The sequence below is a fragment of the Ochotona princeps genome, chromosome 18 (genome assembly GCF_030435755.1).
Source record: "Ochotona princeps isolate mOchPri1 chromosome 18, mOchPri1.hap1, whole genome shotgun sequence".
In the NCBI taxonomy this organism is placed as follows: domain Eukaryota; kingdom Metazoa; phylum Chordata; class Mammalia; order Lagomorpha; family Ochotonidae; genus Ochotona; species Ochotona princeps.
In genome coordinates this window covers 50,997,947-51,141,116 of record NC_080849.1, presented here as the reverse complement: position 1 = coordinate 51,141,116, position 143,170 = coordinate 50,997,947, and the positions used below count along the sequence as shown (strand labels likewise).

At 46.8% G+C, this 143,170-nt stretch overlaps 2 protein-coding genes and 1 non-coding gene across 4 annotated transcripts; 2 read left to right on the top strand and 1 right to left on the bottom strand.

Moving 5' to 3' along the window:
* Positions 1 to 7,801: 7,801 nt before the first annotated feature.
* On the bottom strand, positions 7,802 to 7,981 carry LOC131482517 (small ribosomal subunit protein uS14-like). Its single transcript, XM_058676935.1, is given in 1 exon segment — positions 7,802 to 7,981. A coding segment is annotated over 1 exon segment (171 nt). The 5' UTR covers positions 7,973 to 7,981.
* A 17,548-nt stretch (positions 7,982 to 25,529) lies between these two features.
* VAPA (VAMP associated protein A) lies at positions 25,530 to 65,239 on the top strand. Of its 2 annotated transcripts, XM_004598957.3 has the most exons (7): positions 25,530 to 25,894; positions 46,564 to 46,716; positions 49,294 to 49,397; positions 50,229 to 50,309; positions 56,872 to 57,000; positions 61,558 to 61,731; positions 64,474 to 65,239. In XM_004598957.3, exons 1-7 carry the CDS (start codon positions 25,816 to 25,818, stop codon positions 64,630 to 64,632), a joined length of 879 nt encoding a protein of 292 aa, XP_004599014.2. In that variant the 5' UTR covers positions 25,530 to 25,815; the 3' UTR covers positions 64,633 to 65,239. The 2 variants fall into 2 exon arrangements, with proteins under 2 accessions (XP_004599014.2, XP_004599015.1); XM_004598958.2 differs by lacking the exon at positions 56,872 to 57,000 and having other exon boundaries at positions 25,531 to 25,894.
* Positions 65,240 to 85,853: 20,614 nt separating this feature from the next.
* LOC118758115 (U6 spliceosomal RNA) lies at positions 85,854 to 85,959 on the top strand. The gene has a single exon (XR_004995542.2). It is a non-coding gene; the product is annotated as a U6 spliceosomal RNA (small nuclear RNA).
* Positions 85,960 to 143,170: the final 57,211 nt, after the last annotated feature.

Here is a 143,170-nt window from a genome sequence, read left to right as displayed (position 1 = left end):
GAGAGGTCTTTCACATGGCACTTTCTGGACATGATCATGTGTAGAAGTGAAAGCTGGCCAGTGTTTTTTCCAGTGACAGGATGTACAATCCGAGCTTACAAGTATGTTGCTTGCATAGTTTTGTGTCAATGGTCTTTTTTTGCTGCTGGGATATGTATCCCAGCTGATCTTTACCTCTGATCTGAGACTAATTTTTTGTACTTAGATGTGTTCGTCTTTTCTATATTAAGACTGGCTAACACGTACTAACAACTAATTCTTTTGTGTGTGTGTGTGTGTGTATGTGTGTGTGTGTTTATTATGTTGCATTATGTGACACAATTTCATAGGCTCTGAGATTCCCCAAACCCCTCCCCGTGTCCTCCCCCCATGGTGGATTCCTCCACCTTGTTGTAGTATTACAGTTCAAATTAAGTCCAGATTCTTTCTTTGCAAACATATACCAAGCATAGAGTCCAGCATCTTATTGTCCAGATAAATTCAACAGTTTCTTGGGGAGACCATCTCTGGTCTGAAGGTAGAGCTGGCAGAATATCATCCTGATCAATTAGAAGCCCCAGCACAACATCAACAATAATTTACAACATTATGGAGTTAATTGACATGATATTGAATAATCAAGCTGTTAAAACCATGTAAGTTCTTAACCACCTCCTGTGACTACTTCATTGACATTTTATTTTTTGTTTATACACAGAACCGGCTGCTATACACCTTAAAGTGGCTATAGAGTACTGTTCAGGTGTCTCGTGTCTATTTTCATTTTAGTATTTAGCAGTTTATAGTATTGAAGCATAATTTTGCTGAACTTGGCAGACTTTAGGATAGTCTAAACTGGCTTATAAATCTAACAAGGCCTTTGTCAACAGTTGAGGTGCAGAATAGTTTTAAGAGGGGTGTGCAGAGAAATCTTCAATACCCTAGTGAGGAGTAACTAACCTTTATGTCCTACCTAGTAAGGTATAAGTGGATCCATGCTGATCGTTTCCTGTCTGGTTCTACGCTTTCCTTGTATTTGTCTTTCTATGTATTCTAATTTTTTTTTGAGGCAGTGGGGCAGGCTCCAGAGCGACCCTGATGTTCATTGCAGGAGAGGGTGGGGATCCAAAGTTGGAACTAAGTAAGGACCAGAGAGAGCTCCTCTCCCTAGTCCCCAAGGAAGTTTACTGTTCTTCTGTTTCTGCGGACCACTCAGGGTTCCTGGCTAACAACTTATTCTTTTTTTCTTTAATTTATTTTTATTACAAAGTCAGATATACAGAGAGGAGGAGAGACAGAGAGGAAGATATTCCGTCCGATGATTCACTCCCTAAGTGAGCCGCAACGGGCTGGTGCACACCGATCCGATGCCAGGAACCAGGAACCTCTCCCAGGTCTCCCACGCGGTGCAGGGTCCCAATGCCTTGGATCATCCTCCTGTGCTTTCCCAGGCCACAAGCAGGGAGCTGGATGGGAAGTGGAGCTGCCGGGATTAGAACCTGCGCCCATATGGGATCCCGGGGCTTTCAAGGCGAGGACTTTAGCCGCTAGGCTACGCCGCTGGGCCCAAACAACTTATTCTTATACAAGATAGGTTTCTACCTGGTGCGCACAAAGAGCGATCTGTGTCATCGGTCTTTGGCAAAAGCAAAGGTTTTATTTGTATGGCCAGTCAGCAAGAGTCAGGGAGTATAACTGAAGCCTGTTTCCCTGCTGTAGGGTCTGGGGAAAGGTGTATGAATTCAGTGGGAAAAGCTGATCAATGGAATCCCTGGTGAGACAAGCCCAGCTGGGATTGCCTAAAGTCAGGCTCTTAATGGAGATGTCGAGTCAGATGGGCCTAAGGTTTGTTGTGTTGCGTTTTTTGCTTGTTGTTTGTTTTTATTTATTTCTTCTCTGCATGCCCTGGTTGCGTACCTTGCAGTTTGTGGCTCTGTACTCTTTCTGTACCTGTGTGAATAGTTCTCAAGCAACCTTCTGAAGAAAACAGGAATTGAAGGTAGAATTAGATCATTGTTAAAGCACTAGGTGGATAAAATTTCAAGCAACAATTGGGAAACCCTAACGTTAAAGGGGCTTTTGACTTGGGGTGTCAAAAGGAAATCCGTAGAGAGGGTAATCCGATATCACACTTAGACATACATACCTAGATTTAAAATTTTATTAAATTTATTTTCCTTTTTCTTTGAAAAGCAGAGACCTACATCTGCTGGTTCACTCCCCAAATGCCTGCCGCAGTCAAGGCCTGAGCAGATCAAAGCCAGGAGCCAGGAACTCTGGAGCGCTTACGGGAGTGACAGAGCTGTTTGTCACCTGCCGCCTTAGCACAGGTGCACATTAGCAGGGAGCTGGGTCAGCAGCCGAGAGATGGGGTTTGAATAAGGCACTCTGAAATAGGATGCAGAAATATAACTGCCACATCCAATACTTCTTTCCATAGTCAGAATTTAATTAAACCCTTGTCTTGTCAGAGGCAAATTACTGAGCCCCACACACTTTTTTAAAGTCTAAGTTGAAGGACCAAGAACCTTGAAATTTAGCATCAGTGATTAATATTGATTGCTTTTTTGGGGTACTAATGTATTAAAGACAATGTTCTTTCCTTACAGTATGTAAAACATTCATGGAAGCCTGGCGTGATAACGTACTGGTTAAAGTCCTCGCCTTGACCACGCGGGGGTCCCATATGGCCGCCGGTTCTAATCCCGGCAGCTCCACTTCCCATCCAACTTCCTGCCTGTGGCCTGGGAAAGCAGTCGAGGACGGCCCAAAGCTTTGGGACCCTGCACCCATGTGGGAGATGTGGAAGAGCTACTGGCTCAGCTCCAGCCATTGCGGTCACTTGGGGAGTGAACCATCGGACGGAAGATCTTCCTCTCTGTCTCTCCTCCTCTCTGTGTATCTGACTTTGTATTTAAAATAAATAAATCTTAAAAAAAAAATTCATGGGCTGTGGCTATGCAACGAGGTGGAGGAATCCACCATGGTGGGAGGGTTTGGGGAGGGGTGGGGAGAACCCAAGTACCTATGAAACTGTGTCACATAATACAATGTAATTAATGAATTAAAAATAATAAATAATAATAATAATAATAAAAAAATTCATGGGGACCCGGCGGCGTGGCCTAGCTGCTAAAGTCCTCGCCTTGAGCCCGCCAGGATCCCATATGGGTGCCGGTTCTAATCCCGGCAGCTCCACTTCCCATCCAGCTCCCTGCTTGTGGCCTGGGAAAGCAGTCGAGGACGGCCCAAAGCTTTGGGACCCTGCACCCATGTGGGAGACCCTGAGGAGGTTCCGGGTCCCAGCTTTGGATCGGTGCAGCACCGGCCGTTGCGGCTCACTTGGGGAGTGAATCATCGGACAAAGGATCTTCTTCTCTGTCTCTCTTCTCTGTATATCTGACTTTGTGATAAAAATACATAAATCTTTAAAAAAAATTTCATGGAAAATGGAATTTAAAAATGAGTCTATTTTGATGCAAAAACTTTTGAAATTCCTGCCTAGGAATTTTGAAATTTTAGAAAGTTCATGAAAAATTCATTGTGTGTAAAACCTGCATAGATTTAAAAATGGTTTGCACCAAAATAAACCTAGATCTAATTTTCATTTTTCATGAATGTTTTGAAGTGCCCTCATGGCTAAGTTTCTAACTGATGTCATGGACTATGATCTCAAAAATGTAGTTGTGCGAATAAATGTCTCACGTGGTTTAGTGCTGTTCTTAACGTAAGTCCAGGGGAGAATTCACAGCAGGCAACATGTGATCCTGCTTTGACCAGGGAGAAAGTCTAAATTGCCTAGAAATTTATTTATGTCCTTCAAATTAGCCACTCTGAGTACTATTTCTCTTAACAATTTGGGTAATTGCCAGCTTAAAGTCATACTCTCTGGCAATAAGCTTGAATGTGGACATTCCATTTTGCTGAATAAGAAAGGGGCATGTCTATTTAAAGAAAAAAAAAATGAAGCCTGCACTTAAAAGAAACAAGCAATGGTGTTGACTCTAAAAATTAACTTAAAAGAGAAATAGGAAGCATTACTAACGATAAAGAAGGAAGATTCCAGATTTTCATATTGGGTGACAGTAACGGTAACCTAACCAGAGACTTAATCAGTGGAAAGCCTGTTTACGTCAAAAAGCACTCTCAACAAAGTATCGGTATGCTTCGGAATACGTGCAAATCAATAGATCCATGTAATTCAGTGACAAAAAGTTGGGAATTATTATGGCAAAAAAAATGCCTCAATCCTAATAGGGGCAGTAAAATGTCTAGTGATGGGCCGAACAAGAAGAGAGGATGGCGTGGGTATGTGATCTCATGGTCATGGTGACAGTGCGATGCCCACAGCGTGCATGATGATCTGGGTCAGTTCCTGCTCTGGCTTCCAGTTCCAGCTTCCTGCTGATGCGGACCCCTGGGACAAGGGGGCTCAGGTCTTTGTTTCCTGCACCCCTGAACTGAGTTTCTGGGTTCTAGCTTAGCTATTCCTCCTCCCCTCCTAGTCACTGTGGGCCCTTGGGGATGGAATCCAGACAGGGCGCTCTCTCTGTCAACCCTGTGCTTTTCATCTCTCAAATAAATGGTGTTTAAAAAGGACAGCGGAGGTGAGTCGGACTAAATCTCACACTGAGAGATGGCAGGTGTATCTGAACCAAGGATGGCAGTGCATTTTCTTCAGAGGAAAGGCTGAAAGATGTTGATCCATCCCAATAATTAGTAGATAATGTAATTCCAGCCATTATTTCAAGGGGGAGCTGGACAAAAATATTTAAAAATTCATGAATCATAATAGATTAGAAAACAGGTTATTTAATATATTCTCCTATGATGGTAATAGAAAATGTCTTAAAAGCAGTGAAATCAGTCTTACCAAGTGGTTAAATCAGCAATTACAAGATGAACTGTGATTGTAAGTAATTATAAGATGAAGGGGGGTGGAAAAAGAAGGTTGCAAATCGTAGCAGTTATCAAGAATCAGCCCTTGGTGAAGTGATAATACGTAAAAGAGTAGTAGTAATAGATGAAATAGTTATGGATTAAAAGAGAAATATTTCAATTGGATGGAATGTGAGCGAATTGTTTTCAAAAAGTTGTATGGCAAAATCTGGTATATGAGAAAAATAGTCACTTTACATCCTACTTGCATACCAGACTCTAAAGTACGTTGGATTAAAGAATAAAAACTAAAAAGTGGAATCACAAAAAGTGGATGGAAATGTAAACATGTGTCTGATCATTGGTGGAGAAACAGTTTTTCAAACACAATGCAATGAATGATATAAACGTGAACACAGAAAAATGTTCTACTTTCCCATGCCAAATTATAAGCCAAGTTAACAGTAGTGAATACTTTTGCCAATGTGTGACAGAATGTAATGTAACTACTAGAAAAAGTTCTCTGAAATAGAAGAAAAACAGAATACTCGCAGAGAAAAGTAAGTGAAAGACACAGCTCACGGTAGAGTAAGAATAGAGTAGAAGCAAACATGGTTTTCTTTTCACTCCTGGGAAATACACAGAGAAGTGTAACCAGAAGTCAGCAAGACGTATTAGGGGGTGTAGGGGAAGCCTGGCATGCACTCCTGGTCAAAGTTCAGACTGCTGCCAACCCTATGAGCTCCCCTGACACAGGACCCCACCACGTGTCTGTCCACACATTTGTCGCCGTTCCAGGGCTGGTCGTAGAAGGGCTTCGCTGGCTTGGTTTCTCACAAGGCTGCTCTCCTTGGCTCTTATAGCTGGCCCCTTTTTGCTGCTCTGTTCCCAAATATGTCTCTATGGCCTTTGTGTCCCCGGGGCAAATATAGTGTCTCTTGTTGTGTCTAAACTTCATGCAAGGATCCCACACAGGCTGGATTGGGGGTCCACTTAACAGCCTCTTTGCTTAATTATCTCTGTAAAGGCACTAGGCGAATAGTCACCTTCTGAGGTCCTGCCTAGAGGAGTGCGGCCTCAGCTGTGAGCCTTGTGCAACAGGCAGAAAAGTCCCCTTTAATGAAGGCACAGGGTCCCCAGTGACTCACACTGAGGGTGAGTGTCAGAGCAGCGTAGTGCGGAACACATCCTTCGAAACCCGGCAAGGATCAGAAACACTGCTGGACAGTGCCACGGTCCCACAAATCTAAGGCTGAGGATGCTGTGATAACCAGAGAGCCCAGGGCGTCGGAGGGCAGCGTTTCAGCAAGGGAGTCTTCCTCCCTGGTTGATGTCTTGGCTAGCCCAGGTCAGTTAAGCAGTAGCGCCTCAGGGGACACACACTTCACTGTCTGAGCACTCTGCTTGGAGAAGCCGTGTCTGTTGCGTTCTCTTCTCTCCCGCACGCAGGAGATTGGTAAGCAAACAAAAGGTGGTCTTGAACTTATAGAAATCCAGCTTGAGGTCATCCAAATCTTCTGCGGTACTTGTTTAAAAGTCAGATTTCTAATCCTGTGCACTTGACAAGTCTGATTCAGTTATTCTGCCTTGGGGCCTAAGAATAGTTTTCCATCACTCAGGAAAATCACCCAACAGACCCAGCCCTCCTCCTCTTCTGTGCACACCAGAGTTCCCACCCATTCCAGCTCTTGGGCCATCCAATCTCCAAGAAGACATCTGGACCAGTCACTGGTCCAGAAAACCACCACCCAGCCCTCAAGCATTGTCTGCTAGGGTTTTTTTTTTTTTTTTTTAAGATTTATTTATGTTTATTACAAAGTCAGATACACAGAGAGGAGGAGAGACAGAGAGGAAGATCTTCTGTCTGATGATTCACTCCTCAAGTTTGTGCCGATCCGAAGCCAGGAGTCGGGAACTTCCTCCAGGTTTCCCATGCGGGTGCAGGGTCCCAAGGCTTTGGGTCATCCTCAACTGCCTTCCCAGACCACAAGGAGGGAGCTGGATGGGAAACAGGGATGCTGGGATTAGAACCGGCAACTTTATGGGACCTGGCACGTTCAAGGCGAGGACTTCAGCCACTAGGCCACCGCACCGGGCCCCAAGCATTGTCATCTAGGATTGGTCCCCTCTCCAGCAGCATCTCCTTGGGAAATCTCAATGACTCAGTCTGCGATGGACAGGAAGGGGAGGCTCGGTCACAGTGGGATTCTATACTCCAAGCTCCCTACACGACGTGAGGGCGCAGGAATCGCCACCACACACACACACACACACACACACACACACACACTTCTGTAACTTTTCTGTGGGTGAGTTAGTTGCCCAGACTCCTCCACAGCGAGCTTCCTGCTCTTCTTCCTAACTACCCCAGAATCTGCAAGCAGCTTCCTTCCGAGTCAGAAACTCACTTTATTATTATTATTATTATTATAATGGTGATGATGATGATAATGACTTCAAGGTTGTTTCAACTTGTCCCAGCATGCTTATCAAGAAGTTGAATCAGGCACTCTGCTGAGTCTTAATTGATCTTGCATTTTTTTCTGTTTAACATTTTAGGGGCATGTACTTGGGCTGGTTGTCCAGTGTATCTTCTGGGTGCTGGGTTCTATAGCTTCCTGCTGACATGTACCCAGCGAGGCAGCAGCTGATGATCAACTAATTGGGCTCCAGCCACCCATGTGGGAAAACTTAGATTACCCTCCTGCCCCAGATACAGACCAGCCCTAGCCGTTTTTAGTACTTGAGCAGATAGATGGGTGATCTCTTGTTGGGCTTCAATCAAAATATGAAAACAAATACATAAAAAGGAGATTTTCCTACAGCCAGTTAACTCCCAGTCACTAAAACACTCGTAAACTGAAGCTCTTTGTTTTATATACAAAGACCTATCATGATTTGCCAAAGCGTCGATGTCTTGCCGCATCCATTCAAAAAACATGACTTAACCCGACTCGATGAAGCCGATATCCTTGGCAGACTGGTGGACACGTTGGCGGCTCATGTTCAGGCCGTATTTCTGGATCAGACCGTGCCGGTTTGTGCGTACTTGGCCAGAGCGGGAACCCTGGCCAGATTTTCACAGGTGATTCTAGTAGAGCTGCCGGTGAGCCATCTTGTCCTCACAAGAGCAAAGAGGCTCGGCCTTGTATACTAGTGGGTTCTTTTTCCTTGAGAATGAGGAGTGGAGGGTCGGGGATGCTGGTTCCTCGCCTCTCCATCTTGTAACCAGAGTTGCGAGCATCATGAGAACAAAAGCCTTCATCCTGTCTATCAATGTGTAGGGGAGGAGGCCAGAACATGGAAAGGAGTTGCTTTGCTCTCTCATATGGAAAAAAAAAAAAAAGATGAAAATATTGAAAGCAGGAGTTCATCTGCTCGGAATGTCCACCTGCAGTGTTAGAGTGCCTGGCTGTCTCCTAACTGCTCCCAGTCCCAGTCAGATATACGGAGAAGAGGAGAGACAGAGGAAGATCCTCTGTCTGATGATTCACTCCCCAAGTGAGTGCAGCGGCCAGAGCTGAGCCAATCTGAAGCCAGGAACCAGGAGCTTCCTCTGGGTCTCCCACACAGGTGCAGGGTCCCAAGGCTTTGGACCGTCCTCGGTTGCTTTCCCAGGCCACAAACAGGGAGCTGGACAGGAAGCGGGGTCACCGGGATTAGAACCTGTGACCACGTGGGATCCCGGCACGTGCAAGGCGAGGACTTCAGCTGCTAGGCCACCACGCCAGGTCCTTTTCTCTCATTCTAATTTTGGTGTTTTTCTGCTGACTTACATAATGGAAAGAATAACGATCACTGGAATACTCGGGACATCTCAGCTGTTTATACACTGCCAGGAAACGCAAACAAGTGCTAGAAAATACCAGATGTGGGAAAACCGAAGCAAGGGAAGCGAGCTTAATGGCTCAAGGCAAGGATGTTCTCAGAGCCTCGGAGTGTTAGCCAGAGGTTCCCTGTCCTGGGTGTACAGTTGGGCCCTTCCAGGCTTCAGATTACAAACGGTCTAAGAATAGAGAGTAAATTGCTGAGAGTTCTTTGCTTGGAGAGGAGCTGCTTTGTGTTCATCAGTACTAAGGGTTTTTGCCTAGCTGAAGCCTGTTCCATCAAAGATGGAGACAGGACTGGATTTCCAAACTGGCAAGTCTGAGGTATCAACTGCTTCCAGTGAGTAGAAGGACCCAAACAACCTCATTAGGACACAATTGTTTTCCATCTCCTGTCTCGGCTACTCTTTCTTATTGATCGCTTCTGCAGCCCATGGTCCCAGATCAAACGTGAGCCTACCCCTTAATAACCGCAAAGAATGTCTCAGGAGGGATTCTGGTTGGTTGCAGCATACATCAGTTCCTGGACCACTTTGTAATTTGGGGAACTAAGGGACCCTAAGTGGTCAGGCTTAGTTAACGTAGTAATTTCACATCAGAATGAGATATGAATGGGGCCGACCCAGGCCGAGTGGCGTGGTTCTTTTTGTAAAGTTTCTGTCGGTTTCATTGCTGTTTCCACTTTCCTTCTCCAAGACATCTTTGGTCTCTGCCCTCCTTTTACTCACAGGTCTTGAGAATAAAAAGCTGCCTCTCTGTTTTCCTGCCCTGTGAAAGCCACAGACGCTTGGTGTTTGGAAGGCAAAGCTAAATGTAAGTCTAATGATTCACCGATCAATATCTCTCACTGGCTTTCGGAAGGCACAGAGGAAGTCACCAGTTAGCTAATGATTCTTGGCTGCGGAATGGCAGATGAGGCCGGCCACCTCCCAGCACAGCATTCAACAAAGTGACTCTTAAATCATGCTGGTTAACAAAGACTGGGCTGGGCTGTCATGCTATCGGAAGGGATCAGACAATCGGAATTCAGGCAGAACCTCAATTCAGCAACAACAGATTTGAATGACTCCTTCCCACGTTCATTTCTCTAATGAATTTAATCCCTTAATTGTTTTTGGCATCTGAGGACTTTCTGTTTGGGGATGCTGGTGCTGCAGGCAGCCGCTATACCTGTTATACTATAGTACCAACCTTCTGCTTTTTTGTTTTTAATATTTATTGTATTTATGTTAAAGGCAGAGATACAGAGAAAGAGAGAGATGGAGGGAGACCGAGAGAGATCTAGTTGCTGGTTCACTCTGCAAATGTTCCCAGTTGCTGGGTCAGGTAATGTCAGGAACCAGGAATTCCGCTGGGTCTTCCGCACGGGTGGGAGAGCTCAAGCATTTGAGCCATGTTACGGCTTTCTTGGGCACAAGAACAGGGAGATGGACTGGACATGAAGTTGCTTGGTTGTGAACCAAGCCCATGTGGGATACCAACATTGTAGTAAGTGACTTAAATCTCTGTACCACAACCCAGCTTCAGTGGTTTATTTGTTTTTAGTATTTATAAATTCAAATCATAATGCTGTTTCATTTTGGATTGCTACTTTCTTATGATGTTGTGTGTGTATCTATGTGATGTATGTGATTGTGTGTGGGGCGGAGGAGTAAAGGGGCTTGCCAAGCCCACTGTGCCCTCCTGCTGTGGCTGTGCCTCAGACTAGGAACATACTGGAAGGAGGCCACTGAGGAATACTAGAGACGTATAAAATGATAGCTAGGCCCTTCCCCAGAACAGGACATTACACTCGCATGTCAGTAATGGAGCAGTGATGAAGCAGAAGTGGGGCACAGAAGGTCTCCCTGGTTTGGGCCATTACACTTGCCAACACAGAGAATATCTAGACCTGGAATGAGTCAGGTGAGGATGCTCAGAGGATCTCCTGGGGCCAGTGCACATGGGGTCAGGGAATGGGTGTAGGCTGGGCCAGGATGCAGCACCTGTTGGCTTATATGAACGCCAAACCAGTGGGCCAGCATATTACAGATGTTGGAGAATTGCCCTGTCCAGGCCAAGAGCACAATAACTGGATCTGTGGGTGGACCAGTCCAGGCTTCTACACCTGTTGGTACAAATGGAAGTCAGGGCAGGGGGTAGGCTAGGTCACAGCTACAGTTACCACCACACATGAGAGCTAGGTCTTGATACTGGCCTGGTAGGGGTCTGCAAGGGTCTACCTGACTAGGCAGCTACACCTGCCATAAGCATGAGAGCTGGGGCTAGGGACAGGAAGCATCCTGCCAGGGTATTTGAGAATCAGGACTGGAGGTGGGCCAGGTCATGTCACAGCACCTGCCAGAGTAAGGGAGCCAGATCTAGTGTCTAGCAAGAGTTCAAAAGGTCTCTATGACCAGGCTACCACTTGGAGGTACAGACTTCTCTGCCTGGATTTATTTAAGAATTTTAAAAATTTACTTATTTGAATCAGGTCTGCCCTAACAACCAAGAGACTAGATGACATAATTAGATAAAGTCTTGCTCTTACCATCCTTCATCTATTAATCTCCCGATCATTAACATAAGAGTTTGGGGACCAATACATGGGCCTTAGGGAGATGCCAAAACTAATATCCAATTCATAACAGGTGGAGATTAAATGCCTTTTCAACAATTCCAGTGAGACAGCCCAAAGCTCCCATCCCAGAAGGAATGGGGGTTGAACTGATCGGCAGGGTGGAGGGGGACAGCTCAAAGGTCTAAGTGTAGAGTGGCTTCTCATCCAGGCAGCAGGACAAACCAACAGAGTTAGGTGAACCTAGCCTAAAGGAGACAACCAAGCAATCAGGAGAGACCACAGAAGCTGCCAGAACTGTGGAGTGATCACTAGGTTTTCAGAGTCAGGTTGGCAGGCCTGGAACAAAATGTGCAGATACCAAATGATAGGGAGAAACTATAGGCAATGGGAAAGGAGCCCACTGGTGGCCACCATGGGGAAATGGGATGAAGGGACGGTGCCTCTTCAAGGCCTATCCCTTCCTAAATACCAGCATTTGAGCCTCACCCTAGCAACAGCATTGCTGTTTTCTTTCTAAATAGGTTATTAAGATACATCAGCTGTCCCAAGGTAGTATTGCTCGTGGGACTTTTGGAAACTTGATAGTTGCAACTAGATGACGCTTATCAATGTCATTATAAATTACATAATATGGATGGCCAGGGGCCCACCTGAAACTCAAGATATTTAATCCCATAGTGGCGTTTGCTGTCCTTTGGTTGACAAGGCCCAGTTTACTAGTCAGTGGGAGAAAATTGGGCGTTTGGAAACAAGTCTGCCTTTGGCATACTTGGTATTCGAACTTTTGATAAATTTCAACCATATTATTTTTTAAAATATGCCTAGAGTTGTGTAGAAACCACCCAAAAGCTTATACATGATTTAGGTAGAATATCTTTTTTTTTTGCAAATGGTGATTTTTATAAAAATCAGAGGAATGCATTTTACGTGAAACACCATTTTGATCGAATGTATTATGTTTTCAACTAGTGCTAGTTATATTGCATAGACAGTTCTTTATATTCCTACATTTCTGTGCCTAAGCTCTTTTTCAGTCACAGATAATTTCAACCAGATTGCTAAGGTGCTGGGAAGGTTATTAGTACCAACTGTAGTGGACGAATGGTGGATACAAAGATCCAATTCCAGGAAAATGTAAATGTTTCTGTATTTGGGTAAATAATGTTTGGGAATGTGATCAAGTTCAGAATCTTGTGAGATTGTTTTCAATTATCCGTGTGAACCCTAAACACCACCCCAAGCATCAAAAAAAAAAAAAAAAAAAAAAGAAAGAGACAAGATTCAACACTGACAAAGAGGCTGTTTGGAGGTAAGGCGGAGGCTTGAGCAGTGCTACCCCAAGGCAAAGAACAATGAAGACATGGGCGGTAACGTGATGAAGCTTCCCAGGGCTTCCAGGAGGAGTGTGGCCCTGCCAACACCACCTGAGTTTGGACTTTGTAATCTTAAACTTAGAGAAAATAAAATATGTGTTGTTTCAAGTCATTCACCGTGTGGTAATTTGTTGCAGTGGACATGAGGAAACAAGGACATCAGTGGGCAAAATGCTTTTGGAAAAAAAAAGTGTACCAACCTAAAATAACAATGACCGATCTGCGTCATGATACACATCAGAGTAACGTGTGCCTGCACGTGGAACAAGCATTTCGACAGTGACATCTTCGTTAGGTCAGTGAAGCTTGTTTTCTGCCCAACTTCAGAGAAAGCAAGAGCATACATTCTGTTTTCCTCCTGAAGTATCTCCCATAGCCAGGGCTTGTCCAGGATCTGATAACATAATCCAAGTTTTTCCCACTATTGGCAGGAACCCCGATGAGCTGGGCTATTATTTCTGCCTCGAGGGTCTGTGTTCATAGGCAGCCGGAGGCTGGATCCAGGTACCCTGAAGGATGCTATGTATGAATGTACTTGTTGTGCCAAACACGCTGGCTGCTAAGAGAATATTTTCAGAGATTCTGAAACAATTTTTGTTCATTGTAAGATCAGGGAGCACAAGCTTTTTCTTCTTCGTAATCTATAAACCATTTTCATCAAAAACACAGCTCCTATCCCAGCATTCTGAACAGAGACTGACCAGTATAACATCTCACATGTACAAACATGGTTCACATCCATTGGAAATGAAGCAAACTTTTAAGAAAGAGGACATATTGCAAGTGGTGTTTGACCCAAAGGTGTTTCTGAGGACTAAATTGAGAAATAACTTGCAATTTCACTCCAGATGAGTAGAAGAAGATGTGCAGAAATGAGGGGCTGTGTGCAGTTGCCCCAAGAAAAAAAACGCATATTTTTTCACTGGACTTCCAGATATAAGTCCTTTTTTCTTTTTTTTTTTTTTTTAAAGATTTATTCATTTTATTACAGCCAGATATACACAGAGAGGAGAGACAGAGAGGAAGATCTTCCATCCGATGATTCACTCCCCAAGTGAGCCGCAACGGGCCGATGCGCGCCGATCCGAAGCCGGGAACCCGGAACCTTTTCTGGGTCTCCCACGTGGGTGCAGTGTCCCAATGCATTGGGCCGTCCTTGACTGCTTTCCCAGGCCACAAGCAGGGAGCTGGATGGGAAGTGGGGCTTCCGGGATTAGAACCGGCACCCATATGGGATCCCGGGGCCTTCAAGGCGAGGACTTTAGCTGCTAGGCCATGCCGCCGGGCCCAAGTCCTTTTTTCTTAAGAGTTACTTATTTTTATTGGAAAGGCAGATTTACAGAGAGCAAAAGAGACAGAGAAAGATCTTCCATATGCTGGTTCACTCCCCATATGGCTGCAATGGCTGGAGCTGAGTCTATCTGAAGCCAGGAGCCAGAAGCCAGGAGCCTCTTCCTAGTCTGCCCAGCAGTTGTGCAGGGTCCTAAGTATTTGGACCACCCTCTGCTGCTTTCCCAGGCCACAAGCAGGGAGCTGGATGGGAAGTGGAGCAGCTGGGGTATGAACTGGTACCCATATGGGATCCTGGTGCTTGCAAAGGGAGGATTAGCTGTTTGAGCCATTCAGAACCTATTGACCGAAGAGATGGCTAGGTTCTCCCAAGGAAGGAAGCAAAAATACAATTGAAAGTAGACACAGGTGATTCCCTAAGAATTGCCCAAAGAAGCCCATAATCACCTCTTGGGCCATTATAAGCCAAGGAAAAGGGAATACCCAGACTTCAGGGATTTAACAAATATATGTATTTAAAGGCAGAATGAGAGAGAGACAGAGAGACAGAGAGGGAGATTAAGAAAAGTAGGCAACTAGGGAAACCTTCATCTGCTGGCTCACTCTCCAGTGAGCACAACAGCCAAGCCTGGGCCAGGTCCAAGTCAAGAATGAGGAACTTTATCTAGGTCTCCCACATAGGGTCATCTGCCGCCTCCTCAGATACATCAGCTGGGAACTGGATCAGAAGCCGAGCAAAATCAGGGTTTAACTGACTGTTACACAAACACTTTCTTTTCAAAGATTTTTGGACATAAGGACTACATAAATTCATTTTCTATTACTATGATAAAATTAGAAAGGCCAGGTACTTAATATGAAAAGAGGAGGTTGGCGCAGCTCCCATTTGGGCAGCTTAAGGTCCAAGCAGCATCCTGTTGCCTCTGGCCCTCTGGGCTGCATCACTGCAGGGCAGGTGTCATGTGGTGCTTCAGAGATACCTTGTGCATGAGAAGTGGCCACCAGGGTCAAATGCACCAACACAAGGAAGGCGGGATTACCTAGACTGCAATCTACTGGGCGATTTATGCAAGGAAGTAAGGGATTGGGCACTCACAGGACAATGGATCCCCATCTTCCCACCGGAAGTAAGGGATTCGAATGTTAAGTTAGACTTCGCATCTTTTTCAGGAATTCCAGAGTCTGGCTAGGAATGTTATCTCAATGACTTTCCTTAAGGTATAAAGAGAGTTTCCGATGACCTCGGAGTGGCCAAGAGAATAAGACGGTGGTTACATGCAAGAAGGCTACAGATGGTGAAAGCATGTGTGGGAAGAAGGTATGACTGCTTGAGAAAATCAGAAAACAAGGGCTCAGCGTGGTAGCCTAGTAATAGCTGAAGTACCTTACATGTGCTGGGACCCCATATGGGTGCCTGTTCTAATCCCAGCAACCCAATTCCCATCCAGCTCCCTGCTTGTGGCCTGGGAAAGCAGTTGAGGACGGCCCAACGGGACTGTGCACCTGCGTGGGAGCCCCGGAAGAGGCTCCAGGCTCCTGGCTTCAGATCGACTCAGCTCTGGCCATCCTGGCTGCTTGGGGAGTGAATCAACGGATGGAAGATCTTCCTCTCTGTCTCTCCCCCTCTCTGTATATCTGACTTTGTAATACGAAAGAAAGAAAGAAAGAAAGAAAAAAAGAAAGAAAGAAAGAAAGAAAAAAAGGAAGAAAGAAAGAAAGAAAGAAAGAAAGAAAGAAAGAAAGAAAGAAAGAAAGAAAGAAAGAAAGAAAGAAAGAAAAAGCAAGCAAGCTAGGGCTCAGGCTCATCCCCCAAACAGCTGGCTCGTCAGAAGATCAACTCAGGGTCCTGTGAGAATTATCTTAATTCCTTCTGAGGGCAGCACCCTCAGTGCCCCATGGACCTTCCAATAGGTCCTACCTGGTAACGGTCTACATCACCCACTCCCAGCATCACCACTATGTGACAAGCTTTGAAACATGAACTTTCGGGGGTGGGAGATGGATACGCTGAAACCACGTGCAAACCACGCGCAAACTATAGCAGAACCTTCCTTGACATGAACACCTGGAGATCTAAAACAATCATCTGCACGTACCTCCCCTTTACCCACCCCCCCCAGGGTCGGGATTAAAACATCTACCTTGCATGCTTCTGACTGGCCCCCTGAGTTTGTAACTGGCAGCTGGAATAACATAGCCTTTGTGAACTTTATCTCTGGACACAGTTCGAAAGACAGGCTAGCAGTACCTAAAACTGTCCCCATCTCCTCAGCCAAAGAAAATCAAAGCACTATTGCATCCCAGATCTCAGCGTTTCCTTTAGAACGCAAACAATCCAGGGTGCTGGGCCTTGCCTCTCGTATCTCCATTTGCTGAGCCAGCTTGCACCCTTTAAAGGGTAGGTTTTGGAATATCACCAGCTTAGCCAAGCCGTAGCTCCTCTACAGCTGTTCAGCACCAGAGTGGTTGCTGAAGCCTTTTAACAAGGTTTGAGGCACACACTGTGTGGCAAATATGTTCTTTGACATGCTGATGAGGAACACTTTGGATTTGTGCAAAACACAACAACGTTCATTTGCTGTTTTGTGCCGGGGCGACGTGAACTTTTCTACCCCTGGTCGTAATGTAGTAAAAGGGAATCCGAATGTCCTACGGCAGGTCATAGTGACCCATCACATTGATGACATCATGCTGATTGGGCAGGACAAGCTAGAGGTGGCTAGTATCCTTAAGGTCTTGGTAGGATGGTAGAGTCAGGGATCTAATACTTCGGGAAAGAGTTTAGGGGCCTGGTCATCAATGGTGTGCCAAGATGCTTCCTCCAGGTAAAAAGACAAATTATTGACGTTGCACCCTCTCTCACCAAGGTCACCTGAGCCAGAGTGGAGTATGGTGAGCAAAGACAGATGAGAAAAACTGCAGGAACAGGCAATAAAATGAGCTAACAAGAGCACCCAAAGTTTACTTACACCTGTGGCCGACAAGCACAGGCTCACCTAAGTCTGAAAGTAATACAACAGTGTTTGGGGAGTATAGCCTACTGAGAAGAGAATTAAAAACAGTTACTATGAAGGGGTAGCCCTAGAAACACATGGGGAGAAGCGAAGCCGAAAAGAAGGGTGTGTATATCAGTGCTTGAGCTTAAATGTACACTTCCCTTTTAATATAGAAATCTCACTTGTGGGAATCGACCCTGCAGGTAGACCTCCAATGCCCTAAGCTGCAGCTGCAGGACGTCATTCACGGATCGCAACTCCTAATGAGCGCGTTGAAGAATCTCTGCAGGGGGTCTCCGTAGTCAGTAAGGAGCTCCGTGCTATAATCCCGGAGTTGGTGTCTTTAAGCCTAAATTTTCTCCCTGCCAGCATGTGCTGACACTGGCAAATCAGCCGTTCCAAGGGAAGTGAGAGGAAAGAAAGATAAGCTGTGTGTTTTTCAATGGTTGAAGAATTTTTGTCAGTCTTGTACACTTCTGTTGACTCACTCAATCTCTGAGCCTTTCCAAAGATCCTACTTTGAGAAAGCAGCTCAATGAATTCTTCAAGAAGTGTCCATGACATGACCATAGAGTTACATTAAAATAAAATTCTGTTCTATATACTTGGCTTCAACTTCTTTGGAATGAATAACCAATGTACCAAACACAGTACTAAGAGTATTAGCAATATTGAACCCTTCCTCCACTGCTGGGTGTTATCAATTGGATATATTTCATGACACAATCCTCTTGACAAGTGATTGATCTCTGGGTTGACTTGTACTAGTAACTCCGCGACCCTCCACCCTGGCACCCATACCTCCCTGTAGATGCTCCAGTTGTGGTGTCAAAACTAACCCGTGTTCATCCTGGAGGTTTTAGGTTCCTGGTTGGCACTGGTTAAATGTCAGACTGAAGATTTATGATTTTGAGTGCTTATTCATTAGTATATTTTTAAAAAGACCCTCTATTTTAAACCATTTAATCATCTAATGAATTTAATATGTATATATTTATATTAACAATATTCATCTCATTTGGTGTAAGTGTTGGTCCTGCTGAGCAGTGGGGTTGCTCCTCCTTTGGAATATTGTAATTCTGCCTTGGACACTGATTGATCTTATTGTTAACCACAGCAATGAAAAGTTCCGCAGGAACAGAATGTCAATGCTGCAGCAGTTCTTAGCTAGGTATGTCTCTGCTGTGACCTGGAAATGGGCAGGTGTGTTCTTTCTCGGCTTTTCTGAAGTGAATACTTCCATAATGCTGCTTATCTGCCACTCTTTTAGGATTTGGCTTATTTAAATTCCTTTAGTCTATCAACATTCTGAGGTCTGAAAGTAGGTCCAAGTTGGACCATAGAACTTAGTTCTCAAATAAATCAGCCATGCTTGAAATCATTAAATTTAAAAAGATCTTCATGATTTTTAGAAAACTCTAGGAAATCATTTTCTGCTTAAGAAATACCTTATTAAAGAGACAGCATTTGATCTTGGGTCAAAATGTCTAACAAGTCATATTTCAAAGGAGAAACATGATTTTCTCAAATGCCGTATAAGCCCTGGCCATTGCCCTTCTGAGCCAGCCCTCTGCTAGCCTGACTTGGAAAGCAATGGAGGATGTCCAGCTGCTTGGGCCTTGCAGCCACGTGGGAGTCCGAAATGAAGGTCCTGGCCCGGCCCCAGCAATTGTGATTTTGGGGAGTGAAAGATCTTTCCTGGGTCTTTCCCTCTTTCTCTGGAACTCTGTCTTCCAAATAAATAAATCACAAAGAAAGAGACACTGGGTTAGAGCTATACCAACTGACTTCATCAGTTGTCTATAATATGTTAGTTGATAATACAATTTCATACCATTATGTTGGAACACTTGTAAACCTTATGACAGGTAACCATGTTTTAAAAAACAGGTCTGAATACAGTCGGAGAACAGTGTGCACCTGGGGAGTGGTCATTGGTTACTCTAAGTGGACCGTAAATTGAGAGTTGAAGAAGGAAGGATTTTTGTTCTGTTGCCTCTATGTTGTGCTACTTGTCACAGTTAGCATTGTGTTAAGAGCAGAGTTACAGAAAGGGGAGAGAGAGACAAAGAAAGAGGTTCTTTACTAGTTGGTACACTCCCCACATGTCCAGAAGCCTGGAATTTCATCCAACTCTCACACGTAGATGCAAAAGTCCAAGAACTTGGGCCATCTTCCATTGCTCCTTTGGTGCGTTATCAGGGAGCTGGATAGGAAGTAGAGCAACTAGCACTTGAACTTGTGCCATATGTGTGTATTGCGGATGGCAGCTTAACTCTCTGTGCCATAACATCAGTCCCAATATGTACCTGCCTTACAGTATAAACGATTACTAGGAAAAACATTCTTCAAGCTATTTTTCAGAAATAAAGATTACTAGGGCCCGGCGGCGTGGCCTAGCGGCTAAAGTCCTCGCCTTGAACGCGCCAGGATCCCATATGGGCGCCGGTTCTGATCCCGGCAGCTCCACTTCCCATCCAGCTCCCTGCTTGTGGCCTGGGAAAGCAGTTGAGGACGGCCCAAAGCTTTGGGACCCTGCACCCACATGGGAGACCCGGAAGAGGTTCCAGGTTCCCAGCTTTGGATTGGCACAGCACCGGCCCATTGCATTCACTTGGGGAGTGAATCATCAGATGGAAGTTCTTCCTCTCTGTCTCTCCTCTCTGTATATCTGACTTTGTAATAAAAATAAATACTAAAAAAAAAAAAACAAATAAAGATTACTAGCAGAATAACTTCAGCTGTTTTAAATGTCCATACAGAGAAAAAGTCTTAGTGTAAATGTTTTTCTAGATTTTTCTTCCCCCCTTGGATTTGTATGGTGATATTTCAATCTGTCTTCTCTTGGAATCTATGTTTTTCCCAGAAGTCTGACATACATGCTGCAATAAGCACACCTATGTAGCATCCCTGTGATGTTTCTTGACTCTCCATGCTTTGACTAATGAGCCCTATCGTATCTGTTTTAGAAAGGGCTCGTAGGTGCCATGCCTTTGCTGCACTGCCTTTCCCCTCAGCCTCCCTGGCACTCTGCAGGTGGATGCTTTCCAGTTCTGGCCTTGTGGGACAAGTCAGCAGATTTTTACACTGTTGACCTCCTTCTTGATCCACTTTTGGTGTCCTTGACACCTCCCCCTGCGCACCATTCTCACCTACGCAGGAAGTGATGTTATGAAGGGAATGAGGTGGCTGGCTCTACCCTGGGGTCCCAGGAAGGACTGTCGGTTCTCAGGCTGTCATCTGAGGCTGTCCTGGGACTGGCGACTTGAAGACAGTCCCTCCGTTTTGATTCAGGGATGGCCATGCTGGGCCCACTGCTCCTGGTGTTACAGCTCTTCTGCTGAGTCGGCCATAAGTTTTAAATGCCTCTTGTTTCCAAGAAGTTGGTCAGTGGGTACAGAGATGCTGCTGAGAAAACAGTAAGTCTCTGCCATTGCTAGGACAGAAAGTCAGAAGTATGGACAGAACAATGACCCCATGGCTCACTTCTAATTCCAAGTATCTTGTGAGGGTATTTCATTGATGGAAACCATTTCACACACAGAATCCCAGCTGCACACAAGTGCTCCTGCAGTAGAGAAAGGTATTCCTGCATGAGATGGAGAGGTGATAACTGAGCCATTCATAGCATTTGCCAGGCTCATACCCACTCCCTGTGGCCACCTGTTCCATAGCCACACTAACTCTCTCTAGGTAACAAGGTATTTAGGAGTGGTGATTTCCTAAGACCTGGTAGAAGGCTCTGTTTCTCTGGCTGCGTTGCCAGGACTTCTACCACCATGCACAATAGGATGCTGAGACCCAGTTTTTTAGCCCAGAGCTCCTTCTTCCGGGCTCTAGCTGGAGCAGCCATCCCCATGCATGTCTCAGTGCCATTCTGCATCAAATCAGCTTCTGGATCCCCTGCAATCCAGTCTGGTCCTCCCTCAGAGTGCTGTGTCTCCTTGTTATCAATGGCATCATCACCCCTCCAACAAGCCAGGAAGAGGAAAGGCATCCCTTACTACCCTCTTACGTCTGAAACCCATCTGTATTTTTCCTATCTCCACTGTACCTAAACTCAAAACCTACCATCCTATGTACACTTTCCCATCTTCTGAAATAGTGCAAGAATACCCATTTTCTTCATATATCCCCTTCTGTGTAGTCCAATCTTTCACCGTACCCGAAAGATCCTTTAAAGACTGTTCATGCACTGCTTTCGGATCTGTTATCTTCTCACTGTGAAAACCCAAATCCCTCTGTAGGGTTTAAAGCAATCTTTAAAGGCTGGCTCTTTAGCTTCCTCTTCTGCCACTGATCACTTTATTCACAATAGCCTTACTGCCCTAGTTTCAGCCATTTAGAAGGCACTACACACACGTTCAATCCAGCCTTTGTGTGCGCACTTGCCTTTGCTTGGGGTATCAAGGCATCCCTAGACCCTTTCTGCTCTCCTTCTGCCGGGGTCCGGTCGGTGTGGTGGATGTGGGAAACAGGCAGATGTGAAGAGCATTGCTTCCTTGTGGCAGGGTCGCGGGGAGCTCCCCGCTGTGCAGCAGGGCTCCGGCGGAATATTGCTTTGACCACCTGAATGCAGCCCGCTTCCCATTGCATGGACACCGGACTATCCCACTGAGATTTCTGTGGTTTATTTAGGCATTGTCTGCCTCTGTGGAGTTAACAGTTAATGTATGGTATCTATGCGAGCTTGGAAGCTGATGTTGCTGATATTGCTTTTAGCAATAAGGTTTCTCACTATTGCTGCCACGGCTGCCCCCTTTGATCCTATGCTAATCAAAGACATAGCAGTTACGTTTGTTTAGCATCCTCTTCCATTGACCTTATGGTAATCAAGGGTGCTAGTCTCCAGGTATAGAGGAAACTCATTCTTTCTCTCTTTCTTTGATCTTTGGGTCCTGCCTCCTGTGTTGCATTTCCTCCCTTGGCTGATTCAGGACTGGTTGTGGAGTGAGGATTGTAGTAGGAATGTGTTACTGATTGATAGGCTCCAGCATGGATAACATCCTGCCTTAGGTGAAACAAACAGCCTAGTTGGCCTTGGTAACACCCACTTGACCATGACGTGGAAAGTCTGAACCAGAGTTTGGTTCTGTATAAATAAAGCGGATGGCTTTATTGCATAGTCCACAATCATTATGGAATCCTAGTGGTCCGTCTCTTTCTTTCTCTCTTTGCGCTGACTCCACACACACTTCACGAGTTCCGAACCCTTGGCTGGAGCTGGACTCCGGCATCCTTCCTAGAGAGATCATCTCCAGAACCCTAACTCAGTCTCCACTAGTCACTCTCACAGTCCCCTAGACTTCTTATTGCTAATGTTTATCCCAATTCAAATACAGTAAGTAGATAATTAGCTATTTCACCTTTGCCCCTGCTTGCTGAACGCAAGCTTAGCAGGGCAAGGACCAGGTGCACCAAGTCACCCCCAGTTCCCTGCCGCAGTCCTGACACACAACACTCATTTCACATTGACATTGATAAGAGAGAAGTGCAGTAGCCAGGTGCTATTCTAAGCTCTTCCTGTGTAACTCATCTAATCCTCATAAAAAAAAACTAGCACACAGGTGTTATTATCCCCATTTTACAGATGTAAAATAGGCATGGAGAAGGAAAGCAAGTTGATAACATCATGTAGTGGAAAAACAGGACTTGAATCCAGCAGTACAGATTCAAAGCCTATACTTTTACTGACTATACTGTCTCAATATTTATTGTCATCATACTTACATGTTTACTGCATTGAGTTACTCACAGAGTTGCTCATAAAGGAGCTCATGATTATAGAGCATGTCTATAGTAAAGTTTTACTTGTTTAACTATGAGACCAAGATGGGTATACTTGGATTCATGTGTGCCGGACACGCTTTGTGTGTTCACCTTACCTCAGAAGAGGTAACCTGTCCAAAGGTGAATTCTAATAGTAATTCAACAGGTTAGAGTAATATTCAAAGTCCTCTTACCCCTTAAACTCTTGCAAGTTTTGTTGTTAGAATGTATGCTTTAGAGTACAAGTATTTTTTTTTTAATTTATTTGAAAGCCAGGGTGTCTCTCTCTCTCTCTCTCTCTCTCTCTCTCTCTCTCTCTCTCTCTCTCTCTCACACACACACACACACACACACACTAACCACAACAGCCCGGGCTGGACCAGGCTGAAGCCAGGAGCCAGGAGTGTCATCCAGATTTCTTATATGACTGGCAGGGACCCAAGCACCTGGGCCATCTTCTGCTGCTTTTCCAACCACATTAGCAGGAAGTTGGATTGAAAGTTGAGTAGTTGGGATTCACACTAGAACTATGCTATAGGATCCTGATGCCTCAACTAATTAACCTACTGTGCCACAACACTAGCCTCTAAAGTGTATATTTAAAAAAAAAAAACAAACTTTAGTCTTTCTGCTTTGCATTCGTCATTCTACAAAGAGTACAGAGTGAAATGTGAAATGTAGGCCCCAGATTTCATCATCCCTAACTTAAAGGTTAAACCATTCCTGAGCCATTTAGATGTTGAGTTATTGCTGTCATTATTGTGGATTGAGATTGTAGTGTGGCTTCGGGAAAAGCCTGGAAAACTGGCCAACTTTCCCTCCATCATGGTTTTCTCCTATCATGGACATGAGAGCTCTCAAAGCATGTAACCAAAAAAACACTGGCCAACTGTTATGAAGTTGCTCTAAGTCACCCATGATGGTGTTCTGTAAACCTCTTTGTACTCCTAGAAGAAAGGCGGTAATAAAATAGCAACACACCAATCCCTTGGACAACCCCCTAAGGGATGGGGGCTCATGACTCATGATGAATGCCTTGCCCTGAAAGAAATCATGGGCTGGGGTTGGGGGTGGTTCATCCCCAAACGTTCCCCATACTCTTACACATTTTAAGACTGCACTATATGATTTTTGGAGTAATATTGCGAGGAGGAAAATTGTTGGGTTCTAATGATGGATGACTTGTAGCCGCAGAGCTTTCTTAATGGCACAGACCGGAGAAGGGAAGGCACCCAGGGCAGATTTCCCATTAAAGCCGAGATTGGGCAACCGTAGGTCCATAAGGCGGTGATGGGGAACTTCCTCTTTCGGGCTGTCGTGCTAATTGGCTGTTTGTGCACTGGGGATTCCCAAATGGTTTTGGGTAAGAGAGGCATCTACCTAACTGGAGGAACCAAGTTAAACCAAGATGATCTTGCCCTTGGAAAAGACGCAGATAAGACACTGGACTTTGTGAAGGCTTGTAGGACTGGCAATTCACAACTAAATAAAATGTGGGAGAACATTCTGTGGGCTTACTGTCAATTTCAATGTATTATTTTTTAACCTTAAGCCTCTTTCCAATAAACATACAACTGTGGCATTCTCCTTCAATTGAGGATTACCAGCGTGTGGAAAACGGTTCATGAATTAAAAAAAAAAAATTAAAGGTAAAGCAAATGTAGCCTAAGTGTTTCCAATTATTTAAGCACTCCCACCCCTCCAGGTTCTGTGTGGCACAGTTTCCTGGGAGCACTGGGTTAGCCGCTGACCCGGAGAGAGCTATTTCTGGATGACTCGTGGACCTGGGTGGCAGGGCAAAGCTTGAACTTTTTGCCTCTGTCGGCTCGGCTGTGCCATTTGTCTCATTTATTTTCTGGACAAGCTGGGCTGTTCCTTCACGGCACCAGCATCAATGCCCTTTGTCTCCTGACATCCTAGGGATTGAAATTCAGACAGCACCACACAACGCGATGATTTTATTTCCAGCACATTCGTTCGTGTCGTGTGATGTCCCTGCGGAAGGTTAGTGAGCGTGGGTCAGTGCATTACTCCGGGCTGCCGATGAAATTCCTTTCTGACACGTGAAGGGGACGACCGCTTTGGTTTTGATGTGGCATTAAAATCGGACGTGAGGCTCCAACAGTGAACCCGGCACCGTAGATTCTCTCATTTTTCGCTTTTTAAAAAAACACAACAAAAATGTGCTTTGTCATATCTCCCCCACGGCGCGTCTACTTCTTTCTCGAAGCGTGTTTCCTCCTCTGCATCGCTGGAACGAATTCAGGAAGGAGAGGTTGGATTGGAACACGACAGAGAAATTGGGCTATAGCAACACAGGCACGGATAGAATTACACAACAAACTGAAAAAAAATCCTTACGCCCATATTTCTCATAGGGTGTCTGGACTCGGCCCTTCAAGTTTTTTTTTTTTCTTTTTAGCCCACACCAGAAACTGAGGGCCCCACCCCTCTTCTCTCAACGGACCTTATTCTCTGCTTCCCGCCCGCAAACAGCCACGACTACAATTCCCAGCAAGCACCGCGCGGGGCGGCAACGGACCAGGCCTTCGCCGGAGGTCCCGCCCTCGCGAGGAGCACGCCGGGAGTTGTAGTGAACCGGTGCTTCCCGGCTACTCCCTTGCAAGAGGCCGTCCCTTTTGGAAAACGGTTGACACACTGGCGCAGGCAAGTTCTCTCAGCTTGGCACTTGGAGCTCGGCGTGACGCAGGACGGTGTCTCCCGTCGCGTCGGTCTCATGGTGCTTTGCCCCGCCCCCGCGTTCACGCCCGTTTCCTTGACAGCTGGCGGAGTGCGCAGGCGCAGCAGCTCCGGCCTGGGTCGGCAGCCGGGGGCGCGCACGTAGGCACGCAGGCGGCGTCACGTGGGGCGCCGAGGATCGCAGTGCGCGTGGCCGCGGCGGCTGGCGTGGGGTTGAGTCAGTTGTGAGACCGGGCGCTGCTGACCCAGCGGGCGGCCCACTTGGAGCCGCTGCCGAGCGACAGGCGTCGGGGCTCGGGGAGCCGTGCGCCTGGGCCCCGCGGAGACCTGTCGTCCTCCTCCCGCCTCTCCCTCGCCACCCCCCGCTGCCAGCCAGCCAGCCAGCCAGCCAGCAAACCGCCGCCGCCGCCGCGGGCGCGCCCCCGCTCTGCGCTGTCTCTCCGATGGCGTCCGCCTCCGGGACCATGGCGAAGCACGAGCAGATCCTGGTCCTCGACCCGCCCACAGACCTCAAATTCAAAGGTAGGCCGGGCCGAGGTCGCGACGCGGGCTGCGAGGGGCTCCTGGGCGGGCGCGGCCCCCTCCCCCAGCCCGGCGGCGGCTCCCCCAGCCCGCGGCCTCCTCCCTCCCGGCCCCGCGCGTCCGGGGCGCGCGCCGGCCGGGGCGCGGCGCTGGGTAGGGTGGAGAGGGGGGCAGCCGGCCCGGTCGCCATCTTGCGGTCCCGCGGGGGGCGCCTCCCCTGGGGGCTGTGGGTTCTCGGCCTCCGGGAGCCCCGAGGGACGAGAGGGGCGCGGGCCGAGCGGCCGGCCGGGGCTGCTGCGGGGCGGTGCGGAGGTGGCACCGCCGCGCGCGCTGTCAGGGGAAGTGGAGCGCACGGGGAGCGCGCGCGGGCGGGCGGGCGCGGCGGCCCTGGGATCCTGCTCGGGGAGGGACAGGGTGGGGCTGGCCTTCGGTCCTCGGTCCTCGCCGCCGCCGCCGCCCGGGCCCGGGCTTTAGGGCTCGGGAGGGTGCTGCTTTTGGCAGAGCCCCAGGCGCGTGCCGGGGTTGGGGGGGAGGCCCGGGAAGGTCTGCGTCAGCCGCCCGTGCCCGCGCGCGCTCTCCGCAGCGCCCTCGTGGCTGGGGGGCCCCTCCGCGAGCCCTCCGCTTCAACTTGTGCTGCTCACTTTTCTGCTTTTACGTTTGCGGTGCTCTTTCCCCACCCCCCAACACCCCATACACACTTCCCCCTCCCCCCCAAAAAAAACCCAAACCCACAACCCGAGAAGGCTGATAAGGTGACACTGGCCCTGGGACTCCGCTGATTCCCCAGCACGGTGGCCTGTGATAAATGATCGCTGTGACTTGGTGACCCTGGAAGAATCCAGGGGCCGTTTGGCCCGTTTGCTTTTTCTGTGTGCGGGGCAAACAGGTTCCGGGGTTTTTATTGATTGGTTTCTAAAGCATTCCTGAACGTGTGAGGATGTCAACAGCAGGCGGGTTCCTTGCTGTTTAGTTGGGCAGGAAACGAATCCCCCCCCTTTGGAAATGGGTGTCTTGTACTTCAGTTGCAGGAGCTATGCCGAGAGCGATTTCTGTGCGGTCTGCAGCGACTCGGGAGAGAACTCTTAAATCCTCTGTTGTGGTGGGGGGTTGAATCTGAGTCCCAAAGAAAATCCCGCGGGAAAATTTCAAAATAGCTTCAGGAACTTAAAAAATAATATGTTCTGGAGTTGAGAGGAATGATTACTAAGTCAGTTTGCAAACTTGACTGGAAACCCAAGTGAGCTGTTAGGGAAGGAGTTCATGGCAAGGCTGCGCTTAGATCTTGTGACGTGCTGGGAGTGCATTTTATTGTACAGTTGGTGCGGCGCATGGCGTTGGGGGGCGAGGAGCCCTGGAGGAATGCCCTAGGATTGCCTGTCTCAGGGAGCCGCTGTCTTCAGTTGAAGGAACTTCAGGGGAACCTCCATGACAGACATGCTGGGAAGAACGTTTTGATTTTACTTTTTGACAGGCTGACTTTGTAGTGCAAACTTGCACTTCTGCATAAGCATGTGTGAGTTGCCCTTAGTATCTAGTACTTGGAAGCCTTGGAAAGAAATTTTAGGCAAAAACATACTTGCTGTGGAACAGTTCTCCTGGAGAAGTTGTAATGTTGCCATGGTAAGGTTAATGATGCAGAGGCAAGCCTGCGCTGGATTCCCCATATGGGTGCCGGTTCTAATCCCGGAGGCCCCACTTCCCATCCAGCTCCCTGCTTGTGCCCTGGGAAAGCAGTCAAGGATGGCCCACAGCCTTGGGACCCTGCACCCATGTGGAGACCTGGGGGAGGCTCTGGGCTGCTGGCTTCAGATCGGCGCAACTCTGGCCGTTAAGGCCACTTGGGGAGTAAATCAGCAGGTAGAAGGTTTTCTGTCTCTCCTCCTCTCTGTATATCTGACTTTCCAATAAAAATAAATATATCTTTGAGAAAAATAATGGAGAGGAAAGTTTAACAAGAAGCAAGCGAACATCCACACCCCTAGTGATTTATGAAGCTTACGAGTTTGTCTCATCCATCTGTTGCATTCTGAGTGTGGATAATACCAGGGAGAGTAGTGGCAGATCTGGGAAAGGCCTGTGAGACAGGCCCTGCTCACCTCTGGGGAGGGCTGGGCAGAGGGAGTGGCTGAGGGAACCCTGCTGCTCCTGTCTCTGTGTGTGTGTGTGTGTGTGTGTGTGTGTGTGTGTTGCACTTCCCAGAGAGGGAGCTGGAGAGGGAGGAGTAGTGAAATAGTGGTTGGCGTTGGTACCTAGTGTTTTTCTCGTTTCAGTGTTAAGCTTTCAGCGATTACACCACTTGATGTGGTGGAAACTCCTCTACACTTAAATGCACGGCGCAGGATTGAGGAGACATATTTTAAATCAGCAGTTTGTTATGCTTAGTTACATAATGAATGATGCTAAAATATCATTTAACCCACTTGCCCTGAATCACTCATGACTTTTAGTTTAAGTGAATGTTAGAAGTACTTTTGCAAAGGTTTTTTACAATCTAAATTTGTATTTAAATAGATGTTTATTATTTGCTTAGAAGACATATACTGATTCAGTGATCATCTGCTGTTGGTTAGCCCAGTCCCCATGTTCCCCAATCAGCCAGGCGCCTGGGACTTCATCCTCTCCTCCCCGGTGGGTGACAGGGACCAGAGCACTTGAGCAGGGCCATGAGCAGAGAGCTGTTTTGAGGTTTTGTCTCTGCACATACCTGTCCACACCCAAATCGAGGCTTTCTAGACGGCCCAGAGTGCATGCCGGGCCAGGGTGGCTGGGTACAAGTGCGCCTTCAACATCGTTACCCTCTCGGCATGGTTCCAGTGAGTTTTCTTTACACGTACTCGCTGCAGCATTTTTGCTTTTATTTTTATTGTAGCATGACAGTTAATCAGAAATGCTTTGCACATCTGATTACATCTCTTTCTGCCTCTGAGATAATTTCTTGTATGTGTCCTGTTTAATGTGTTTCTGTTTGCAAATTCACCATTTCTGAAATTCATTCATTTGTGAGTGTGACTTCATTGGGTGTATTTGCTATGTGTCAGGTATGCTGAGTGTAAAACAATCCTTGGTTTTTATGACATGGTTGTAATTCTCTAATCTAGAAGCAGCCACTAATCAAATAATTAAATGCAGTTATGGAAAGCTGAGAAGATAAAATAAGGGACTTTGATCAAGGGTGGCTGTCACAGGTGTGGAAGTGGAAGTTACGTAGGTGAAGGAGAGTAAAAGTGCGTGTCCAAAGGTCCTGTGGCAGGAGGAATGTGAGTCATTTACAGGCAGCAGTGGACGCAGCCCTGGCCGAGTGCAGAGCTGGGCTCATTCAGCAGCTGGGGAGTTTTGTCCTTATCCTAAGCCACTGAGGAGTTTCAGTTCAGGTGTGGGAGGGCGAGTGAAGATAGCGGGAATGAGCTGACCTCACACTTTGAGCACAGTTCTGGAGTAAAAGCATAAACACGCAGCAGGTAGTTGCAGGGCGCGCACCTGGCAAGAGATGAGCTCTTGGACTGTGTCGTGAGACTTGGTGACGTCAACATGAGCTGTGCGCCCTGAGCACCGCCGCCAGTGCTGCGGGTGTGGCCGAGAGTCATGTTGACGAAACTGGATCAACCAAAACTAAGACACGCGGGCTCCGGGGATAAGAATCAAGGTGGTTGTGTATGTTGGAGTGGGAGATTGTCATCTCGTTAACTACTGTAGGTACGTTTAGGTCCTTCCATTAGCCAGGAAGTGCCAGAACGGACGTGGGGTTATCTGCTGGTGTGAGCCCCAGAGCAGCCTCGGCTTCGGATGGGTGCCTTGCCAGCAGGGTTCCTCTTCCCGGCGTCAGTGTTCTTGAGTTTGTCTTCCGTGTTGTCGCCGAAACTGCTCTTTGGAGAACACAGACCTGCACTCTTGCTGCCTTGTCTGGAGAACTCCTCATGTGTCCATGTTACGTCATGGAGAAGGTCCGAGGTCACGGCCTCCTCGCCTTGGACTGTGTGAAGCTGTGCCGAGAGAGAACCCTATGGAGCTGTTGGAAGACACAGCGCGTGCTCCGCCTGGAGTCCTGTCCTCGTGGCTGTCAGGCAGGCTCCGGGTTGTGAATCACTTGATTTCCAGTTCAAGTTGGTCACTCACTGCCTTTCCATGCCGCTGTTGAAGCTCTTGCTTGCCTTGTAAAGCCAGACCTTGACGCTTTGCGTGGCGTTTGGCAGACTGGATTTCCCCGCTGTGAGAGTGTGTCTCTTACCCGTAGAGACATGACTGCACATCATGGAGTGATGGCCCCAAATGGTCATTGAGTGAACGACTATGGTTTCTCCTGTAATTCATGCTTTTTGGTTTTGGATCTCCACCCAGACAGAGCAAGACAATTCAGGATGTCATCACGCTGCCAGAGACAGCACAAAACTTACAACTTAGGAATTATTTCTGGAATTTTCCATTGAATGCTTGTGGTCCATGAATGGCTAACAGAAAGCGCAGGAATCTCAGAGAAGCCGCACTACATGGTGTGGGGTTCAGTGTCACATCCTTGGGTTTGGTAATGTGTCCTTGGTTTCTGGCATCCACATGTGATCTTGGAATGTGCCTCTCATGAAGGGTGAAGGATGCTGCTGCGATGTGTCCACTTCAGGGAAAAGTGGCATTTTGCTTTTGCCCCGAATTGCCAAATATCTCAAAAACATCTGAAGTCTGACAACTCAAGAATCACCCACTTCCCACAGGGAAAGGGTTCAGTGCAGAGATGCCAGCCATCCAAAGGGCTGCTGAACTGTCCCCTCCTCTGGTTAGCCTAGCCCACTGTGCATGTCATCTGCCTGTTCGTCCCCTCGTAACTGACCTCTGTCACGGTGCTGTCGGACTCAGTGACGGGCTTGATTGGATTTAAGCTTCTGTGTTTTGTGGGCTGCTTGATGGTGTTGTGTCACATCAGGTGCAGGTGATGTCTCGTTCCGCTTTGTTGACCGGCGCCGACAGCCTTACCTTGAACATGAGCCCAGTATGGTCACACGTGGAGGAAAAGGGTGCAAAGAAAACAGTGTTAGCACTGTTAGCCCAATCTGACTCACCTTAGTTAGCATCTGTTTTTACATTTCTTACTGTTCTGAGTTATTCAAGAGTGTATTATGAATGTGGAGTGCTTTTTATCAAAAGAGAAATATTCAGTTATCACACATGATTCCTTTGGGAGATTTTTATATGTCCCTTTTGCGTCACTTTTTACTTTTTGCTATTAATCACAGTCTGAATGTCTGTGTTAATGAAAGGCGTGTTTGCGTGAAGGTAATAGGAACCAGTCTAATGCTTACAAACATTTGTCAGAGTTGTCAGAATCGAGAGGGACTCACTTTTGTCAAAACTTAACTGCCCCCACCCCCCAAAAAACCTGAAATCATGAAACAGGGAATGCCATGTTTATAAGGACCGTAAGAGCCACCTTGGAAGGTTGGACCAGACCACAGCCTTACACAAGGACAACTGTCCAACCTTGGGCTGACAGCACCCTGAGATTGTTTCAAAATAATTTATGTGATTCTCATGTTACTTCCAAAACTTTCTCTTGCCTCAGTAAACCTTGAATAACACCCACAGTTGACTGTGGCAGGCACATTCTCAGTTTGTTCCCATTACGAAGCTGCTTTTTCAAAGACTGATGGGTTAATTTTGAAAGAGTTGCAAAGGGGAAGGAAAAGTAGGGCTGGCCAGAGCTAGACCTGCCCTAGCTGGGGGGCGATGCATCCAGGTCCCCTTTGTAGGTGGCAAGGGACCCAGAGATTTGGGCCATGTTTGTTTTCCCAGGCTGTCAGCAGTGGAGCAGCTGGGACATGAGCCAGTGCCGTGTGGGATGCTGGCGTGATAGGCCGCTTCACCTGCTACGCTGTTACGCCATCCCACAGAAAGACTGCTGAGTAAATGAGGGAACTTAGTGAAGAATCTCTTATAATACGTAACAAAATAAATCTTAATTGCACGTAAGTGTGCTTTTGACAGGGTTCTTGTAGGATCAAGTCTCCCTTTGGGAAAGCAGTTGATTCGATAGCCTTTGTCCATCACTAGGGTGGAAGCCCCGGGTAGTTTTGATTGGCTCAGCGGCCCCTGGCCTGCATTGTTAGAGAGTGACTGTGTGTCACAGAATGATAAAACTGAGTATGTTTTCCATAATTATGAAGTCCAATGTTAAGATTTTTTAAAAATTAGGAATAAACTTGAGTTTACTACAAAGATGTAGTCGATGCTCTTTTTCTCTGGGTGCAGACTGTTCTCTGAACAGAACAGCCTAACACAGTGTGCATGTGTTTACCGCGTGAGGCAGTGGGAGTGGCTTGGAGATGATTTCAGGTGCACAGGAGGGTGTGGCTAGACTGCTTGCATGCTGCTCCACTTACCATGGGGGAACTGGTACCGTCGGCTGTCCAGACGCTGAAGGGAAGTGGTGCCCGTGTGTGTGGACTTCACATGTTTGAACTAAGATAAACTTGCTGCTTAAGTGTGTTTTCTGTGAACTTTAGAAGTGCAGTTCTTCTGTATGCGATATTGATGGCAAAACAAATGAAGTGTGGCCTTGTGGAAGAGACTGTGTGTTACCCATCCCAGCCCTAAGGACAGCCAGTGTGTGCTGGTGACGGGCCAGCTTCTGATGCCTTGCCGTTAAGGTCATGCCGGCTTGGAGATGAGATGGTGGTTAATATGGGCCAGTGCAAGCAGAAGCAACCAATTGAGAGGGAAAAGTCAGAAAAAAACGTAGGTACAGGGCCCGGCGGCGTGGCCTAGCGGCTAAAGTCCTCACCTTGAATGCCCCGCGATCCCATATGGGCGCCCGTTCTAATCCCAGCAGCTCCACTTCCCATCCAGCTCCCTGCTTGTGGCCTGGGAAAGCAGTTGAGGATGGCCCAATGCATTGGGACACTGCACCCGCGTGGGAGACCCGGAAGAGGTTCCAGGTTCCCGGCTTCGGATCGGCGCGCATCGGCCCGTTGCGGCTCACTTAGGGAGTGAATCATCAGACAGAAGATCTTCCTCTCTGTCTCTGCTCCTCTGTGTATATCTGGCTGTAATAAAATGAATAAATCTTTAAAAAAAAACAAAACAAAAACGTAGGTACAGGGATTTTTTGGCCTAGGAGTTAAACTTCACCCTTGGAGGCAGCTTCTTCTAATAAGACCGGCTGTGCTGCATTTCCTGTGCCAGTACGACTTCTCTTACAATGAACTCTTTAAGTATGATCATTTTCTTGATAATGAAAAAAATCTGTTGCTGAAGATTTGACCTCAGATTATGATTTGACTCATGATTTTTGAAAATATGTTTAACTTTTTGGCTTTGTTAACACAAATTTCATTTTATAAAAATATAATTTTTTATTAAAAACATCCATAGACTTTTTGATGACATAGTCTTTATTATGACAGTGTGGCTTGTCTTTCTGTTTCTGATTAGCATTTGGGGTTTTCTGTACAGCTATAGTTACCATGAATAGTTAACTGTTTTCAGAATGTAGGTTTAAGACTAAGCAGGGCTACAACACCTGTATGCCTCATGTGGACTAGATCAGGCAAAAGCCAGGCTGGGCTGATTATTCCTACTGGTGCAAACAAAATTAGAGTGGGTGAGGGTTGTTTGGGCTTAGCCGCAGCATCAGCTGGCAGAAGCTGGCAGTAGGGGCTAATTCTGTCAAGTCAAATCACAGAACCACCTGGAGAGTGCACAGTCCGGGAGTGGGAGAGGCCTGGGAGGGAAATAGTGGGCTCCTCCCTCTTGGGTTACCACTTCCACGGGAGGGCATGAAAACTAGGACAGGGGCTGGGGTGGCTAGACAGAGAGACACCCAACAGCATCTGTGAGGGCTGGATAGTGGAACTGGTTCGAGGGAACAAAGCTTTAATACCCATTGACATGTACGAGAACCGAATGTGGTGTGGGACAGACTGGACTACTACTGCTACACATACTGGCAAACCAGAGTAGGGGCCGGGCCTGGTGGGGGTTATTGTGGGTCGCTCCAACTAGGCTGCAGCTCTCACTGGTTTATGTAGTGGCTGAGTGTGTGCTGGGCAGAACCAGGCTGGACTACAACACCCACTGGTTCCAGTGGAAGACAGGGCTGAAACAGAACCAACCCAGCAATTGCAACCACCAGCTGATCGGGGCGATGGACTGTGCCGGGCCCTGCACTTGCCAGTACACAGAAGAATCTGGTCTGAGAACACTTCAGACAAAGTTTCTTTGGAGATCTCCCCAATCAAGCTTCCCGGACTCTAACCAAGACAAGACAGAGGACAGAATAAGTCAATCAACCGTCTCAGCTGTATGTTGGCAGTGAAATACAGGGCAAACAGAGACTCTATGATGGACTATGTCAACCAGTGGATTCTTCAAAGACCTTATCATGCTTGGAGTGGCAAGAATGGCAGCGATTCATAACTGGTGAACTCTCAAAACCACTTGAGCAAGAACCTCGGAGCATGCCCTACATCTGGGACCTGGGGAGGGTGGGAAATTGGGTGGGGCTTCTCCCTTAATACCCCCTTTAAACATGAAGGAAACAATATGGAAATAATAGTCTTACCCACTTTCTTACAGCCCTTGAACCTTTTTACCCTAATTAACTATGTAAAGATTGTTAAAAATCTAATAATAAAAAAAGTTTATTCTAAAAAAGTGCATCAGTATATGATTAATAAAAAAAAAGAATGTAGGTTTAAAGCAATGAGAAGTTGAGTTATCTGTCAGCCTTATAATTACAGTATGGTAATTATCCTGAAAAAGATGTTAATTAAAACCAGTTGTTAATCTGAGAGGGCCTTAATATTATCAGTTTGTAAAATAATTTGATAAATTTCTTTCGGACCTCCCTGTTGATAGCTGTTTTATTTTGTAGCTTTTCGTGTTTCATACATGTGTAAATGTATACATTTAAATCTATACGTAAAACTATGCACAGTGTATAGATGAACGTGAAGTGACTGTTATACTTGCCATGCATGGCAGGCCCCACAGGGTGCTGTCGGGACAGAGGCTCCCCGGCGGCTCTCCAGGGCCGGCGGCGAAGCCGGAAGCCACAAAATGCGACACAACCCATAAAAGACCTTTTTTTTTTAAAGTAATATTTTCGTTTTTCCCTTGACACATTGCAAATAGTTTCATTACTAAATTAGATTTATATGTATGTAGGTGTAAAAGTCCCTAATGACTGTAAAATCTGCGCAATATTGAAGTTCAGCTAAGTATCGATAGTGTGTAAAGCAAATAAAAATTATTGTGAATACCACACTGAGCTGATATTTCATGATAGGTTTCTTTTTCTGTTTGCTAACACAGCATTTATGTCTTGTAATGTTTTAAGATATTTATGCTCACTTTTTGTTATATTTTATTCTTAAAAGAACTGTATGAATGGAAACAAATAGTTTCAAATGCTTTGAAACCATCCATCCCATTTCTTTGTGGTCTAGGTATCCAGATTCTGAAAATTAATTATTAAATATGGACTACCTCTTTTTGATAAATATGTTAAATTAAGTAGCAGTCACATTTATTGTTCAGATTTGAATGCGTTGTTCTTTTTTCAAAATCTAAAATGTATAAAATGGGCCTAGGGCTGTAGCCTAGTGACTAAATTCTCGCCTTGAATCCACCGGGATCCCAATATGGGCACCAGTTCATGTCCTGGCTGCTCCACTTCCCATCCAGCTCCCTCCTTGTAACCTGGGAAAGCAGTAGAGACAACCCAAGGCCTTGCAGCCCTGCACCTGTGTGGGAGACCCAGAAGAGGCTCTGGGCTCCTGGCTTCAGATTGGCTCAGCTGTGGCTCTTGTGGTCAGAAGGGGCGTGAACGAGTGGGCAGAAGATCTTCTCTCTACCTCTCTTCTCTGTAAATCTGACTTTCCAATAAAAATAAATACATTTTTAAAAACAATGTGTAAGTTTTGACAAGATTGCAGAGTATAAAATTGTAATTTACATAAAAATGCTATAAATCAGAATGCTTCACTCTGTGTAGACTTTGTTTTCCCTCTGAAAAATATTGATTTTAATCATTAAGTTTTTAATTACCCCCTAGAGGTGAGGGCTCCAGATGCATGTGGGCCTCTGTAGGAGTGGAGAGGGTCAGGAGAGTGGGGAGAGAGGAGTCTCCCGGGGTGGGCTGAAGGATGGGCACATCGCTCCTTATTGTCACACTGCATTCGTGACAGGAACAGATGGTCTGCGGACGCTGGCTGGCCCAGGGGCCTGGGGCCGGACCGTGTCCTGGGGGTTTCATTAGAGCTGACGTTCCGTCTGCTCACCTGGCTCTTCGTGGTTCTCTGTGTGCTGTCCACTCCTGCCTCAGAGTGGCCTTGATGCTTCCTGTGTTGTACCGCTTGCCGAGAGATGCCTGGGGGGTCTCTTGGATCAGAGCAGCCAGTTGTCTTTGTGCGCCTCCGGCTGCTCTTCATCCTTTCTGGAGCCGGCAGCGGGGTTGGTGCTCCGGGTCAGACCACACCTCCATGGGATGCTCTGTGAGAGTGGGGCACCTGCTGGTCCAGGGTGCGCGGTGCAGGAGCTGCACAGCTGCCCAGGTGTGGTACCTGGCCTGCGCACGGCCCATTCTTGTGGTTCTGGTGCTCCTCTGGCTGCCGCCTGCCCTAGCTCTGTTGAGTGGGGGACCCTGCACAGCTGTGGTGCTGCGAGGGGCTTGGTGACCACGGATGGCTCTTCCCCCCCCCCGCCCCTTTCGTTTTTCAAGACTGTGTCATCAGGGATGGCTGCTAAATGAAGCCATATCGCAGTGCCAGGCTGCTCCACTTCTGGTCCAGCTTCTGGCTCATGTGTTTTTGAAGCAGCACGTGATGGTTGGCTGTGTGGTCCCTGCCACGCATGGGAGGCTGCAGGCCTGCTGTTGTTGGGAGCCGCAGATGAATCATCTCTGTCTTCTCTCACTCTGCTTTTCAGATACATAAATCTGTCTTTACAAAAAGTTACAGAAGCTGAATTCCTGGGTCGGATTGAGCAGTCGATGCATCCAGTTGCCTTCTAGAAGTAGAAAATGTCCCCTTGCCCTCAGCAGGGACTGGTTCTTTATTTCAGAAGTAACACTTATTGTCAATATTCAGTGTCAAAATAGTGACACTCTAGTTTCTTTCTCCCAGCTGGCTTCAGAGGCCACACCAAAGGCCAGTACGCTACAGAATACACATTTAACTGCACTCACAGAAACCTTTTGAAGAGTGGGGATTGGGTGGATGGGAAAGAAATTTGGAAAGACCAGTCTGCTGCCAGAGCTCATGGACTCGTCTATCTTTATCATAGGACAGAGGGCATTCTTTAGTTAGGTATTAAGTTGATGATAAAGTTACAGCAATTTAAAGCTGAGAGGAGCCGAGATCGTTTTCGTCCCAGTTTTCATGAAGGAGGTTAGAGTGGGCTTGAGGTTAAGGGAATTGGCCAGGGTCACTTAGTTAATGATTTTAGGTCTGAGGCCGTTCAGCAACAGCATTCATTGTATGTTTCCAGTAAAGTCAGAGTCAACAGGAGTCACAGAAGCGAGCCCCTCTGCTTCCCCTGAAAGGCATTGCAGGGATGAAGGGAGAGCTGTCTTCCCTTGGTTCCAAAAGGCCAAGAGCAGGCCAGCTTGTCCCCATCTGTTGAGTCACTGCTTGTGTACCCACAGTGGTGCGGGCTGACGCTGGGCCCGGGGACACTGTGCTCGGGCCCACAGGAGTCCAGGAATCCGGCTGCAGTGTGCCTCACTGTGTTATTGCTTGTGACAGAGGTACTCTGGCGCAGTGCTGTGCCCTGTGAAGGCGGCGCCCAAGGAAGATAGCGTCCCGGCCGTCCACTGGGGATTTATTGTAACTGTAACTTTTGGCTTAGTGTGGGAAAACTGTTTTTTTTTAAGTGACAACACACTGCTGTATTGAGTGGATTGGGGAAATGTTTCCTAATATTTGTACAGTAATATTTATCCAGTCCCTCCTGTGCCAGCCATTCTAGTTCCCGGGGTAATTGCAGCAAACAAAACAAAAGCCCGGTAAGCTTATCTCAGGTCTGACATTTCAGGGTGTTTGAAAAAATATGTAGGAAAAGGAAATTAAGCTACCTTCTTTTTAAAAATTAGTAATAAAATGCTTTCTTCTTTTTTTAAAGATTTATTCATTTATTTTTCTTACAAAGTCAGATATACAGAGAGGAGGAGAGACAGAGAGGAAGATCTTCCGTCCTATGATTCACTCCCCAAGTGAGTCCAATGGCCGGTGCTGCGCCGATCCGATGCCAGGAGCCAGGAACCTCCTCCAGGTCTCCCACATGGGTGCATGGTCCCAAAGCATTGGGCCGTCCTCAACTGCTTTCCCAGGCCACAAGCAGGGAGCTGGATGGGAAGTGGAGCTGCTGGGATTAAAACCGGCGGCCATATGGGATCCCGGCGCATTCAAGGCGAGGACTTTAGCTGCTAGGCCACGCCGCCGGGCCCTGAAATGCTTTCTTGATTATAGAATATTTGAAATATTTTTCAAGTATTGGCATTTCAAGCTCAGGAAATACTGTTGACCTGTGTGCCAAGGAATAGTTGATACCCACTGACAAATCTTGTTCACATGTTACTAATGGTACTAATGGACTCTGTGCTTTAATGCTGAGAAGTCTCCTTGGGATTAAATCAAGTCCAGCTGTGGAATACGTGGTTCCGAGCCTGGATCAGGCCTGGCTTGGTTTGCAGCTTGTGGACTCTATGGCTGTGTGAGTGTATAGCTGTGTGACTCTGGCTGTGTGAGTGTATGGCTGTGTGAGTGTATAGCTGTGTGAGTGTATGGCTGTGTGACTGTGGCTGTGTGACTGTGGCTGTGTGACTATGGCTGTGTGACTGTGGCTGTGTGTGTATGGCTGTGTGAGTGTATAGCTGTGTGACTGTGGCTGTGTGAGTGTATGGCTGTGTGACTGTGGCTGTGTGAGTGTATGGCTGTGTGACTGTGGCTGTGTGAGTGTATGGCTGTGTGACTGTGGCTGTGTGAGTGTATGGCTGTGTGACTGTGGCTGTGTGTGTATGGCTGTGTGACTGTGGCTGTGTGAGTGTATGGCTGTGTGACTGGCTGTGTGAGTGTATGGCTGTGTGACTGTGGCTGTGTGTGACTGGCTGTGTGACTGTGGCTGTGTGACTGGCTGTGTGAGTGTATGGCTGTGTGACTGGCTGTGTGACTGTGGCTGTGTGACTGTGGCTGTGTGACTGTGACTGGCTGTGTGACTATGGCTGTGTGACTGTGGCTGTGTGAGTGTATGGCTGTGTGAGTGTATGGCTGTGTGACTGGCTGTGTGACTGTGGCTGTGTGACTGTGGGGCTGTGTGAGTGTATGGCTGTGTGACTGTGGCTGTGTGAGTGTGATCTGGGGCAGGGAGGTATTCATGTCTATGCATCTTACTTGAAACATCTCTAAAATGGGAGGTAATTTGTGTGTATTCATTTTGAGGGTTAAATGACATACCTTGTGCAGTTACTGAAAAATGATGGTTGCCTAGTAAATTCTAGGTGTTTTAAGTTCTTTTGTTTGTTACTCTTGCCATTTCTGCCATCACTGGGAATTCTCAGTAGGCATTCCATATACTATTCAGTATGTTTCAAGTTGATTGCATACATATTTAGCAGTATAATCCTTATGTAATTGGGAAGCTGTTTAACTGGTGCAGCAGCTTAATGTACCAAAAGGCGTGGAAACACTGAAGTAGCTGTTATTTACATATTTGAGTAGCATATACAGTAGTTCGCATTAGGGTTTTTAGCTTCTGAATAGGTAGGAGGAAAGTTAAAGAATGTAATGATTTGAACAAACGATGTGTGAAGACAGCATTTCTAAGGAAATGTGCGTGTTTCTAATACTTCCTGAGTTCATTGATAGAAAAGGTTGCAAGAGACCGGTCAGCCTCACCTTCTGTTACCGAGTGTGAATGTTCGGCAGCTAGGCTTTGTTAATGAGTACGATTCAGTCACAGGTGCATTCCAAGTTTCTTGTCCAGGAGCTTCTAGTTGGGAGGTGCGGATCAGACACAGATGAATGATAAGATGGTGTGGGTGGGTGAACTGTGCGCTCAGCCGGCACGCTCCTCAGTCCTGCTGCTTCACTGTACTTCCTGCCTTAGTTATCCAGAAGCCCGTCACCACACTCTCCAACCTGCCTCAGAGCCAAGAACTTTTGAAGACCTTGTCAAAAACTGTAAAGGGATTCAGACTTGGCCTGCTGCAGTCTTACAGCTGTTTGAACACCCAGGGTGTGGAGTTAGAAGAAGCAGGGACTTGGTTGGTCATGAGCCTGCGCGGCGTGATGAGCCTTCGGGTGTGCTGGTTCTACTTGTTCTCTGCTGCGGCGTGGGGGTAACCTGGGCTCACAGGCGGGTGCCACCCACATTAGAGTGGATTTGCATCACAGCTGGGAAGAGCTGAGATTAGAGCCCTTGAATCTTTCATACTTTAACTGACCTTTGTACTTTGTTGTATAGGCTGCTGAGCACAGCCGTCCCCAGGAGGGAGAGACCGTCTTAAGGCCGTTCCTTGGACAGCTTGTCTGAAGGCTGCTAGTTAGTGCCCGAGCTTTCCCCAGACACACAGATGGTGGAGACCGAGTGACCGTCTCCACGGGCCTGCCTGCCTGTCACAGCTTTGGTGGCATTCCTGAATTGTCCCTGAGAGGGCTTTGCTGTTTCCGATCTTCTGTATTATACACTACTGCTAAACTTTAATTTGCCATTTGGTAAAGATACGCTGAACTCAACATCATCAAAATAACAATAAAAATCCTGACACATTTAGAGGTGAATATGCATGTCTTCAGTTTATTTTGGAAAAAACTTCAAAAATTAAGTGAACGAATGGTCAGAGGGTTTTAAACATGGTAAAATGTTCATTGGAGGCTCAGAGAGATGAGAGTATGTAATTGGTCATTGAGTATCTCAACTTCTGTGTGAAGTTCTTAGTGAAATTGAGGAAAAGCCAACACACACACACACACACACACACACACACAGTCCCTCTCCCTCCCACCCCCAGTTGATTCTCTCAGGGTCTCTGGCATTTCAAGAAAATGATTAATAATTTGCATGAAAATGTGGACGAATGGCAACTTCTTAAAAACTTAGTGTGGTTCCTTTTTTAAGCTCTTGTTGGGTTAATAGGTCTCCCTTCAGCGTTGTAAATTTGAATATTGTACAAGTTCTGCTATTTAAAGTAAAGCACAGTTCTGAATGCTTAAAATTTTAGAAGACAAGCTGAATCTGAAGCACATTTCATGTTGGGGAACTATGTTTAAGCCTAAGAGGCTGGTCCCAGCTGGAGCCATCTTAGTGGACTGCCTAATACACATTCTTGACATCTCAAGTTGCACGTTTTCCAAACCCACGATCCTGCCTTTTTAGCTAAGAGGCCACATGTATATTGGACTGGGTTTGGTTGATTTAATGACTGAGCTGGAGTTAGCCCAGGGTACTCAGTGCAGGTAGTGTTGTGATTGCTAAAGGGTTTTGTATCTGGAGGGTTTTTTTTTTTTTTTTTTTCAGAGTACAGCCTACATTACTTGTATTTTGGGTAATTTTCATGTTTTATGTGTGATACTATAAATAGTATAGGACCTGGCGCAGTAGCCTAGTGGCTGAAGTCCTCGCCTTGCACACACGGGGATCCCATATGGCCGCTGGTTTTAATTCCGGCTGCTCCATTTCCCTTCCAGCTCCCTGCTTGTGGCCTGGAAAAGCAGTTGAGGACGGCCCAAAGCCTTGGGACCTTGTAGTTTGTACGCGAGACCCAAAAGCAGCTCCTGGCTCCTGGCTTCAGATTGGCTCAGCTCTGACTGTTCAGGCTACTTGGGAAGTGAACCAGCGGATGGAAGATCTTTCCTTCCCTGTAAATCTGACTTTCCAATACAAATAAATCAATCTTCAAAATATATCTATAAAACAGCTTGAGATGAGGAACTAGTATGTTTTATTATTAGGGGATCTTCATATGAGTTGCTTAGATAATGTTTTCTTTAAGCTTGTCGAATTTCTGTATATGTGTAGTACAGAGTTGTTTCAGTATTAGGCATTTTATCTTGCATCTGTTTACCAAGTAAACTGAGGAAAAAAATAGATATCCTCTTTACTTGGAGTTAATATTTTGTGCTGAATTAATCTCCAAGAGAATGTTTCATTAGGCCAACAGAAGGTTAAAGTAGCCTGGAACACTCGCCTGTTTTTCAGTCAGAAGATGCTGTGTTGTGCTTCTGCTATCATAATATGAATGTTAGTTTCACTCTCAGCTTGGATCAATTTTTGTTAATGTATATAGATTAGAATGCATGATCTTCTGACGTTGAGTTCATTTGCATGCTCCTCTATTAGTAAATACATTGTTTTATGTGCAGTTTAGATAATTGTTACATGTTGAACCACAGCCTGTCTGCATGAGGCAGCTGCTGAGATTTCCCTCATTTTGTAGGGATTGAGTTTTAGAAAGTCTGCAAATGTAAGTAGCTGTCTCCTGGACAAATTACTTTGAGTGTTTACTTATCAAACTTGGTTTTCACAGTTTTTCTTTAGCCTTTTAAGGTTATATCAAGGACCAGCTTTTAAAAAGCATCGTGTTATTTTACATGAAAGTTGTTTGCATTAAGAAAAATATGAACAGTTCAAAGAATCACCACAAAGTATTGCTGAAGCGGTTCGCATTGGTTGGTAGTAGAACTAGGACAGGTTTCCAGAAAGCCTTCTTAGAGCTTTTCTCCTGTTACTGACTTTTAAATATTAGCCTTTATAGTAAACACTTTTTTTCCCCCCTTAATGGATTGGCCATCTAAGCATTGCAAAAATAATTTTTTTTTTTTACACGAAAATAACAGCATTGAAACGCATACTGAATGGGATGCTGGGTTTGTGGACTGGAAGGTTGAATATGGTTGAGACTACACTGCAGTGCGTACACAGTGCAGTTCTTCCCAACAAGGCAGCGAGGAGGCTGGGGGTGACACTGGGTGCGGTGGTCCTGGGAGGGCCTGACTGTGGGGGCTGCCCTGCCAGGACTCGGCCTGCCTGGAGACTGTGCTCGGAGTCCCCGCCCAGGAACACAAGGAGAGTTCAGAGACGTTTATTTAATCAACCGTATTATCACATCACCGACCGCATTGAGAACTGGCTCCAGGTTTGGGTTGGAGCTGGAGTGGGCATGCGCCTCTTCTCTGCCCTTCCCAAGGCAGGTGAGCCCCACATGGCCCTAGATCCTCTGGGGCACAATTTAAGTTTTGACTATTGATTTATTGAAGCAGTTCTTAACTGTGTTAAACTGTCTACCTCATTATGCTGTACTTTGTAATACGCCTTTACGATCCCAGAATGAAATTCTCATATACAGTTATTGCCAACACATAGAAATTTTTACCCTAGCCATTACATAGAGAAATAAAATGGAAGTGATTTTGTGAATAAATTAGTTTCAGCATGTACTTGGGCATGACCACACTGAATGCTTGTATCTGTATATAATGAGTAAATTTGAATATAAGAGAAATAATTACAGACTTTAAAATAAAATTTATTTTGATGATGTTTACATAGTTGACCAGGGTGGGAAGGGTCAAGGACTAGGGCAGAGTGGGTGAGACTGTTGTTTCCAAATTTCCCCACTTCCTCCTGTTGTGTCTGGCAGAAAGGGGGACATCAGGGGAGAAGCTGCACACAGCCTCCCCGCTAAGTACCCAGGAATGGGGAACACCCCCGATGCCATCCCCAAGTCCCAATGTGGGGGCTCCGAGGGTTCCGCTTGAGCGATTTCGATAGTTGTGACATGCTGTCGGTCTCCCTGACCCAGGGATGAGGAAAGCCTTTCAGGTTCAGTGTGCTGACACAGTGCACCCCGAGTCTCCATTTGCCCAGATATTTGCTGTCAACGCTTGGCTGCAAGTACAGTGGCCTTATTGACGGGAGTGCTGCAGAAGTCATTCCTCGCTGCAACATGTTCCCTGGGTGGTTTTCCCTGCCACGCATCTGCTTACCTTCATCAAACTGGACCCTGCACCTGGGCACATCCCAGGCTTGTTCCTCCTGCCTGGCCTGGAGGCCCCAGGTCTCCCCACCCCCTCCTCCTCTGCCCCCAGCAACGTCTCCCAAAGCCCCCCACAAGCTTGCACTCCCTAGATCCCCCAGGAGCGTGGGGCTGGGGCCGCACCCCATGGGTAGCCAGCCACATGTGAATTACATAATTTTAAGCATTTTAATAAAAGGGCAACATGAAAATGTTGATACGTATAGTTGGAATCAATTCAATGTGACATCTACAAATTTCCACGTAAATGCTGGCTAACAGATAAATGTATTAGTGAGTTCATGCCATCCTGGCAACGTGGCTGTTGGTAGAATGATTTTCTGTGCTGGTGAACTTAACCTTTTGAAGTTGTGAAGGAAAGAAGAGTCTGCTGTTTTACACCATAGATGTGTTCCTGGAAAACACAGATGAGTATTTGAAGATTGAGTTGACTAGGGACATCATACTGGATAAACCTGCAGTGTGCCTGCAGCCCGCAGTCCACCGACCCACCCCAGAGCCAGTTTTGAGGAAGTGAGTGGGTGACTATGGTGTAGTCTCTGCTTCTAATTTAATCTCCATATATATCACCTGTTCTTCCCACAAAATTCATTGCAAAATTTTGTAAATGTTTATCTATGTTTGTGTTTCGGGAGTGGGTTTAAAATGAATCCATCAGATTCATTTTAAAAAATTGATGTGACTCATAGAAGAGGACCAGATGTTTTCTTCTAAGGTCTTTTATTAAATCTGCTTATTCTTTTTTTTTTTTAAAGATTTTTTTATTTTTTTTTTTTTTAATTTTTATTGGAAAGTCAGATATACAGAGAGGAGGAGAGACAGAGAGGAAGATCTTCCGTCCGATGATTCAGTCCCCAAGTGAATGCAATGGGCCGGTGCTGTGCCAATCCAGAGCCAGGATCCAGGAACCTCTTCCAGGTCTCCCACATGGGTGCAGGGTCCCAAGGCTGTGGGCCATCCTCGACTGCTTTCCCAGGCCACAAGCAAGGAGCTGGATGGGAAGCAGGGCTGCTGGGATTAGAACCGATGCCCGTAAGGGATCCCAGTGCATTCAAGGCGAGGACTTTGGCTGCTAGGCCACGCCGCTGGGCCCTACATCTGCTTATTCTTAACACTACTGGTCATTACTACTTGTTGATTTTCTGATTGAACCAGGAAAGTGGGCTCAGACTGAATTTGACTTAAAGTCTGTGATTGCTTCTGGTATGAAAGTTGTAGTTGAGATAGTCCTATAAATATAAAAATCTACTTTCTCAGTTACCTGTAGTAACTTCTGATCTTTATGTTAAAATGTACGTGCAGACAGCTGTTGTATGGATTCATATAGAAACATGGACAGATGGTGTGTTCTTTTTCATCTTGGTGTTGTGTGGTGGAGTAGTTGATTATCTGCAGTTGGTCTGGAAGAGGCAGGAAAAGGTAACAAAACACGTGTCGAGTGTGATGGTTCCATTGGCTAGTCCTCCCCCTGGGAATCACCAGCGTCCAGTTCTTGTGCTGGCTACCCCACTTCCCATCCAGCTCCCTGCGTATGGCCTGGAAAAACAGTGGAAGGTGGCCCAAAGCCTTGGGACCCTGCACCAGTGTGGGAGACCTGGAAGGAGTTCCTGGCTCCTGGCTTTAGATCAGCCCAGCTCCAGCTATTGGGGCCACTTGGGGAGTGAACCAGCAGGTGGAAGATGTTTCTCTGTCTCTCCTGTAAATCTGCCTTTCCAATAAAAATAATTTTTTTTAAAACAAGATACAAAATATACTAATTAAATGTTGACTTGACTATATAATTAAGCAGTTCAAAAGATCGCTTTGCTTACTAAATACATTTTTATAAGAGTATGTTTGTTGATTTCAATGGAGAGAGAGATAACTCTCCCGTGCATTTATTTGTTCAGTTCATAGATTGCAGCAGTGACTGGGATTGGGGTCCGAGTCCAGCTTGCCTGCTGAGGTGTGCACTGACAGGAAGCTGGGATGGGGAGTAGAGTGGAGCTGAAAGTGTAGGCTCTCCAGGGAGGGATGCTGTGTGGGGCCAGATGTCTACTCCTACAACAGTGTTTTAAAAGATGTGCCTCCGCGGCTCACTTGGGGAGTGAATCATCGGACGGAAGATCTTCCTCTCTGTCTCTCCTCCTCTCTGTATATCTGACTTTGTATTAAAATAAATAAATCTTTAAAAAAAAAAAAAAAAGAAGTGCCTCCTTTTTCTTGTAACTGGTTTCCTGCTTTTTTGTTTGTTGTATTGCAATTTTCTCTCATTTCTGTTCCTTTCCTCTCATCCCAATTCCATATCTTCATTTTGTTTTCATGTTTGTTGTTTAAGTTAATCTGCATGGTTTTCTATAGATTTTTCTTCCGCCAGAGAAAAATTGACAGGATCCTTTTCATTTTCTTGCTCAAGAATGCAATTTTAGACTTTGATTAAATATATAGATTGACATTTTTCAGAAACCTTTTTTAAAAATAGAAATGCTTACTGTAGACACTTTTTAAGGAATGAAGGAGTAAATGTGTTCGTAAGTCAACCACCTGGAGAAAGGCACTATTGACAAATAAATGTCAGTACATAAATCAAGTACAAGTCATGTACATTTCAATTATGAGTTGTTTTGTTGCTGTGAATCCAGTAAAGTTTTTTTCTAATTTTTGCATTTTCCAGGCCCCTTCACAGATGTAGTCACAACCAATCTTAAACTGCGCAACCCGTCGGATAGGAAAGTGTGCTTTAAAGTGAAGACCACAGCCCCTCGGCGGTACTGCGTGAGGCCCAACAGCGGGGTCATCGACCCGGGCTCCACGGTCACTGTCTCAGGTATCACGGCATGCTGGGAAGATGCGCAGTTGGGAATTTTGATATTTTAGGATTGTTTAATTTGACTTTTAATTAATAAAGGTTTGTCTGGAGGAAATAATTGGTGTATAATTATGGATTGCCTTGAAATATATTTTTCTATTCCTATTATTTAAATTGTGAAAAATTTGTAGTGGGGAGGAGGTGTGGTTGATTTGTAACTGTTTACCGAAAACAGTTTCTACAGCTCACTGCCACATGCTCTTATTATTTTTGCCTTTGAAAAATTATGCCAGTTTTGTTCCTTGTATTAACAGTTTTGTTTGTGTTGCTTAAATAGCTAGTGCCTCTGTTTTGGCTATCCTAGCAAGTCGTCAATTTTTCATTGATACAGCTAGGAAGGTTTGTGCCTGAGAGCTTTAGTACATCCTTGTGTGTTTACTTGTAGTCCCAAAATAGGCTTGATTCCTGCCTTTTGTGGATTACTTACTCTTGGTTAGAGTTTATGCTTGTGCCAGGTAATGCCTTACATGAACTTTTCTTTGTTTTTTAAAGATTTATTCATTTTCATTGAAAAGTCAGATCCAGAGAGAGAAGGAGAAACAGAGAAAGATCTTCCTCCCCAAGTGACTACAACAGCCAGAACTGAGCGCATCTGAAGCCAGGAGCCAGGAGCTTCCTCTGGGTCTCCCATGCGAGTGCAGGATCCCAAGGCTTTGGGCTGTTTGCCACTGCTCTTTCCCAGGCCACAAGCAGGGAGCTGGAAGGGAATGGAGCAGCCAGGACACAAACTGGCACCCATATGGGCTTCTGGCACATTGAAGGCGAGGATTTAGGCACTAGGCCATCCCCAGGGCCCTGTAGACTTTTTTTTTGTTTTGTTTACAACAGTCTTGTATCATCTTATGGACAAAGAAATAAGAACCATGTGTGAGAATGCTTGTGGCTCGTGTATTTTATTTACAAGGGAATACTCAGGCTCACAGGGTTGGAACAGAGCAGGAATACACGTGAATTCATTTTTTCCAGGTGACAGTCTCTAGGGACATGACCTGGAGTTGTAGACGTTAAAAAAGTGTCTGTAGGCCTCCTGGTGCAGTAGCCTAGTGGCTAAAGTTCTTGCCTTGCATGTGCCAGGATCCCATATGGATGCCAGTTCGTATCCTGGATGCTCCATTTCCCTTCCAGCTCCCTGCTTGTGGCCTGGAAAAGCAGTCAAGGACAGCCCAAAGCCTTGGGACCTTGTAGTTTGTACATGAGACCCCGGAAGAGGCTCCTGGCTTTGGATTGGCTCAGCTCTGGTCATGTGGTCACTTGGGGAGTGAGCCGGTGAATGGAAAATCTTTCTGTCTCTTCTTCTCTGTAAATCTAACTTTCCAATAATAAAAAGAAATCTTTAAAAGTGCCTGGATAACCCTAAAAATATTTACAAGCAATTATAACAGTTAGGTACCAGTTTGCTGAAGCCAACAGTACCTTCATTGAGAGTAATTCGAAGTGGAACCTGCTACCAAGGCAGTACAGGGTAGAGTCATCCCTCAGGAAGTGTGAGAACCTCTGGGTCAGTGTCTCAGCTGGCCTGTTAGGAGTGGCCCCCTGGCAGGCCACGCCGTCGTCAGCCACTGGTAGATGGCCAGAGATGCAGGCAGGATTGCATGCAGTCTGCATGCTGGTTTCTGCATTGTTAAGCTTTAGGGTAGATTGAAAGAAGATGGGTTTATTTCAGTTTATTTGTTTTATCTAGACTACATGACATTTTTTCTATCTGTTGATCCTTGGAAACATTTTTAAAAAAGAGTTGCTTGAAAGTTGAGAGAGGGGAGAGGGAGAAAGATAAATACTTCTCCTCCGTTTGTTCACTCCTCGTATGTCTGCAGTGGCCCAGGTGGAATCAGGCTGGCACCAGGAGTTTGTTCTGGGTCTCTGCCTCGGTGGCGGGGACCCACACCCTGGAGCCACCAGGACGGGAGCCAGCACCCACCTGGGGTACTGGCGTCACTGGAGATGGCTTTACCTGCTAGGCCACAGTGGTGGCTCTGACAAAAACTTAACCGATAGAAGCGAATGATCTTATACATAACCTGTAAGATCTTTTTCTAGTTCCAATATTTCTGTATTTATTTGTTTTCAACAATGCCTTTTTGTAGATGTGAGTCATCTTTCCATTTTCTCCTCCCGCCAGTCTTCCCCTGTATTAGCACATTAATATAGTCCCTTAAAGATGTATTTATTTATTTGAAAGGCACTTTTGAGTCCTGGAAGAAGCTCCTGGCTCCTGGTTTCAAATGAGCCTGTTTTTGGCTATTGTGGCCATTTGGAGAGTGAACCAGTGGGTGCAAGCTCTCTCTCTGTCTTTCTGTCTGTCTGTGTGACTTTGTCTTTCAAATGAATAAATCTTTTTCTAAAATGACGAAAGCAGATGAGGCTGTGGGTTATTGTAAAATAAAATGGAGTTGAATGTGGATCTTTAGTGTGAATAATTTGACATTTATTCCTGAGCCCTTCCTGTTTTTTTTTTAAATTTGTATGGTAATGAATGAAGTCATAGTAAAAATAAACTATGGAAGACAATGTCATGTGTTTTTTCTCCTTATTTAGTAATGCTACAGCCCTTTGACTATGATCCGAACGAAAAAAGTAAACACAAGTTTATGGTACAGACCATTTTTGCTCCACCGAACACTTCAGATATGGAAGCTGTGGTAAGTATGGGAGAACTTGAGCAGAATTGATTTGGGGGAGTGTTATTTAAAACTGTTGGTTTGGTTAATTCTCAATAGAAAAAATAATTTTTAAAATGGTTTAAAAAATTATTACAGATAATCCAGAATTCTAAGAATGCTTTTTGAATAGTGTCTATTAGAAGTATAACATGGCTGTTGCTAAGAAGAAAGTTGTGTAACCCTCAGTGGTATCAGTGAGATTTCACTGCACTCCGTCAAGGTTCTGTGACCTTCAGGAACAACAGTGACACCGTGCTCACTGCAGAGGGTAGCAGCGTGTCCCATGAGTCACACACACACACAGAGCAGTGACACTGTGCTGACTGCAGAGGGTAGCAGCGTGTCCCATGAGTCACACACACACACAGAGCAGTGACACTGTGCTGACTGCAGAGGGTAGCAGCGTGTCCCATGAGTCACACACACACACACACACACACACACACACACACAGAGCAGTGACACTGTGCTGACTGCAGAGGGTAGCAGTGTTTCCCATGAGTCACACACACACACAGAGCAGTGACACTGTGCTGACTGCAGAGGGTAGCAGCGTGTCCCATGAGTCACACACACACACACACACACACACACAGAGCAGTGGCACTGTGCTGACTCCAGAGGGTAGCAGCGTGTCCCATGAGTCACACACACACAGAGCAGTGACACTGTGCTGACTCCAGAGGGTAGCAGCGTGTCCCATGAGTTACACACACACACACACACACACACACGTGTGTGTTTTCCAGCAGCTCTGTTCCTGAGGGAAACCAACTCCTGTGTTTAATGTTTGGATTTGTTTATTTTTAGTGGAAAGAGGCAAAACCTGATGAATTAATGGATTCTAAATTGAGATGTGTATTTGAAATGCCCAATGAAAATGATAAATTGGTGAGTAGAAAAGTGTACGAAAATCAAAAGTTGCTGAGCTGTTGATTGATTTGATTAATTTTGCTTTTACTTTTGTCCTTTCTTGTGTACGTGGTATCACTGTTCTGCTTAATGAGTTTCAGGCTGATTTTAAGTTTTTAAAAACTGTGTGTGTGAGAGTGTGTGTGTTTATTTTTTTCTTTGGTCTTTGTTTTGCTCTGTTTTACAGTATTGTGTTTGTCCAAGAAGAAAAGTAGTCACTTTTAGGTCCAAGCTGTATGATGGGGAAGAACCAGTTATTTCTGCCAATTTTTTGCCATTAAATAACTTTTTAATTTTTTTTTTTTTTTTAGAATGAGACTGAAGTGTGTATTTATAAATATATTTAAAGAACAGTCAGAAACTGCTCTTGGCAGCAGTCTTGAGGATGTAAGTTTTAATTTAGATGGAAAAGCAGTTTGTTTTCCAAGTGTAGCTGTTCCAGAGTATTTTGGTGATTATTCTAGGTCAAAATATATCTGGTTTTATTCTTTAGTGAATAGTTGTTGTTGCTTACTGATTAGTGTGAGTGAGTGGAAAACAGAGTACTATAGCTGTGTGTAAGACGAGCCAGCCCGGAAGGCTGTGAGTGTATGGAGTGGGTACTTCTCCTTTTCCTCTTTGGATTGTAAACTTGAATCTTGTTCTTTGGTCCGTGGGTAAGGTTTAAAATACTCATGTGGACTTTTTTGGCGGGGAGTGCTTTAATATACATAGTGATATGGGCAGATGAATTCCTGGGCACAGTTTGGTTTGTCCGACATGATGACCCTTAGATCTGGCGGTCATTTGTGTTGTTGAAAAGACCATGTACAGATCAGCGCTTGTTCTGGGTAAACTGAATGGAAATGCTCTGATGGTGTTGCGTGTTGTTGGTCAAATTATTTATTAAGATTCTCTTTCAAAGAAATTGTGAGGCATCTGCCCCCCAAGCAAGAAAATGTGGCGTGATTATGCTACCCATTTGGAGTTTGTCTTTTGCCTAGACTGCAGGGAAGCCAGTAGCTTGAATAGCTCTTTTTACTGGAACCGAGGCAACCTAACATATTGTTAGGGTGTTTTCTCCCTTAGAATATTTCTTTAGCCCATAATCTGATAAATATAGATGAATCTGATAAATTGTAAGAGTAGTTCTCATTGCATTTGAAAGCTGAAGTTGTTGATGAAACCGATAGGGCTGTGAAGTGGAGCCTGGCGTTCACTGCCTCTTGGAGGAAGACGTGTACTGCCATGCAGGTGTCACTGCAGTACTTAACAAGGAGAGCAGTTAGTTTTTCAAACACTGCAGCAGATCCCTATCTAGTAGAGTTTCGGGGTTTTTGACTCCCCCATCGTGCTGTATGAGTAGACGTAGTTCGGGCCTGGAACCCTTTGAGAGCTGATATTGTTAGTAACCCGAAGACTGTTGAGGGACTTCCGAGTTCTCGAGGGAGCATCTTATTCTGAGCCTTAATGATGAACAGTATGCATTTCCTCTAACTGAACTACTTGGGAATGAGAGCTATTAAGAAAATCATCCGAAGATTATTTTTTATCTTGAAAGCTAGGTGTTTGGAAAAGCAGGTAGGAGGAGTGCCATGGACCTACGACCAGCCCTGATGTTTCCCAGTTTGTGGTTAATCTTACTTTATTATACCTCACTATTTCCCATCTCACATTAAGGCCAATCTCATCAAAATTATGTCATTTCATCTGTGATTATAGAGTAACTTTACCAGTGGCTGGAAAAGGACTGCTGTGGACACAGTATGCCTGGGTTTCAGAAATCTGCACGTGACAATAACCTTATCTCTTACTTCCATTTTTCACTGAATTTGGAATGTTCTCGTATCTCAGGGCACATCTGTTAGCTTTTCAGTTTATTTGAGAGACAGAATAACTGAGAGGGCACGCCCATCTAATGATTCACTCCCCGAATCCCTGAAATGGCTGGGGCTGAGCTTGAGGGCAGGAGGAGCCAGGCACTCAGTACAGGCCTCCCACCTGGGTGGCAGGAACGCCACCACCGGAGCCGTCTCTGCTTGTCCTCGTTGGAAGGAGTCACGAGCTGGAGCTGAGAACTGAGCGCAGGCACTCCAGTGTGGAATGCAAGCGTCTGAAACTAGAGGCTAAGCTGTGCTCTTCTCACAGGACTTGTAAAAACAGGATAAAACAGCTTTTAATAATGATGCTGTTGCTATATCTGTAAAAATCGGACACATTGTTACTATCGCGCTGTCCAGGCAGCATTCAGACTTCCCTAGCAAATGTCATTTAAAAAGTTTTGTGGGGCCAGAACTGTGTGCTAGTGGCTGGGGTCCTGGCCTTGCATGCGCCAGTGTCCCATGTGGGCACTGGTTCCCCATATGGGCACCGATTCATATCCCGGCTGCTCCACTTCCCATCTGGCTTCCTGCTTGTGTTCTGGAAGAGCAGTTGAGGATGATCTGTGGCCTTGGGACCCTGTGCCCATGTGGGAGACCCAGGGACCCGGCTCCTGGCTTCAGATCTTAAAAGCTCAGCTCCAACCGTTATGGCCACTTGATGGGTGAGTGAACCAACAGATAGAACATCAGAACATCTTTAAGTCTCTCCTTCTCTCTGTAAATCTGCCTTTCCAGTAAGAAGAAATAAATCTTTAAAAATTTTTTTTTTATTTATTTTTTGCAGTTTGATTTGAGATGAAAATGAAATCCATAGATAGCTGTTGGATGATGTTTCTTTAATCTCACTCTATAGGTTAGGTCCTACAGTAATTAGGTTTGCCTGTAGGCTTTCTCACAGACTAGATTTTGCTGATTGCATATTTGTGGTGTTATTGAACTTTTTGTCTATTGTTGGTATTTTCTGAAAGTGGGCTGTGGAAGTTCCATTACATTGGTTGTCCTGGGGATGGAGGTGGCTAGGACGTGGCTGTAGGTGGTGTCCTGTATAGGAGGCAGTGAGCAGTTTGGTTCGTTGTGTGGATGGGTGGGTCTTCTCTGGAAGCAGTCATCTTGCCTACCAGGGACTGTGTCTGTAGAGATACGTGGTTGTCACAGCTAGCCCGTATCTGGAGGCCAAAGATGCCTTCAGTTTCCTCTGAAGCCTCTTTCACAACAGAGAATCCACCCTCAAACATCAATGAAATTGACACTGAGAAAATCTGAGTAGGTCTGCTAATTAGTGGTGTATGTAATGGGGATGTACTCTGATTCCTCCTTTCTTGTCATTGATGTTCACATTGGCTGATCTTTTCTGTTAGCTTTAAGTCCATTTATCCTGGTAGCCTTTGAGAACTCTCTTGGTGTCGAAACCTGGGCCTATAGTTGTAGCCATTTCTCGAAGCTCTGAGCTATCTCTTAGGGAGGTGGTAGCTCAAAACCACAGACTGGGCACACTGTAATAAAATTGATTTCCAGTTTTTTTAGAATTTCTGTCGAATCAAATTTCTGTTTTGGTGAAGATTAGAAGTGGAGGGAAGGGCATTTGTATTTATTTGCAAGTGCTTCTTTAAATGTGAAATTGTAATGATAAAATCATGTGGACAGCCCATGATATAATCCTTTTTATACCTTGTGTTAGTTTATGGCTGGGATGTTGTTGAACATTATGGATAATTTGGAACGTTTGAAAACCAATAATGGTCTTCAGGAACAGGGGCTGGAACGTCTGTGAACCAGCTAAAGAGCCACCAGTATGGGTTATAATTGCGTGGTTTGACTTGTCTTACTGTTAATAGATACTTTTAAGTGTTTGGATTTTACAGTTAAGTTTTATCTATAGAAAAGACTGAGATTTCAGTTGTCACTATTTCAATTTTATGCAATTCAAATATACAAAAATTACATGCCATGAACATTGTAGACTACTAAAGTATTAAGCACAGCTGTGTAGAAGACCTTTTCAAAAGTGAAGTTGGAATATTCTACAAATACCATTTTCCCCAAGGGAATTATGTATTTCCATATTAAAGGCTCTGAGAAGAGGTTCTACAGTAAATAAGTATGTTTAACTCAGTATCTCCTTTGTATTTAATGTAACATAATTAATTGATAGAATATTTAGACCTGATACAAATAAAATACACGTTTGAAAACATGATGCTTAAACTTGTTCTTGTGCTTCTATGAGCCTACAGATGTTCTTGAAGACATGTTGATTTGTGAGAAATGTTCTTTTAAATTCAGTGTAACCAGGCGCTGCTTCAGTTCACATGGGATGTTACTGATTATTTCACTATCTTTGAAATCCCATCCTTCATGGAAAATAGGAAGCCTTGGATGACCAAATCTGACATTTTCATGATAGTGCAGAACTTACAAGAAAGTGTTTGCTGTTTATTGTCTATTATAATAACTATTGACAGTGAAGCTTCTTATTTAAAAAGCATGTACAAAATGCCCCCTTCATACTTCTCGTTCTTGTCCCTGTTGGTATCTCGCCATTTCCACTTCAGTTTTGTTTAGAGATGAAATCATTCAATTGCCTAAAAATCATTGTGGCTGCTTTCTAGCACCAATAAGTAATTATTTATCACCTTCATCCTGGATCTGTGCTTTAGTTTTAGTTCAAAATTTGTTTTGGAAATTAAAGCGTTATTGGATATGCTTAAATATAGTTAGTTAAGTTCAGATAAGTTGATAAAAGACTGTACGAGGTGAATCCTGACTTACACAATTTGATGAAGGGTGACAAAAAATACATTCCCACATGCACAAGAGGAACAGAAGTGCTCTTTAAAACCAGAATACAAAGTACGCTGCAGTTTAGATTTTTATATAACAAAGCTCTTTGCTGTGTTTTGATACTGTATTCCTTCATGTTTAGTCAAATACATGTTAGCTTTAGCAACCATGCATTTTAGCTTTTAAATTGTTATTAAACATCTTCCTTTTTAATATAATTCTGGTTGGTGTATATATTTGAGTCCAACCTTTTTAAAGTGTTTAGAACAATAGAGACATTGGTATTATTAATCCTTATACATTTACCTTACCTTATTTTTGTTTCCATGTATGTAGATCTTGTGAGATGATTTCCACAATAGAACTAATTAACATATCCACCGTGTTTCAGGATTGTCAAGTTTTGGTTACATTTATTTTAAAGAGTCTGTCAGAATGTAGGGTTGCTCTCTGTAGCAGATGGCCTCCGCAGTGGCTGTCAGAGATGTTTTCCTAAATATAGATAGCAAATGTTTGTGATCTTGATGTTGCTTAGATTACAACTCCCCATCCCTACCCTCCTGCCGCCCCACAGGAGAAGCGTATTGACGCGTTTAATTTAAACAGTGTGTCAGTGTGTACTGCCTTGATTGCCCTAGATATGCTTGGATGTTTTATACATTCTGAAGCAAGAGAAAAAACATGTTATTTGTTGGTTTTTTTTCTCCAGGCATGTCAGATCTTGATACTGAATATATAACTAGGAAAATGTTGAGTTTTTGCGTGTCTCTTACCGGATGATAAAAAGAACCAACCCAGGAAATAGAGTGGATGAGAATGTTTTTAATTTTGTAGAGAAAACAGGTCTAATTTATTTGAGTCATTATTAGAGTGTGGGCTTCTTTTGGGGGAATTTGCTCCCAGGTTTGGGTCTTAAGAATTCTTTGATTTTAGAATAAAAGCAGCACTGTTAATAATTATCCCTGGGAGTCAGGAATACATGAGTGCATCCTTAAGTACACTGAGATGCATTGACTCTGTGACTTCCTGGAGCAGCAGGTGCGTGGCCGCACGTGTCTCAGTAACTTCAGCTGAGCTCTGAGTTCTTGGTGCTCCTCCTGAGAGCCGGCCGGTGATCTCCGGGATTGCCGGCGGGGCAGACGCAGCATCTCTGAATGACCAGGTCTGTTCTGAAGGAGGAAAAGGGGGAGGGATGGAGGGACTGACTTGTTTTATTGAAGACTGAAAGATGGTAAACGCAGGCATTTCCTGACTTGTGAAAAAAGACGTTACATTTTATGGTTAAATATGCGATCTCCTGTTGAGACGAAGAACAGGCGGACTAGCTGCACGGGTTTCGGCGTTTAGACGGCGGTCATGTGCCAGAGGCCTTGGCGGAGACGAGAGAACTCTGGAAGTTCAAGTGACACAGGATGCCTGTGTGTGAGTGTTGCTTGAGTTTTTGAATACAAAAGAAAGAATCATTATGTGTTTGAGTCTCAAAGGAAAAAATTATTCCTGGAGTCAAAAGTGCTTGTTTTCCAATTATTAATTAGTAAAAAGTCAAATATTAGTTAAATAAGGAAAAAAAGGTCACAAAATTAGATCTAGAATGTGTTCGTTTCATTTGAAAACTGTTAAGCTAGCATAAATGTAATAAGTATATACATTAAATAAGTGGACCTAATGCAAATAGATCGGATTTAATTTTGATTGGGAAGTAATATATAAGCTAGTTCACAATTTTGCCTTAGTTTTTGCTTTAACGTAGTTGCTAACTTTTTATGTTACCACATGTATATAGAGTACACTTTGAATGTTTAGAGGCTAATGCTTTCTGTGTCAGTCATTCCCAGTAGCATGCAGGAGAAATCAAAGTCCGGTGCGACTCTGAGCCTGTGTTTCCCATGGCCTCTCAGGGTGTACCTGCGCCAGGGATTGCTCCGCCTGCCACGCCAAGGAGCAGCAGCGACATAGGTGCAGCACCTGCCGCTTACCACGCGAGGAGTGAGCCCAGGGGACATGTGTTCAAACAGGAGAAGCAGAAGGTTTGTTTTAGGGAGTCTGCCAGTGTTCCTGGTTTAAGTTAATGTAGATAATTAGTACTGGTGTTAGTTAATGTAGATAACTAGCAGATGATGGTGTTGTGTATATGAAGGAGGTAGAATTGAAATTTTTAAGTATGTTTGTTTAAAATTGCAGTAGAAGCACAAAGCACTAAAAATGCACGCAAGCAAATTTACTCCAAAAAAAACATTTGATGAAATCGCAGTGATGAGCAGTACAAGCGTGGCTGTGAACATTCTGAAGTTGTATCGTTGGTCCTGTGACTTAGCTGTGGGAGCGGACTCTGAAAAGTGGGCCTTTGTGAGTAAGATAGCACTGTTGTAGCAGTAGAGGTAGGAGCGAGTTATATAAAAAAGGGGACATGAAATTATTCCTTTGTATTTTGCTATCAAACACAAATACAATAACCTCCTCAACTGGCCTAATTGGTTATTCACAAAACTCACGTTTGGGGATTTATAGTAAAAGTCCTAAAGACCTTACTTAGTCCATGATGTATTTTTAATTTGCTTTCTTGTGTTGGTGAATGACAGTGACTCTCTGGTGGTGTAATGTGTGTGTTATAATCCCTTTACCATTTCTTTGTCACTGGAAGCTTTAGGAACCCCAACAGATTGAACCTGTTGAATCTGTTGAGTTTGTGCTTTGGTTTTGAGAGTCTGAATACAAAGGCTTAAAAAACCCCTTGCTCTTAATGTCTAAGCTTACTTAAGAGAAAGAGTGAGTGACCTCATTTCCTGTTCAGATGTCCGTGGCCCTGAGGACTTGGTAGTGGCTGGAGCTGGGATCCAGAGTCAGTCTAGAATCCTTACAGGGTGTTAGAGCCACCGCTGCCTCAGTCATCACCCGTCTGCTGGGGCTGCATTGTTGTGTAACACGAAGATCAGCGAGCAAAATGACAATCTGAAGCTCTCATCCTCTGCTTCACTCCCTGATGCTGGTGCTGCTGAGCCTGGGTCAGGATGAGCCAGCCCCGGGGAGCTCGGTCATGGCAGGGCCGGTGTGCCAGAGCCCTCGGCTGCTGCCTGTCAGGATGCGCACTGGAAGGACCTGGAGCGGAGGGCAGCAGCAGGACTTGGACCCAGAGTCCAGTGCTCAGGGGACGTGAGGGTCTCAACAGTAACTAGGCCTGATGCCGGTTGCTTATTTTTGTTTTAAAATTTTATCATTTGGAGTTATTTACTTTTGGGAATTGTCCCAAAAGTTGTCCCAGAGAAACGGTAAATTTTTTTACAGTAGAAAAAGGTTTCATAAGATGATTCACAGGTTAAGACCTCATTTCTGCCTTTGACAATTCATGCCATGTGTTATCGTTGCTACCCGCTTTGTGGGCACGCCCCCCTCTCCGTGTAACAGGACTGCAGCTTCCTGCTGCCCTGTCCTCAGGCTTGGCTGTGAAGTCTCAGCTTTCCCCTGGTATTTTCAATTCCTGGCTCCCTGTTTTTCTAATTACCTCCAGTAGAATTACTTGAAGGATTAGGTTGAAATTCTGATGCTTGTTGAAGAGGAACACAAAACTACAGCTCATAGATGGAGAGGAACTACTACAGGTAGCAAACTCATATAAAACAGTGGAAATGTACCCCGAATTGATGTGTTCTCTCATCTTAAATTATGCCCAGCTTTGACCTTTGGCCTTAGTCTAAGTTGTAGTGTTAAATATATTAATGTAATGTTACTATTCGTCACGTTGCCAAGAGTCACAACATGCTGAATTCCTGTAGTTTTGCTTATTTCATGGTTGTCAGAACAACCAGACTCCTCTTTCTGGACCAGTCTGAAGCAACTTTCAAGGAGCAAGCTGTTGTCCTGGAGCCAAACCTCACTCGTGGAGCTCCTGAACAGAGCATGTGCTTAAAGTCCCCGCCTAGTGTTTGCCACTGGGCTCTTCTGATGGTCACTGCGTGATTGACTAAGTCCCTCCTGCCCCCTTAGCCTCCAGCTCAGTTAGGCTGTTAATGCTTATACTTGAAATATGCACAAATAAATTAGATTTCTTTGCATCTGATATGTATGTTGACTGTTTCATATAGCATGTGATTCTGTGTAAGCCGTTTAATGACTCACTTGAAGGACGTTTAAGCTTCACCATATCCTTTGCATTCCAGTGTTAATGTTTATACTGCACAAATCACGTATGACATCTCCTTTTATTATAAAAGCTGTATAATGTCACTAAAATAGATTTTAGCAAAAAAAGAAAAATGAATTCTAACATTATAGGGAGTTGTTCATTTTATTATTTAAAACACTGTAGAATGGAAAGCAACCATTTTAACAAAGAGCTAAAAAAATTACTTGAAAGGCAGAGAGAGGCCTTTGCTGATTTATTCCCCAGATGATTGCAGCAGCTGGGATGGGGTCAGGCTGACGTGAGGAACCAGGGACTATAGTCAGCATCCCCCCATGGCAAGGACCCAAGGACGCCACTGCTTTCCCAGGCACCTTGGTGGGGCTGCACTGGGAAGAAGCCAGGACTTTGTTTATATGCATTTTTTTTTCAGATAGCAGCTTAATCCACTATACCACAACACCAGCTCCTCTGACACACTTTTAACAAAAGTGAAAGGCTCTAACTGTTGGCAAGCTGTGTAATGTAAATGGCTTACGCAGTGTCACTGAAGATGAAGCTTGTGTGTGTTTAGAAGAAAAGTAAAAATGTTGATTTTATAAAAATGCATTTGAAAAAAATATCGAAGGATAATATTTGATGTGATGAGGGATGATTTTCTTGCCTTCCTTCCTAGTTCTAAAATCTTTGTAGAATTTAAAGAGTTTATTTAAAAATGAGAATCCACTTATGAAAAGCTTGATGATTCTTTTTATTTTTTTTCTTTTTGCCATTGAATGCACATATATACCACTCAATTTCTTAGCTTTTGTGGTGTGAGAATATTTTTTCTCAATTGTTAACCAGAACCCCCAGATTGTTGTGTTAGGAAATGATGGCCTGTCGCTCTGCCCTGCAGGAGCTACCTGCATTACCGTCTGTGCTGGTACTTGTATGGGACAGAAGCACATGTGAAAGCTAACTTTGAAGTGAATGATACTTATTATTTGGGGGAACGAATAGGAAAGAGTCTTGGCAGGAAGTAAAATGTGTTTGGATCAGAGTTTTGATGGTGTAGGTTGGGTTGGACAGGCCCGAGAGACGAGCCGGAAGAACAAGATGCTGGCCAGAGCGACAAGAAGCGATGGGAAATGGGCTTCCTGTGGGAACACTTAGCTGAGAAGTCCGATGGCGGGAGGCTGAAGAAGCGATGGGAAATGGGCTTCCTGTGGGAACACTTAGCTGAGCAGCCCGACGGGGAGAGGCTGCTCGCAGGCCACGTAGCTGGTGCTGTACTCAGGAACCTCGTTTGGACCTGAATCGTTCTCTCGTGCTGAGCAAATCCTATCTTCCTACAAAATACAGATTTGCCTCTTGAACAGTTTCCTTACATCTGTTACAAGTTTTGCAGCTGAGATGGTGTGGTAGCTGTGCAACCTGTAGTTTTACAAATGAATAAACACTGTATCAATGTCTGTCTGTAAGTGACAAATAGGCTTTATGCCTCCAGGAAATGTTTAACAGTTGGAAATTTAAGTGAAATGAAGAAGACGTGTCAGGCCTCCCTCTTGGAGGGTGCATGGTGGCGTCTATGTGACGGTAGCATGAAGGTTATCGGGGCACTCTATGCCATGGGCGTTAGGACTGTGTAAGAGCTGCCCTTTGGGACTCATTTCCAGGCTTTTACCTCTAACTTGAAGTCCTTATGTGTTGGTAGGAATTCAGTTGGGGGGCTCATAGTCTTAAAAATAGCCTGAAGTGCTACTTAAGTGTATTCCATATTTAATCAGTGCAGTGCAAACGGTTACTAATAATTTGAAGTTTCAGATCGCAGATATATCACACTTTTTTCCCCCCGGTATATTTGTGTTCATTCAGTGTGTATGCCATTCATTTATTTTTTTCTTGTTAGTAGCAGTCAGGTTTTCTTTGAGATGTTTTTTCTTGGATAGTTGCTAATGTCATTGGAGCGGTAACGGTAAGACTCCTCGAACCCCAGACCCTTATTTGACTTGCAGAATGAGAGCACTGAAAATGACCTTCATTGCTGGGATTTTGGTTGGCATCAGTCATCCAGCACACCTTGATTGAATAACTGCCATTGGCCAAAGTGCTGTGTTTAATGGTACATACAAAGAGAAACGGCTGTTACCCTCCCAGCCTTTCAAGTATTGTAGGAAAGAACTTCAAAAATACATTATTTTTTAAGTGCTATGGTGGAGGTAAGTGCTAAGGGCTGTGGGAGTAGAGGAGGGCGTGGGCTGCTTAATTTGACTATTGAAATGCTGTTGTTCAGTGATTGAGTCCTTTTAAAGTTATTCACAGATGACCATACATTTGGCACTGAAAAATTCTTACTAATGAAATTGAAAATTGTCGAAGTTTTGTAAAAAAAAAAAAAAAAAAAGAATGGACATTTTGTTTGTTTAAAGTGTGACTGGTTAATGGGGATTTGGTTAGTTCAAGATTGCTGTGTCTTTTGCTGCAGAATGACTTGGAACCTAGCAAAGCTGCTCCCCTGAACGCATCGAAACAGGATGGACCCATGCCAAAACCTCACAGTGTTTCCCTCAATGACACCGAAACAAGGAAGCTCATGGAAGAGTGTAAAAGACTTCAGGGAGAGATGATGAAACTCTCAGAGGAAAACCGACACCTGAGAGTAAGTGCTGTGGGTCGGGCTGATGGAAGCCAAGCTGAAGGACACTGAAGGCTAGGCCTTTAAAGCAGCCTCCTTTGAGGTGTGTGCTGGCTTCTTCCTCCTTCCCCCTCCTGTGACTGTCTGTCCCCTTGGCATGCTGGCACGTCCGGCTGCCCCGCAGCAGTGTGGGCATCCCCTCCTTCACCTTGTGGCCTCATCCTGCTAACCTGTCCAGGACTCACGTGAGGATGTCACCCGGATTTAGGTCCTGTTAGCATTTCCTTTACAGACCCAGCTGATCGCTTCCTCCTTTTAATTTCTCTGAGCCTCATGGCTCTTAATCGAGATGATCCATCCGAATCGTGTAGTGAACTTGAAGAAAGCAGGGCTGAGTAGGCCTGAGGTGTTGTTGGGGTGTAGGCTGGGAGTCACTGCTCCCAAAGTGGGACTGATTAGCGAAAGACCACAGAAAGCCCAGCTTCACGATGTCCAGGGCTACAACTCATAAGCGCACTGAGTATTAAACATTTCTGTTGCTGTTTAAGAGGCAGAGAGATAAAGTCAACATGCTGGGTCATTCCCGGAGCTTGTGAGACGTCCGGGGCTGAGACTGGAGCTGGGAGCTGTAGTTCGGGCTCCCACGTGGCAGGCAGGCCCCACCACCCTCCTTCCAGCTCAGCAGAAGCTGGAAAGAGATGGGGGGCTGAGTCTTGAACCCTGGCACTCTGTTGAAGTATGCAGATGTCCTGTTGGTAGGCCAAACACCTTCCCCGGTTTACTCTCAGTTGATGTTTACAGTTACTCTTTTTTTTTTTCTTTAAGATTTTATTGATTTTATTACAAAGTCAGATATACAGAGAGGAGGAGAGACAGAGAGGAAGATCTTCCATCCGATGATTCACTCCCCAAGTGAGCCGCAATGGCCGGTGCACGCCGATCCGATGCTGGGAACCAGGAACCTCTTCCGGGTCTCCCACATGGGTGCAGGGTCCCAATGCATTGGGCCGTCCTCAACTGCTTTCCCAGGCCACAGGCAGGGAGCTGGATGGGAAGTGGAGCTGCTGGGATTAAAACCGGCGCCTATACGTGATCCCGGCGCATTCAAGGCAAAGACTTTAGCCGCTAGGCCACGCCGCCGGGCCCTACAGTTGCTCTTAAACTTAGAAGGGAGTTATGTCCTGATAGATTTTTACATGGAGAATGTGTTTAACTTATCTAAGCTGCTGCATTGGTAACGGCACACCCTAGAGCTTCAGCGGTTTCCCTCTACTGGGAAAGCCAGCTTGGGAGCTGTGACTCTCCTGCTGCCCAACTGCTTTTGAGAAGTTAGGGACCTCTTGTGTTAAGCACATTGTAGGAATGGTGTGAGAAAATAAGAATTTGCAGGGCCCGGCGCGGCTTGGCCTAGTGGCTGAAGTCTTCGCCTTTGAATGCACCAGGATCCCATATGGGCACCAGTTCTAATCCCGGCAGCTCTACTTCCCATCCAGCTCCCTGCTTGTGGCCTGGGAAAGTAGTTGAGCATAACCCAAAGCCTTGGGTTCCTGCACTCACGTGGGAGACCTGGAAGAGCTCCGGGCTGCTGGTTTCTGATTGGCGCAGCACTGGCCATTGCACTCACTTGGGGAGTGAATCATCAGGCTGAAGATCTTCCTCTCTGTCTCTCCTCCTCTCTCTGTATATCTGACTTTGCAATAAAAATAAATAAATCTTTTTAAAAAAATTGCTTTCATCGTATAGGTAAAATCTCTCCTGCATTTATCAACACAGATGAAGCCACCTGCATAGCTTACAGATATGGGCATTTTTGCCAGGTCACTTTGCACATTGTTGTCTTAACAACCTCCTTCCTTGAGTGACCACTGCTGAAGGTTTTTTAACAAACCATGTCTTCTGAAAACAGACTCTCAGGAACTTTACTGTGTGAATCCTGTTCATGCAGCAGCCACTGTTGCTTCAAGTCTCTTTGACACAGGTGAAACCTGTTTCCAGTCCAGAAACATTGGCAGAAAGGGTTCAGGGGTTCCTGTGTGTAACATTCCATGTCCGTCTTTGTAGCTTCTGCAAACAGAGTTCTGTGTGTGCTGTGCTCTGGATGTAACCAGAGGCTACGTGATTTGAATTCCGCTGTAAACTTTCCTTTTCCTCCAAATCCTATAATGGAGTTGAGTCAGTGAACCTGATGGGACGAGAATATGAATAGTATGTTGACAACTTTTTTAATTGATATTTTGGGGAAAGGTTGGTTTACAGAGAGAGAAAGAGATTGTAATCGGTCCACTCCCCAAACGGCTGTGATGGCTAGAGGTGGGCCAGTCTGAGGTCAGGAGCCTTGAGCCTCTTCCAGGTCTCCCCCATGGGTGCAGGGGCCCAGAGATTCGAGCCATCCTCTGCTGCTTTCCCAGGCCGTAAGCAGAGGGCTGGATTGCAAGTGGAGCAGCTGGAACATGAGCTGGTGCCCACACGGGATGCCGTGTCCCAGGCAGAGGTTTCGCCTGTGGGCGTGGTGCTGGCCCCAGCAAACCCAGCAGACTGTATAGAAGTAAGTGAGGGTAATCAGTTCCTGGGATTTTGCAACCATCTCTACAGTTCAGTTTTAGTTTCCATCATTCCAGAAATTGTCCTTATGTGGTTGGCAGTTAATCCTTGTTGTATGCCCAGCCTTGGGCAGCCAGCTTTGTTTCTTGAGCTTTTTAGCCCCAGGAGTCTCAGTTATATGCGTGATTGGTTTTCATATATCTTGTGTGTGTTTTCCCTCCCTAGGATGAAGGCCTAAGGCTCAGAAAGGTAGCACATTCGGAGAAGCCTGGCTCCCCCTCCGCCGCGTCCTTCAGAGAGAACGTCCCCAGTCCTCTCCCTTCCCTTCTTGTTGTCATCGCAGCCATCTTCATTGGATTCTTTCTAGGGAAGTTCATCTTGTAGAGTGAAGCATGCAGAGAGCTATTTCTTTTTTTTTTTTTTTTCTCTTGACCAGAAAAGATTTGTTTACCTACCGTCTCACTGGTAGTACGGCCGCGGTGACCATTTTGTGTGTACAGCGTCATGCAGGCTTTGCCTTTAATGATCTCTTACGGTTAGAAAACACAATAAAAACAAACTGTTCGGCTACTGGACAAATTGTATATTATCAGATCATCACTAGCAGATGTCAGTTGCACATTCAGTCCTTTATGAAATTCATAAATAAAGAATTGTTCTTTCTTTGTGGTTTTAATAAGAGTTCACGAATTGTTCAGAGTCTTGTAAATGTTATTTTAATAATCCCTTAAAATTTTATCTGTTGCTGTTACCTCTTGAAATATGATTTATTTAGATTGTAATCCCACTCATCCAGGAAATGCCAAGAGGTGTTGTGTGGGAAATGGTGCCTCTTACAGTGTAGATCTCCCTTACCTTTGCTAATATCATGGCGGAATTTTTCTTATCCCTTGTGAGGCAGTTGTTGACTGAGTTTTTCATCCTTACAATCCTGTCCCATGGTATTTAACATAAAAAAAAAATAAAACTGTTAACAGATTCTTGCTCGATAGCTTGTTTGTGTCCGTTGTGTCATTGGGGGGGGGGGGGAGCATCAGGGTGTCCACTGTTTATGATAATTTGAAATTTATCATTCTTATTTTTCATTAAAACGCTGTTCAGATATTCTAGTAGTTGTAGGTAGAAGTTCTCATTGTATTAAGGAAAGGAATTGATAATGTTTTAAACTACTTTTGGTATTTTGGGAGATCCTGCTCTGTAAGAAATACAGCAAAGCAGATGCCAGCAGCGTCAGGGTGCTGGGTCCTCTGTCCAGCAGGGATTGCTCTGCCAGGAGTGTCAGGGTGCTGGGTCCTCTGTCCAGCAGGGATTGCTCTGCCGGGAGTGTCAGGGTGCTGGGTCCTCTGTCCAGCAGGGATTGCTCTGCCGGGAGTGTCAGGGTGCTGGGTCCTCTGTCCAGCAGGGATTGCTCTGCCGGGAGTGTCAGGGTGCTGGGTCCTCTGTCCAGCAGGGATTGCTCTGCCGGGAGTGTCAGGGTGCTGGGTCCTCTGTCCAGCAGGGATTGCTCTGCCAGCATCCCTAAGGAACACAACTCTCCTTGTTTCTGAAGTACCTTTTAACCAGCCTAGTAATTTTTATGACTTGATAGCATTTCATAAAAATAGTTAAAAGCAGCTGGTTTTTTTTTTTGTCCCTAATTTGATGTAAGTCATTTTGGTAATTAATAAGCAAGTTGGGAATTTCCTTTGTGACAAATGACTGTGTCCTTGATACGTCTGTTAACACGTGAGACACACTTTCAGTATAAATAAGCATTATCACTGCACTTAGTCTGTGTCATTTATTTTGTCCTAGGATAGAAAGCTTTGGAGCCAGAGAAAATACATTCATTTTTCTGAGTGCAGTCTAACAGAATTTTGTTAATTGAAAACAGGTATTGCTTTTGTGAAAGCTGCATAAAGGGAAATTGAATTTGGAGACTGATGTGGTACAGTGCAGTATGCCAGGCCCGGCTGTGTACACACATCTTACACAAGGGTGAAGAATCTTTGTGTCTTACTCCTTTCAGATCTGTTTTGAGTTTGTGAGATCACATGGCTTGTGGTGTTGTTCTGTGGTATCTTAAAAAGTTATGAACACAGTCACAAGTTCAGCCACGCCGTTCCTGGCATGCTGCTGCAGTCATGCTCCCATTGCTGTGTCCTCAGCTGTCACTGCAACCCTCCTTTCTGGAAAAGCATGCTTGAAAAAGTCCCTTTTCACCCATCAATGTGGAGGCAGTAATTTCTTTGGCTTAAAGCTTTCTAAACAGTATGCTTTGTATTGGTGATAAGGATCAAGGTTGATATTTCTTAATTATCTATACCAAAAAAAGTTCTCAACAAATTCAGTAAAATCTTTTTATGCGAATGCTCCTTACGGTGTGTCCTTACGGTAAGCCCTTTGGTTTTATAGTTGAGGGAGCTTTGCAAGAGCTTTCCCTGGTTCTCCCTGGCTCTCCCTGGTTCTCCCTGGTTCTCCCTGGTAGGTACAGGCAGAGCTGGAACTGGGAGTCTGGAATCTGGCTCCGTGTCTTCTGATCTCTCTGACAGATGACTGAAGTGTAATGAATACAAGATGCTAGTCAGTAAGTTTATGAAATTCCCTGTCACTAGGTAGTATACCAGGTGTCGTGTGTTTGGCTTTAGTGTTTAGGCTAGCAGTACTTCCCATGTTGGTAAGGGACTTTGTAAAATGCATTATGCAGCGGTTGGTTTTGAGGTGGGTTGTAGTCTGGGTACTCTCTTGAAAGTACATATGGGCTTTTACATGTCAACATGTTCTGAATCTGTAGGAGTCCTTTAATCGTTGAAATGCAATCAGATTATCTTACTGCTAATAATTAACACTTGGAAGGAGTCAGCTGTAATAGTAACATGGATTAGATTATCTTCATTCCTTCTGTGTGTAGAGATTGTTGCTTTTTCTGCCTGCTTGCTAGTATATGTAAGCAGGGAATACACTTGCTAATACTGAAATGCCCTTTTAAGTGACTACGGCCTTTCTTGCACAGGGGATGCTGTCTTTTTAAATAGTACTAAATAATATGTTTAAGAATGTGCCCCGATTGTGTGCTGTGTGACCATTTATAAAAAGGACTTTGGAAAATTTGTATCACATGTAGAAATTTCTCTAGGTATTTTAGGTCAGAATTTTTTAAAAATTGAGCTTATCTGGCCTAGCAACATTCTGGAACTATAATCTTTGAGTAGGTACCACTTTGAAAACAAATCTTAACAGGTTAAACCTTGATAAAGGTTATATATCCCCACATACAATCTGCCACTGCAGAGCCAACCAGGGAATAGTTTTCCTGGAGCGTTTTGGCACATTCCAATTCAACAGTTTTGGTGTGTGTGTAGATTTTAAGAAATTGACCTTTACCAGAGTTAGGGAAAGATCAGTGCTTAGTTTATGAAATAAAGAAAAATCGGAAGGTAAACAAATGATCTTTATTTTGTAGGTTTCAAGGAGGGATTATGTGAATAAATAAGCTGTTTGGAAACGTGGTGAAGTGTCATTTTCCTTGCAGTGATTAGGCCCCTTGGTCCCGTGGCGTGTGATGGCTTCCGCAGTGGTGACCGTTAGGTGTTGATGGTCAGCCGGAGTTCTGAGCGCGCTCTGGCTGGTGCGGGGCTGAAGGCAGCCGAAGTGCGGCTCCTGTGCAGAAGCCAGCTGCAACATGCATCCTCAGCCCCCTCCGTGTCCCGGTCCTACCAGCTATAGTGGCTTCGACATTCTCATTGAAATATTTGCAGCACTGGAAATTTGGGACTTAGGTTAAGGGAAGAACATTTTGTCTTCTTTGATTTCTGATGGCAGAAATAATGTATTTTAGGCAGCTTACAAAATACAAAGTTCTCTATTACATGCATTTGGTTTATTTTCCTATAATATTAATGCTTAAGTGTAATTGGAAACTACAACTTTGTATTCTATGTTTTTGACTTTTAAAAACCAGGTGTTGAAGTGACCACAGAAGTGCTTCATTTTTACAGCGTTAAGGTTGTGGACATTTTCTACCACTTGAATGGCCTAGCTTCCAGATATTTCCTCTTTCAGTTAGGCATGCTCTCATTTGTGCATTTCTTTGGAACGGTTTTTGTTTTCTAGTTATTCCAGGGGATGTTACAGCATAATTGTGGTTTTTGCAATGGTTATCAACTGCTGCAGTACGTTAACTCACCCTGGGCTTGCAAGCGACAACTGGTGCCTAAGCACGTCTCCCAGAACTACTAACCTAGTTGCACTGGGGTGGAGAAACAACATGGCATCTTTAAGACACAAGATTCTGGTCATTTTCATCCAGCAGCCAGAAACTGCCTGTTACCCTTGTAAATGCCCAAGACGCATACGGGACAGGATGAAGACTTTGGCCGTACAGAGAAACTTCAGAGTCTTTGTTTACTTGTAAAGTACATCACAGGAGTTGCCTGTCGCTAATGCTTCATGCAGAAGCTGTAAGGTTGATGTTGCAAAAATAACGAGGGGAGTTTTTTTTACTTGTAAGTAAACAGGAGCTGTAAGCACAGAAATAAGAAGGAATTGAGAAAGTTTGTGGGCTTTGATTTCAGTTAGCATTTTCCAGACATGCAGAGTGATGACCGACCAAGGAAACTGGTCTGTCACACGTTTCTTAGATTGTCAATGTAGGTCATTTTCAAGTACAAACTTCCAAGGTGCTGATCAATGCCAGGTCTTAGTTTTGTGTCAACACACGTGGGTGTGCCTGCCTGCTGTAATGTGGCGCAGGGGGTAGGTTAGAGGCTAAGCTTACTCCGATGGCATAGAAAGCAGTTGAGTGGTGCTACGGACTTTATCCGTCAGGTCAAGTACTGAATTGGGGGGATTAGATTTTCAAGTTTTTATTTTGACTCACGAAGTGAAGGGAACCCCTTAACTGACCTCACCCTGTAAGTCAAATGGACATTTATGAACAAACATACTTGTGTTGTAAGAAGTGGCTATAGGATTGACGGAGGTCAGAATGCAGCCTTTTGTATTCTCAGCATGCTGCCCTGGGCTGAAATGGTTCTTGAAAGCAGATATTTGCTTTTTAAAATTGTCTGTAGCCTGAATTCTTTTTATAGTTCTGCAGAGAACAAGAGGGGTTATGCAGAAAATGTTTTTGGGGTGATGTGGGGTTGGAGGAAGGAGACATTGGTGACATAAGTCTTTAAAAAAATACATGGATTCAGATGGAAAGTAATGGCAGTGTGTTGTATATCCTGATCACTGAAGTTGCTGGTGTTAGTATATTCCTGTGACCTGGAGGTGAGGGTTAGAAGGCACTGGGGGTGAGGGTTAGAAGGCTCTGGAGGTGAGGGTTAGAAGGCACTGGAGGTGAGGGTTAGAAGGCTCTGGAGGTGAGGGTTAGAAGGCAGTGAGCTGAGGGTTAGAAGGCAGTGAGCTGAGGCTTACAAGGCTCTGGAGGTGAGGGTTAGAAGACAGGTGAGGGTTAGAAGGCAGTGAGGTGAGGGTTAGAAGGCAGTGAGGTGAGGATTAGAGGCACTGGAGGTGAGGGTTAGAAGGCAGTGAGGTGAGGGTTAGAAGGCAGTGAGGTGAGGGTTAGAAGGCTCTGGAGGTGAGGGTTAGAAGGCAGTGAGGTGAGGGTTAGAAGGCAGTGAGGTGAGGGTTACAAGGCTCTGGAGGTGAGGGTTAGAAGGCAGTGAGGTGAGGGTTGGAAGGCTCTGGAGGTGAGGGTTGGAAGGCTCTGGAGGTGAGGGTTAGAAGGCAGTGAGGTGAGGGTTGAGGCACTGGAGGTGAGAGAAGGCTCTGGAGGTGAGGGTTAGAGGCACTGGAGGTGAGGGTTAGAAGGCTCTGGAGGTGAGGGTTAGAAGGCAGTGAGGCGAGGGTTAGAGGCACTGGAGGTGAGGGTTAGAAGGCAGTGAGGTGAGGGTTAGAAGGCAGTGAGGTGAGGGTTAGAAGGCAGTGAGGTGAGGGTTACAAGGCTCTGGAGGTGAGGGTTAGAAGGCAGTGAGGTGAGGGTTGGAAGGCTCTGGAGGTGAGGGTTAGAAGGCTCTGGAGGTGAGGGTTAGAAGGCAGTGAGGTGAGGGTTGAGGCACTGGAGGTGAGAGAAGGCTCTGGAGGTGAGGGTTAGAGGCACTGGAGGTGAGGGTTAGAAGGCTCTGGAGGTGAGGGTTAGAAGGCAATGAGGCGAGGGTTAGAGGCACTGGAGGTGAGGGTTAGAAGGCAGTGAGGTGAGGGTTAGAAGGCAGTGAGGTGAGGGTTAGAGGCACTGGAGGTGAGGGTTACAAGGCTCTGGAGGTGAGGGTTAGAAGGCAGTGAGGTGAGGGTTGGAAGGCTCTGGAGGTGAGGGTTAGAAGGCTCTGGAGGTGAGGGTTAGAAGGCAGTGAGGTGAGGGTTGAGGCACTGGAGGTGAGAGAAGGCTCTGGAGGTGAGGGTTAGAGGCACTGGAGGTGAGGGTTAGAAGGCTCTGGAGGTGAGGGTTAGAAGGCAATGAGGCGAGGGTTAGAGGCACTGGAGGTGAGGGTTAGAAGGCAGTGAGGTGAGGGTTAGAAGGCAGTGAGGTGAGGGTTAGAGGCACTGGAGGTGAGGGTTAGAGGCACTGGAGGTGAGGGTTAGAGGCACTGGAGGTGAGAGAAGGCTCTGGAGGTGAGGGTAGAGGCACTGGAGGTGAGAGAAGGCACTGGAGGTGAGAGAAGGCTCTGGAGGTGAGGGTTAGAAGGCAGTGGAGGAGGCTCAGTCTAGTTTGGGGAGGGCAGATTTTTGCCTTGTGTGCTGTTGTCATCCAGTGTATCTATGTAATACGTAGTTAAATATCTAAAAGTGTATGAAGCAACTTGGAATTAAATGTAGGGAGATAACTTCACTTGAGAAATCGTAACTTTAAAAATGCTTAAGAATAAAATTATTTTCAACGTTATTTGAACACCTCTGTGTACCTTGCCATTAGAGTTTGATGAAATCATTGGAATAAAATTAACTTTGTTTTAGAAGTTTAATGATTATGTTCAATGTATTGAGTTAGTGAGTCATCTCTTGAAGGGAGATGCCCTTGTATTGTGGGACCCCTGGAATTCTTCAGCTGGGGACATTTGAAGAAATGATTTTCTACTGAGATAATCCTGCAAAGAGGAATGACTTGAGAAGAACATTGTGGTTGGCTAAGGTGCTTCTGTTGTAGGTGTTAAGTGAATTGCAGTTTAGGAAGAGGAGCACATTGGAGTGTACTAAAAGGTCTCATGTCACCTGTGAAATGCCAAGTATTTGTGTTTATTGCAGTGATGCTAGGGGTCAGACTTCGGTATTGAACACGCCTTGTAACATCTGTGCAGAAGTGAATGTTTCCACAAGTAATTGTTAAAGCGTTTAAGGTTAATGCTTTCCACCTGTCACTCTGTTTTTTCCTTGGAGAGCATGAGACAGGTGGACTTTCCATGTGCTGGCTCACCTTCCAGTGGCTCCCTGGGGGAAGGGAGAGTTGAAGTCAGGGGTTCAGTCCAAATCTCCAATGAGGGGCGGGTGAAAGAAACCAACTGAAGATCTGCATTCGCAGGAAATTTGAACTCGGAGCAGAGCAAACTCCTGACCCTAGGCACTGTGGAAGAAAGGAGGGTGTGCTAACCCTGACCTTAGCTGCTGGACCCATCCCGCCTGCCTGCGCTTCTAGTTCTACGATGTATGTGGCAGGTGCTCCAAAATGTGCCCCGCATCTCCAACCCACAGGAGCGTGGGAGTGAGCTGCGTGACAGCAGCCACACAGCACAGTGAGCCCTCACCTTTGCTGGACTTGCTTTTTCTGCTTAAGACAATCCCCCGCCACTTTGCCACATTTACTTTAGCTCTTCTAAGGAACAAGCCATCAGAACAAGCCGCTTTTGGTCAAACCCGACAAGTTGATGTTAATCATTCTTGTCCATGTGTTGTGAGTTTATTACACATGCATGCAATCTATAGTGTATTTGTATTTATGTCTAGGATGCCACCCACACGTGTACCTTATTCTCTATTATTTGTCTAGGTGTAATTTTTTTTTTCATTTAATGACTTTGACAAAGTAATTCCCCTGAGGGGTCGTGTGTCCCCTACATTAGCACTGTTTTTTTCTTTGCTTCGGTCTGGGCCCATTGCAATGGTGTGTTCTATTGCTGCCAATGCTGGAGTTGGGATTTTGACATCAGGTCCTGCAGAGCCCCTGCCGCTGCGGCTGCAGCTGCTGCTGCTCACCCCAGCAGTGCTGTCGGCCACCTCGTGTTGACCCCGTCTGCCAGTGCTGGGACATTGGAGCTGTTCTCTTTCCTGGTTCTGGTGCTGATCATCCCAGGAGTCTCTGGTGCGAGTCCTGACCAGAGGCCATGGGCCTCGGTTGCCTGAAGTGTAGCACTTGCCATGTGTCACTGTATTAATAGTTCATCTGTGTTTTCACAGTTAGCACGTCCAAGGAGAGGTGAAGTCGCCTTCAGGCCCTGCACATGGTTGCTCTCTGTATCTCTCCATGTGCTGTGGACTGCGGGCCCGTGCATGTCTGTCTGTGTTGGTGTGACATGGTTTTCACATGTTTTGAAAATCTGGAATTTCTGTTTAAGAAAATTCAAGATGTGCAATGCAGTAACTAAATTACACCCGGCAACGACTTTCTGAAGTGGAGGAGGCTTTACCTACAATTCTCTCTGCTTGGTTTATATGCTAATATGTTACTTGTGTGATCTCCTGTATTACAGAGTTGGGAACTGTGGTTAAGATATTCATGTATTAGCTACCATGTGCTTCCTCTGTGTTGGGGACAGGTGGAGTTTTGTGGAATAGGATTAGATGATAGGCATTTTGAATGTCGAGGTCTAGAGTATTCTACTGTCAGGAGGGGAAAAACATCTGATACAGACTTGAAGTTTGAAGTGCAGCAAGGGCTGCTTTTATGGATTACATATGTACAGCAGGTGCACACACACTGCTTCATTCTCAAAACAGCTTTTGAATCTAACACAGATAAATCTGTTCTCCAAGTAGGGTCCAAGTCTTGGTCCTATTTCAACCCTTGATCATACCCCTGCTATCTCAGGAAATTGTGACTAGGGGTGTCATGACACATGAAAGTCACACAATGTATGCTGGAGGAATGAAACTACTTTGGCCTCTTTTTTCTGTTAAGAACCAAGAGTGTGCAGTGAAAATTTCCAGTTGTGAAAGTCTTTAAGGTCAAGGAGTAACACACCTAGAGCTTACTAAGAAACACCACACCTCGCGGCCAGAGGTTGGGGTGTGACTGTAGTGGTGTGGTCTCGAAAGGTGTTTTGAACTTGTGGCTCTTTGTAGTTGGACTATCAGTCAACTTAGGTTGTTGGCCATAGCAATACATACAGCGTATCGTTTCAAGTGTTGGGCATGAGTGAGCCCTCTGGGAAGGAAACCTTCAGGCTGGGATGGAACTGAAGGGTGTAATTCCAGCTCTCGGTTTGCGGGATTGTAGCTTCAGTGGCTTATTTCTGTGCAGCCCAGCTTCTTCCGTAACGAGGATAATAACTAGCTAGTCATTAATGTGGGAGGAGATTAGAGGGACACGCCCAAGGGGCAGAGCTGGAGGAATGTCATGAGCAGTGTGAACACACAGTGTGGAAAATTGAGTAGTTGTCTGATTGTTCAAGCTGAAAGTTAATTTGATATCCAGACAATGGATATTTGGCTTAAAATTTGCTGTTGGAGTCTAGCCAGCTCTGCAGCTGAAGACACTGTCCGACTCTCGGCGAGCTTGGTGTGCAGCGCCTGCTGAGGCGGCGGGGTCAACAGCGTGGATTTGGGAGGGTAGACGGGTGGCATCTCAACTTTGCCCTTGAACAAATGATGGAGCCTCCTATCAGCTATGCCTCTGATTTTTTCCTCTTTCACAACCTTGTAAGGTTGTAAGACTGCAAGAGATTTAAAAATCAGCGTTACTCTGTCCTTTTCTCAAGGAACAAAATAGCACAAAAACTTACAACAAAGTTTTGGGACTGGCGCCGTGACATAGTTGACTACAATCTTCCATTCGTGATGCTGGCATTCCTGACAGAGGCTGGTTCTTCTGATCCAGCTCCCTGCTGCCGGCCTCCCAAGGCCATGTGGGAGACCCTGCAGCAGCCCCTGCCTCCCAGCTTTGAACTGGCCCAGCTCTGGCCATTACAGCCATTTGGGGAGCGAACTAGTCCATGGGAAAGATCTGTCATTCAGTTAAAATAAATCTTTAAAAACATTTAAAAATCTTGATAGTTTAATTTGTTGTAGCAGCCAGGGCTAGGTCAGTCTGACCAAGACTGGCGCACCACCTGGGGCTGCCACGTGGGTGTCAGGGAGGAAGTGTGTGAGCTGGCTCCCAGGGTGTGGATTAGCAGGAAGTGAATTTTAGATAAGACATTCTCACGGGCAAGCCACCTGCGAACATTAATATGAGGCATTGAGTTTGTTCTTGATTTTATTTCCTGAATAAGAGGGTAACAATAGCTGGCCACAGGAGACTCCTCCTGACCCATGGTTTTGCTTTGTTTTTAGAGATGTATTTATTTTTGTTGGAAAGTCAGAAACAGAGAGAGGGAGAGACTGGTAAGATATCTTCCATCTGCTGGTTCACTTCCCAAGCTGCTGCAATGGCTGGAGCTGAAATGATGTGAAGCCGGAAGCCAGGAGCTTCTTCCAGGTCTCCCACGCGTGCAGGATTCCCACGGCTTTGGGTGGTCCTTGACTGCTTTCCCAGGCCACAAGCAGGGAAATGGAAGGGAAGTGGGGCTGCCAGGACATGAGCCAGTGCCCATAAGGACCCATAAGGGTAGCCACTAGGCTACCACCCCGGGCCCTGGTTTTACTTTTTGAAGTCTCAGTTACCCATGGTTAACTGAGGTCTGAAAAGGTTGCACAGAAAATTCTAGAAACAGTGTAAACTTTAACTCTTGGATTGTACTGAGTAGCATGATGAAATCTTGCCCTCTGCCATCACCCACTCACCTGGGATATGAATCATTGCTTTGTTGGCTGTGCCTGTGCCGTGGCCACTACCTGCCTGTGGTCGCCGAGCTCTGCGTGTGAGCAGAGGGACTGGCAAGGGATTGTGGTGCTGTTGAGGACTCCCGCAGGGACTCGCACTGCAGGACTGTGTGGACAGATGCCCACAGATGTGGAGACTGCAGCAGCACAGTTGGTCCTCTGGTGCCAAGCTTTCAGCTTTGCAAGAATGTTCCCGTACGACCTTGCTGGTTTTCATGTCTGATACGGCATTCGATACGTTGCAGGGACGATCCAACACTTGCTTATGGACTCGGTCTTGGTGAGACGGTTTGGCCCTGCTGCAGGCTGATGTAAGTGTTGGAAGCACACTGAGGGGTCAGCGAGGCTAAGCCAGGGTTAGGTGTAACAAAGTGGAGGCTTTCGGTGTATCAGGACCCTGTTACAGGTCACGGAGACTCTCTGAGGTTGGTGCTACCCACGGCTCGGGTGCCCTCTGGGAGTCTCGACAGGTACCCTCTGCACACAGGGCAGGAATAGTTATGAAGAAGTGCAGAGAAGGAAAATAATGCCAATATCCCACTCCCCAGAGACAACTTCATAAGCTTTGTAAGCTTTGATACAACATCAAATATGTAATTAACACCCGTTGTAAATATTACGATGAAAATCAGCCTGGTGATTTTATAAACCAATGAGCAAAAAATAACTCAGTCTTACCAGGAGATGATTTTTGAAATTATAAGAAAAAGTACAAGAACGGTCCCCCGCACAGCCACACCCCGTAAGACATTTCACTCATTGTTACTATTTGGCTCTATTGCCTGTCATTGCTTCCACTTCCTGCTTCATATTCATATACATACACAGGTTTCTGTAATGTAGACATATGCAACACACACACCAGTGCTTTTATGTGCATGTCCACATAGGTCTATACATCCTCATTTATACACACCCACACTTCAAGTCATTCAAGGGTCGGTTGCCTCTACCAACAGCCCGTATTACCTCCGACTGGCGTGGTGTTTCCTACAAACAGGACTGTCTCCTTACATAACCACATACGCAGGGCCCTCACGAGCCGCAGCAAACTGAACACTGCTGTCCTGTTGATCCCCGCACCCCCACATGTGTTGTCTGTGGCAGGTCAGCTGGGTGTGGCCACAGCGTTCCCGGCTTCAAGGACAGGAGCCTGGGTCACCCACTGCACATCCTGGTGATGTCGCCGGGCCTCACCCTGCCAGCCTTGTCTTTGATTGCATGGGTGCTGTTTGAAACACACAGCCATTCCCAGGGTCTAGCTTTTAAATTAGAGAGTTCTCCATTTGTGGTCCCTTTTTGCTGGTTGTGTCCTTCCTTGGATGTTGTATCCACAGGTTCGTCACTTCTCTTGACGTGTGAATAAAAATAACAACTGGCTAATAGGGAAAAGGACAACTCACATATTTTGAGGTTAAAACTTGAATTTGGGCCTAGCATGGTAGCCTAGTGGCTAAACTCCTTGCCTTGCAAGCGCCGGGATCCCATATGGGCGCCAGTTCTAATCTCAGCTGCCCTGCTTCCCATCCAGCTCCCTGCTTGTGGCCTGGGAAAGCAGTCGAGGACGGCCCAAAGCCTTGGGACCCTGTACCCATGTGGGAGACACAGAAGAGGCTCTGGGCTCCTGGCTTTGGATGGACTCAGTTCTGGCCTTTGCAGCCACTTGGGGAGTGAATCACTGGACGGAAGATCTTTCTCTCTGTCTCTCCTCCTCCCTGTATATCTGACTTTCCAACAAAAACAAACAAATCTTTAAAAAAGAAACACTGAATTTACTTCTGGGGTTGTAGCCTGCTTAGCTTTTTCGTTACTGTGATGAAACACCAGAGGCAGTTACTTTGCCAAGAGACAGCTCCGTTTTGAAGGTTCAAAGTGTGACAGGCAGGGTGCAACCTGGCCCCGGGGAGGGGCTGCTGGTGAGGATGGGGTGTGTGCAGAAGTGGCATGTGACAAGCTGGGAGGCAGCCCTTTGTAACAACCCCAGGAGCACTCCCTTCTGAAGGCGCAGCTCCGCCTCCCTGAAGTCCCACGCTGGGACTTCAACCTGTGGGCTTCTGGGGCCACCCGGTGGGAATGTTGACTTTGTCATGCAGTCTCGGGCAAGCTTTAAGTAGCTTTCACTCAGTCTGCTCAGCTGTGAAAAGTAGATGATCAAAGTGCAGCCCCAGGAGGTGGCCGGTTGGATGAAATGAGCTGTAGAGAAAATGCATAGAAGCAGTGACAGACATGAAATTAACACCGTGTCAGCACTAGCCCACACATCCTAATTCTTACAATTGTTTTTCATTGAAAAAGGAAAGTCTCAAGTATGACAGTGCCCAGCCCCTGGAGAGCCCAGCGTGTGCTCAGTGCCCAGCCTGGCTCGGAGCTCTTCTTCCTGTACCCCACCTGCTCTGGAAGGTGTGCTGTGCGTGCGGCTCTGTAGCATCGAGCCGCAGCCTGGAACTTGTTCCTGTGGAATCTAGCAGTCTTTATTCAAGTGGGAATCAGCCTCACTTGGACACGCCTTTGACCGTTTGTGGAAAGCGTGTGGGGCTCTGAGTGTAAGTGGGCTGCCAGTTGCCAGAGTCTAGCTGACTTCCTGGCGTTCTGATAGCATGCAGGGTTCTGCTATGATTTCACAGGATCCTGTGGCAGTCGGGGACCTGCCTGCTCCTCTTCACCATTCCACCAGGCTCTGCCCTTCGACGCCATGAAGATCCTGGAGCTGTCACCGCAGAAGTCTTTAAGTTTCCTCTTTTCTCCCTCCACCTTTGCCCTTTCCGTCTTCCAACGTCCCGTCTCCTCTGTTCCCCCTGCTATGCCCCAGGGAGGACCTGGGAGACAGCGTGAGCCAGGGAAGCCAGGAGGGCAAGGCGGTAACCCAGCAGCAGGGAGGGAGCCTGGGACCAGGCCACGTGACCCACTCTAACCCTGCCTGCTCCGGTGAAACATTCAAAGACCTCGAAGGAAGTACAACCTTTGCTTTCTCCATATTGAGGCCGACATGTTTTACCAACCTCTCAATCCTCGCTGCTGTTGGATCTTGGTGTGTCACATATGTGTCACATGATACTCATAAAGCCTGACCGTGGCTTTGGGCAGTTTAGCATACGCTTCAGGCCAACTCCTACAGCAAGTCCTGAAGTCTGTAGACACTCTATCTAAAGTATTCATGAAACACCAACAAGCCTTGGAATGAACATTCGCTGGTCAGGGAGAGGTGGGCCAGGGGTCTGACTCTGGCGTCCTGGGCAGGCTGCAACTGTGGGGCGCCAAAGTGTCTGGAAGTGACAGACCAGAGGCCCTAGGCAGGTCACACTTGCGATGCACTGTTAAGAGGTAGCCTGGGGTTTGAGGCAGGGGTCCTGCTGGAGGTGGGGTGAGTGGTTCCTGGATGGCCTTTGGCAGGCCAGGTACCTGATAGATCCTATATTGACTGTATCCACTGAGCAACACTGCACTGGTTTGTGAAAAGCAGCCCAGGGACCGGAGGCTGGGGTCCTGGGGGAGACCTCCATTTGCTGGCCCCTGGCTTGGCCACAAAACTCAAACTTGCTTCTTTGGTTCAAGAAGCAACAGGATGTCTGGTCTCAGGGACCAGAGCGTGGGTGTGTGTGTCTTGGAGCTGGAATGCACAGTCCGTGGGAGTGGATCATGTGCAGGTGTACATGAAGGATGAGTTGGTCTGCTTCTGGGATACAGTTGAAGCTTCAAAAGACAGAAAAAGGAGGTGGGCCTGCTAGGGGCTCCTCGTGTTCCTGGCACCAGCTACATTTTCTGTGGCTTATGGGATGGATTCATTACATATGATGGGGAGAGAGTCCCAAACCCAGGACATGCAAAGCCTACACCCCTAACCAGCAGGAAGTAGTTATAGAAGATGAGAGGAAGCTACATCCTTCAACAACTTTCTAGAAAAGGGGTCACAGATCTCAGGAGGGAATGAAATGGGACAGGCAGGTGGCAAATTTAGCTATGAATTGGAAGCCATCACTTCCCTGCCCCCTCCCCTGGGACTAGAGGGTGGGACCATGGAACCACTGCCTCTCCCAGGCGCACGAGGAGCCAGGCCATGGGGAGGGGTGCCCGCTCGCGCCTGGTGCACGCCAGATGATGCAGAAACATCTTTGACTACTAAATCACCGTGTGTCTATGATTTCCTCACCTTTTAAATGGACTTTGCCAGGAAAACATCATCTATTTCCACTCTTCCCTCATTGCCTGAAGACGCCATAGACTGATCCAGGTCTGACAATGTCAACAGACTTAAGGATGTAGATTTTGCTGCATTGGAGACCTGGCAATGGGGCCTAGGAGAACAAAAGTAACAGGAATGAGGAAAAATGGATCAAAGGTGATTGTGTTTGCAAGCAGATTAAATCCCTCCTCTTCTCTGTTCTGTTCCCTGCTGTGGCTGTCCCATGGCTCCTGCATGCATGCAGATGCTTAGACCCCAAAGCTGCGGCTGGATGGTCCATGGAGGTGAAGACCGAGTCCACATATGGTGCTTAGGAGGTGGGCCTGCGAGGGGTTCCTCAGGTGTCTGGGATGTGAAGGGCTCTCTCATGAGTGGGTCCAGGTTAGGCCAGGCTTGCTGTCTGCTTCCTGCTTTGCCATGTGCCCCTTGCAAAGCCTGCTCACTTCTCTAGTCCTACATTCTGCTTCTCTCCCTTACTCTGCAAGCCACCCCAACTGGCTTGGAGTTCTCTGGGTGCTCAGGGAACATTCTGGCACTTCCCAGGCTCCAGGCCTGCGTGTGCTGTGGCCCCTGCCTCAATGCTCACTGTTGACTTTGGCTCAAATATCACCTTCTCTGCAAAGCCTTCTGGGTGCTGCCACTGAAAGCCCTCCTGCACCTGCTGAGCTGTGTGCTCCGGCCCCCCTGAACCCCCCTCCACCTGCTGAGCTGTGTGCTCCAGCCCCCCTGAACTCCCTCCACCTGCTGAGCTGTGTGATTCAGCCCCCTGAACCCCCTTCCACCTGCTGAGCTGTGTGCTCCAGCCCCCCTGAACCCCCCTCCACCTGCTGAGCTGTGTGCTCCAGCCCCCCTGAACCCCCCTCCACCTGCTGAGCTGTGTGATTCAGCCCCCTGAACCCCCCTCCACCTGCTGAGCTGTGTGCTCCAGCCCCCTGAACCCCTCCACCTGCTGAGCTGTGTGATTCAGCCCCCTGAACCCCTCCACCTGCTGAGCTGTGTGCTCCAGCCCCCTGAACCCCTCCACCTGCTGAGCTGTGTGCTCCGGCCCCCTGAACCCCCCTCCACCTGCTGAGCTGTGTGCTCCAGCCCCCTGAACCCCTCCACCTGCTGAGCTGTGTGATTCAGCCCCCTGAACCCCTCCACCTGCTGAGCTGTGTGCTCCAGCCCCCTGAACCCCTCCACCTGCTGAGCTGTGTGCTCCAGCCCCCTGAACCCCTCCACCTGCTGAGCTGTGTGCTCCGGCCCCCCTGAACCCCCTGCACCTGCTCCATCCCTCCTTCCCACTGAATGTGCGGTAGGCTGTGTTTGTCAACCTCCTTTGCTGTGTGCTTCTCCACGGGGATGATAATGGATGATAACTCCCGAAGAGCAGTGCAGGTAGCAGGTGCTCAGTCTGAGAGGGCTGGTGTGCACACGGGCTGACACTGCCGAACCACATCCCCTCAGGACTGTAGTTAAGAAGAATTTGAAGGCCCAGTCCTGACCTTTTCCCTCATACATGTCATCCCCTCCCTGCTATCCACATAGCACGTTGGAGTCCCTAGCATGTGATCCGCAAACATTTCCTATCCTTGATGTCTGAGGGTGGACCTGTGCAATCCTGACTGTGCCCTGGGAGTACAGCTGGGGTCAGGATGGGGAGGACACCTGCCTGCTTAGGAGAGAGAGAGAGAGAGAGACAGAGAGAGAGAGAGAGAGAGAGAGAGAGAGATATTTCTCAGAGAAGAGAGAGTAGAAAATAAAGACGTATCTTGCATCTGCTGGTTCACTCCCCAAATGTCCACAGTGCCTGGGGCAGGAACTGGGTCTCCCATGTGGGTGACAGGGACCCGAGTGCTCGAGTTCTCACCTCCTCATCCTGTGCTGTGCGTTAGCTGGAGTCAAAAGTCAGGACCCAGACTTGAACCTGGTCCCCTAGGGCCATGGGCGACTTCACTCCCACCGCGGTTCAGAATGTGCCTTTCCGACGCTGCCCTAGCCCACGGCCTCTCCAGCCCAGTCCATGCTCGCTGACTTTCCTGCCGGTCTTCTGCTTCTCGCTGGTCCCATCTAGTGCCGTGATCTGCCACACGCCTGCCAGAATCTACCATCAAAGATGACCTTGACTGCAGGTGCCTCGAAGTCCTCTGTGGTTTTGCTTAGCAGCGCAGTCTGTGCTGGATTTGGCTAGGGGTGGCCATCAGCCCTCGACTGGTCTGCACCAGCCCCTTTGCTGCCTGGCCCACTCAAGGTGAGGGGTCCTGACAGGCATTCCAGTTGGGCAGTGCGAGGAGGGGCCCAGCCACCCTGACTTTGACTCTTGACGACTATGGGGACACGGGTTCCAGACTGCTGAGACCTCATCTCAGCCAGTACAGGGTGTTGGTTCTTCACAGTGCTGGGAGGTAGGGGGCCGGTCTGAGGAGAGGGAGCAGGATGGGTCGAGAGGGGCTTCATCGGTGGGTTCTGCACCCTGGAGTTTTCTCTTGGGAGACTTGCCTGGGCTCTGGGTGCTCTCATAAGCTCCGAGTGGGATGGGAATGGAAACACTTGCAATGCCTTCCCTCCAGCAACAGCTGCTCAGCTAGCTGTTGGGGTTTGAGTCCGGCACGAGTGGCCGCCCGTGTGTGGATCTGCCAGGAGGAGCTGCAGGCCTGAACCAGAGCTATGTGCATGTACGTGTGTGTGCGCCCTGCTCATCCCGGGGGTACCCCCAAGTAAGCGTCCAGGCAAGTGGCTAGTTAGGGAGGGAGCTTTTGGGAAACCCATGTGGCTTTTGACTCTGTCAACATACTAGGAAACAGCAGTGCGTTGATCATACACCAACATGGCCACAGGGAGTTTACTGCTTTAAAAACAAGACTCATTCTGGGCCCGGCGGCGTGGCCTAGCGGCTAAAGTCCTCGCCTTGAAAGCCCCGGGATCCCATATGGGTGCCGGTTCTAAACCCAGCAGCTCCACTTCCCATCCAGCTCCCTGCTTGTGGCCTGGGAAAGCAGTCGAGGACGGTCCAAAGGCTTTGGGACCCTGCACCTGCGTGGGAGACCCGGAAGAGGTTCCTGGTTCCTGGCTTCGGATCAGTGTGCACCGGCCCGTTGCGGCTCACTTGGGAAGTGAATCATCGGATGGAAGATCTTCCTCTCTGTCTCTCCTCCTCTCTGTATATCCGGCTTTCCAATAATAATAAAATCTTAAAAAAAAAAAACAAAAAACAAACAAAAAAAAACAAGACTCATTCTGTTTGTTTATTTCCAGGGTTAGAACCTCTGGTCCTCCTGAAGACCTGAAATGCCTGAAGAAGAGCTGAATTAGTCACTGCAAGAATGACCCTTGAGGTTGACACTCGAGGGGACTTAGGGACACTAACTCCACCATCCCACCGAGGGTGTAGCTCTCTTCATCCATAAGGTGTTGGGTCAGACAAGTGATCCTGCTAAGCCACTCTTTCCTGATAACTTCTCCTCTGTGGCAGCCCAACACTTTAACTAGCACATGGGATTTGAAACAGGAGTATGAGCATATGCTGGGTTCAGGTATTACTGAGGTGTGGAGACTTTTTGGCTTTCTAAAACAAGTGAAATACATTTACCTTCCTGGCCACCAAGACCTGAGTGATTTGGGGAAAATCAAGATGGCAGAATAGGGTAAGGACACATTTAAACAGATGGAGAAACATTAGCCACTGTGAAGCAGAGAGGGCACATTCCAGGAAATAGGAGAGGACAGAACAACAGCTGAGGGGTACCTGGGACTGACAGACACAGGGAAGCAGCAGAAACAATGGTGTGGTGTTGCAGTGGCTGATAACCCAATAGCATTCACCAATTGGTGAACTGAATTGCAGCGGTAGCCAACACTCCAACCAGCAACAAGGTGGGAAGGGACTTTCACCAGGAGCTCAGGAGGTGAACACAGACAAAAAACTGTCCATCCTGCTGGCCCGTTTGATTTGACCAGGAGCAGAGACAGAGCAGCAGGTCCCAGACGGGCAGCATGAGAACAGGGTGGATTTTAGAGCCCAGTCAGCTCCCTAGAGCTGAATCGGGCATCATTTTGTTTAAGGAGGCAAAGGCTACAGGACAGTACTGCGTGTGCACTGAGTTGGGAGTGAACTGATTTCTGGCTCAGCAAACTGCAGCAACGTGGCATTCTACAGGTTCCACCCAAGACAGGTCTGGGTAGCCCGCAGACCTGATGGCCAACAGATCAAGAACTCTAGTAGTGGCATGTCAGGTATCATTTTGTACAGTGTGGCAAAAATTCTAGGACTTCAGGGACAGCAGTGAGCTGCGCATACACTGAGTTGGGAGAGAATTCACTGAGCTCAGTGAATTGCACTGGTCCCACAGGAAAATAATACTGACTTTGGCATTGTACTGGTCAAAATAGGTCTGTGTGGCCCTCAGAGCTAACAGCCAACAAGTTCCTACAAGATCAGTGCCACCAACAACCTAGCTATATAGGACACCTGGTGTTTCCCTAATCCTGGGACCTGCTCCAACTGGAAGTGGGAGAAAGGCTGTATAGACAATGGCGCAACCTCAGCACGGTATCACAGGAGGTGGAGAGTGGTGAGCCAGGAGCTGGGGCTACGGAGCTCTTTGTGGAAATCTATAAGAACCCAGTCCTAGACCTCGCTGGAGGGAGTGGCACAAGTGACTGCAGGCAAAGAGTCATGTACCAACTGCAATAAGTAAAACCGAACTGTAGACCTGTGGGTGACAGCTTAGAAACCTGCCCCAAGGAGAAGAAGCTGCTAACCAAAAGTACAATGACCAAGAGCAAAAGAAGAGACAGAGGCACAATGAATATTACTGAAGATTCCCCTGCAAAGGAGCAAAACCCTATGACAACCTCAGAGTTAACTGAGAAAGACATCGAGAAAATGGGGGATACAGAATTCAAAACACTTGTTATAAAGCTTCTTATCAACAATGAGAAGCACATAAAGCAGGCATTCAAGGAATTCAAGGACTATGTCACACTGGAAATGAATCAAATGAAAGCTGATATGTCAGAAATGAAGAATACAGTGGAACAAACTAGAAGTACAGTGGAGAGTCTCCAAAATAGAATGAAGGAGGTAGAAGAAAGAATCTCAAAATTAGAAGATATTTCCTGTCACCAGGGGGAAACAAACAAAAAGCTGGAAGCAGAGCTGGGTCAAGCTAAAAAAAAAGTATTCAAGAATGGAAAGACACTATTGAAAGGCCAAATTTAGGAGTTATGGGAGTCCCAGAAGATGTAGAAAGAGAAGCTGGGTTCACAAACATGTTGAATGAAATAATAATAAGGGAAAATTTCCCTAATCTGGAGAAAGAATTGGGAAACAAGATCCAGGAGGGGCACAGAACTCCCAACAGGCCTGATCAAAAGCAATCTTCACCATGACACATGATCATCAAGCTCTCTTCAACTGAACATAAGGAAAAGATCCTTAAAAGTGCACGTGAAAAAAATCAGCTGACATATAAAGGAATATCAATTAAACTCACAGGAGATATCTCACAGGAAACTCTACAGACCAGAAAAGAATGGAGTGACCTATTCCAGATTCTAAAAGAAAAAAAGAGTCAGCCTAGGATAACATACCCAACAAAGCTTTTCTTTGTCTTTGAAAATGAAACAAAATTCTTCCACAGTGAAAGAAGTTGAAAGAATTTGCCTCTTCCAAACCTGCCCTACAAATGATACTTAAAGATGTTCTCTTGACAGAGAAAAGGAATAGTGCCCATCAAGACCAAAGGCAAATGCGAAGAACGTCCCAGTAAAAGGACAACAGAAGACTAAATCAATGAACAACCCATTGCTAAAATGACAGGACCAAAGTACCACCCATTCATATTCACTCTGCATGTAAATGGCTCAAACTCATCAATCAAACGGCATAGATTAGTAGACTGGATTAAAAAAATAAAACCCATCTATTTGTTGCCTACAGGAGACATATCTCATCAACAAAGATCAGCGGAAACAATATGGATTTTGATTGTTTTTGTTAGTTTCATCTCTTCAAAACTCTGTCTCAATAAAATTTTCAATAACCCATACGGGAGGATAATTTTCTTCAAGATTGATTTTTTTCATTTCTTCAGCGACACATTAGTCATTCAGTAGCATATTTTTTAACTTCATGGTGTTGTTAATTTGTTTTTTTCTTCCTGTTATTGATCTTGTTTTGTTCCTTTTCATTTAAAGGGATGTATAGTAACTGTGTATTGGAGACTATCATATCCAGATGTGAGGAAACAATGCAGTGTGCATCTGTACTTCCAGACAAAGACGGACTCCCAATGAAACTGTTTACTGTATCTTGACAATAGGATGCTGGATTCTGCCATTATTCATGCCTGAAATGATGGACATAATGATTGTTTATGAAGAACTATGCTATAGTAAGAATATAGGGGAACTCAGTGAGTAGGGAAGGGATTAGGGATGTGGTGAGAAAATCCCAGGGCCTATGGAACTGCATCATAAAATGATAATAATAGTGTCACTTCGGCAGCACAGATACTAACGTTGGGACGATACAGAGAAGATTAGCCTGGCCCCTGCGCAAGGATGACACGCAAATTCGTGCGGCGTTCCCTATTAAATAATAATAATAATAATGAAAAGAAGTAAAATAAAATACAACCTGAGTGATTTGGGCTAAGTGACATTGTTGTGCTAAGTGAGACCACAAAGGACAATTCTTCCATCCAGGAACGCCTTTCTTGTTGGGTTTTAGGTGGCGCAGGAGGAATTAGCTCAGTGACTTTCTTAAAAAGAAATCACGAGAACACCTAGCACTTTCAAAATGTGCTTTTTTTAAAGTTTGGTCATGCCAACAGACTGTCCCCAGATTTGTTCGTTTTTGGAAGCTGAACTAGAAGTAGCGAAAATACAGTTTTTTTCTGGTTTTTTTTTTTTTTTTTTTTTTTTTTTATGTTTTTTTCTGGTTTTAAAATAGTGCTAACGGAAGGCGGCTGAGCCATCAAAATCAGTTGCTGTAAAACCGCATCCTGCCACCAGGTGGCGGTGTAGCCTTACGTCTGGGGGTTTCGGCGGGTGGAAGCCCAGGTGGGCGCATCTCTGAACTGATCTGCGGAGCCCGTTTCCAAAATGCACATCTCAAATTCAGCTATGTTTTTTTCTTTTCTTCTCTCTGAGCTGTAATTACAGACTGATGGAAGCTTTCGGCCTGATTCTCAGTGTAGATATGAAAAGCCGCCCTCTTTCCTTAGAAGATAGCACCTAGTCGAAATCAAATTGTGTTTTTCTCAACTAAAATGATGCTAATTATAGTGGTAGTGTGGGAACACCTTTGCGATATCTTTGATGAAAAGATGCAAAAAGAGAAGGCGCCTTTAATTTCATTGCTAATGTTCATCACTGTGACTTATTTTTTGAAAAGATTAACAATGATGCCTTATAATTATACACAGCATTATGGGTTTAATCCTCACTTAATCCTTCCCTCAAATGCGGAGTAACTTTGATTTGCTGATTGCAATTGCTAGATTTTGGCTTCTGTATCTAGTGCCCTCGGCCCCACCCTCGGAGGTTGACAAGGACGTGGTGAGAAATGTGTGATGTGGTCGTTGCCGAGTTCCCTGCGTGAACTCTGTGGTGGTGGAAGCTCTGTTGCTTGAACTTCCCTCCTGCGCCTCCTGCTCGTGCACACCTGTCTGGGGGTGAGTCATCCTGACGCCAGGACAGTGTTTTCTGCCCACCACCCAGGCTGAGTGCCAAGAATGGAGAGGGATCATAACCGTCCTCTCTCTCTCTGAAATCAGTGTGCGTGTTAGAAAGGGCATGCGGAGAAAGAAAAGTCTTCCACTTGCTGAGCCACACCCTTCCGCTGGGATGCCAGGAGCCCAGAGCTCCCTCTAGGTCTTCCATCTGGGTGGCAGGGACCTTGAAGCAGGGCGAACATAGCTCCGAATTGGAGCAGGCGCTCCTGCCTGTGATGGGGCAGCCCAAGCAGCATCTTAACCTCGGAGCCAAGTGCCAGCCGGGAGAGCATCACTCCTGGGTGCTGGGTTTATACTCTGTGAAACGCTCACTCGGCCTGGGCCTGGTGGTGGCCATGGGCCAGATGAGGGGCTCCTGCTGTGTGGCTGTCTGTTCACATGCTGGGTCATGTGCAACTCCCGGGAAGCCCACAACCTCCATCGCCATAGGAGGAACAGGGTTACCAGCCCGTGTAGGCATCGCCCCAGGAGGAAAGGAATTCAGATTGCCCAGGTTACGGATGGAACCATCCTGGGTTACCCATTGTGCCCAAGGCCAACACAAGGGTCCTTTTAAGTGGAAGAGTGAGGATGGAGGGATGACTGTGTATTTGACTGGGGAAGCAGGTAAAACTGCTGCCTGTAGTATTGGTTTGAATCCCATCTGCTCCATTTCTGATCCAACTCTCTGCTAATGTGCCTGGAAAAGCAATGGAAGATGAGCCAAGTCCTTGGGCCCCTGCACCACGTGGGAGACCTGCTAGAACTGGCTTTGGGCTGCAGCTGCTCTGACCATCGAAGCTAAGGAAAATTGCAACACACATCCGAACAGTCATGCCCACCTCTTGGGCCTCATGTCCTGGGGCTGGGGCAAGCAGTTCCCTGCGTGTCTCAGAACCCCACGCCTGGAGCCCGCAGAGGGCCATGTGTGCAGGAGAGCTATGTCTTCGGCTGGGTTGGCCTTGGAGCTGGCAGTTTCCCACACCTCATCATGATGGGGGACGGATGTCAGGGAGATGAAGGTGCTGGCGGACAGGACCCTCCCCACCCATGACTCTCCAAGGACTGGGACTGGGCCAGTGCTGGAACTGGGGCCTGGGAGTGCAAAGGCAGGCCCCACGGACTGCAGGGGGCTGCGTTGCAGGAAGCCAGGAGCTGAGACTGGGACCTCTATGGGATGTGGGCATCTTGGCTGCTAGTCTAAATGCCTGCTCCTGTGCAGGCTGAAGATTCTTCTGACATGGGAAGGCTGCAGCCAAGACACCGCGGAGAGGCAGACTGGCCGGGAGCAGGCTGCAGAGGCGGTGCGTGGCCAGGAGCAGGCTGGGCAGTGTGCAGTGGGCCGTGCAGTTCTTTCTCTGCCTGGCTTTGGGAGCAGGGTGGGTTCCTTGGGTTGACTGTGACGATGAGAAAGCAGACCATAGAACAAGAAGGCCAGACTTTCTGCAAATATGGACCAATAAATGGAATCTTGTCCACCTGCTAGAATGCTAGATACAGATGACAAGTGCTTCAACTTGACCACAAGCCACTTAAGTAGACCAGTGTCATTTTTTCCCCCACTATCACTGAAATTCACTCGGGGGACCATTGGCCCATTGTGAGTGTTTGGGGATGACCCAGGGGATGGGGGTTCACACACATACACTCTCTCTCTCTCTCTCTCTCTGTCTCGTATACCAGGCTAGCTCTTTATTTCTCTCTGCATCTCAAACTTTTTTTTTTCCATTAAACTTATTTTATCTTCATTCTTGAGAGATATTTTTGCTGGGCCAAAATCTATCCAAAGTTCAAACAATTCTAACTTTTCAGTTATATTGTCTTTCAGCCTCTTAAGAATATCGCCTTGTCTTTGGCATCCACTCTTTCTGTAAGCAGAAAGCCATCAGTCTACTTATTTTCGCTTTAAAGCAATTTGTCTAAGAATTTCTATGTCTTTTTTTTTTAAAGATTTATTTATTTTTATTGGAAACGTGGATATACAGAGAGGAGGAGAGACAGAGAGGAAGATCTTCCGTCTGATGGTTCACTCCCCAAGTGGCCGCAACGGCCAGAGCTGAGCCAATCAGAAGCCAGGAGCCAGGAGCCTCTTCTGTGTCTCCCACACTGGTACAGGGTCCCAAAGGTTTGGGCCGTTCTTGGCTGCTTCCCCGGGACACAGGAAGGGAGCTGGATGGGAAGCAGGACCGCCAGGATTAGAACCAGCACCCATATGGGATCTTGGCGTGTTCAAGGCAAGGACTTTAACCACTACACTATTGCGCCGGGCCCTATTCTCTTTATCTTTTGTTTTCAGAAGCGTGTGTGTGTGTGTGTGTGTGTGTGTGTGTGTGTGTGTTTAAAATTTATTTTATTGATTTGAAATGCAGAGAGAAAGAAATCCCCACCTACTGGTTCACCCACCAGCGGGTTTTACTGGACGACTTAGTTTAACCAGAAGGAACCAGAGGCTCCTGTGGGTTTCCCATGTGGGTGGGGGAAAGCAGAGTCATCTTCGTTTCTCAGTTGCAATAACAGGGAGATGGATCGAAAGTGCAGCGGCTGGGACTTGAACTGGTTGGTGCTCAGGTGGGAGGCTGGCACAGAAGGCGGAGCTCAATGTACTGCACCATTAACACTGCTACCTTTGGTGTCACGATTAGAATTGCTTGCTTATTTATTCTGTTTGCGGTTTGAATGAGTTATTCTTTGTGGTTTGATATTTTTCATCAATGTTTGAAACCGTCCCACCAATATCTTTTCTAGTATGGCTTCTATTTCTTTCTTACAAGACTCCATGTGTTAGGTCTCCTGACTGTGTACTCCAAGTGTTTTATCTTCTCCACTGTGTTTCACGGATTTATTCCTGGACATTTTATCAGGGGCTGCCTTCCACTCTATTTTTTCTCCTTTCAGCTGTATCTAGTCTGTGTCCAAGGCTGTGTACTGAGTCCTTGATTTGCTTTACTTCATTTTTCATTTTAAAAGTTTTAAAACAGTTTCCAGTTCTGATAAAATTTTAAAATGTTATGTTTTGTTTGATAGACTTCACACATAATTTATTTTTAAAAAATTCTGTTATTTCCTTTAGAGGGAAGGAGGAAGGGAGGAAGAGAAAGGGAGGGAGGGAGAGAGACGAGGATATCACCCATGCACTGGTTCCCTGGTTAAATGCCAGCAACAGTCGGAGTTGATGCCAGGAACTGAGAACTTCGTCTGGGTTTCCCACAGGGGCGGCAGAGTACAAGCATTTGAGCTGCTCCCTTGGTTGTGTGTTACCAGGAAATTGGAGACAGGAATGGGACAGGACCCAGGCACTCGCCTACGAGATGCCAGCGTCCTAAACACGACTCCATTACTGTGCCAAAAACCCTCCTCCCTCGCCAGGATCGCTGTTTTAAATCTTGTGCCTTGTTCCTAAACTATCTGGAAACCAGAAGACCAATTTTTATTTTGCAGACTTACTTGGTGCTTAGTTTTTTCAGTATCGTTGGTGATTTAAATTTTAGTGTAAGACATTATGTAAAAAAAGAAGAGGCCATTTGAAACCTATACAAAATTTTTATCTTTTGAAAAAAAAAAGAGGGTATGAGTTAATATAATCTTAGAACATTTTGGGTGGTTAGAATCACTAGAAATTAAAACAAACAAACACTGAATCTTTGGCTCTAAACCCAAGGATTCCAACTCGGTTGATCTGGGGTTGGACCAGGACAACAACGTCTCATGAAAGCACCCCAGGATTCTAACCAGCACCGGGAGTGACAACTCACATCAAATGGGAGAACAGTAGTGCAAGAAGAGGTACTGCCGGCTTCATCACTGAATCTCATTTGCAAGCCTGCTGACAAACATAAAATATTAATACATGCAATTCACTATTATCTAACAATAGTGAATTTTCAGTGCATTGACTATTCCAGAAAGACACGAATGATTCTTTCATGAAAAGTTTACGAACATAATTTATTACATTACATTTCCTATGAAGAAAGCCCATAGGAGCGTATCAATAGATGCTGAAATTTTAACAACCAAATAAAATCTTTTACTAGGAGTGGGGACCGAATATGGTGATGATTAAAGTCTGTGGGGGTGGATTGTAGCAATGGCTACTGATTTCTGTTTGTTCAGGCAACCTGGCAGCTCTACTTTGTCGTCTCCTTGCAGTTGCCTGGGCAGAATCATGTGAGTAGCTTTGGGTATTGAACCTAGAGTTGGAGGTGTGCCTGGAGGAGAGAGTGAGACCCCACGGGTCTCTTGCTCCTTCCTCCTTGTGCTGTGATGGCACAGCCATGGGCTGGAGACAGCCTGCTCTGTGTTACACTGTGAACCATGCATCCAAAAGTTTGTCTAGGTCCACAGTAGCTGTGTGGAAATAGGGAAGAAATACAGTAAGCTGCTGAGATTCTAGAGTCATTTGATAACACCACATGATCTTCCCTGGCCAGAAACTTTGCCCACAAGGGCCCGTTTAGCCTTTACAGCTCACTGGAGGAGCAGCCATTGGTAGTGCAGCCGGTTAAGCTGCTGGTTGGATACGTGCATGTCTCATTCGTTCAAGTTCCAGCTACTCTGCTTCCAGTGTGCTTGGAAGACAGCAGTCGAATGGCTCAAGTGCTTGAGCTCCTGACACACTGGTGGGAGATGGGATGGGAGTCTGGGTTCTCGGCTTCAGCCGGGTGCAGCCTTGGCTTTTACAGGCAATGGGGAGTGGACTGAAAGCTCTGTCTTTCTCTTCTTTCAACTACATACACATAAATGAGCATTGAACATTGCTAGGTCTCTGCGGCAACAGTCACCACTCCATGGCCGCAGAACGATACTGTGGATAATGCTTAAATGAATGAGTATGACTTCATTCTAATAAAACTTTATTAGCAAACCTAATGGCAGATTTGACCCATGTATCACACCTTATCTCTGCCCTTATGAATAATTTGGTCTGCTCACCTTACTATAATTCTGAAGAATAAAATACTGAAGCTGTCTCATTGAAAACAGCAACACGTAGCATTGTCTGCTATTATGACGTCATCGCGCCCTGGGAGAGTCTGGCTGGTGCACTGAAGAAAGGGAAGGCACTGGTGTGAGTATGGGTGCAGTGAGCCACGGGGTCTGTGAGGAGGAGCTGGGGCAGCCTCTGGAAGCAGGCATGCCCATTCAGATGGGGGCATCTCTGGGCTGGGGCGGGGGGTGCTGGAGGCAGGCTGTTCGTGTGCTTTAACTGTTCTTCTATAGGAGGCAGTGTGGCTAGATTGGAACCTTCTAGAACTCGTGGTACTGGATTGGTCTTGAGAGTTCTGTGCATTAAAATTGGGGCAGGAGTCTCCCAGGACTTCATTCGTACATCCTCGATTATTAGTGAGGTTGAGAATATATGATCACTGAATTTTTCTACTGAGTTGCTGCTATTTTCCTTATTGATTAGATTGAGGATGTATTTTAGACATACTAACACTTCATCTCTTATAAAAAGTTTGTTTTATTTTTTCTTTACTTGAAATACACACACACACCCCCTCTGCATCTGCCTGTTCCACATGCCTGGAACTCCATTCAGGTCTCCCATGTGGGTGGCAGGAACCCAAGCTTTGAGCCATCTCTGCTTCCTCCCAGGGTGCCATTAGCAGGGAGCTGGAGCTTGAAGAGACGTGTGGCTTTGGATAAAGACAGCCCCCCAATTCCAACACCTGCTCTGGCAGCATCTCTTAATAACCATTGCCAGTTCTTTTCTCAACCACCTATCATTTTGAAGTGATCAAATTGATCATTTTCTTCCCCATGGATTTTGTGTAAAAATCCTCCTGGGACCTGTGCATTGGCCCTCCTGGCTAATCCTCCGCCTCCATACTCTATGGCATGCTAGATGGGGACTGGTTTGTGTCCCAGCGGCTCCACTTCCCATCCAACTCCCTGCCTGTGGCCTGGGAAAGCAGCAGAGGATAGCTCAAATCCTAGGGACTCTGCACCCACGTGGGAGACCCAGAGGAAGTTCCTGGCTCCTGGCTTCAGATCGGCTCAGCTCCAGCTGTTGCAGCTGCTTGGAAGTGAACCAGAAGACAAAAGGTCCTTGTCTCTCCTTCTCTCTATAAGTCTGCCTTTCCAATAAAAATAAAAATAAATATTAAAAAAACCCAGAGAAATCCCCCCACTTTCTGAGATTGTAGAAATATCATTCTATGTGTTTCCTTAAATAATTTATTATCTAGACTTCAGTTCTATCTGGAAACGAAGACTTTCCTGGTTTTCTGCATTTCTTCCTGGTGTTTCACAGCCCTCGGGAGGGGATTGGAAGGTTCGGCGGGGCCGGATGGCTTGCCCTCAGCTGCACGGCCAGGAAGGGTAGAGCGTGATGGGAGCTCAGGCTGCAATAGGCAGGTTTATGCGTGGTGTTTATGTCATTGGGATGTCTAGAGAGAACAACTGGGAAAGCAAGGACGATGAGATTTGGATGCTATAGCCAGGTCTTGGGGACCAATAGGAGCATATAGAGGCAGAGCTCAGACAGCAACACAGCTTCGGAACTGTGTAACTGTAATTTTTTTTTTCCTGTTTGATGAACACCTACTGTGTACTCATTACAAGCCAGGAACTGCTCCGTATACTTCACAATCCTAGCTCATTAATTTTCGTTTGTAGCTTCCTATAAGGTAGGGACTGTTATCCATTCCATTTTGTGGTGTGGAAGTACTGAGGTGAGGTTCAAGGACTCACCCTGGGTCATGAAGCCCATTGCATGAAGGCCGGCTGCCCCACGCCCAGGGGCTCTGCTGCACCTGTGCGCAGGGGAGTGTGGTGGCTCTGACCTGGGCCTGTTCTTCCCACCCTGCCACATCTGCCTGCGGGGTTCTGAAGCATTGGGCTTCCTCATTCTGCTGTCTTTGTCGCTGCTGTTACTACCCAGCCTGCAGCCGTATCTTCCCCTTTGTCTTAAAGGACAAGCCCCCGACACCCCCCAAGAGAAGACTCAATTGCTTCTTCTGGTCCTCACCCAGGAAAACGTGTCTGTGTGCTACAGCTTCTGTCCCAGCTCCTGCAAAGTCAACAGATTGGCTACCTTCAGTGAGATTCCCAAACAGCCCGAGCCTGACCAGCTATGGCCGTGGCACTGGGTCTCAGGGTTCGGTCCACGGCATCCACTCTGAAAAGGAGGGTGGGGATGGACCACTTCTCTGAGAGGTGGCCATGGGCATGGCAGGCTTGGGGGGCTCAACAAGAGCGAAGGCCAGGGTCAGGTCATCTCTTACTGTTGTTTTAAAAAAAAAATTTGTTTATTTGCAAGGCACAGCATCAGACTCAGAGAAAGGGTGGGCAGAGTGGGTGAGTGGGGGGAGAGATGGAGAGAGAGAGAGAGAGAGAGAGAGAGAGAGAGAGAGAGAGAGAGAGAGAGAGAGAGATTTTCCATTTATTGGTTCACTTCCCAAATGGCTGCAACAGTTGGGGCTGATCTAGGTGGAAGCCAGGAGCCAGGAGCTCCACCCATGTCTCCCACACAGGTGGCAGGAGCCAAGCATTGGCCATCTTCTGCTGCCCTCCCAGGTGCATTACCAGGAAACTGGATTGGGAACAGAGAAGTCAGCTTTCAAAATAGAACTTGATATGGGATGATGGCATGATGCCAGCCTCTATGTTACTTCTAAGAGAATCCAAGACCTTGTTCCCTCTGTGGCCTGGGCTTTTCCTATCTGCTCCGTGACTGTCTGATGACCACCTTGGCTTTTCGGCTCACATCTCTGTCCTGAAAGGCACGTCTGGTATGGATAATGTGGTGGACTTCTTTAATGGATGACCGTATTGCTGGCCATCACTGCACTCGCCCCGTGCCCCAGGCAGCTGGTGGACAGCACCCCATGAGGCACTACAGGAAATGTTCTGTTTGTAAGGGTTGCTGAGTGGCACTTCTGCTGATCCTAGTAGCTTGTGACTCACTTCCTGGGTCCAGGCCAAAGGTCCAAGCTGTAGAACTTAGGGCCAACTGTGTACCGTGTCAGCAGGTTAACTGCCAATCCCACGCATCCTTGATCTTCTGGGTCGTGAGTGGTGACTTGACAGACTGTGGGATGTGGTTGGGACTCCACAGGGTTTGGCTTCATAAAACCATTTCCTACCCAGTTAGATGACACTGGCTGAGCTAGTGTGGTTGTTGTATAACTTAACTCATGAATGAAAGAAAAAAAGGACTCTACCAAGCAATTATGCTTCTATTCTGTGAGATATTTGAATAGTTTAACAATAATGTTTCCTGAACGTTCTGTCAGTTACAAATACTTTTGGCTGCAAGGGACAAAAGTGAATTAGAAGTTGCTTAAAAATAGGATTTTGCTGTTATTTTCTTTTTAAAAAAAGGTTTTTGTCAACACATCCTGCAATTCCTGGCTGACGGGAAAGCCCTGAAACAATATAAAGAGCTATCTTTTTATTGTATTGTATTGTGTTGTGTTGTATTGTATTGTATTGTGTTGTGTTGTGTTGTATTGTATTGTGTTGTGTTGTGTTGTATTGTATTGTGTTGTATTGTATTGTATTGTATTGTGTTGTGTTGTATTGTATTATGTTGTATTGTATTGTATTGTGTTGTATTGTGTTGTATTGTATTGTATTGTGTTGTATTGTATTGTGTTGTATTGTGTTGTGTTGTATTGTGTTGTGTTGTATTGTGTTGTGTTGTATTGTATTGTATTGTGTTGTGTTGTATTGTATTGTGTTGTATTGTATTGTGTTGTGTTGTATTGTGTTGTGTTGTGTTGTATTGTATTGTGTTGTATTGTATTGTGTTGTATTGTGTTGTGTTGTGTTGTATTGTGTTGTATTGTATTGTGTTGTATTGTATTGTGTTGTGTTGTATTGTATTGTATTGTGTTGTGTTGTATTGTATTGTATTGTGTTGTATTGTATTGTGTTGTATTGTATTGTATTGTGTTGTATTGTATTGTGTTGTATTGTACTGTATTTTAAGGAGAGAATGATAGAGAAGGGCAGAAAATCTTCCATCTCCAGGTTCATTCCTCAAAAGACCACAAGAGCTAACTGCGCTGCACCAAAACCTAGAGCTGGAAACAGATCTGGTCTCCTTCTTGCGAAGCAAGAACCAACTCACTTGTTGCTTCCCGGAGTGTGCATTAAAGGGAAGACAGAGTTGAAAGTAGAGCCACAACTTGAACCCATGCATTGAATTATGACATGTGGTTGACTCAAGAGGTGATGTCAGTGACCACGAGCTGTCACTCCCGGATGTGGGGGACGTCTGAAGGGATAGACAGCCACTCCCCCACGTGGTTACTTTATTAGATAGCCAGGGAACCTTGAGTTTTTTTCAGCTTTGCCATTTAGTTTCCAAATAATAGAGAAAATATAAGTGGAATTCAGATTTTAAAGTGATACTATCTCCATCCATCAGAGGAAATCACATTTTTATAGCCAAAATTATAAATAATAGTTCATGAGGAAAAACTGCCCAAACATATATGTCTAAGAATTCAAAATTTTGTCCTTATCTTAAGAATAGTAGCCCTTCATGCACAATATAAAGACTATGAATTTCCTGAAAAATCTAATAGAATTAATGGGATATTTTCACATAGATGGTTTTTATGATGCAAATTTTTCATAATTTATGGAAAGTGCATGTTGTAAAAAGACTGCATGTGGAAGTTATGAGCCAATAATAAATAATAAATTTGTACTTTTGCAAATTAAAGAAAAAAGATTTTTTTTTTTAATCTACTTGAAAGAATGGCAGATAGAGGAAGAGATTGGTCCAGCTCTCCAATGGCCACAGCAGTCAGGGTCTCCCACGTGGGAGGCAGGCCCGGGGCATGGGCTGTCTTCTGGGGGATGGAATTGCAATGGAAGCAGTCAGCTGATGAACTGGAACTCGGACGTGGGGTGCTGGAGTGGCAGGCGGCAGCCAAACCCTCTGTGCCACACACATGGTCCCGTGTCTTTCTCCTCCCTCCCTCCCTCTTCCTTCCTTCCTTCTATTGTTCCTTTCTTTCTTTCTGGTAAAACTTTATTTAAAAGGTGAGCAAGTGCTACACACATGTGAGTCGTATTTACAGATAGAGTAGGCAGGGAGAGGAAATGGAAGGGAGATGTTTCCACTTTCACCTTGTGTCTGCAGGAAGAGAGATAGCATGCCGCTGCCCCCGGCCCTCCCTTCATTGCCTGGCATCTTATGGACCTGGGAAGGGGAGTGGCTATGTGATACAACTCTCCAGTCCCAGATGAGGGAGTGCATCCTGCAGAAGGGGTCATCTGATGAACAGGTAGGCTGACGGTGTTACATAGGGCAGGGGAGGTATGGCTCCCAATTTGTGAGTCTAACCTTGTTACCTGCCTGTCTCATGTCATTTCCCCCTCAGCGACTTCTGTCCACTGTTCTTTTTTTTTTAAAAAATATTTTTATTATTTTCCTTGATACACTTTTGTAGATATAGGGATTTCCGCTCCCCAACATCCCTCCTCATCCACTCCCCCATATTAGGACAATACTGTAGTCCTTCAACACCAGTCACAAGTCAACATTCTGCTATTTAAGTGTATCGTGGCATTGTAGGTACAAAATCTAGGATAAACATGCATAAATCTACCTTGGTGTATATATATATTTTAAGATTTATTTATTTTTATTGGAAAGGCAGATATACAGAGAGGAGAGACAGAGAGGAAGATCTTCCATCCAATGATTTACTCCCCAAGCAGCCGCAATGGCTGGAGCTGAGGCAATCCAAAGCCAGGAGCCTCTTCTGGGTCTCCCAAGCGGGTGCAGGGTCCCAAGGCTTTGGGCTGTCCTCGACTGCTTTCCCAGGCCACAAGCAGGGAGCTGGATGGGAAGTGGGGCTGCCGGGATTAGAACCGGCGACCACATGGGATCCCAGCACGTGCAAGGTGAGGACCTTAACTACTACGCCATCACGCTGGGCCCTACCTTGGTATATTTAACAGTTTCGCTGGGAGTCCTCCTTTCATTTGGAAGTAGAGACGTATACTGCGATGCATCTGTAGCTTCCTGTATGCCAGTCTCTATAATACAGTTCATCTATGAAAATACATGTTACATGTTTACATAGAATGCATATATTTGGTTTGTGTTTTACAGGAAAGTTGCCTTATATGAGACAGAACATGTGATATTTGTTTTTTCTGAAATGGCTTATTTCATTGAGCGTAATGGACTCCAGGTGGGACCATTTGGTTGCAAATGGTAGAATCTCTTTCTTTTGAATGGCTGAGTAGTATTCCATGGAGTAGATGTACCACAGTTTGTTTATCCACTCCTGTGGATGGGCATCTGGGTTGTTTCCATGTCTTTGCTATTGTGGATTGTGCTGCTGTGGATATACAGTTGCAGGTTGTTTTCTCACATGCAGATTTCAATTTCGTTGGATATGTTCCTTGGAGTGTGATGGCTCTTGACCCCCGTTCTTAAGGGTTGCTGATGGGTGTTGTTGGAGCTCATCTTCAGTAGCTGCTTCCTGCTGATTAGCAGCATGGGCCTTGCATGCTCCAGGTTTGGAAATTTTTCCCTGTCTCATCTAATGCATCCATCTCCCAAGCTGGAGAAATTCCTGCCAGTGCCTCCGGCTGTGTCCCCCGGGTCATCAGATCCACTATGAGAGGCTGCTGCCCATGCGCGGTCCTGGCTGGCTCACAGGAGCAGGTGGATTCATCCTTGGTGTGCACCTGGCCACGATCCTCTCCCTTGTACAGCAGGTAGCCTAGCAGGCAGCATACATGCACTGTGTGACCCGATATCAAGACACAGTCCAAGGCTCTGGTACCTGGGGCTGGGAATCCTGTCGTATCTGAGACCAACTGAGTGTGAAGGCCCAGGTTTCTTGGCAATGCCAGAGGTCATCAGTGGGCTCACCCTCGCCAGCACGTTGGCCTTAGCAGTGTGTGGCCTCTGGCCTGCCTGCTCCCAGCCTGGTGCCCTTGTTGGCAGGCTATACCACTGGGAGTGGCTGGCTGGCTGGCCTTGGGACAAAAAGTCTAGATTTTTAGGTCTGTTCCTGCAAAAAGTCAGTCTCTTGCAGATTTAACATGAAAGAATAAGCAACTATACTGGCACAGTGGTACAGTTAACACACCGTTGGCAGAATGCCAGTCAGCTATTGGCTGCACTGTAACACTTGCTTGGGCAGTTGGCTGCAGCTGGGACCCTCTTATTCTTGTTCATAACAGGAGGGCTCGAGGTAGGCGACTGCTGGGATTGGCTAGTGACTCCATGATGTCAGAGCCGGCATCACTGGGATTCTCTCGGCCTTTCTCCCATCATGGGGAGATGGCTCTGCAGTGCTGTCCATCAGATATGTGCTAAAGTGGAAGAAAGTGAAAAAGTAAGGCTTGTGTGTGTTTACTGGCTGGATCTCTGCCCCAGGGCCACTCTGAGATCTTAACTGCAAAGCAGGCTGGAGAACGAATATTTAGCTTTGTACACAGTGAGGAAGGGGCTGTCAGAACTGGATGTGAGCAACCCAACCGTGTCTTCACAAGTCCATCTCTAAGGCAGCCAGACAAATGTACTTATATGGAAAAATGATATAAAAGCCAGATTTATATTTGGTGCAAAAATTTTGAAATCTCTGCACAATTTTTCATTATTACACATTTTCCATGAACTTTTAGAAAAGATTTACTTATTCATCTGTAGAGCAGAGTTAGAGATACAGAGAAAGGTGGAGTGTGTGTGTGTGTGTGTGTGTGTGGAGAGGTCTTCCACCTGCTGGTTCATTCCCAAATGCCTGCAACACCTGGATTTGGGTTAGGCAGAAGCCAGGGGCCAGGAGCCAGGGCCAGGAGCCAGGGCCAAAGGACTGGGAGCCAGGAACCGGGGCCAGGAGCCAGGGGCCAGGAACTAAGGGCCAGGGGCCAGGAGCCAGGGCCAAAGGACCAGGAACCAGGAGCCAGGAGCCAGGGCCAAAGGACCATGAGCCAGGAGCCAGGGGCTAGGAGTCAGGGTCCAGGGGTCAGGGGCCAGGAGCCAGGAGCCAGGAGCCAAGGGTCAGGGACCATGAGCCAGAGGTCAGGGGCCAGGAGCCAAGGGCCAGGGGCCAGGGGCCAGGAGCCAGGGCCAAAGGACCATGAGCCAGGAGCCAGGGGCCAGGGGCCAGGGAGGGACCAGGGATCCCAAGTATTTGGATGGCTTCTACTGCCTTTCTGGGTGCAATAGCAAGGAGCTGAGCCAGATGTGGAGCTGTTGGGACGTGAGCTGGCACTCTTAGACAGGATTCTGGAATCTCCAGTAGAGCTGTGACTCAGCGTACCTCACAGTGGCCCCTTCCAGGAACTAGACTCTTTGTGTTAACTCATTGATTTCCCACAACATCTTTGTGAGAGAGGGGTATTGTTATAGTGTTATAGATGAGAAAGCAAGGTTTGGCAAGTTTCTAGCAAGTGATTCTAAGAGCTGGGATGCACCCAAGTTTCACCTACTGTGTGATATCTCCATGATACACTCCCCTCTGCCCCCTGGTCCTGTGTCTGGATCATGCCACCTAAGAGAGAAGGTGTGTTACGGCGGAGGGGCTGCACAGCCGTTCTGGTCACTGATTGAAACAAAATGGGTCGCTTTCCTGTTGTCCTATGGCAAACCACTCCCAAATGGAGAGGTTCAAACATTGAGACTTTTACTGAGCGTTTGTGGGTCAGCGGGGTGGTGGTTTGGCCTTGGCTGGGCCCACACCTGCATCCTGGGATAGCTGCGGGTCAGGGAGGCAGCTCAGAAGGTCTTGGTCAGCGCTTCACCTTTGGGGTTGGCTGGCTGACCTCAGGTTGAAGTTTCCTGGATGCTGAGCTGGCGGCCCCCTTTCTGCTTTACACTAGTAGGAAAGTGAGTCCGTGGCTAACCCACATCTAGAAGCTGCATGCACTCCACTTTTGGGTGGGATGCGTGAGAGCGCAGGAGAGGAGGGCGAGGAGGAACCCACCTGCCTTGCAGAACCCCTCGCAAAGCCTGGCTGCACTCGCAGCACCGCGCGCCCCCTTGTGGGGTTATTTGCAAATGAATCAAAGTAAACCATGGGTTTCTCACCCTCGCCCAGGTTTCTAGGAATAAAACTACAGAGAGGGGGACATTGTAAGGTTGCTCAGGCACAGCCGAGTGTGAGCAGTCAGGGCTCACTTCTTGGGCTGCCGCTTTTTAAAGGAGTACCAGGTGATCTTGTTCAGAGCAAGGCAGTTGACAGTCCCTGCCCAAATCCTGTGGCAGGATTCGTCAGGTGTGGCAGGCTTCCTGCGGGCGAGGGTGCTTTAAAATATTCACAGAAAGTGGAATTAACCTTGCGAATTAATTTGGAACCAAAAATTTTTGTTGAAATCCATGCATAGTTTCTTATTAATATGCATTTTTTTCCATGTTAAAAAAAATCAAACAAACCCTTTACACACTGAGATAAACTCCTGCTTTTAAGCCTATACTTCTGGGAGCTTTTCGAAGAAGCGTCTTATACTTAGGAGCTGGGCAGACTGAATATCATCTTCCCTCAAACTTTGTCAGGGAGTGGACTAGACATCATCCTGCTGTGCTGCAGGTGTGGGAAGGCCTTGGGGCAGGGCCTCCTGATGCGTGCCGGCCCTTCAGGTCCAGGCCCGCAGGCTCAGGCCGTGGGTGTCCCTGGCTAATACGGAGGGTCAATGAACTTGTCTCTTATTAGGTCTGCAACCGATCCCTTGGTGAGTCCCCCAGCGTGGGCGCCTGGATGCCTTTATGAGAAAACTAATGAGATAGTTCATGACAAAGGCAGCACACGTCAGAGTTCATGAAACTTCTGGGTTTGTCATGTGTTTTCCTAACTTCTGGAAGGTCTACTGCTTGATCGAAACCCATCAATCAATCCACTCACTCCTTCCAACTCTCTTCAGCTGTGACCGTGTGCTCCATGTCAGATAAGAGCCTCTGCGGGGACAGAGAATGAGTGTGGCAGATTCCAGGCCCAAAGGACTCTGAAGGCTGTTGAGGGCAGTGAGGGGAGTCTTCCGGGCGTGGTGGGGGGTGGGGGAAGCAGGCTGTGCAGGACTGGTCTCCGGGTGGCGGAGGTCCTCACCAGGGAGGAGATGAGAGAGATGAGCAGTGGGAATTGCACAGATGGACGAAAGCAGGCCGGAATTCCCGGTTAGAAAATCAGGAATTCCAAGTTACAAGTCGTATTGTAGGTGCAGAGAGCAAGCTCACCGGGAGAGCTCGCGTCAGGGAAGGGCCTCTGCAAGGTGGGACAGGGAGAGGAAAGGGGGTGGGCTGCAGCCTGGCAGGAGTGAGGACCCCAGGCTCTTCCGAGCTGACTCCTGTCACCCATTGGAGGGGCCAGGGGCCAGGAGAGCGATGGTGGGAGCTGTGGGCAGTATCACAGAATCTTCTGGGGGCAACAAGAGCTCTGTGGTCAATGAAAGAATCTCAACTGAATTTGAACTGTGATAATGTGACAAGGTGGAGGAATCCATCATGGGGGGAGGGGTGGGAGGGAAACCGAGTGCCTATAACTGTGTCCCATTATGCAATGTAATCAATAAAATATAAATAAATTAATTAAAAAATTAAAAAAAAAGAGCTCTGTGGTGTAAGCATGTTCTCATCCCAGTTCAAAACTGTTGTCTGGTCCAAAGAGGCAGCAGTGCGGAGGCTGTCCAGTCCACTGGGGATGGAGATCCGTACTGCACAGGGGCCTGGGAGAAGCCGGGTGATTTAGAGCAAGTTTCTGAAGCTCCCTGCCTTAGTTTCCTCAACCATAAAATGGGGATAAGGCTATGCTGTTGGGAGTGTACGTGCTTAACACATACCCGACACAGCACCACATTTGTTAAATGCATTTATTAAATGCAAATTGTTAAATGCATGCTTGTATTCAAAATCTGGTTGTGTTACATAATAATATACAAGTATAGATTAACCTATAAGCATGCATATTATAAGTCAACTTTTTATTTATAAGATGTGTTCACATGGTGGCTTCAGTGAGTTTGTGCAGAGGCCAGTGCCTTGGCATAGCCTCCGCCAGCGGCACCAGGATTCCATATGGGGCCCGGTTCAGGTCCTGGCTGCTTCACTTCTGATCCAGCTCCTTGCCCTGGAAGAGCAGTGGAGGATGGCTCAAGTGCCCCTGCGCTTGGGCTCTTGGCTTTGAACTAGACAGCCCAGCTCTGGCTGTTGCGGCCATTTTGCGGAGGGGAGTGAACCAGCAGGTGGAAGGCCTCTCCTTATCTTTTCTCTCTTTCATGGTTTAAACTTTTATTTATTTATTTATTTGTAATTATTTTATTTTGTAAATCTTTACATAGGTGATTAGGGAACAAAGGGTCAAGGGCTACAGGAAAGCGGGTGAGACCATTGTTTCCACGCTATTATTATTGTTTTTTTTTTTTTTCTGTATCTGGGGTAAGGGGAGATAAAGGGAGAAGCCCCACCCAGCCTCCCAGCCATCCCAGGTGCCCGATGTGGGGCATGCTCCGAGGGTCCTGCTCAAGTGATGTTGATAGTTCAACTGTTCTGAATTGCTGCCCGTCTCGCCACTCCACGCACGACGAAGTCGCTGCAGAATCCACTGGCTGACACAGTCCACCTTAGAGTGTCTGTTTGCCCAGATCTTCACTGCCGACACGTGCCTTGTTGACTTGTTCTGTCCTCCGTCTTCTTCTTCTCCTTTTTCTGTTTGTAGCTATCTTTCAATTAAAAAAAAAAGTGACTCTTTATAAAAAATCCATCTTTATTAAAACATACATGCAAAATTGAATTAAGATAATTTTCTCCCCAAACTATTCCTAAATTCTTGAAAGTCTTCTCCTAAGACACATTTTCATGAGCCCCCTTGAAGATTTCCTGAATGCATGAGTTATATTCATCATCATAAAATTATGTATTTATGGGCCCAGCAGCGTGGCCTAGCGGCTAAAGTCCTTGCCCTGAACGCTCCGGGATCCCATATGGACGCCGGTTCTAATCCCGGCAGCTCCACTTCCCATCCAGCTCCCTGCTTGTGGCCTGGGAAAGCAGTTGAGGACGGCCCAAAGCCTTGGGTTCCTGCACCCGCGTGGGAGACTTGGAGGAGGTTCCAGGTACCTGGCTTCGGATCGGTGCGCATCGGCCCGTTGCGGCTCACTTGGAGAGTGAATCATCGGACGGAAGATCTTCCTCTCTGTCTCTCCTCCTCTCTATATATCCGCCTTTCCAATAAAAATAATAAATCTTTAAAAAATATATGTATTTATAACACCATCAAAGCTCATGAGCTTGTCCCCGGTTCTTGAGCAGTGGATGAGGGTTCCTCTCCAGGGCCCTGTTGCCATTTTCAGGGCGCACTCTCCGAGCCGGTCACTGTCTGCATTCAGAGAGGCCATCTGTGGTCCCCCTGAGGGACAGCGTTTGAAGCACACCCACTTGCTTGTAATCTCAGGCCATGACCACACACTTTTGGCTTGTTTCTTTGGCAAGATTCATTTCATGGGCTTGTTCCCGGATATGGCCACATGTGGGTTTGAGGGGATCTCAATGACCCAGTCTGCGCAGTGTCACTGTCACACTGGGCTGGAGGCCTGCAGTACCCCGTAAGGGTAGATTCCGGTGGCTTTGGTGACTGGCCGGCCACCGTGCGCCTGCACGGAGCCTGCGCTGTTGCCTTGCTCATGCTGGAGTCTGAGGGGAGGAAAGCTGACCTACAGATGTCTCCTCTTTGTTCCTACAATTGTGCAGATTCAATCACTGGCCTACCACCATCCTTTTGTCATGTCTGCTGCTTCTTAAACACAGGAGAAAACACAGACCCGGTGTTCGTCTCCAGTTCAGTGCTTTTGTGAGGAAAGGAGCCCACAGGGCACGTGGGGTGCACGAATGGGCAGCTCCCACTGGGTTTTCTCACTGCACAGACAAAAGACCAGGAGAGCAAACACTTGCCTTTTGTTCCCAGGTACCCTGTTCCACCCTGGCACAGCAGGTACCCTGTTCCACCCTGTCATAGCAGCTCCTCTTGGGCCAGCCTCACAGACCCAAAGCGAAGGCTGTGAATTGACACGTCGACTTTGGGCGATTTGACAGCAGGGAGGGACCCCTGCCCAGCTGGTCCGCCCTTTCCTACCCTCGTACACCCTGCCTTTCCCTGTTCCCAGGAACAGGGTACCATTCCTGAGCCCACATATGGTCAAGCCAGGGCAGTCTGTCCCCTCCTTACACAGACCTATATGCAAATATGTTATTTTCCTTCCGCACAAATGATAGCCAACAGTCAGAAGCTCATCTGAACACTGAAGGAGTTTATTTCTTATGAACTCTTGTCCTTTGCCTTGGCAGGAAGTGAATTCCTGGAAAACAGGCTTGCGATTGCAGAAACAGATAGGAGATAAAACTAAGCATTCATCCCCTTACAGAGCTCGGCTTTTGCACTGGGGAACTGCTCTACCCTGTGTCGAGGCTGCCTTTATTCCTGTCCCAAATCCTGGCTCAAAGTCCGGTGAGTTTGCCTCTGCCCCAAGCCCAGCAATGTGTCCTAGTAGCAAGCAGAGTCATGTGCAGGTCTCATGAAGTTCTCCCCCCACTTCACAATCGGGGTCTGATGAATTGGAAATGCAGGGCAGATTTGCAAGTTGTGTGATTGCAGCGTATGGTCCTGTGGAATACCTTCTTCTCCATCTCTAGCTTCGAAGTATCAGCCACAACTGTAGCCCTAGAACCTTCCAGGGCAAGTCAGGGAAACTCCACCCACACCACCGCCTCAGGAAGTCCACGGTCAAGGGTGGAGGCAGTAAGTAGGACGCAAGGGGAGAGTGTCTGGAGCTTCCCTTGCCTGGGCTGTCACTGTGAAGTTGCTCTCTGCACCTGCCATACGGGTTGACACTGGGACGACCTTGTTAAGACCCTGGACTTACTCGCAGGCCTTTTGGGACTGTGGTGAGCTGGCGATGAGGAAGTGTAGGTGGAGCGCAGAGTAGGGCAGATGTGAGGCGGTGTGCTGGGAGGCTGCACAACTGCGGGTAGGATGGCCTGGACTTGAGGTTCTTGGTGTGGGCCGTAGACCATGCCTCCCCGTGGGTTGGGACAGTCACCTTCCTACGATGTCCCCTGGATTTCTGTCAGCTCCCATAGGCCCCAGAAGCACTGGGGCTGCCTGAGTCATCTGCACAGCTTGAAGGGGCCCTTGGCTGAGCACCACTGACTCAGTACAGTGCCCAGCACCATTCCAAGCACTTGATACAAGTGCTAACTGAATCTGCATGGCAACCTTGTGGGGTGGGCTGTTCAGGCCTCCGTCTCTATGGGCTAGGCATCCCTAAAGTCAACCAACTGCAAATCAAGAAAATAACTGGAAAAAAGGTTGTGTCAGGAACCAGTGTAGTGGTGCAGTGGGTTAAGCCACTGCTCAGGGAGCCAGCATCCCATCTTGCAGGGCCAGTCAGAATCACTGCCACCCTGCTTCTGCTCCAGTTTCCTGCTGATGTGTCTGGGAAAACAGAAGATGGCTTGAGACCTGATCCCCTGTCATCCACGTGCAAGAATCAAATGGAATTCCTGCTTCAGCCTGACGCAGATTTGGCTGTGGTGGTCATTTGGAAAGTAAACCGGAACATGGAAGGTCTTTTTTCCCCCATTTCTGTTTCTGTGACGGTTACTCTACCTTTCAAATAATAAAAAAAACTCTCTAAAAAGTTGGGTGTGTATGGGTGTATGTGGACATTTTGTCATGGTTCCCTAAGCAACACTGTATAATAACTATTATAAGTGATTCAGAGATGACTTAAAGTGCATGGGCAAGTGTGAGCTCATCTGTGAATGCCACTTTATGCAAGGAACTTTAGTTCCTCTGGGTCTTGGTACCCAGAGGGGTCCTGAATTGTATTGCCCATGGACACCAAGGGATGGCGCTTTCCTGGGGGTGACGCCCGAGGGAGCCGCCAGTGTGCTGGCCATGTGCAGTGCTCCCTCAGCAGTGCCCTGTGTGAGTTCACAGTGTTAGGATGATCAGGACTGCTGCGAGCCATGTTCCCCGCTGGTGCAGGAGGCGGTCTTTGCTGCCAGGTGTGTGTCAGCCACGGGACTTGAACCCTTGAACCGACTCAACAGAAGGTCACTTCCCAGGGAGGCAGCATGTGGGTCTTGCAGATAGAAAAGCATCGGGAGGCTGAGTGAGGCAGCACTGTAGGCTCACCCTTGTTTGTGTTGTGTTGTGTGTGTGTTCAGACCTCGAGCTTGGCATCCGCTGTAGTCAGGCAGGCTTGGTGATTCAGCCTCCTATTTGTGCATCTGTAGAAACACTCTCGAGACAGGCTCTCGAGTTCTGCCCTGGCTTGATTGTGATGTGTCTCCCAGAAGTTGAGGCACTGGCAGCTTGGTCCCCAGGGGGGCAGAATGTGTAAGAGGTGGGACCTATGGACGGAAATTAGATCAGGAGGGCTCTGCCCTCAGAACGGATTAATGCTGACCTCACAGAGGGCGTGATGGCTTGTCAGAATGAATTTTTAGAAGTCAAGGGCACTTTGTGTGTTTGTTCGTGTAACTCAGCTCTCCGCAGGATAAGTTTGCCACAATAGGCCAAATCCAGCAGGGAGGGACCATGGGACAGGAGTGGAGGCAGGGAGAGAGGGGGAAGGTGCCGTCTCCTGCTGTAAGGGAAGGGTGGGGGAGGAAGACAAAGGAGGAGGAGAGGGATAGGCCCGGAAGAGGAAGGGTGCATGTGGGGTGTGCCTGTTTGGGGCAGGGGGCGGGCGTCACAGGGCCCTGAGGGATTGTTGCAGGATGGTCGAGCTGCAGGGGATCGGTGGGTGGGCGGGGATTAGGGAAAGGGACCGCGAGGGATTGGTGGAGAGGGCTGTCAAGCATTGGGCCATGAGGATACAGTGGATTGATGAGACCAGGGTGACGAAGTTAAAGCAGAACACAAAATCTGAACCTGAAGGGCTCGCGAATCTTAACGAAGCCGAGACTTAGCGGAAGCAGATGTTAAAAATCGTACCGAGTCCCAAAGGGTGGGGGTCTTCGGGGCTATGTTCGGGTCACTCCTCACACACGCACACAACCACTTCTGTGCACGCCCGGCTCCCCTTCCCTTCCTGCTTCGTTCCGCCCATCCCCAGTCTGAGCACTGACCACCACTGAAGGACCACGGAATTTGGATGGCCACCAGGTCGTCACTGGAAGAGCGACTCTGCACATGCGGAGGCTGGGGCTGAGCCGTTTGTGGGGTGGCAGGGCCAGCGGGCACAGGGGGTCACGGTTAGCCCAGGGCAGCTCTGAAGGGGCCTGCTCGCTGTCGGGAGTCCATGAACACGAGAACGATGGAGCTCATGGCCAAGCGTGGAAGGGTTTCAGCTAGTGCCTGGCCCTCGGGGGCACCCAGACCGGCCCTCCCCCGGCGACCTGCCTTCCTCACCGTCACTCTTTCCCGGTCTCCCTGGAGGCTGAGAGGGGTGCCCTCGGCTGCGGGCTGCGGGGTAGCCTTCCTTTGAGTTCCGCTGCCATCTCTCCTCGGCCCTGAGCCTGGGAGCTCACTTACCCAGGGAGAGCCCCAGGACACAGCCTTGCCTCCCGACTGTCTGCTGGCTCAGGGGCTTGTGGCTTCTCTGCCACAGCCCAGTCTCCCTGTGCCCCAGGTCCTCCATCCGTCCCTCCAGGCCCTCCACCCGACCCTCCACCAGCTTCCCACTGAGCTCATTCCTCCCCCACCCTGCCTATGCCCTTCCAGCCTGTCCTTCCCTTCAATGCTCCACCACGTCCAGGTAGCCATGGCACAGGCTCGCGTCCCTTCCCCTCCTGGGGTGAACTTGGTCAGAATTTGTCTCCTCCTCCTCCCCCCCTTCATTTGTTCACAGATTCCATTGCCACCAACACAGCCACCAGTGCGTCCCTGTCCAGCGTCTCCTGAGCCAGTGATGCCTGGTAGGACGTGGCACTTTCTCAGCTTTCCTACTGCTGCCACATCTGTTTCAGCCTCTCTTCCACCTCTCTCATCTCCTTTGCAAGTTCCTCGTGTTGCCTATGTCTCGATTTCCTTTGGTCTTGGTTTCTCTTTCCTGCTCTGCCGATGTTGTCAGTGTTGTCAGGGTTTAAAAGATTCCCTGAGGGCCCGGCAGCGTGGCCTAGCGGCTAAAGTCCTCGCCTTGAACGCTCCGGGATCCCATATAGGCGCCGGTTCTAATCCCGGCAGCTCCACTTCCCATCCAGCTCCCTGCTTGTGGCCTGGGAAAGCAGTCGAGGACGGCCCAATGCATTGGGACCCTGCACCCACGTGGGAGACCCGGAAGAGGTTCCTGGTTCCCTGCATCGGATCGGCGCGTACCGGCCCGTTGTGGCTCACTTGGAGAGTGTTTCATCGGACGGAAGATCTTCCTCTCTGTCTCTCCTCCTCTCTGTATATCTGACTGTAATAGAATAAATCTTAAAAAAAAAAAAAAAAAAAAGATTCCCTGAGTCGTCCAACCTTGCAAACCTAGGCGTCTAGCCTGGTCGCTACTCCTGGATTTCAGGCACACATTCCACCACAAAATGCTTATCCCCACTCTGGTGTTTGTCAGTCCCTGATGGACCATGGCTCAAGTTAAAAACATAATGCAAAAATCATCTTCCCTTCTCTGAGTGCCAGTGTGAAGCTTCTGCCTTCCTTGGGTACCAGGCAGCAGGGGCAGCGAGACCAGCTCACAGTGGGTCCTATGGTCATGGGGCGGGGAGGGGCAGGCACCCCGGCTTTGCAGGGTGCTGTGCTGTCAGCATCCTTCACTTGTGGGACCTTCAGCACAGTGTTGCACAACTGGCTTTGGCTTAGATGATTTCGCCCAACTGTTCACTTCCATAAATGCTCTGAGAGTTTTAAGGGGGGCTAGGATAAGTTGTTCGACTCAGGATATTTTCAGTGTATGATAGTTTCATTGGGACATCACGAGTTGGGGAGTAGCTATTCTTTAAGCTTAGTGTGTCCAAACCTGAATCACTTCCCATTTTTTAACCCTCTGCTTTGCATCTATTTCCTGTGCTAGCTCAGCGGGATCTCTCTCCACCCAATTTGTCTCTCCTATGCACCTCAGATCTGTGTCTGCTGGACTCTCCCCTCAGGCCACCATCAGCTCCTGGCTGGGTCACTGAGCCCCTCCTGGCTTCCTCAGACTCCAGAATTGTCACTTTCTGAAATACTGCTAGAGCAATCTGCTTAAAAAGCTGCAGCCAGGCACTCCCTGATGAAGGCTCTCAGCAGGTTGCGTGTGGTTAGGATGAACTCCGTGTTCAGTCTGGTCTGGATTTCTGTCCCATGTCCTGGCAGCTCATAATCTCGAAGAAATGATGTGTGGACAGCTCTGTTACCCTCTGTCCGTGGTGGGTTTAGTCAGTTGCAGACAAAGCAAATGCCCGCGTCCCAGCGTTCTTGACGGCACCCTGGGGACAGGCAGGATGTGCTACCATTATTTTGGAAAGCACGTGGCACATTCTTGATGGTTGGGAAGCTCTTTGGGGCTGCACCCTAAGGTTGACCAGTTGTCTTCACTTCTGAACCAAGGAAGCAGGAGCAGGGAGAGGGTGCTGAAGCTTTGGTACTGAGAAGCACCAAACTCCGTGAAATTTATGTGGACATCATAGTTCTAGCTCTGCTGAGTTAATGAACTTTATCCTCTCCCTTTTCTGGCTGGAAGAACATAAAAGTCCCAATGAAAGGAAACAGATGTAGCTGTGTTGAGCATTTCCAAAGGAAACGGCAGTAAAAGGGGAACCGTGGCGCTGTGAAGGCCTGCAGGGGAATCAAGATGTTCTGATACAGTTTCCATCTGCCGCCCAAGGGCAGGAGGAGCAGGGGCCCCTGGCCAGGCCACAGCCGTCACACTAGAGCCTTCTGGGGGTGCGTGGAGGGGAAGGTTCACACTGGGCCTCTGCTGGGCTTGGTTCTCCTTGGAATCCAAGGGGAGGCGGGGAGGGGAGTTAGAGCGATCTATGAGTCAAGTAGGGGGGATAAAAAGGTGGCGAGGGGGAGCTTGTCTTTGTTGATCAGTTCCTAAGCTCCAGGATAGCAGGCTGGAGCTGGGGGGCCCTGGAAGGCCTGCAGAGCAGGGTTCCTGCAGTGAAAACGGTAGAGGCCAGCTTGCATCGCAAGGCCCTCCTGATTCTGTGAACATGCTTACCCTGCCTGATTCCCGGCTCTCAGGCATCCAAGAGGCTTCCCGAAGGGGAGACTCCCTGGCCCCAGTGGCAGTGGGCATTCTCTTGTGAGCAAGTTTGTCTTCTGGAGGGGCATGCTTCGGTTCATTTCCCAAAAGAGGTGCAGGCCTTGTGGTGGGGGCAACTTTTCTTTCCGGTACTTTCCCTTCCGGTCCCCTCCCCTCTTCCTGCCCCTGCCCTATGGGACCCTGAAAATCCGGGGGTGGGGTGGGAGCTGCTAACACTGGCAGTGGGAGGAGGAGCCCTAACTGGTGTTGAGGTGGGAGGGGTGATAAGGGTGGGGGAGGAGGGAGTGGGAGGGGTTTATGGGGGATGTGGATGAGGCTTGGGGGGGAGCTATACAGGAAAGCCACAAGCCCCGCCTTTGCCTGGGCCCCTCCGTGGCAGGTGCCATGGGCCCCTCTGCTTGCCCCTGCACTATGGAGCTGGGGAAGAGAGAGGCCCAGTGACCCCTGCCACCCACGTGGTGGCTTTGTTGTCTTAGGCTGCCCAGCTCTCACAGGCCGGCCATTGTAAGGACTACAACAGGGCGATGACTGTATGAAATGATGGGCTAGGCTTGATCGACTGCGTGAAGCGCGGGTTGGGCTTGGTTTTTACCTGAAAATTGTTCTGTTTTTGGTTCTCAGGTAACTCTAAAAGGCAGTGGATGGTCGAGTCCTCCATTTGTTTGTGGCTTAGCTGCCTGTGTGTTCATTCAAATGCCTGGCAAAATAAAGGCCGGGCTGTCAACTGCACAAGTTCAAGGTGGGGTGATGAGACCAAATGGCAGTGGGAGGAGCATGGGTTAAAGGTGGGTTGAGAACCAAGTTCCCTTTCAGCCAAGGTGTGCGTGGCTGGCAGGAACGTGAGCCGCTGCTGTGTTCGTAGAGGCACAGTGTGAAGCGAAGAGGGCCAGCAGAGGTCTTGTGCTGGCTGCCCTGGGACCTTCTGGCTGGGCTCAGCATGAAGCCTCTCAAAGCGGACGTAAGCTAAGACGCTGGGACATGTCAGCAACTGGGGCCGCAGGTGGCTGTGCCACCCAGGCAGCATGGAGACACGGAAGAGGGGGCTGTTCACAACGGACAGAATTCAAAGGTAAGGTTGTTTAGCTGCACCAATTAAAGCAAACGTTTTTTTTTTAGAAGATTTACTTACTTGAAAGAATGACAGGGTTGACATGATGGCTCAGTTGGTTAATTCTCCCCCTGAAAGTTCTGGATTGCCTTATGGGTATTGGTTCATGTCCTGGCTGGTCCACTTCCCTGCTAGTGGCCTGGGAGGGCAGTGGACAATGGCCTGGAGTCTTGTGACCCTGCACTCATGTGGAGACTTGGACGAAGCTCCTGGCTTCAGATCAGCTCAGCTTTGGCCATTGTGACTGCTTTGGGGACCAGCAGATGGAAGATCTTTCTGTCTCTCCTTCTCTCTGTAAATTTACCTTTTCAGTAAAAATAATTAATTTTTTTCTTAAAAAAGCAAGAGTTACTGAAAATAATATACATATTCAATGTGATCCCAATCAAAATCCAGACAAAATTCTTGTCAGAAATAGAAAAGATGATACAAAGGTTCATCTGGAAACGCAAGAGACCATGAGTAGCCAAAGCTATCCTGAAGAATAAAGATCAAGCTGGAGGAATCACAATTCCAGACCTCAAGACATACTACAGAGCAGTGGTCATCAAAACAGTCTGGTACTGGTACAGAAACAGAATAGAAGATCAATGGAACAGAATAGAAACACCAGAAGGGAACCCACACATGTATAGCCTATTAATCTTCAAGAAGAGAACTGAAAACAAACCAAGAAAAAGCCTTGCCTCTTCAACAAATGCTGTTGGAACAATTAGGTAGCAACCTGCCAACGTAAGAACCAAGACCCCAATCTGTCACCTTATTAAAAAAAAAAAATCAGCTCTAAATAGATGAAGGACCTGAATTTACACCCAGAAACCATCAGATTATTGGAGGAAAACACACTCCAAGATAGAGGAATGGGGAAAGACTTCTTAGAAAAGTCACCCAAAGTACAGCCAGTTGAAGTAAAAATAAACAAATGGGACTACTTCCAACTAAAAAGCTTCTGTACACCAAAGGAAACAATCAACAAAATGAAGAAGCAACGAACAGAAAGGGACAAAATCTTTGCATACTACACAAGTGACAGGGGACTAATAGCTGGGGTTTACAAAGAGCTTCGGAAATTCAACGACAGAAAAACAAGCAACCCTGTGAAGAAATGGGCGAAGGAAACAAGCAGACATTTTTTGGAAAAGAACCGATTCAAATGGCTAATAGACATGCGATAAGATGCTCAGGCTCCCTAGCTGTCAGGGAAAACAAATGAAAACCACACCGAGGTTCCTCCTAACTCCAGTGAGACTGGCCTACATTAAGAACTTGACGAACAACATCTGCTGGCATGGATGTAGTGAGAAAAATACCCTCTTTCACTGTTGGTGGGAGTGTAGGCTAGTACAACCACTGTGGAAGTCAGTATAAAGAGTGCTAAGAGAACTGAAAATCAACCTGATATATGACCCAGGAAGCCCACTTCTGGGAATATGCCCAAAGGAAATGAAGTCTGCATGTGAGAAGGGAGTCTGTGATCCTATAGTTACAGCAGTATGATCTACAATAGCAAAGACATGGGAATGACCCAGATGCCCATCCAGAGGAGTGGATAAGCAAACTGGTACGTCTACTCCATGGAATACTACTCAGCCATTCAAAAGAAAGAAATTCTACCATTTGCACCCAAATGGTCCCAACTGGAGTCCATTACGCTCAATGAAATAAGCCATTCCTGAAAGGCCAAATATCCCATGTTCTCTGTGATATAAGGCAACCTTCCTGCAAAACACAAGATCAAAGCCCTTTCAATACTATTGGTGCTGTATCTCAGGGGTTTGATTTTTTTGTTTGTTTTTATTTTCATTCACTCAAAAAAGTTTTGTTTTTCTTATTAATTTCCTCACTGACTCATAGGTCACACACTAGCATCATTTGCTTTAGAAAAATCTGGTTTTCTTTTGCATTTCTTCAGTGATGCATTGGTCATTCAGTAGCATGGTATTTAGCTTCATGTTGCTGTATGCTTTCTATTTTTCTCTCTGTTGTGGATTTTGCTGTGCGGCTTTTCATTTCAGGGGATGTATAGTAACTGTGTAGTGGAGACTATCACATACAAACATGAAGCTACAATGCAGTGCGCATCTCTGCTTCCAAATCAAAGATGAACTCCCGTTGAAACTGTTGAATGTATCTTGACATGGTGGACGCTTTGCTGTGGTTCATACCTGCTATGTTAGGATACGCTTACGTAGCAGAATGATAGACTTCTGACTACTTATGCAGAACTATACTATTGTAATGATATGGGGGAAATTAATGGAGGGGGCGGGGATTTGGAGAAGGGGGAAATCCCGGAGCCTATAGAACTCTATCATGGAATGATAGAATAAATGATTCAATAAAAATACATTTTAAATAAAATCTCTTTAAACAAATAAAATAAGACGCTTTATTGCCCAGAGAGAGAGAAATCTAATTGGTAGAGCAGCAGAATTCGAGTTCACATTGACAAAGCCCCTTGGATCCATGTGGAGCGGGATTTCTGTTCTCCCCACACCTTGGGCGCTTGCAGGCTGACTCCTGCTTGGCTTTTGAGGTCTTTGAGTGAGCTGGGTGCAAGGCGGGAGGAGCTCCTACTAACGGGCTGAAGCACTTAGTCCCCCTGCCAGCCAGCCAGCTTCTTCCTAAGGAGGGATTTACTTGCTGGCAGCAGATGATTAACTATTCAAAACATAGACTGAACATCCAGACACTGGGAGGGAACATGTGGCACAGAACTGGACACATTTCTCCACGTGGCCTTTGGCGTTTCACAGACAGGAGCTAATCTGAGCTGGCAGGACCTTGGGGGAGCAGTGAGCCCACATTTCCTTCCTGGCAGATGATCCAGAGAGAGGTTCAAGACAGCCAACCAACAAGGTGGAACCGCAGGCCCAGTCGTTCCAAGTGTCTGGTTTGGAGACATGGACCATTGAAGCCTTGTAGACAAAATGCTCCTGCTGGAGTTTCTTGCCAGGGAAGCTGAAGTTCAACTACTGGTGGTCCTGGCAGGCACCAGGGCATTCAATGCACAGTTTTTGAAAGTGTGTAGCTGCTTTCTTAGGGATACCACAGAAAAAGCACCCTGAGAACAACTACCTCTGTCCATTTCCCTGTATCCTGCTATTAAAACAGGTGGGAGAGCGGCATGCTGGGAGGAGGTCCAAGAACAATTAGATGTCCATGCCTTATCATCATGCACTGCCTATTCTAATTTTTGAATTATTCAAAAGGCAAAGTTATGGAGATACACACACAAGGGGGGCGGGAAGAGAGAGAGAGAGAGAGATTGATCTTACATTCTCTGGTTCACTCTCCAAATGGCTACAAAAGTCAGGAGCAGGCCAAAGTCAGGAGCCAAGCACTCAATCCAAATTGCCCACGTGAGTGACAGGAGTCTGAGTGCCTAAGCGATCTTCTGCTACTTTCCCAGGTGCCTTTGTAGAGAGGTAGATAGGAAGTGGATTAACTGGGACTGGAATTGGAGCTCCTATGGGACACCAGTGTTGCAGGTGGCAGCTAACCCCACTGTGCTATAATGCCAGCCTTTGTCTTTTTTTTATTTTAAAAGCACAGAAATCTTGGTGGACCATGAGCCCTCATCTCACTGCATGAATTGCTGTGTGTATCATGATGTCTCCGAAATCCCTCGTGCTGCTTCAGCAACACTCTGAATTTGCTTATTGGCTGTCTGACTGTTGTAATAGTGTCTGGATCATCTGGGACTTCAGCAAAGGCACGTTGATGTCAGCTTGGTCAAGCTGCCGACACGTGAACCGGATCCACTCGCATCATCTTGCAGGATGTCTCGTTTCGAGCAAGGCCCTCCGGTGGGGTCCCAGCTCTGAACTTGTCCTGCCAATGAGTGGGACTGCAGACCCTCACCTGGTATTCCACCAACAGCATTAGGACATTAAAATGAAACGGGGTGGGCCAGCGGCTTCAGGTGTGTGTGTGTGTATGGGATTGGATAAAGCAAGGAGAGGGAGTAAGGAAAGGAAAGATAAAGGATAAAGAAGAAATTGTAGAACAATTAATCCAGATTTACTGTGATGGTGTCTGGATCTGCAACTGTCATGTTAGAAGTCACTGTGTTCTGGGAGAATCAACTTCCTAAACTTTACACAGCTGCATCAGCTTGGAATGCAGAGGCCAAAAGTTGGAGCAGGCAGAAATAACGATGTGTGCAAATGTGGTTTTGAAACCACAGCTAGAGATTTTGTCCAAGCAGGGTCTGTAGAATTGGGGTCCAGTACTGCGGGAAGTTGAAAAGCTTAGCTTTTCACGTGTTACTTCTAATGCGTTTAAGATGAAATGCTAAAGAGTAGAATTGAAAAAAAAAGTTGCTGGTGGCAGCCCCGTGGTCTTCAACTCTGCATGAAAAAGAAATAGAATGGATTTGTGATCTGGGGTGAACTCATTGTGGGGTGTCAGCAGAAGGCACTCATTTAAGAGTCCCAGATGAGCAATAAAAATGGACTCTCTCCCTCTCGCTGTCCGGTACTGACTATCCGTGCCTCGAACGTGCTGGTGAGCCCCATCTCAGACACTTTAGGGGATTTACTGAGTGAGAACTGACTCAATGAAACTGCTATCCCTTGGCTGCTGTGGCTCTAGGAAGAGCTCAGGATGGAGGGTACTTCTCTCAGCATGTCCAGTTGCCCAGGTATTCACTTCTGCCCTCCTTTCTCCTGCCTGGTTCATCCCTGCCCATGTGCACACAGACTTGCACACCCACACTTGGATGGACTTGTGTGCATGCACACACACGCACCGCACGGGTCTCTCAGATGTATGGCTTCCCTCTTCCGGTGCTCTCTCAGGAAGTTGTGAATTTCTTGGAGCCAGAATAGCATCCTGATCTACCTGCTGGTTTCCCCACAGCATCTCTAGTGTCTTGAAGATGCTCTGTGAGAATCAGTGAGATTTATAGAGGAAGCACAATCAGGAAGCTCATCTTCAGAACTGGGAGAGAACCATCAGCGAGACACCTGGACAGGAGACCGGAGCTTGGCCCTCTTACAGATAAGTCAGTTGTAAAAAGCGCTCTAGGAGCAAACATGTCTTCACAAGAGTCCAGAAAACCATGAGAAGACGGGCCACAAGTGCAGCAAAGCAATAGGAGCAGATGTGCTGGTTTCACACGCCTCGCATCAACCTTCCCCGGGGCGGTATTGCACAGAGCTGGCCTCAGAATGGAAGAAGGGAAGTGAACATTGCTTCTGCCATGGTTCCCAGCTGAGGTCCGTTCCGGAGTGTCACCAGGTGACCTGGCGTGTGCCTCAACCCTTTGTCTAGCATATCCTCGTACCTACACTTCCTGCCCATTAGTCACTCAAAGGCTGTCTTGATCTGGATCAGCTGTTACGCCGTGGCATTGCTTTTGTTCGAGTAACCCTTGTCTATTAGCCAAGAACAGTCCTAAGCATCGCAGTAGTGATTCTGGCAATTTGGATATACCAGACAGACATGACAAAGTGATTTTGAAAAGTGAATGCTTGGGTGTGAAAATGAATGGCAAGGATGAATCTTCCATCTGCGACACCGTGAAGGAAGGAGAAACGCATGCTAGTTTTGCTATTGCAACGCAAACCGCAAAGCTTAGTAGTCTCAGTGCGTGACCTGTGCTTTGTCATTCATCTCATCTATATCAGACTGTAGCATCTTATGTCAAAATAAAAAGAAAGGTGAGTGAAACCTGAAGGTATCAAAGAGAAGCTAAGTCAAGAGTGAAATCATAGTCCTTTGATCACAGCAGATTGTCAGAATTGTTCCATTTCATTATCACTTATTGTTAACCTCTTCCTGCACCTAAAATGTAAACTTCACTTTCTCATTGACATGCATGTATAGGAAAATACCCAGTAAATCATTACTCTATTACCCCCCACTGGGGGTCTCGGAACATTTCCTCAATTACAAGAAGAACTACAAATCCAAGATTCGAATATTTTAACAGTGGTGTGCAAACAATTTTTAATTCTGGTATAACATTTAAAAGAAAACAATTTAAAATAACTATAGCTACTGTAATGTTTAAGCTGCAAAGTGTGACATTAATAGCCTAGAACATGGTGTGTCCAAAGTAAAAAGGTAGAGATTTTTGTATGTGATCATTTTTATCAGCTTAAAATAGACTGCTATGAGCTGTTTTCATGTAAGTCTCACGGCAACCACACAGAGAAGACCACTAGCAGACATGAATTAATTTTAAAAAGGAAGCTCTATAAAAGACACAATAAGGGCAAGCATTGTAGTGTATGTGTCAAACTGCTACCTGTAATGCCAGCACCCCAGAGGGGCAGTTGTTGGATTCCTTGCTGTTCCACTTCTGACCCAGTCCCTGCCAATTGTCTGGGAATGCCACTGAGGATGGCCCAAGTCCTTCCCAGCATCCATGTTGGAGACCTGGAGGAAGCTGCAGCCTGTTCCAAGTCTTGACTGTTGCTGTCCTTTGGGGATTAAACCAATAGATGGAGGCTCTCTCTAACTGCGCCTTTCAAATAAAATAAAATCTTCAAAAGAATCAGCCATTGCAAAAAGGACATCAAGAGAGGAACACATGAACAAATACACTGTAAGTCATTAAGAAAAAATGAACAAAAGGGAAATAGTAGATTGTTATCTATTAAAATTACATGTAAACAGATTCAATTTTTCTCTGCTCAGAATGACAGAGTGGATAATTGGATTGACAAAGATCCAACAAGAGGCTCAAATTGGCTTCACTGTCCTGCATAGGTTGAAAGTGAGTGATGGACATATTGGTTACTCATTACTATGTCAATTAATTCCATAATGATGTAAATTTTTGCTGATGGTATGTTGGAGCTTTCAATTGACTGGGATGATGCTCTGCTGGCTCTGTCATCAGACCAGAGAGGGTATACCTAAGAAGCCGTTGAACTTGACGGGACAATAAGATGCTGGACTCTATGTTTGGTGTACGCTTGCAATGGGGAAATCTCAACTGAACTTGAGCTGTGGTTATGCAACAAGGTGGAGGAATCCACCATGGTGGGAGGGTTTGGGGAGGGGTGGGGAGAACCCAAGTATCTATGTAATTGTGTCACATAATACAATGTAATTACTGAAGTTAAACAATAAATAATTAAAAAAAAAAAAAAAGACTAGGGAAATTCCAAAGCCCATTTGAAAGGTGGCTTTCGGGAGAGCAACTGAGCAGCACGTGTAAAAAAAAAAAAAAAAAAAAAAAAAAAAAAAAAAAAAAAGAAAGTGAGTGATGGAAAGATATATTCCATGCAAATGGTAACCAAGACAGCAAAGATGACTATACTTACATCAGAATTGGCTTTTGATAGATTAAAATTGCCACAAAGGCAGATGGACAATGTCAGAGTGTCAACTTGACAGAATCATAGAATATCTAGAGAACTCCAGCACGATCTTCCTGGGTGTGTTTGAGGAATGGCCTGGAAGTTGGACTGAGTGGAAAACTCACTCTCTCCTGGAGACATCAAACGGGCTGTAGGAAAGGCGGTGTCCTCTCTCCTGGAACCAGGCCACTCTGCTCGCATTCTTGGTCATCAGAACTATGGATGTTCTGGGACTCCCACTGGTGGCCGCCCACTGGTGGGCTCTCAGGCTTTGTGCTAAGAGGTAAGCTCGTGGTTTTCCTGGTTCTAAGGCCCTAACACTTTGACTAAGTCATGCTTCCACCTGAGTCTGCGAAGGACAAATGGCCTGTGATGGGACTTCTCAGCCCCCAATCACGTTAACCAGTTTCCCTAAATCACATTAATCAATTTGCCTAATAAATCTATCTATCTATCTTTCTATCTATCATCTATCTATCTATCTATCTATCATCTATCTATCTCAGGAGGCAAATAGTAAATTTCAAAAATATGTGGAAATTAAGCAATACATTGCCGAACAACCATTGAGTCAAAGACAAAAAATACAAAAAGGAAACGAAAGGTTCTCTTGAGACAAACAAAAAGGGGAAACACAGTAGTTGGACTCTGGCACCTCGGGCTGGGCTTGTGTTGCCTGCATGTGGTACTGGAGTGACTGGGTTTGAGCCCTGCTGATGGGCTTGCAGAAGGAAGCCAGAACAGCACAAGAACTTGGGTCTCTGTCACCCATGATGGAGACGTGGATTGGGTTTTGGGTTCTTGGTTTCAGCCTGGCCGACCCTGCTGTAACAGGCCTTTGGGGAATAACCCTGTGGGTAGAAGGTTTCTCCATGCCTATCTGACTCTTCTAAATAAATACAAATAAATATGTATTAGAGAAAGACAAGCTTATTTTTGACTCAATATTTTCTGAAATCCACGCCTAGTTTTTTCTTTTTCATAATATGCAGTATTTAGAAAGTACACATTTGTTAGAAACGTAGTCTTCTCCCCATCTTCTCCCCACCACGAGAGGTCAGGGGGTAGGGAGGCAGACAGGTCTCCTTTATGCACTTGCTCATCATCCAACTCCCACCTAAATGTCCACACAACCGGGGTTGGGTCAGGCTAAAGCCAGCAACACTGGTCTCCCATGTGGGTGACAGGGACTCAAGCTCTCAATCCTCATCTCTCGCAGGTGCCCGAGGAGGGAGCTGGATGGTGGTGAGATTGGAACCAGACACTGGTATGCGCTGCTAGTAGCATCAATAGGCAATTTAAAATGCCACCCCACAATGCCTGCACCTCCTCACGAACTTTCTGAAAACTCCCTATGGATGTGGATTTCAAATTCTTTTTTTCCAAAAACGTTCTTGGAATGCTCTCATCACATTTCTGTGGCTGGTCTACATTGGACCTGCCCTTAGTGAGTGCATCTTCTCCCTCCAGACAGGGGAACAAGGTAATGACAGGATCTCAAGATCTGGGAGTTTTCCTAACTTCCTGAATGCCGGCTGGGTTTCCAGGAGATGCCAATCGGATGGCCTTGGGTCTAGTTGAGGCTGCAGGTGATGACCCTGTGAGACTGCCCTCACCTGTCCTGTCTCCCTCTGCGTCTCTCCTCCCCCTTCTCTCTGCATGTTCTCTCAATGTTGGCTCCATTGGACAGAGACTCCGAGACAGCGCTGTCTGTAGACCAGGGAACAGGGAACAGGTGCCTAACCTGCAGTCAGTCCCAGGACCTGGATGCCGCTAACGGTAACACACACCAGCAAACGGAGAGGAGATAACAGAGTTAGCAAGAGAACCAAGGAGGCCATGAGGGGCACTGACACCCAACAGGTGCAGTCTCCCCAGTGTTTCCTGTGTGAGATGCTTCTTGCCTCCACAGCCTCATTTTCTCTCTCTTTCACGCTTCTCTCGTATTGCCCTCTTCAACTGGAAATTTCTGTAGCCTCTGTGTTGACTTTCTGTAGGGAGTTCCTTCCCAGTTTTGATTTTGTGTTTTTCTTAGGACGTTTTTACTGTAATGGACTTTTTAGTCATCTCTGTAGGTTTTCCTGTGACTTCTCAGTCTTTGGAACATGTGGTTCCGTTGGAGGCATGTGGTGGGCCCAGGTCAATATTATACTGAGTTGCATTTGGAAGTGAGTAGCTATTTGGTTGGGAATAATGTATCGTAATCCTGACAAACTAAGGGAGAAGATATGAAGCACTTGCCTATGTGATACTCGAAGAAGGACAATCACAACAGACTAATGAGCTGGAATCTTCAGTCCTGGGAGGATTACAAAAGGGCCAGCTACACGATAAGAATGGACCCACTAATCCAGAAGATGGCAGGTGGGTGGATCCCAGGGGGTCCATTTTGTGCCAGTTAACTCTGGCTGAGGTCAGGCTAAATTCGCCTGCTACCCATTGCTCAGTGGGCCAGGGACATCCTGGGGATTTTCACCTCTCCCACTCTGTCAGAACCTCAGGTACAGACTAGAGCTGGCTAGTTCTTCCATCCGGACTGGGCGCATATGTGTCTCTCAGGACATCAGCAGAGTCCGCAGCCTTAGTACCCGGCATGTAATCCTGGTCCCCAAAGTGTACTCTGAAAAAGGCCGCATAAGGATGTAGGCAGTAGGGTCAAGCTTGGTGAAGTCCTCAGGGGCAGATCTGACCTTGATAGCTTCTAGTTACTGAGAAGTCAAGTTCTCCATCTGTATCACCTCTTGTCTTTTTGAACCACGTGAGTCAAGTGTTCGTTTCCATTAACTATGCTTTACACACAAGACAGCAAAATTGGCAAGTAGCTTGGTCAAGGTGTAGCAGTTTTCATATCCCCTGTGTGTATATATACCCAGCATCAAAGATAATACATGACAAACTGCAGTGGGTTATTTATAGTTTGCTGGTCTTAGTTCAGTTTAATTTCTCTTCAAGGCTTCAAATCACATTTTCCAGATGGAACCTTTTATTGTCCCATTTCACTACTACTGAAATGATCCAAAGAAGCAGTGGTAGAGTTTTGTGTTTAACTCAGTTCCACTTGGCTGGCCACGACTCCCCCTACCACCAGGGGCATGCAGAATCCCAAGACCCCCATGTACACCTCCACAGAGCCTTCTGTGCTGTCCCTGGGCTTGATTTGAAGCACTTCATGGGGGCAGCAATTCTGTAACTATTGTGTTTCAAGCTGCAAAGGCCGTTGGATTCCACCTTGTTGGCTCAAGGTCAGAAGTTATGCCTGCAACAGACGTCCCCGGACTTTGTTGGCATCCTGGAATGCTGTGTCCTCAGACTTAGGACTGATCTTTGCCGTAACCATGAGTGTGAGAGTGGAGAGAAGGGCCAAAGAGAGGCTTTTGGGGATGCTCTCGACATCTCTGCTCACCACTGAGTAATGCATTTTCATCTCTGCGGCCATATCCTGCCATCTGGCCTGGTGGCATCATCAGTGGAGAATTGCGTCTGCATACTAAACCCAAAACGTGACCCTGGTTTGTGTTGGACTAGACAAGTAACTTCTCCAAGACATCATCAATCCAGAGACACTACAGTGTTGCTATGGGCAACAGCGTTTGATAGACATCACTCTTGGTTTTCCTTCCATCTGTGTGCTCAAAGGAATCCATAAATTAGACTTTCATGCCTCATTCTTATTTTTCACTGCTAAGTACACTTCAGCTTTGAACTTCCCAGGGTTGACAAATTATGAATGTTCAATGATTATTATTCATATTGATTATGAATATTCATACCAGTCCTTTAGTATTTATTAAAAAAAATATCTCAAATGACCTCAAATGTTCTTATAGGTCAAAATACAGCCTATTTTAGCAACTCCCAAAAGCAGTGGGCACAGCTAAAAGACTGAAGGCGTCCACACTGGGTTAGGTGGCATGGAGTCTCCCAGCTGTTGTCTGAACAAGGAAAGAGTGAGGGAGAACAAGAGGAGATGCCCAGTGAGGATGCTGTTTATATCAAAATTACCCATGTGCCAGTGCAGGCAGGCCTTGTTGTTCTTTGAAAACCTTGTGCTGCTACATCTTTCCATTGCCGCTGGCAGGCATTGGGCACAATGTCCAGACCTTTGTGGCATTTTCCGCCACCAACATGTGGATCAACTTAATCGATGCCTCGCGTATCAGTTTCTTCATCTGAAAATGGGTAAGGAGGATGGTTTTCTGACATTTCTGTGTCCAGAGCTTGCACAAGGGATTGGTTATGTTTATTAGCATTTATGAAGGTATCTGGCAGCTGATAAAAAACTTTCACGTCTACACCCAGTCTCACTGGTGAGATGCTTTGCTTGCTCTTCTATAGGTGGAAAAGTTCCAGCCCCAGAAGATTCTGCGATTGGCCTATTGTCCTGGAAGAAATAAGTGACACACTCAAACCCAATTCATAGACTCTAAGTCCTGGGCTTTCCCAGCGCTACCACTGCATAGTCCTCAAGAAATTCTCTCCTGGATCTGTCCACAATTTCTCCAGAACTGAGCAGGTCTCCATCGTGTCTCATTATTTTTGCTCAAGTCACACTTGGGATGCAGACTTTCCAACTCTGGCCATTCCTTCTTACCCATATGTCAATGAATGATGCTTTTACTGCATAAGGGCTCCGGTAATTCTAATTTCTTCTACTTTGTTATGACCCATATTCTGAAGGGATGGTAAACAGACAAGCAGCTTGAGAAAAAAGGTTCAGGGATGTGAACAAGGCTCCATCTCATTGCATTCAAAGAATGCCTGTTGTCCACCCTCACGTCTGCCAGCACATCTGTCATTTTGCAAACCAGTATATATGGACCATTCGTCCACCTGTCAGGTCATCCATCCATCCACCTGTCCACATGTCTACCTGTCCATCTACCCATTTACCTAGCCCTCACCTCATTTATTCGTCCACTCAATATTGTCGGTGTGCTGAGTATGGGCTGGGCCAAGAAAAATCTTCCAGGCTACAATACTGAACAAAGCTCACAAAGGACCTTCTTTCATGGGTCTTTAAGTTTACTGTGGGTTTCAGAGAAGTAAAAGGATAAGTGCGAATTTGGGTGAGAAATTTTCTGAGTGGGGAATACTGAGAGTTCTGCTAGCATGCTATTTTAAGTTCTGGCTTAGAACTCACATTCCCAGAAAGCCTCCTCAGTAACATTTATTTCTCAGCAGAGGGCGCTGTTCTTTCGCTATTGATGTTGATAATACATTTAGTTACCCTCTGCTGCGACTTGTCTCCTCTTGCACATATGTATAATTTTATGTTTATGCACATCACTTGATTGCTTGAACTGGAATTCCAGCTTGAGCTTTATGCTCTACAAATATTCTTGGTGCTTTTGTGTTTGGTCAAAAAAGGTTATGTGGTTTCTTTGGGGCTTGGAGCTGGGACTAGGAGTGAGGATGAGAGATGAAGGTACTGAGGGGAGGGGACCGGCAGGACGTTTCTTCCCTTGGCTGTCTGGATTGGGTCGGCTCATGCAGAGGGCATGTCTGGGGCATGAAGTTAAGGAGCTCTTGAAATGCCAGCGTTGGTAAGATGGAGCGCAATGGTCTCTCCTTGTCTCTCTCGATCCCTGTTCCCCACTGGCACCCTCGAGGCTGGTGACTTCAGCACCAGACACCCTCTTCCAGTCTTGCTCCCGATACTCAGGTGGGTGGCCCTCCACGGTCTTCAGGGCTTTGGGCACCCAAGTGAGAAGCCTGGGGGCGGGGGAGAGAGAAAATGCGGAGCTGTAAGTAGGACTGTTCCCTCAGCATCCTCTGTGGTGAGGACTGCTGGGGAGCCTGCGTGGACACCTGGGGAAGCCGCTCCACACACACCTTGGGTGTCTTGATTCTTCAGCTGTGTCCCGGGACTCATGACCTTGAGACATCTCTGGTGGGTTTCTCCTTTGCAGGCCTCGCTGAGCCACACAAGCACAGCAGACTCTCCCAAGCAAAGCTTCAGCGGGCGTGCGCTGGTGTATGGAAATGCTGCACAGATCCCGGCTCAGGACCTGGTCTTGGCCATCACTCAGCATCAGGACCTGGTCTTGGCCATCACTCAGCATCAGGAGCTCTGCTTAAACCCTTGCCTTTCTTTCTTGGCTGTCACACCCTTGTCCATGGCTGTCCTCTCAGTGGAATAAATCTCTCCTTTGCTCTACCTTCATGACCTCAATACACCTGAATCCTTTCTTCCAGCTGAGGTTTGCTCAGAAAGCCCACTCATGTACAGCTCCCTTCACTGTCCCCCGTTATTTTTTGAAAACATTTTATTTATTTGAAAGATGGAATGACACAGAGAGGTAGAAAGAGGTCTTTGATTCACAGATTCACTTCCTAAGTGGCCGCAGGAGCCAGGGTTGAGCCAAGCCAAGGCCAACGGCCTGCACAAGGGCCTCTCATTATGAAGAGGCAATCACCTGTCCATCCCAAGGCAGCGTTCCACTCAGCTGAGCAGCCGAAGCTACTGGAACAAACGCTTGCCTTTGGAAATTATTCCAGGAAGTATTGAGCAGAAGCCCGTTCTCTTCACAGAGCAACCCAGCATTCTGGTCACGTGGCCAACGGAGGGAACAGCAGGTCCAGCCTGGAAACTGCTGAGCTCTTCGTGTCAGTACCAGCCGCATCCCACTCACTCTGGGTCCTTTTAGGCCGTCAAGTACGTTCTGAGATTATGCTGTCCTGTTGTTTGTTTAGTTGATCTCCAAGGGTGGAGTGGATTTAACCCAACTACTCTGTGCGCCATAAATTCAGCTTTTGCTGTGAGCAACCCTGCCTGACTTGACCAGGTGCTCGTTGCCAAGTGGGAAAGAGCAGGCACATACTGCACACTGTGTTCCTTCTGATGGGGAGTCTTTGGGACCAGCTGGTCTGAACTGCCAATGGAGCAACACGAGGGAAGCTTCCCAGCATACAGGATGTGGCCCAGTGTGCACAAGCTGAGAGCCGTTTGCACCTGGTAAAATCCGCACGGGGCTGGAGAGTTAGTACAACACCTTCATGCCCGGAGCCTTGGGGGTTCTCAGGGCAGTGTGATCAGTGAACAAATGTAGTGTGGCACAAATCAGGGCAAGTATCAGAAATGAGTTTTGGGGAGCTCCAGAGTAAAGTGGATTTTTGGGGGGCGTGGTGTTTGGGTGACACGGCCATTTGAGAGCTAAATAAAGGAAGCGCAGAAGGACCAGGCTGAGCTGAGCTGCCCATTCACAGGGCCTTTCCTGAGATTCTGGCAGAAATTCTAGGCATCCCAGCTTGAGTCACAGTGCCTGGCTCTGTGTAGACAGAGGATCAAGTCCGGAGACCCGTCGTGGCCAGAGCTGTGGCAGCTTTTCCTCTATGATGAATTTGAGATGCTGTTTGTGGGACAGAGGTCTGGAGGCTAGTGAGTGCTTGTCAACACTTCAGACAAGAAAATCAAGACAGGGCAAATCCCGAGACACACAGAAATGAAAGCAGGGGTGTAATTCAAGCCACCTGCCCGAGTCAGGGGGCTGCTTCTCCCCCAGCACGCTCTTTGGCTTGCTTTATCTATTTATTTATTTAAATTTTATGATGCAATTTCAGAGGCTCTGGGATTTCCCTTATCTGCTCCCCAAATTCCCTTCTTCCCACCTTGCCACTGATTTTCCCTATATTATTACAATAGTATGGTCCTTCATAAGCAATGATAAGTCCATCATCCTGCTATTTAAGTGTGTCCTGACAATGATCAAGAGTCCAGCATCCTATTGTCAAGATATGTTTAACAGTTTCATTGGGAATCCATCTTTGATTTGGAAGTAGAGATGCATACTGCATTGTATCTTCATATCTGGATATGACAGTCTCTATTACACAGTTACTGCACATCCCCTTAAATGAAGAGTCACAATACAAAATCAACAACAGGGAATGAGTTAAAAAACTTGTGCCATGAAGTTGAATAACATGCTACTGAATGACAGAGGTGTAAATGAAGAAATAAAAGAAGAAAACAGAAAACCTTTCTGGAGAAAATGATGCTATTGAATGACCTATGAGTCAGTGAAGAATTTAATACCAGACAAGAAACTATTCTGAAGAAATGAAAATAAAAACAAAAATGCCAAAACCCATGTTTTGCAGCAAAAGCAGAATTGAAAGGACTATTGATCTTGTATTTTGCAGGAAGGTTGCCTTATAGCAGAGAGAACATGGGATATTTGTCCTTTCAGGAATGGCTTATTTCATTGAGCGTAATGGACTCCAGTTGGGACCATTTGGGTGCAAATGGTAGAATCTCATTCTTTTGAATGGCTGAGTAGTATTCCATGGAGTAGACGTACCACAGTTTCTTTATCCACTCCTCTTTGACACACATCTGGGTTGTTTCCATGTCTTTGCTATTGTCTTTAATGTCTTTCCATGTCTTTTAATTGACAAAAACGTGGTGCATATTTCTAGGGTGTCATGTGGCATTTCAATGGATATAGACACAGCTCCTCTAGCATCTAACATTTGTTTGCTATTGGAAGCATTCAAAATTCTTCTTCCAAAATTTTTTTTCTTTTTAGAAAAATACACAGTGCGTTATCATTATCTATAGCCACCTACTGGGTTACAGAACACCAAAACTTCTTACTCATAAAACAACTATCACTTCATGTCTGATACTATCTTTTCCAGATTCACTGCTAGGTGAAGTTACTTTGTTACTAGGCTCAATGGCACTCCTGCCATTTTGATAATTTATTTTCTGGCTTTATTATAGTTCCTTTTATTCCCGTTGTGCAGTCTTTCTTTGCGGTTATGTGCTTTTCTGTAGTAGTGTATTTTGGTTCTTGGCTTATTATCTTTGGTAAGTCTATCACAGATTTTTGCTTTGTTGTTACCATGAGGTTTACAAAAACATTTTGGTTCTGACAAGCCACTTTGAAATGAAATAAGCTTGACATTGATTATGAAGATAGGAAAAGCAACCGAAAAGGAAGAAACAGGAAACACTAATAAAGAACTCTATTCTTGTCCTCTGTTTCTTCTCACATTTTGAATATCTGAGGTCCCTTTTTGCTTTTCTAAGCACCTGTCTCAACATATTAGCGTAGTTATTATTTATAATTGGGGGTGGGTTTTTTTTAGCCTTCAAACTGCACATATTTGCTTGGCATGTTCTCAGTGTTAGGGTTTTCTGGATGTGTCTGTACAGATGCTCTTCCAAGGGCCCTCTGTGCTATCTGGACTCCTTCTCTTTGGTAGGTAGGTCAGGCTTTTGCTGTGTTCTGGTGGACAGATTGTCCCTGCTTTTGTGTGTTTGGCGATATCTGATCCTGCCTCGTACGGGAAGGCTAGCTGCTGCCTGCATCAGTGTTGATTGGCATTCCCAGGCCACCCCCTTCATGGTGGTGGGAATTTCATCTCACTTCCTCCCAACCTGGGGGGTTTCTGCTGAGAACCATGAAGTCAGGTGCAGTGGGTTTCCTCTTTTGATGGCATCTCACATTTCCAGTTAACATTCTTCAGGTCCTTAGCTGCTTCTTTTTTTCTGTTTTCTTCTTTTTTTTTTTCTGCTTATTTCCAACTAGCTTATCTTTGAGTTCACTGATTTATTTTTTAATATACTTGTTTATTTATTTTGAAAGGATTTACATAAGGAGAGAGAGGAAGACAGCAGAAAGAGGGTAAGAGAAAAAGGAGAGGTAGAGATGAGAGAGAGAGTTATCTTCCATTTACTTGTCCATTTTTCAGTGGGTTGCAGTGATCAGTGCTGGGTCAGACCATAACCAGGAACCAGGAATCAAGAACTTTGTCTGGTCTCCGATGTGGGTGGTAAGGGCCCCACACTTTGGGCATCTTCTCCTGATATCCCCAGGCCATTGTTAGGGAACTGGATTAGAAGTGGAATAGCTGGGACATGCGATGGTGCCCCCCTAGGCTTTTGGCATCGCAGGAGAGGGCTTTACCCACCGCACCACCGTGTTGGCCCCACTGACCGTTGTTTGATGTATTCGGCTATCAATGCCTTCTATCATAGTTTAAATTTCTTAGTATACTCCTCACGTCTGATAATTCTGTCTGATTTTGAAAACTTTCTTCCGTTCCCATGAGATCTCTTTGCTAAATCATCTCTGTATGTTCTCTTGAAATTCATTGATTTTTCTTTGATGTCATTCTTTAGAAATCTTGATCAAAGCGTTTGAAACTTCAGTTTCTACCTAGTTGGTTTTGGGCACCTCATTGGGTTCACAGGATGAGGTCACAGCTCTTTGCAAGTTACCAATGCCTGTTGGCATACTCACACAGAAGGATTAGTTGGTTTTCCAGTCTTCGCACACTGGCTTCATCTGCTGCTCTGCTTTGTTCTGAATCTGTGGAGACTTGTGTGTAAGCACTGGACATGTCCCACATCAAGGCTTGTTGCAAGCCCATGTCATTGCTGGTTCAGCCCTCAAGGCCTCTCTAATCTCTCTGTTGCTGTTGTGTCATTCCAAATCAACAGGGCAAATGGCTTACAAAGGGTTGTCTGTTCCTGCAAGCCTTTTCTTGTGGCTGGGATAAGCTCAAGTGTCTAGGCCTGTGGTCTTTTATGTCATAGTACCGACAAACACCCAGTGCCCACAATCGCAAGGGTTACACCAAGATCCACAGTGGTATAGGCTGTCTGCCTATGGCTGCGGTGAATCTTCGCTCAAGGCTTCCACACCCAGCCACAGGTGACATCCGATCAACCGGGACCTTAAGATTGTGTTTGACACCGGGGCATATCCAGAGCCCCCATCTGCCAGCTCTGACCTGGGGACTGCAGATCCTGTGGGGTTTTCACCAGCTTGGCACTGAATTCTTATAAGCAATCCTGTGGTTCCTCAGTATCTACCAGGGGTTGTGACAAGGAGTGATAAAGTCAGGACGTTGGTCACTCAGGATGGTCCTGGGTCATGCTTGGGTCTCACCGTCTCAGGGAGGCAAGGCAAGCTTATCTGAGGCTAGCAGTGATCTGAGTCCATCTCACTGGGACTCGAATCTGCCTGGTGCCAGGATAATGCAGTATGTTCCATCTCTAAGCACTGACTTGGAGATGGAAGACTTCATGCTGTATCAGCTGCTGGTCTCACAGTGGTGGACCTGGCTCGGAGCTCCAAAGCCACGTCTTAACTTCTCTTCCCTGCACCATACAAATTTTTTTTAATAAAAAATATTTATTTTATTTATTTGAATGGGAGAATTACAGAGAGAGACTCAAATGGTTGCAGCAGCCAGCGCTGGGCCAGGCTGAAGCCAGGAGCCAAGAGCTTTTTTCAGGTCTTGCACATGGGTGCAGGGTCTCAAGTACTTGGTCCATCCTCTGTTGCTTTTTTAGGCCATTAGCAGGGAGCTAGATCCGAAGTGGAGCAGAACCCAGTGCAAGAAGCTTGCACTGCAGGCAGTGGCTTAACATGTTGTACTGTAGTGCAGACCCCAAGCAACAATCTTGTTCTACTCTCTGCAAGAGGATAGGGGATGGATAGTAAGAACAGTCCCTTGACTACCTGGCTAAGGAGGGCTCAGAGGCCCAGTCTAAAGGGGTTGGCTCTGTCTGGCAGTGTGTGTGTATTTCAAATCATTATGGGCCCAGGGCTGGCTTGCAGCTCTCAGGTGTGAACCGCATTTCCTCTCCTACTTGAAGTTGGATGTGTCTCTCTCCAAGCGGAGTGCCTGTGGTTAGGGGAGAGGCAATATCCCTCCCTGTTCTCTTCACCACATCTTTTGTTATTACTGCACTGAAGCCAACCACTGTGGCCTCTCACCACTTCTGCAGCTCCGATGAGGGTCACTGGTGTGTGAATAGCTATGCCATGGGTGTCTCTGGGAGTGTTTTGCTCAGTCGCCATCTTGCTGCCCTCATAGCTCTTTGGAGTTCAGTGTAGGGAGGGACCCCACGAGAGCAGCAAAGACCACTTTGAGAATACCCATGTGTCATGGCATTAGAGTGGCACACTCCAGTTCCTACCAGTTTCTTTGTCCTGGACCCATGACCTTCCTGCTCCTCTGTGATGCTCCTGGGGCTGGCTGACTGCCATCTCTTGCTGACGTTTGTTGTTGTTGTTGTTGTGCAAAGAGAAAACTGTGCAAAGAGAAAACTGTTTGCACAACTCTTTGTTGTTGTACAAAGAGAAAACAGGAGAAGGCAGTTTTGATTGGGGCCTGTGGGTTTCTTATAAGTTATTCCTGAGGAAATCTCCAAGGACCAAGGCAGCTGTTTTTTTGCTCAAATCCTCTTGATGTTGAAACCACTTGGAGAGTGCTGAACATTGGAAGCTCAAGCTGTACTTGACTGAGTACTGGGCAACAGGAGCCTCAGCATCTGCCCGACTTCATGGGCTCTTCCTCAGCAGAGTAACCAGTGTGAGAGCCACACAACTCAGTGTGCAGTGCCTGTAAAACTTCAGTTTGAGCTTCTAGGAAGATGGGGATGGGAAGCAGCTGGCAGATATGCTGAGACAGACGTGAAATGACTCGCTAACACAGTCACCACCCAGAGAACTAGGTGTCCTCTTGATGGACGTGTGGACTGTTCTTTGCAAGTGAAGTTTCCCTCTATATCTGTAGGGGAATTGGTTCCAGAACCTTCTGGGGATACCAAAAGCCATGTTGCAGCGCAGCAAGTTAAATCACTGTCTGTGACATTCACATCTCCTGTGGGTGACAGTTTAAGCCTTGGCTGCCTGTTCTTTTTGCTTCTGGTCCAGCTCCCTGCTGATGCAGAGAAAGCAGCAGAAGATGGCCCAGCTGGAAGAAGATACCACCTTGTCGGAGGCTAGCCTGGAGTTCCTGACTCCTGGTTTCAGCCTGATTCTTGGTTAGGGCCACCAATTGGGGGTGAACCAGTAGGTGGAAGATCTTTCTTTCTCTGTGTCTCCTCCTCTCTGCCACTCTGCCTTTCAGATAAAGACATCTTTAAAAGCAAACCAGCACAAACCAGCACAAACCAGCAGTCCCTGGCTGCTCAAGTCCCTTATGTGAAATGGTATAGTACTGGCCTACAATCTTTGCACTTCCTCAGAGATATTCTAATTCATCTTTAGGATGCTCAACAATGGCTGATACAATGGAAACGTTGTGTAACTAGCTGTCACACTGTATGATGTAGGGAATAATGAAAAGAATAAAAAAGTCTCTCTGTGTTCAGCACGGATGCCATTTTCCCCTGAACATTTTCCATCTGTGGTAGGTTGGGTTTGTGCAGGTGGAATGGGAGGATTTTTATTTGTGGGACAAGACATCTAAGGGCCCGTGATTCTGTCCTGAGTGGCGTCAGAGAGAATCCTGACCCTGCAGAGGCGAACAGTCCTTTCCATGTGTTCTGTTTGGTTCTTGTCCTTAACCAAGTTAAACCCGAAGGATCTGGACCAGAATCAGGTGACAGTTAATGCCCCTCCCTCAGTGTGGGCTCCCACGTGCCCTGGGGTGACTGGCCCTCCAGGGATGTTGGGCAGTGGCCTTGGTCAGTTGCTGTCTGCATGGCAGGGGACCCTCCTCTTCTCTGGCCCAGTGTGAGGTTGAGGATGTATACGCTGAGCTGGGCCCTCTCTGGGCATGAAGGTTCAGATGAGTGGTGCAGGGCTTTGCCCAGGAGATGGCAAGCGCTTATTCTGATTCATAGTCAGACATTCTTAGAGTCTTGTGAACAGAGAGAAAAACACTGCACCAATGACGCATCCAAGAAACACTTGAACTTGGTCATCTGAAGGCATAGAGGCAAATTGCATCTGCAGTGCAGCCTGCTGACCACAGCTGGCTAGGACTGGGCATCTTCTGCCCTCTCGCAGATGCTTGAAGAGGTAGAGCCGTGCACACAGGTGGGGACGCCTTGGTAAAAGCACTGCCAGGAAGTGCGGGGTGGACACACAGAGCGGTAGTGAGGCTGTCCCTCCCAGGCAGGTGGGGCTGGACCCGGGCCTCTGGACACTGTGTGCAGTTTTGTCCTGCACATCCTCTTACGTTCTTGCTGTTTGTCGCTGTCTGCGTTATGCTCGAGAAATATCACAGCTGATCTTAGTCTGGAGAAACAGAGGCAGGGGTTTGTGGGCCTAGGAATGGGGACAGAACTCAAGGTTGCCACTGTGGGATGGCAGGAGGTATGTGTGTCGGGTGGGCACTGGCGACAAGGCAGTGGCTGACAAGCCTTATGGCAGTGGGCCTGGGTTTATGGACCACGTGACTCCACTGTGGGGCCCACAGAAGCCCTCTGGGAGAGGATGGGTTTTGCTGCACACAGGTGAAGTGGTGCCTGGGCTGTTGTTACATGGGGATTAAGGATGTATGAGTGGCAAGGAACCAAAGGAATTCCCCAAGACTTAGCTCTGTCCCCCAGCCTTGGATATGATGATGTTTGGATTCTGTCATTCTCTGTGCTTTGCTGTGCCTTCCCAGAGGGTCCTGGCATCGCTTCTGGATCCTCTCCCTGCTCCTCTACCGTGACAGGTCATGGTGAGCATCAGGAGCCAGACAACAGAGATAACCACCCATCTGTCTCTGTCATCACACACCAGGTGAAGCTCCAGCGTACTTCACCCACTTCCTTACATTTTTTTTTCCTCATCAACAATATTTCATATTGGGTCCAGAAGCCAAGGACTCAGAGCTGGGCTGGGCTGCTGTGTTTTTGGACTGTGTGGGGTGCCTGGGCCACTCAGGTTGGATGGATAGGGGAAGTGACCTATGCACAAACTCCTGAAGATGCTGTAAAGCAAATTCACTCAGAAATAGATGCGCTCTTTCCTAAAAGTAAATAAAATCACCCAGCTACTCCATGAAGTAGTATTTCAGGCCTTTGTCCCTAAAATTCTTATTCTACAAATTATTTTGAGTCTGTTTATAAAAATCTTCCCCCATAAAAGGAAAGGCACCTGAAGAAGTCAGAGTGAACACCAAAGTAAGGGCTTGAGTGTTGGCATTGCTGCACCAACTCCAGAGACGCCCCCACCCCACATCAGTGCCAGTTCGAGTTCCGGCTGCTTTGAATTCAGCTCCCTGCTGATGCCCCTGGGAAAATCAAAGGAATATGGCAAAAGTGTGTTGGCCCCTGCCACCCACGTGGGAGACCTGGATGAAGCCCCTGGCTCTTCTCTTTGGCTGGCTCCAGCTCTGGTTGTTTCAGCTATTTAGGGAGTGAATCAGTAGATATAAGATCCCTCTCTCTCCCTTCCTCCCTTCCTCTTTCTTGTTCTCCCTCCCTCTCTCCCTCTTCCTTTCCCTCCCTCTTTCTCCCTCTCTCCCTAGAACTCTGTCTTTCAAATGCATAAGTCTAATAGTGGTCCAGGACTGATATGTGGCTTGGTGGTTAAGATTGTGCCAACAACAGAGTGCCAGGGGCTGATCCTCGACAACACGCGGACTCCCAACTTTCTGTGAATGTGTGGCAGGTGATGGCTCACACTCCTGGCTCCCTGGTACCCACAAGAGAAACCTGGGATGAGTTTCCAGTTCTGGCTGTGGCCTGGCCCAACACTGGCCCTTGTGGCCATCAAGGAGTGGACAGCTAGGTGGGAGATCTCTCTGTGTCCATGTGTCTCTATCTTTGGCAAATAAAACAAACAAAACCCAAAAAAGGTCAAACGGCACACAGTAGAGAAAAATGTCTTCAAAAGGAAAAGGCACTGGAACAGCATCCCCAGTAGCCATGTCAGTTTGGTTCTGGGTTCTGTCCCTGAAACTTCTGCCAAGGTTTTGAGAAAAGAATGGTTCTGCTGTCTTTGCAGGGCACTGCCTTACTGGGCACCATTCCGTAGTCTGTTTTACCACTGTTTTGCAGCCTGTGTGTGATCCACAAACAGCCACACTGAATGTGTATCTAATGCCCTTGTTGGGCTCTGGCTTCTGAGCTCTGGACTTGGGTTTCCCACTTCTCATTGGATGCTCCTGCCTCCAAACTCTGCAAAAGTGCCCCTTATACCACACCCACAGAAGAACTGAATTGTGCGTCTATACCGACATTTCTTTTGTAAAATAATTCTATTTATTCATTTGAAAGACAGAATGACAGAAGATGAAAATTGTGTGTATGTGTGCCTGTGTGTGTGTGGAGAGAGAGAGAGAGAGAGAGAGAGAGAGGGAGAGAGAGAGAGAGAGAGAAGACTATCTTCTAACCATTGGTTTCCGTCCCTAATGAAGTCATAAGCCCAGAACCACATCTAGGTCTCGTCCATGGGCTTCCTGGACCCAAATACCTGGACCATCCTCCATTGTTCCCCTACCCCCACCAGCCACACCAGCAGGAAGCTGGATCAGAAGCGGAGCATCCAAGACTTTGATTGGCACTCTTACGGGATGCCAGTATTATAGGCAGTGAGCTAGCTCACTGTGCCACATGTTATACGATAGTGAAGTGTTCCATGCCCTCCTGTTTCAGCCTGATGAGTCACTGCTGGTCATTTAGGGCCCTCCTGCATGTTGTGATTTCTCCGTGTGCCGCCAAGTCACCAGGGTAGATCGGTCATGCTCTACTTTATTCCTGTGGCTTGTAAGTCCTCCTGCAGCCGTTGTGTGATCATTTGCTCTGTTGTTAAACTCTGGCATGGATCAGGATCCAGTATGGCGTGGAGAGCTTCGTGGGGCTGCTGGCCGTGCTGTGGGTGAGAGCTGCAGCCATGTAGGAGCCCTTTGCTGATGGGCAGCAGAAGTCCTTAGTTTGGGAGTGTGAAGGCATGGTGCCCTTGGCCTGCGGAGGCAGTGCACCATGAGATTACTCACCCCGGTGGGGCAGGAGACGGAGGATGAACTCCTCCAATGGTGAGAGTAACAAGAGGCAAAGTGGAGGCAAAGTGGAGCATTGTGTGGGCCTCAAGGAAGAGATGCAGAGAATGAACACTGCCTTCCAGGACACAGCAGTCAGGATCCTCTGCCCCCACTGTGGCAGAAAGCTGGCCTGCAGCTGATCTGGTGTGTGGCTGTCCTTGCCTCTGAATCCTCTCAGAAGTGCTACTTGCTGCTTAAGTTCTGGAAATTACTAGGAGCAATCCCTCCCAAAGCTTGGAGAATCATGGGCCCTCCATTATGCGAGGTAGCGATAGATGAGTTAAGAACGTAAGCTCAGAGCTGGCTGGTGATGAGCAAATATTTCTGATTCTTAAAAGCTTGCTCCCAGAGTGCAAACATGCCACAGTGAAATGTTTGCTGCACTAATGTGGGAGAGGAAGTGGTGGATGGTATGTAAATCCTTGAAGTAAAAACGTATTGAAAGGGCAATTCATGTACTATTTAAGATGACTTAAGTACTGAAGATTCATTTTGGACTTTTGGATGAGCAAATACAACCGTTAAGCCCCTTTCAACATGCAATGAGTTTCAAATTGGAGAAGGCCAAGGCATCCAGTTCATAAAACGGTGGAATGCTCAGACAGGATGAGGATCAGTGTGGAGACCGGGGAGGGCTGTGCCTGGGGAGGCGGCGGGAGAGGACCACTCAACATGTGTGAATGTGTTGAGCAGATACTGGTTCCTTCTGTTAAACAGATTTAAAAAAGAATTTATTTTGTGCATTTAAAAGAGTGAGAGAGGGACAGAGAAAGAGAGAGAGAGAGAGAGAGAATCTTCCATTCACTGATTCACTCCCTAAATAGCAGTGGTGGCTGGGGCCAGGCCAAAGGCAGTAGGCTGAAACTTTCTCCAGATCTCCCATGTGAGGGGCAGGGGATTAAGACTTGGGCCATCTTTTGCTGTTTCCCAACACCCGCCACCCCCAGGCTCATTAGCAGGGAGTTGCATTGTAAGTGGAGAAGCCAGGAATCAAAATGGTGCTCTAATAGAGGATGCTGGTGTTGGCCACTAGATGGTATTTTATAGATTGTTACTGCAGGAACACTTCAGAAAACTGTGTAAGAATGAATTGAGGAGATAATTATTGTGCGGCCATGCCTCATGCTTGCCTCCTGCTCGGTTCCTGTGATATCTGTAACATTTCCGCACATGGACACAGGTAAGCACCTTGAGCTCCCTCTGAGTGGCATTACCGCACCCTGTGACCCATGGTGGAACACTGCACTGGGTGCCCCATGGTTTCTGCAGTCTGTGTGGCCTTGTTCGAGAGCAAATGCAGGGCTCTCAGGCTTCTGCAGTGGCCAGGGAGACGCGGATGCCTCGGAAATGTACTATAGGAAATGTGTTACAGGTGGGACACCCCAATCTGAGAGCTGAATTCTGAAGTGCTGCAAAATCCCGAATGTTTTGAGCACTAACCCAATGCCATAGTAGAAAATTCCACATGCTCCTCCATCGCATGAGGCAGGTGGCAGTAAAGACACAGGTTCCTTAAAAACGTTGTATGAACTCACCTTCAATGGGTGGGCATTGTGGTGTGGTGGGTTAAGCTGATGCTTGCAACGTTGCCATGCCATACCACAGTGTTGGTTCAAGTTTGGGCTGCTGAGTTTCTGATTCAGTTTCCTTCTAATGCTCATGGGAGGCAGCAGAATGTGGCTCAAGTGTTAGGGCTCTGATACATGAGTGGGTGAACTCTGCTCTGTGGGGGCCAACCTACTCTCCCTATTTCAATAAAGAAATCCTAAAAATCTTACCTTCAGCCTACATCTGTAAGGTGCATTGTGAAACATAAACAAATTTCATGTTTGCACATGGGTCCCCTTCCCACAGTATCTTATTGTGCATATGAAAATATTTCAAAATCTGAAAATTCTGGAATCCAAAGTACTGCTTGTCCCCGGCAGTGGGACACAGCCACTGGATGCTCAGTCTCCATCAGGAGATTGGCAAAGTCCTAGTTTCGGGTCATTATTCCAAGCACACACCTTTGCCGGACGTCTGAGGCTGCCTTGGCCCCGTTGGAAGAGAAGCCTCGGGGATGCGCCTCTGCCACCTGCTGACTTACTCTGCTTACTATTTTTCTGACACAGAAAAGTTTCATCTTAAAAATTTTTAATTGACAAATAATAATTGTACATGTATACGAATTACAGTGTGCTATTTTAATACTCATGGACAATGAACTATGTTCAAATAAAAATAATTAGCATGTATATCGCATCACAAACTCAGTATTTATTTGCTGTGTTGTGAGCTTGTTGGGCACAAAAATGCAGTTAGAGGGCAGAAATAAGTTCCTGAGTCCTTTGGCACGATAGGGTGGCTATAGGTAATAGTGTTATATTGTGTATTTGAAAGGATGTTGAGCACCCCAACACCTAGCCATTTTAGCAAGGATCTCCAGGTCTGGAGAGCAGGTGAGGGTAGGGAGAAAGGAGAGGTGTGCCAGGAGAGGGCAGAAGGGCCAGTAGAGGCATTACAGGGAGGAGGTGCAGGGCCAGGCCAAGTGAGGTGTCTGGAGGGTGAGGAAGGTCCCTTGGGCACAGGGCGGACAGTCTCAAGGGACAAGACGAGAGCTTGGCTAGGGCTGGGATGCCAGGCTGCCCTGGACTGCACAGCATGCATCGGTCAGTGCTGCCCCAGCCATCCTTGCTGGCAGCAGGTTTGCTTTCTCCAGATTGGATTCGAGGTGCAGAGCCTGAGCTGGACCCACAAGGGCAGATAGTGTGAACCTGAGTTGCCCAGGAGCTCCAGGTGTCAGTGCTTGGGGAGGGCTCTTCCAGTCTAGGTTTCTGTTCCATGGGCTTATTTCTCTTTAGACTTTGTCATTTTGTCTTTCACAGTTTATTTATTTCAAAGGCAGAGAGAGAATTTCTCATCTGCTGGGTCACTTCCCAAATGCCTATAACATCTGGGGCTGGGCCAAGTAGCAACAGGAGCCAAAAACGGAGTTTCCACTACGTGTGATAGGACTCAGGTCACTAAGTTACTTCATCTGACTCAAGTTACTTCATCTGCTGCTTCTCAGGGTTCGCGTTAGCAGAAAGGTTAGAGTGGGAGCAGAGCCAGGAACTGAGCCCGTGAGCTACGGAGTGCGAGCACCTGAAGCCGTGTTTCAGCCTCTGCACCCAACAGCTGCCCTGTGCTTTTCTACTTGGAAGAAACTTTAATTCCACATTTGATTTTTATTTCTGCACATAAGTTTACAGCTTGTCCTAATAAAATCGCACCCAATAAAAAGGTGGAGCACATGGAAGGGACTTTGTGCCTAGAAAGGGCAAGGCAGCCACATCGACTGAGTGCCCTCTGTGTACCACACAGTACCACATCTGCCCAGTGTGCCTGGTGCGCAGCCAACACGCTATCAGATGCAGAGAGACACTGGCTGGGTAGAGAGAGCTGTCCCCATCTGCACAGCACAGACTGAAAAGCACAGCCAGGGGAACCTGAGTCACTTCCTGTGGAGGGACCAAGCTGCCTGCTGCCCCACGGCGAGAAAGGGCATTTCCATCGAGCAGGGGTTGGAGGATCGTCTTAGTTTGATTCATGGAAGAATGTCTTGGTGAAGTGTCAGAGGACAGAGATTGGGCAGAAGCTCTGAAAAGTGCATTGAGGAGAAATCAGTGTACGTAAATGACTGTGTTAATCCCCTGGAGGCCCTGATGTGATGGTGTTCAAGGGACTGACTTTGTGGGTGGGCGTGCACTGTGCCCAGAACAGTCTGCTACCAACAAGACCATGGGCTTCTCTGGACACCTCAGCATCTGTACCCACCAGTGGTCCCTTGGCTACACACTGGGCACTGATGTCCATGGCCGTCTTCTTGTTCTTCTTCCTCTTCCTCCTGCCTCCGTCCCTTGCTCCTACCCCTTCTTTCTTCTTCTTCTTCTGCGATTTATTTATTTTTATCGGAAAAGTAGATTTACACAGAAGAGAAGAGACAGAAAGATCTTCTGTCCATTGATTCACAAGCCAAATGGCCACAATGGCCAGAGCTGAACCAATCCAAAGCCAGGAGCCCGGAGCTTCTTTCTGTGTCTCCCATGTGAGTGCAGGGTCCCAAGGCTTTCACCGACCCTCTACTGCTTTTCCAGGCCACAAGCAGGGAGCTGGAAGGGACGTGGAGCAGCTGGGACAGGAAGCAGCACCTACATGGGATCCTGGCACATGCAAGGTGAGGATTTAGCCACTAGGCTACCATGCCAGACCTGTTCATGGTCTTATTTAAGAGCACAGGCCTGGCTGGTCCTGTTTTACCTTGACTGGTCAAGTGATGCCAGGAGTTACCAACAGATAACATTCTTTTATCCATTCAGCACCTATTTATTGAATGCCTCCCATGCTTCAAATCCTAAACTAGATTCATGGAAGAGCAGTGCCTGCTCTGGACCAGTGTTGCACTGAAAACTGCCTATGACAATGGGAAGTCTACATCCGCACTGTGGCCTAGGGATTGCATTTGAGTGTTCCTAGAGATGCCAGCCTCTTAAGCATGACTTGCACCTTGTGCTACAACATCAGCTTGCACCTCTTGATTTTTTAAAAAGACATTCATGTAGCCTCTTCTATGTAGCAAACGCTGTGCTATATTGTAGGAGAGAGAGAGGATAAATAAGACAGCTAATGTTCTTCAGAAGCTCACAGCCTGCATCCCTATAGATGTGTTTATGTTCCTACACGTGGGAATTCATAGGGTAATGAACTGCAGGTATGCCTCACTATCTTAGGGTGTCTGACCACCCAGATCATCAGATGCTGGGCAAGTAGGGGGCTTGCTTGCTTGCTTCCTTCCTTCCTTCCTTCCTTCCTTTCCTCCTTCCTCCATCCCTCTCCCCCCTCTCTCTCTTCCTTTCTTTCTGAGATTTGTAGAGGGTATTGGAAGAATACGTGGTGCTGACTGGGGGTGCAGAGCAGGATACGTTGGAGAAGGAGCTTTCTGGAGCACTGCGGTGAGGAGGCACCATCGGTGAGCTTTTTCCATAAAGAATGAGGAAGTGGGTGAGAACTTGAGCTCCCAGCATAAACAGAGGCTGAACCTGACCTTGTGGAACTTGGGCTGCAGGCCTATTTACCAAGTGTCACTCTCTTTGTGTGGGTTGGAGGAGATCCAGCAATGACTTACAGATTCCTTTGAGACCTATTGCAAGCAGTGGAAGCTCCATAGCAGAAAGTCAATCCTCACATTGCTTGTTCAGAATTCAACTAGCCACCCCACCCCACCTGCCTCCCCCTTGGGTTATTTGACCCTACAAAAGCAGTACTGCACATGTTAGTATAGGGTGAGTTTCCCTGATCTGAAATGTTTGGAACTAGAAATGATCCATTTTGGTGGGAATCATTGTATAGGAGTGTACTTCAAAACGTTTGTGGAAAAGTGCAATTAAAACAGAAGTTAATTTTAGTGCAAATAATATTTTTTAATTCCTGTGCTGTTTTTTCACAGTGGGCACTTTCCACGACCCTCTTAAAGCACCTTTTACGTAAGAAGTTCTCTTGTGAATGGGATTCAAATGTAAGCATAAAAATCATTTATGTTTCATACATCTTATCCGTGTAACCTGGGGGAAAGCGACTTGTGGCATTTTCTGTGAGCCTGTTTTGTCGATGAGGTCAAGTGTGGGATTTTCTGTGAAGTTAAGTGTGAGATTTTTCTCTATGTGGATTCATATTGGTGCTCCCATTTAGAATTTTCAATGTAAGCGTTTTGAGTAAAAAATATTCAGCTATTACTGATAAGGAAAATGAGGACCTGGAAAGATTTTGTGACTCATTTAAAGTCACATGTAGGTTAATGTCAGGACTGGAGCCGGGAGCCAAGGTTGGGAACTTTTTTTTTTTTGTCTTAGTCTTAGGCATTCCTGGGGGCTGTACCAATAGTGCAAATTCCTTTCCAAGTCAATTTCAGGGTAATTCATGGAGCAGATGCCCTTGAGAAAAACGCCCTCCTCCCCCACGGAAGAACAGTCATTCCTGCTGTTTGCTAGAAAAGCAGTGGATTGCCCAAGCTCTGTGCTTGCTAGCTGAGACACCAGCCCATTCATGTGCAGTGTCAGTTTGAGGCCATTGGGTCCTTAGGTGGAACTGAAGGACAGGAGAAATCTAACACCAACAAACTCATGCTCAATCTGCTTGTTCTGTTGTGAGTAGCAAGTCCTTTGTTTCTGACTCAGGAGTCTCAAGTCTTCTGCTAGCATCTGCAAGATAGGTGAACTCAGCGAATCTTAGATCTTACACGTACACTCAGCCTCTTCTAACTGGAGCTCTTCCCATCACAGCACTCAGCTCAGCTAACCCTAAAGTAAGAGCAAGAAGTGATGGTCACAGTCAGGTGGTCTAATCCGATCTGCTGCATGGGCCTTCTTTTTAGTTTCAGTAGTCCCTTGGGATGTAGAATCCTAGGACACCAGACTAGACCAGCATAAGGAAGACAGCAGGAGGGTCCAAGAAAGAGAGAGAGTGGACAGAGAGAACACCCATCCGGGGCGTTCAGTGGCCCTTCACCTGTTGCGTCACAGCACAAAGAGTAAGAGTGGGAAGATGCTGCTGAGAAATCTGTGGACTGGACTGGGCTGGGGCAGGAGGGAGGGACAGCAGAGACAGTGAGGAATCAGTGGGGACAGGGGTCCCTCTGAGAGAGGACAGTGACACGACACAGGGGCTGCTATGTGGTCTGGGGTAGGAGAAGAGAGAGAAGCCAGGGTAGACTCACTTCCTCACCCTACAGGTGTCTGAGCAACCTGCTCTCCACCTTCTTGTGTGAATCCTAAAGAGTCCTCCATGGGCAGGAGAGGCCTGATGGTGAGTGAGGGTACCA

Excerpts from the sequence above, each read along its gene's own strand:
- VAPA (XM_004598957.3), top strand. The coding sequence starts at position 25,816 with ATGGCGTCCGCCTCCGGGACCATGGCGAAGCACGAGCAGATCCTGGTC. Across the intron at positions 46,717-49,293 it reads CTCCACGGTCACTGTCTCAG|TAATGCTACAGCCCTTTGAC; the intron begins GTATCACGGCAT and ends CTCCTTATTTAG. Across the intron at positions 50,310-56,871 it reads CCAATGAAAATGATAAATTG|GGTGTACCTGCGCCAGGGAT; the intron begins GTGAGTAGAAAA and ends ATGGCCTCTCAG.